Source organism: Poeciliopsis prolifica, unplaced genomic scaffold, assembly GCF_027474105.1.
Source record: "Poeciliopsis prolifica strain line A6 unplaced genomic scaffold, Auburn_PproV2 SCAFFOLD019, whole genome shotgun sequence".
Lineage (NCBI taxonomy): Eukaryota > Metazoa > Chordata > Actinopteri > Cyprinodontiformes > Poeciliidae > Poeciliopsis > Poeciliopsis prolifica.
In genome coordinates, this window is record NW_026562394.1 from 2,619,544 (window position 1) to 2,746,623 (window position 127,080).

At 38.5% G+C, this 127,080-nt stretch overlaps 8 protein-coding genes across 14 annotated transcripts; 2 read left to right on the forward strand and 6 right to left on the reverse strand.

The window, feature by feature from the left end:
- Nucleotides 1-1,465: 1,465 nt before the first annotated feature.
- spag7 (sperm associated antigen 7) lies at nucleotides 1,466-5,920 on the reverse strand. The gene is made up of 7 exons (XM_055043968.1): nucleotides 5,674-5,920; nucleotides 3,937-4,004; nucleotides 3,770-3,858; nucleotides 3,603-3,687; nucleotides 3,412-3,501; nucleotides 2,576-2,732; nucleotides 1,466-2,483 (listed from the first exon to the last, which is right to left on the reverse strand). The coding sequence occupies exons 1-7, from the start codon at nucleotides 5,756-5,758 to the stop codon at nucleotides 2,368-2,370; spliced, it is 690 nt and encodes a 229-aa protein (XP_054899943.1). The 5' UTR covers nucleotides 5,759-5,920; the 3' UTR covers nucleotides 1,466-2,367.
- Nucleotides 5,921-7,387: 1,467 nt separating this feature from the next.
- On the forward strand, nucleotides 7,388-8,145 carry defbl2 (defensin, beta-like 2). Its single transcript, XM_055043969.1, has 3 exons — nucleotides 7,388-7,537; nucleotides 7,698-7,809; nucleotides 7,894-8,145. The coding sequence occupies exons 1-3, from the start codon at nucleotides 7,429-7,431 to the stop codon at nucleotides 7,913-7,915; spliced, it is 243 nt and encodes an 80-aa protein (XP_054899944.1). The 5' UTR covers nucleotides 7,388-7,428; the 3' UTR covers nucleotides 7,916-8,145.
- Nucleotides 8,146-8,794: 649 nt separating this feature from the next.
- mepcea (methylphosphate capping enzyme a) lies at nucleotides 8,795-43,218 on the reverse strand. Of its 3 annotated transcripts, XM_055043379.1 has the most exons (6): nucleotides 43,152-43,218; nucleotides 42,884-43,040; nucleotides 15,841-17,659; nucleotides 12,541-12,759; nucleotides 11,756-11,879; nucleotides 8,795-11,674 (listed from the first exon to the last, which is right to left on the reverse strand). In XM_055043379.1, the coding sequence occupies exons 3-6, from the start codon at nucleotides 17,599-17,601 to the stop codon at nucleotides 11,640-11,642; spliced, it is 2,139 nt and encodes a 712-aa protein (XP_054899354.1). In that variant the 5' UTR covers nucleotides 17,602-17,659; nucleotides 42,884-43,040; nucleotides 43,152-43,218; the 3' UTR covers nucleotides 8,795-11,639. The 3 variants fall into 3 exon arrangements, with proteins under 3 accessions (XP_054899354.1, XP_054899352.1, XP_054899353.1); XM_055043377.1 differs by lacking the exons at nucleotides 42,884-43,040; nucleotides 43,152-43,218 and adding an exon at nucleotides 19,458-19,767; XM_055043378.1 differs by lacking the exons at nucleotides 42,884-43,040; nucleotides 43,152-43,218 and adding an exon at nucleotides 19,341-19,767.
- On the forward strand, nucleotides 31,942-67,265 carry LOC129368424 (serine/threonine-protein kinase PAK 3). 2 transcript variants are annotated; one of them, XM_055043380.1, is made up of 16 exons: nucleotides 31,942-32,229; nucleotides 48,569-48,762; nucleotides 48,864-48,964; nucleotides 52,027-52,180; nucleotides 52,273-52,310; nucleotides 54,119-54,181; nucleotides 56,562-56,717; nucleotides 56,795-56,969; nucleotides 58,665-58,728; nucleotides 60,325-60,373; nucleotides 60,451-60,563; nucleotides 61,112-61,229; nucleotides 61,302-61,401; nucleotides 61,494-61,690; nucleotides 62,373-62,510; nucleotides 63,045-67,265. In XM_055043380.1, the coding sequence occupies exons 2-16, from the start codon at nucleotides 48,591-48,593 to the stop codon at nucleotides 63,132-63,134; spliced, it is 1,728 nt and encodes a 575-aa protein (XP_054899355.1). In that variant the 5' UTR covers nucleotides 31,942-32,229; nucleotides 48,569-48,590; the 3' UTR covers nucleotides 63,135-67,265. The 2 variants fall into 2 exon arrangements, with proteins under 2 accessions (XP_054899355.1, XP_054899356.1); XM_055043381.1 differs by lacking the exon at nucleotides 54,119-54,181 and having other exon boundaries at nucleotides 31,943-32,229.
- LOC129368425 (calpain-5-like) lies at nucleotides 67,266-68,917 on the reverse strand. The gene is made up of 2 exons (XM_055043382.1): nucleotides 68,756-68,917; nucleotides 67,266-68,259 (listed from the first exon to the last, which is right to left on the reverse strand). Exons 1-2 carry the CDS (start codon nucleotides 68,903-68,905, stop codon nucleotides 68,077-68,079), a joined length of 333 nt encoding a protein of 110 aa, XP_054899357.1. The 5' UTR covers nucleotides 68,906-68,917; the 3' UTR covers nucleotides 67,266-68,076.
- Nucleotides 68,918-68,956: 39 nt separating this feature from the next.
- LOC129368764 (calpain-5-like) lies at nucleotides 68,957-75,877 on the reverse strand. Its single transcript, XM_055043875.1, has 10 exons — nucleotides 75,546-75,877; nucleotides 74,608-74,739; nucleotides 72,558-72,754; nucleotides 71,544-71,736; nucleotides 71,256-71,446; nucleotides 70,674-70,751; nucleotides 70,391-70,586; nucleotides 70,169-70,291; nucleotides 69,320-69,522; nucleotides 68,957-69,083 (listed from the first exon to the last, which is right to left on the reverse strand). Exons 1-10 carry the CDS (start codon nucleotides 75,705-75,707, stop codon nucleotides 68,957-68,959), a joined length of 1,602 nt encoding a protein of 533 aa, XP_054899850.1. The 5' UTR covers nucleotides 75,708-75,877.
- A 322-nt stretch (nucleotides 75,878-76,199) lies between these two features.
- On the reverse strand, nucleotides 76,200-91,411 carry LOC129368576 (calpain-5-like). Of its 4 annotated transcripts, none has more exons than XR_008606876.1 (14): nucleotides 91,167-91,408; nucleotides 88,611-88,790; nucleotides 87,797-87,928; nucleotides 87,294-87,490; nucleotides 86,291-86,483; nucleotides 86,006-86,196; nucleotides 84,333-84,410; nucleotides 84,050-84,245; nucleotides 83,532-83,654; nucleotides 81,668-81,870; nucleotides 81,203-81,324; nucleotides 80,993-81,129; nucleotides 78,120-79,568; nucleotides 76,200-78,007 (listed from the first exon to the last, which is right to left on the reverse strand). XR_008606876.1 is itself a non-coding variant. In XM_055043621.1 (14 exons), the coding sequence occupies exons 2-14, from the start codon at nucleotides 88,764-88,766 to the stop codon at nucleotides 79,472-79,474; spliced, it is 1,878 nt and encodes a 625-aa protein (XP_054899596.1). In that variant the 5' UTR covers nucleotides 88,767-88,790; nucleotides 91,167-91,411; the 3' UTR covers nucleotides 79,373-79,471. The 4 variants fall into 4 exon arrangements, 3 of the variants coding, with proteins under 3 accessions (XP_054899594.1, XP_054899595.1, XP_054899596.1); XM_055043621.1 differs by lacking the exon at nucleotides 76,200-78,007 and adding an exon at nucleotides 80,273-80,325 and having other exon boundaries at nucleotides 79,373-79,568; nucleotides 91,167-91,411; XM_055043619.1 differs by having other exon boundaries at nucleotides 76,200-79,568.
- Nucleotides 91,412-93,475: 2,064 nt separating this feature from the next.
- LOC129368775 (neuronal migration protein doublecortin-like) lies at nucleotides 93,476-120,763 on the reverse strand. Its single transcript, XM_055043886.1, has 7 exons — nucleotides 120,653-120,763; nucleotides 116,000-116,420; nucleotides 109,412-109,752; nucleotides 101,748-101,850; nucleotides 98,477-98,566; nucleotides 96,586-96,683; nucleotides 93,476-96,354 (listed from the first exon to the last, which is right to left on the reverse strand). The coding sequence occupies exons 2-7, from the start codon at nucleotides 116,379-116,381 to the stop codon at nucleotides 96,298-96,300; spliced, it is 1,071 nt and encodes a 356-aa protein (XP_054899861.1). The 5' UTR covers nucleotides 116,382-116,420; nucleotides 120,653-120,763; the 3' UTR covers nucleotides 93,476-96,297.
- Between the last annotated feature and the right edge of the window lie 6,317 nt (nucleotides 120,764-127,080).

Genomic DNA, 127,080 nt, shown 5'->3' on the forward strand with positions numbered 1-127,080 from the left:
AATTCTGGCTCTTCAGGTTTTTATTTTTATTTTTGTTCCTTAATTTATTATCCAACAGAAAGATAAAGTGTAATGTGCTTTTTAGAGTTTTATATGAGTTTGTTATTTGGCTTTTGACGGTTACATTCGCACATTTATCTGCTATGAGAATGATAATGGATGGAGCAGGAGCTTTTAGGTCAGAAATGTTCCCGTTTTGTCAGCTGTTGGCTCAGCTTGCCCAGACAAAATTAGTCTGGGAAATTTTTTCCTGATTGCCGTATTGATCCAGCAATCAGAAAACATGCTTCTGTTACACATCGGTTTGCTGCTCTAAAGTAATGGGTTTTAAATGTTTTCTCGTTTTTTATGTGTTGCTTTTTTAAATCTCAGCCTCTGAAAGGAGTGAAGGGATTATTTAAATCCACAAGGGGGCGCCCTGAACTGTCTTACACTGAAAGAAAATTAAATATTGTTTTAGTATAATGTAGAAAATAGTTACACACATAAAATTTGATCTCTATGTTGTTATATGCAACCACTGCACATTATCAGTTCAGCTTTACTGCTATTTTTACTTGATTTTATGTAAAAATAAAATCAAAGAAAATTGAAAAGTGGAGCAAAATTCTGTTTTTGTTTTTCAACTTTCTTTAAGTAAGTGGTTCATAGTTCAGTAAGGGGCTTGAAAGATGATAAATATGGTTGAAATTGGATGATTTTTCAACAGAAAAGTGGATCTGAAGGCCGAGCGTCTCTGTTTCTGTGGGGGTCATAGTTGAAGTTGGTAATGATCTGCACAGCTCTGGATTCTCACCAGTAAATAGTTTAATTCAAAAACATCAAAACGACAAGAAGTTCATAATTTACATTTAAACTAAATCCAAGCTGAACATTTTTCGTTAAGATCTATTGACTTATATTTGCAGAAATTAATCAAACATAAAGAAAAATTTACTTTACAAAACTTTATTGTACATTTTTAAATAGGCAATTTATGAATACATTTGTATTATTTAAAGTCGGATCAAAAGACACAGATGTACGGACACTAAAGAGTTTTAATAAATTAATGACACACTTAAATAATTACTACACAAATTATTTATTGTCATTTGATACTCTTCACTCTTCATAAGAGTCAGGACAGAGTTTGGTATTAAGCTTTGAAAATATAAAAAGCAAGTTTATCCCTCATAGTTTAGGGTTAAAAACTGCACATTTTGAAAACTTAAAAAAAAAATTGTCAGTCCTACATTATAAAAAAATAACTTGCTGTTTCTTTAAATTATTCTAAAAATATATTGGGGATAGATGATGAATAAAACATGTAGTGCTATAACAGTGCACTTAGGATCCAGTAGTGCAATCTTTTATTCTACAATATATTTTATACAGCATGTTTTTAATGTAGCATATTGGTGTATTAAAACGCTAAAAAATAAGAAGCGTGCTAGGTGTGTACAAAAATAAAGCTAACACAAAGTTGTAAGCAGCATTTATTAACACACATGGAAACAAAACAAGGTTTAAAAAGACATAATGACGCCACGCTATTCCTCCTTGGTTCAAAGACTGATGACGATTAAATAAATCTTAACGCTAAAAGGAGTTTTGTACCTTTACTCCATTTTAGTGGTACGACACCTGTCGCAGGACTTAAAATGAAAAGAAAAGAAGAAAAAAAAATTCTAAACTATCACACTCGGGTCAGTGCCGCTGTGTAGAAACAAAGCAAAGATCACGTTTAAAAATTCAGATAAAGTTGGTTTTAAAACTGGCTTATTCCTGTGATGGACACATTTAGCGAGGTTTAACTTCTCAAAGTAAAAAAAAAAAAAAAAAAAATCACCCCTTAATTAATAACTAACTAAAATTTTGTTTCTACATACACTGGGGATTTTTAAACATTATCGATGTTTAAAAATGTATCTGCAGCTGCAACTTGCTAAAGTACAGCCAAGGTACAAAATTAGCAGCGATTTTAAACAATAAAACTTTTCCTAACATTTTATAAATATGCAGCTGCATCAAAATTATAATTAAGCAACGAAAGATTTTATTTAAAAATGATCGTCATGTTTTTCTGAATGACAAAACACTTTCCAAACAGTTGACTCACACTGTTACGGTTTAAAATGGCATGTGGCATCCGATGACTAAGAACATGACAAGAAGATGTCAAAGAGTCGCCAATAATTCGCAAACCTAAATATCGTCCACTGGGCAAACTTTCAAATCACAGTCATGTTCATACAGACGTAAAACCTGGCCAGTCAATAAGCTATACTGTAAAATCCTAAAGTACGGAAAACTGCATCAACAGAAGAATCGAACTGCGCACACAAAGTAACACACACATCCACACACAACAGCAACAGCGGGAACTCAGAAACTGCTGTTCTGTGCCCCTGTGTCGTCTTCGCGCTTCTGCCGCTTCTTCGCTCGGATTTCGTTCATGGCTTCCTCTATGGAGCGCGTGTCCCTTTTGTTGGCCACCGGCACTGCGAGAAAGAAATAACCGCAGCGTCAATACGGAGAAGGATTCACAGCTGAAGTATTTACCTGTTTTACGTGAGGCAGCGAAAATTCTCACCACAGCCGTAACTCCTGTTCGCCTCCAGTGTGTGAGCCGCATCTTTAGCAGCTGAGGTCCCGATCAGGTGACTGTACTTGTCTCTGTAATTGGAGTTGGGACATGCTTGTGTCTTTTCTGTCTGAGTGGATGCTGCTTCTTCTACTGCAGCCCGTTCCTGTGAGGGGGAGGAATCAGGAAATGAATTCGGAAAAAATGTAAATAAAAGATGGAAGGTATTCCACAGAGTATCTTTTAAGAAAATAAAACACTTAAAATGATCAATTTCTTTTGTTTTTACTGTTTTTAGGTATATGTGAGTAAAATGAACATTGTTGTTTTATTCTATGAACCACTGAAAACATGTCACGGAAATTCCAAGCAAAAATTTTGTATTAATTTGCAGTAAATGAGAAATGGTCAAAATCATGAAAAAGATGCAGAGTTTTCAGAATAATGCAAAAAAAAAAAAAAAAAGTTCAAATTCATTTAGAAACAACAACACTAATGTTTTAACTCTGTTCTGAAATCAATATTTGATGGAATGATCAGGAGGTTTTCAATAAGGTTTGTTCTTTTATTAAAACAACATAATTCCTAATATTTATTTACCCAGAATTTCAAACAAAGGTCAGAAGAAAGAGTCTAAGCTACATCTGTCTTGACCGCAGGTCTCTATAAAGTTCCTTCAGTTTGTTGGTATTTTACTTCATCTTGTGGTAAAATATCAACATTCTTCTTGTAAATATTCCAATAATCCGCCACCAATTGGTTTGAGGAAAAAGAATAGACTTCAACAAAATATAGAATTTGATTTCTAAGTGTGTTGAATTTGATGTTTTTAATCCCACACTTACTTTTAGTCTGCGTCGCTGTTCTGCCAGCTGCGGATCCCACTCTTCTCCTTTGCGATACGCCTCCAGCTCTTCGTCCGACGGCGCAAACTCCTGAGCTCAATAATCACATTTCTCCTCCGTCAGCCACTAAATTAAACACTGAGAGTTTGTTCTGAAAATCCAACAACTTGGTAAGAGCAAAGACTTAATACCTTCTTAAACAGCATGACGTAGCGACTCTCCTCATCCTCTCCGAAAGAAAACGAAGTGAGACCAGCCACTTCTGCAACATCATGCCTATAAAAACACACAATGAGTTTATTATCAATAAACCGGAAAGGGCCGAGAATGCGACAAAAATAAAATAGTGATTTCTTACAGTATACTCCTTTCAATTTTTCCCATAGGGTTGTATTTTCTTTTTTGTTGTGAGCTGTCTTGGATGAAATCCGACACCTCTTTCTCCATCTGGATTTAAGATGATGAATAATTAGGTGAAACGGCAACCACATGTGGGAAAACATTTCTTTTACTTGAAGGTCTCACCTTCTTCCTAAACTCTGCTTTCTTTCTTTTTTCCAATTCTTCCATCTTCTTTAGTCTTGCAGCTTGCTCTTTAAGAAAAAAAGTTTTTTGAGGTGAATAGGACAGTCTTGTAGCTTTTGCTCAGTCATGTAACTGGAACGAATTAAGCCACAACACTTAAATAGAAGACAGATATCTACAACAAGGTTTCCCCCAGAAAACTTGCTAAGCCCTGTGCCTGTTGTATGGCAATCATTCATCCAGCGGCCCGTCATGTTTCTGATTTAAAAAATGTTTAAAGTTGACAGAAAATTTTAAAATATCACTTGATGATTATGTGTTATTGAAAGATTGGAAGATTGAACACCAACTATAAAGCCTTAAAAAAACGCAATAAATAAATAAATAAATAAACTTTCATCATGCTTAGCCTGGTGGGGGCACAAGTAAAGCCTGGCGGCCCACCAGGCTTATAAGTTCACCAAATACTGGGGGAAACCCTGCTTCAATCTTGGAAAAATATATTTCAATTGACACAAATTTTTAATCTTATATCCAAGATGTAGAGTTTCTGATATTTCGTTTGTAATGTACATTCTTTCATGTAACGCTACAAGTGTTTCAATATATTAGGTTCACCAAATACCTTCAACCCTACCGATGCTACTTAATTTATTGTTTAACACACAACAAACAATATTGTGTGTTAATTCTTTTTGCAAAAAAAAATACAAAAAAAGTAGCAAATTGATAAAAATTTTCTGGTCAGCATTTGTTCCAGACTTTGACGACGTACTGTGCAGTCGCACTTCAACGTTGAAGAAAGTGAACAAGTGGAGGACAACAGAATAAAACAAAATAAAATAAAATAGATTAGCAAAGGAAACAGATGTGTGTTAGAAATCCCCTTGCTGGTGTTAACGCCTTATTATTTATGTACTGTTTGACTGTCCCGTTTAAAAATGAAAAAATACTTCCATGTCAATGGATTGCAGCATTGTACGCTGAACAAGAACATTCATATCAAAATAAATATTTTTGTGCACCTTAAGTCCTAAAACTTTAATCAATATTAAACTAATGTGATTTTTAAAAAATAAATCAATAATTAGTGAATTACTCAACACATCTCAAATTATAATATTAATTAAATTAAATAACCCCATAAATAATTAAATAATTACAGGTGAAATTAACAACAGATATGTAAAAATAATTAACTAAAAATGGAGATTAACACATAATGATATGTTTTTATTCTATAACAGATCAAAATAAATTGGGATTTAATAAAATATTTGGATTATTTTATTTAATGTATGCATTCAAGTTTCATATTATATTTTTAATACATTTATTTCCACATTGTTTGTAAGATTACCAGGCTCCTGGCCTTCATTAGTGCCCGAGCTCTGTAAAAGTGCCTGTAGCCATTTCTAATAGTACTGACGGTAGTTTAATAATTAATCGATAATCTCTTGTCAGGGAGGAAATATAGCCTAATGAAAGCGCAGATAAAAGGATGTGAATTTGAGGAAGATCTCATGTATTTTTCAGGTGAACAGTGTGGTGTTTGTTTACGGCAGCCTGCGAGTCCAACCGAGGCGTCAACATGAAACTGGAAGCTCAAATGTCCATTGGTAGCAAAACAAATGCCTCCTGTAGTTTTAGACCGTCGCTGGCACCCGCTTTTAGGCGCCATTTCCCCATTTCACGCGAAGATGAAGCGAGTCCTTAGCTGAACAGCATGCCGCCTACCTCGAGCCTTTCGTCGGCTTTCTTGGTCGCCGACTGTAGGAGGTTTCTCCATCGAGTTTAGGATTGAACCAAGGAGGTCCGCCATCTTGCAATCATAAACCTCTTCTCCAGCCGAACACGGTGCGCGTGCGTGTTAGGGCTTCGTATTCTTCTCTGTAGAGAAAATCCGCATTCAAACTATGTGCTGCCACCACGTCCCAAGGGGCGGTAGTGCTGCAGGGAAACGTCATATTTATTGATTTAAGGTCGTGGTTCCCCGCCACTTTTATTCTGTTTGAGAATAGAGTAAATACACACACAAATAAACACATTATGTGATGAGAAAACAAGTTGTACAATACAAGCTCAACCTCATTAGCTCAATTGTAAACCTCACTGCTGAAGATGGCAAAACTCTAACAAATAATAGAAAGAAAATATATTTAAACATATTTAAAATCCCATATTTTATTTTCAGGTTGTTGAAGATTTAAAGCAATGACTTAGGTCAGTTTAGGATAGAAAATAAGACAGGCATTTAAAGATAATAAATTGTAAAAATATTACTTGCTTTTTGGTGCGGTTCCATGCCGCCTACCTCGACAGTTTGTCTTCTGTGACGAGCTCAAAGTCTTTGAGGTTAAAGAGCGTCTTGGCCTAATCTTTAACTTCAGTTATAGATTTTTGATCAGATTTAACTGTGGCTCTGGCTCGGACTCTTCCTGTGTTGAATCGGCCAGGTAAATGAATAATTTATAGTGTGTATATATGAACAATCATATGTCTTCTCACTCTTCCAAAGTAAAGTTGTGTTATGAAAATAAATATTTAGCAAAAATTAAATGCAAGTTTACACAAATTTAGTTGTCCTCCTGTGGCCATTTGCCTTGTATCATATTGTCTAATATTTCCCATTTTGAAGAGTGCATAAGAGAATTGTGCCATTGTGTTATGTCAGATATAAACCCAAGAGATACAGAAAGTTGTTAAATACTCATTTTAGTTTATAGCCGCTAAAAGATAAGTTAAGTCGAAAGAAGTGATTAACATTTCTAAATGACAACATTCATTAAATAAATCTTAAATTTAAGAAAAAAATCCAGTGTGAGAATATGTTTTAAATTTATGAAGTAAAAGCTGATTATAATTTCTTAAAATGTGGTAATGTGTGGATAATCTCTTGGTTTTTACTGAGGCAGACAGAAGACAGGATAAACATGTAAATAAACATCTTTACGTAAGCAACCGGGGCGCAAGCTTTACAATCGTGCATGTATGTGTTCATACCTTTTTATTGTTAAGTTAACAATTCTCCCTTGCGTCACTGGGGCATGTTTTGTGAAGCGTGATTGTAGTTTCACAGCATCAGCAATAATTGAGAACTAGAGCCATATTCAGATGTGGAGAGAGGCCTGGATGAGCAGAAGGCCAGGCTGTGAAAACACAGACAGCGCCCCAACCTGCACTGCTAAACAAACATCTCCTGGAAATTCAACTTTTGCTTTGCTGTGATCCACTCCTCGGTTCAATCAAAGTATTGCATGTAAGTATAATTTGACACAACAAACCTATTTTTATTTCAGCAGATGTTGAAAGCTAAACAATCTGCTCAATGAGTTCTCAGAACTTTGAAAACACAGCTCAGTGATTTTTGTGTGTTGGGTAACATGGCAGCCGTGACCTCCACGCCCCAGACATCTTTCAGTGATGCTCTTGTTGTGATTTGGACAGACAGGACGGACTCCTCCCCCCCGTCGGGTTTGAAATGCTGTATAAATGCAGCATCAGTGTGTCAGCAGCAGTCTGAACGTTAATTGGCGCCCAAACATGAAAGGACTGAGCTTGGTTCTTCTCGTTCTTCTCCTGATGTTTGCGACTGCGGAGGGTGAGCAATAGATGAATCTGTTTTGCTACATTGTGAAGCCAAAATAAAGCAATTTATAACAACAATCTCATCTGTTTGTGTTTCTCTGATATCAATAATTTTAAGTGTGACAATTTAAAAAAAAAAAGAAAAAAAAGATGACTTAATTTCTTGTCATCAGGAGAAGATCCAGAGATGCAGTATTGGACCTGTGGGTACAGAGGACTCTGCAGACGGTTCTGCTATGCCCAAGAGTATATTGTCGGACACCATGGTTGTCCTCGAAGATACAGGTAAAGTTTAGGATTACTCTCAGAAGAAAACACTATGTGGAGGTGTAAGAAGAGCTAGAGTTTAGACTTTTTGTTTTGTTCCAGGTGTTGTGCCGTGCGTTCTTAGCACTCTGATGATGGTCCAGAGATGCCTGCATAGTAGGAGACAACCTGGAATATTCTGCAGAGATGGTTGACTTTCTGCTTCACCACCTCAGCCCACTTTGGTATCTAATGAAGTTGGATCCAACATAGTTTCTGTAGTGGGTAGAATAATAGGTACACCACGCTTTTACGCTGCCGACTGGAATTGTCTAGGTTATTTGCTTTGCTGCCAATAAATGCATTAAAAATAAACATACTGATGTTTTTGTTTACCATCATTGTCTGAATTGTACCCCACTTTGGTGGGCTTTTTTGAAAAAAAAAAAAAACATAGTGGGAAGCAGTCTCAGCTGGATCTGGCATGCTTTCACTGGTTGCCGTGCTGACAGGAGACAATGACGGTCAAGTGACTGACCCAAATAGCTGGGATGGAGCTCATCTTTTGTGAATGAAGTGTTATGTCTCTCATCTGTGTTTATGTTGTTTCACCGTTGGGGCTGTCTGTCTGGACAATGCTGCTGGGAAAGAGACAGACAGGACTCCAACACGCCAGTCAGGATTGCGATGCAGATTCATTGTCGCTTTGTCTGCGCTGTGTTGAATTGGAAGGTCAAATGTCTCTGAGGATGGTTTTTGTATTTTCACAATTATTCTCTTTTTAATATACATATACATTAACTCATACTCAGGTGATACCAGATGCCCTAACTGGTTTGTTTGAGAATAAGTTGACTGTACTGATGGTGTAACACATACATTGAAAATATGACCAAGTTACTTCTATTTAAAACAGAAAAGCAACTCCTACTTTTTCCAATGCAACATGTTCACTGCTACAGATATTTACATAATTATTTAGAGATTTATACCTGAACTCATATTTGAAGTGAATAGCATCTCACCAAATCTTCAACCAATTTTAATTAAATTTTAGACACTTTCAGAATAAAAAAAACAAGGTTCAATAACAGCTGCAGGTAAGTTATATATTTCAACCTAAAATCATAAGGTGTCACTTAAACCTACACACCAATTTATTTTGGTCGCTATTTAAAAAAAAAAACATTTTATTTTCCCATAATATATTTTAATAGCACTTTTAGTTTATTTATATAATTGAATGCAAATGAGAAACACTACTGTAACAGAAATTGGTTTGGCAGCTATTTTGTTCCACTAGAAGAAATAATCCTGACCGTGTGGGATATAGAGGAAATTCAAATTAAAACTTTGGCTTTTAGTAAGTCATTAAAAACCAAGAATTAATGACATTTATTCTGATGAGGTCGAGATTTGTAGAAGAGCAAATAAGACACAACAGAAATATTGAAAGAAAATAAGAGTGCACTCATGCCGTTGCTCCTTTCAAACATTTTATCAAAAACAAACAAATCAAAAAAGACATTAAGAAAACAAAAAGAAGCACTAAACTGAACAATACACGTGCCCTGCCGGGCAGAACAAAGTAAAACAATTGTAAGAATATCCAGATTAATTTGTACATACATTGCTGGATCATCAACTCTTTAAGGACAAAAAGACCTGCAGCTCCACACATGAATTGGCAGCAAACATCTGAAAACAGGAAAATCCGAAAACTTAAAACGCAGTATTTGGGAACTAAATATTAACAGGAGACAAAATATGGGGACTTATTTACAGTGATCTTTTACTGAATTAGAAACATTTCATCCATCCCAGTCATTCACTGGCTAACATATTCCAAAAGAGATCAACAAGCAGCTGCTGAAAAACTGAAGGTTTTCGGTCCTGGATGCACAAACCAGTGGTGCTCAGTGAACAATTACAACAACTCAATAGACGTTTAGACTTTGTGTTGCTCATAGACCGAAACATTGTTGACATAATTTATGAATCTATCAGACATTGTTTTGGCAGCACATCAAATCAAACATCATATTCAAAACTGGATTTAAAAAATAAATCAATGGGATCTTTCCTGCGAAAAAAGGTTTTATGTTCAACAAATGAAAATAGTTGTTCTGTCTCATAGAGCAAGAAAATGTTGGATGGATATTACAGGAGAGTGATGATGGTTAAAGATGATCAATAAAGCTGCAAATGAAAACAGAGGTCAATGCTTCATAATCACTCAGCTGATTTCTTTACCCAGTACATTAGCGCCGAGGTAAAACTTGGACTGTGCTTTTTAGGTCCATTTGTGTGAGTTTAAAACCTTCTCCAGCTCTCTTTAAATGGCAGAATATTACGATTATTGATTGTAAATTACTGAGATGCACCGAGAAAAAGGCACATTTTTCACAAGAAAATTTGATCTTTTGCCTCTTAGAAACATAGCCTACCTTATGCTAACAGCTAAAGTTGGTAACACTCTTCAGTATATAATTTGTTTCTGTGTATAACAGAGATAGCTAAAATGAAATGTCTTACTTTGACATGTTGAGAATTATTTGCAGCCCATTCAGGTTGCGATAGAAGGGGAGATGGTAAGACATTTAGCGGATAACAGGAAGGCTGAATGCATTACAGCAAAGTTGCCATTTCATCCTTTTGAGCTTACAACAATTCCTTGGAAGCATTGAATTTGAGGTAATGTTGTACGTTCTTCAGATTGTACATATGGAAACCGAGGGTAAGTAAAGCTATCTGTGCTAATTGCTGACAAAAGACGGTGAAGGGTTAAAGATGTGAACTCTGATCATTTTGTCAAACGACTGCTAGCAGTAGAACGATTTTCAAAGCTGTTCTTATATCTACTGGGTTCTTGAGAGAAATCAAACTAGACTAAAACTTGCGCAGATTAAACCTGCATAAAAGTTGAAAATTGGAATTTTGGCCAGAAAATTCAGGTCAGTGCATCTCTATGAGTCCTATTCACCCATGAAAGAACAATGTGGTAAAATCAACTGAGTCTGTTAAGGATGTGCATCCCTACTCTTCCTGAATTAGCCTCTATTGGAGCAGAAATTTAGAAATTAAAGAAAACAAATTTACTTTCTCGATTGTCATATTTGATCTACACAGGACTTTTAAGTTTGCCACATTCTCCAAAAAAAAAAAAAAAAATCAAAGACAACTTATGTGTGGCAAAAGAAAAAATAGATGAGCTTTAACTGTTTGAAAACAGCAACACATGTGCATATATTTGTTTTTTGGGGGTAAAAACATGACCGGTAGGTTGTTGTTTCAACGCCATCTCTTTCAAAACTAACATAAAAAGTCCCTGCATTTCAACAGGCTTCTTCTGAGCATGAAGTCCATTCAGTATTCCCATGTTTTTGTGGTACACCTCAGTTCTGCAGACACAACCCACATCTGAGGACTAAAACATCTAAAGCTTGTTAAAACAGTGATAATAACTAGTTGAGAAACCCTCTGTCTATTTAAGTCTAGTTGATGTGGCAAGAGAGAACATTATGAACGTGATGACATCTGAGCAAACACAGTTTATGGCCACGCATCAGTCTGGGGGATCATTACCGCTCGGACAGTTCAAAGGGAGTGATCGGTTCAGCGGTTCTTTTGCGGTCTCCAAACTGACAGCTACTCGTCGTTTTGATAAGAGGCGTCCCGTTGACAGAGCAATCAATTCCACTTTTTGGTCCCTGTTTGTTGTTCGTTTGCTTCAGACTTTGATCTTCAGCACCAAGCATAAACCCGATCTGCTAAGGATGATGCGTCACAGTCCAGTGAAGCTGGTTGGCCTGAATGAAAGGTGGTGGCTTTCGGCTACTCACATTCGCTGTTGTTCAAGGCAGAGGTGGTCATTTGTGAAAAACATAGACTGGTCTCTGAAAACCTGCATCATGACAAAAAAAGATGTTAATAAATCTTAAAACAGCAATGTGTCATGCAAGAAGGAAACTCAGCATACCATTACCTCTTACTGAACACTTTGGAGACCCCAGGTGCTCAAAACTTGTGAAGCCCACTTCATTCGTGAGGTAAGATGAAAACTGATCAGGTTTGAGTCTGATGCTGCGATAATTCCTGTTAATGTTTTCCTTAAGGGGGAAGGAAGAAGGAAATAATGGTTACACATAAACTAAAATAAGAATAAAGAAAACATTTCATTACTCATTTCAGACCAGACTAAGGCCATTTTAGCAGCCCTTTTTACAGCCTGGCAGACTTGTCATGGTGTGTTCACTCCAAACAAGTTTCACGCGTCTGGTTTACATTCAAAGTCTATGTGGAGGCGCATTGAGGACCCATTGCGGCGCATTTGAAGCGTTTGACGCGTCCGCCATGTCTGACAAATAGGCCGACAATGGAAAACTACGACTGGAGCGATTTTGAGACGTCTGATGCCGCGACTCCACATAAACTATGAATATAAACCAGACACGCGAAACTTGCTTGGTGTGAACGCACCATCATAGATGGCCTGTTAAATTATTTTCAAATCCTGGAGGAAAAAACTGAATCCTGCTCTATCAACAAAATGGCCTTAAATGATGCAATGCTAACAATTGTGCCACTGGTGGTTTTGTAGAAAAAATGGGATTTGATCAAGTTGAATAAATGTACTCAAATTTTTTTTTTTTGCTACTACAATAAAGGAACAACTGTTTATTCACAGGATTCCAATGACTGTGGATGGAACTGAATACTTGTTAAAACAACAACAACAAAAATAATTAAGAAAAGTGAAAATCCTCTTACTGTCAGCTTCTTCCTCCTGACGTAGGACTCCCAGGGCTGCGGCTCCAGAATGAACAAGCCTCCAGGGCGGAGGTGTCTGTAGGCTCTCTTGAAGAGCCGCTTCAGGCCGCTGTCGCCCCAGTTTAGGTGAACCCATTTGGTAACGCTGAGGCACAAGATCACGTCATACTCTGCCCTCTGAGTCACGAGGAGATTATCGTTCTCCAGAACATAGTTAGCCTGAAGGAAAGCAGAGGCGGGAGAAGAAAAAACACCGTTTTGGTAAATGGATAAAACATTTTTGTGAAGCTGTGTTCCATAAAAAGATTACAGCTTGTAAAAAGATGCTGACAGTGGGGAGGCTGGAGGCAAGAAAGCTGACATGTAAATTAAACAAAATGCAGAAATAACAATGCATTATTTTTTAGTTTGGTGTTTACTGCAAAGCAGACAACAGCAACACCGATTTTCCATACAAAGCTTTTCATTTCTTTCTAAAAAATCTAACTGAATGCATCAGTGACGCCGGATGATTTTTTTTGGGGGGAAGGAAATGTGACTCGCAAGATTATGCAAATATGAAGTCAATCTTGTTTTTTGTCATTCACAACACAAATTTGTCTTACTGACAACTTAATTCTCAGATTTTTTTCTAAACAAACTTAATCTCAGTGCTGTAACGTCTTAATGTTACTGCATTGAGATTAATTGTAAAAATAATATATAGAATACTCGATTACTAAAATATTATTTTACAAGAGCCCTAATTATAGGTGCAAAAGCAAAATTTGATGCAGTTAATGTTTTGATCCACATTTGTTATGTGTGCAAAATATAGTTCCTCTGGCATTAAAGCCTCTTCCTTCTCTGTTCGTTATATTTATTTATATGATCCATTTTTGACTCTTTTCCAAAACAGACTTTTTATTCCGTTATCTTAGCCAAACGTTTAGGTTTGTAGACTGAGTGGGTGCCACAGGCGGTTCAGAGATTTACCAAATGACTGCTGCTGTTATTTGTAACACACACACAAGTGGAGGAGGGTGTTTTTTGATTTTATTCAGTATAACAGTTATGTCTCCATCTAACTGTTGTTGAAGACAAAAACAAAGCCTTTTGAATTTAGTGACACTTTCAGACAAAAAGAAACAACAATTACCAAACTCTACGCATTTGTCACAACCCAAATATATAAATTTCCATTACTTTTTTATATTTTAATTATAGAAATGATCTTCCTTCCATTGTTCAATTCGTCATAACAGAGAGGGTTTTCCCCACCAAACTGGTTCCAGCTGGTTTCTAGAGCTTACTTGGCACCAGTTTTTCTGTGTCTTCATTGCCACAACAAGCACTGGGTGTATGAACTGATTTTTTGCCCTGGCCCGGGTAAATCACTGCTTTGGTGCAAAAATTTATGGCTGACTCAGATCTGGTGACCCTTTTGTTTCAAATACAGTTTGTGTAGGACGAGGTAAACTGGTGAAAAACATACTGAGAAGAAGAAATTACCTGGGGAAAATACCATCATAAAATGTCTTGAGAAGATAACAGACCATTTTGTTGCTGATAATTTGAGCATACTTGTCATTCCAAAAATTAGAAGCCAACTCTAGTACGTCACAATATTTTAGGTGTCATACAGTAAAAATCTACTTCCCAATTATACTGAGATCATTGTCCTTTTGGCCCAGAAGTGACATCATTTAAGGGACCAACTTCTTAAAGCTTATGAAGAGAGATTGTGTTGCACCTTCACCAACAACGATCTCTTTAAGGTCACTCAAAACACCTTAACCAAAGGTGTTTACTTGAGAAGTTTCCAAACTAAGAAGGTTGGTGTCAAAACAAAGACGTGGGATGATTATTAATGCCTTCATTTTCTCCCATCTGGACTAAATAATTGCACTATATGTGTTAATAAACAATAAAAAGTTACTGATTGCCAACAGCAGGTCCAAAGCTCTGCAGCCAGACTCTTAACTCGAAAAATGTCCTGAAACTCGAAGACTCTTAAGCAGTTGACTCGTAATCCAAAGGATGAGATATAAAACTCCTTCCAAACTCTTGGACTGACTATGGTGAGGGCTTTCGTTTTTGTTTTAAAAATCTGAACACATTTAAAAAAACAGCTGAAGACATTCTAATTCAAATATGCATTTTATTAAGATTCTTTCAAATATTCTGTTTCTAATCATGCTTTTATTTGTTACGCTTTGTCTTCGTGAAGAATGTTGGCCAGTGAAAGGCCCCAGAACAAATAAGACAATTTCCTCATTGTCTTGATCATAGTGATAAGGAATTTAGTCAAGCCAACTGCAAAGCCTCACCTGGTTTTTTAATTTTACATGACAGTAAACTCCATCAAAGATAACTGACTAATATTATTTTTCCACCTTAAATGGCATTCTCTTATTAATTTTCATCGTAGGGGAAGAAGGAGCACTTCAGTTTCGGCTCATCACCTTTTTAAAACAAGTAACTAGCAAAAGACAGGAACAATTTTAATGACGTTAATAAAAAGTTGCAAACTGCTGAGTCAACTTGGTTTAAAAAGCCATCAGTCTTCATCAGCATTCGGGTTGCTATTTTTGAAGAAAAAAAAGGTTGTGATTCTATAAAACCAGTAGAATATAAAATAATAAAACTATTTAGGAAATGTGAGGTGGTCAGTTTTCCAACGAACGTATTCCAGATTAATGTTGATTGATTTTTTTTTTCAAGAGTAAGGGGATAAGTTAGTTTAAATTTAAACTTTGTCCTACAGTGAGTTTTCTGTTAATACAGAGCTTTACTTTAACTAGGAAAGTTTGTGCTTTTGAAGTGTCAAGCTGTTTGGCATGCAACATGCTGCTTTTTGAAAATCTTAATGAAAAGTCTTTCTAATGAAATCCACACAGAAACATCTATTTTTTTAAGTTAATGCCGGCTGAATAATAATAAGTATCATTTTGTATTTGTTTTACAAGCTTGACCATGTTATATTATAGTAGCTGCTCTCACAAAGTGACATCACGTCTGTTCCTGATATAAATAATTTACTTAATGTTAGCCCGTGATGAGAGGTCAGGAAATATTTCGATTATAGTTATTCTAGTTAGAAAAGCAGTTCGGTGAAAACTGTTTCTGCAGATCAGAGTTTTAGAAAAGTAGAGATCAGACATTATTAAACTCTGAATGGTACGTTTCCACTTTTTAAATTTGCCAATAACATTTATTTCACTTTTACTAAATGTCTCTATTTTTCCCTAGGATCTACCAGGCTTTGTCTAACTGGATGTCACCATATAAGGGAGGCATTTCCAAAAAGCAAAGTCTTACCTTGATGAAGGACACATTAGCAGGGAACTGTCCGGGCTGAGAGGTACATGTTTCTGTTATTGGCGGCGCAGCGATAGGCCCCCTTGAGATCCGCAGAGACACGGGGAAAGAGCAACTCGCAGAGCAGTCAGCAGAGGGCGCATCGCGGTGTTTTTGCTCCATCTCCTCCGTTTTACCATCCTGCCTCTGGGTTACGGCCTCGTCTGTGTGACAGGAGTCTTTGTCAGCTCCAGCACTCGCAGGGCCGCTCTGCCCTTTTTCTTCTTCCCCGTTTTGAGCCCCGCTCTCGGATTCATCCTGTTTCTTCCCCGTCCCTGCCTCACAGTCTTCCTGTTTGACGGGCTTCTTCGCCTGCACCGCACGCCTGGCTTCTTGGGTCTGAAGCTCAGACAGATAATGTCTAATATTCTTACGAGCTGCATGTATGAGACCGCTGTCGATGTCCAGACCCAGTATGCGTGCTGGTTCGAACATTTTGGCAACATAGAGGGTCAGGTGGCCGGAGTTGCACCCCAAGTCCAGCACGTCTTTACCTCTGAACCACTCTTGACGGAGCACATGTATGCGAGGGTCTTCACTACAGTTCGGGTTGCGATATCCGTAATATTTGTTGTAGTTTCCGTACTGGAACTTCTTCTGATGTTCCTTTACCTGATTATGGAGCTGCTGGTGCTGACGAAGTCCTGGGCCATCCCCCCTCGGTGTGTGGAAGGAATTTCTTTGCCCTGTTGTGCCGCAACTTCTATCTCCAGATGTTGCCTTGCAAACAGGGGTCGAGTGGGTGACAGGGGGCTCCATTTTGCCAGAGTTGCGCCTTCGCTTGCGTCTGCTTGCGTGGTGGTTTGTTCCTGCAGACGAGATGGGTGTTGTCTCCTCCACAGGTACAGATGTTACGTCCTCCTTGTAGCTGGATGAGCTATTAGTGCTGTGATTGTGGGAATCCCCTGCGACGCTCGACAAACTGTTCAACTCTTTGGAGGTATCTTGTGCAAAGGACGAACCTGGCATGCCTGCAGCCTCTGTGGAGGTGTTGGCTTTCACATCACTTTTTTCTGTTTCCAATGGAGTCATCTGCATAGTTGAGATCCCGCTTGCCCCTCCAGTTCCCCCTCCGTGGTGTCGGTTGCGGTGTCTTTTCCGTCCACCGCTTTTGTAGGGAGATACCAAAAAGCTGCTGTCTGTTATCCCGCTATTCAAGTTGAGCGGATCCGTGATGTCTCTGGGGATGAGGATCTCGACCGGGTCTCGGCTCTTCGACGGCAGCGGGGAGGATTTCGGTGTCTCCGCGTTGAGTGCCCTGTTGACTTCTTCGTCCAGCAGGCTGTTGAGGTTCAGCGGATCAAAAATGTTACCTCCCAGGAGGAAGTTGGTTGGCAGGACGGAGTCGCTCTCAGAGTTGGCCCTTCGTCTCCTCTTCCCTGACGTGGGATATTTGAAGCTCGAACTCGCTGTGTAGCGCCGCTTCGTTAGCCTCGACTGCGACTGCGGCTGCTGCTGTTTAGAGTGATGGAAGCTGTTCCTCCTGTTGATGCTGTTCTCGCTTCCTTTCGCTCTCTGTCCCGCGCTGTCTGTACTCGTGTGTTTTGGTGAGGCTGCGGTTTCAGGAACGGGACAAGCAGCTGCAAAGTCAGGTGTGGCCGCAGCTTCCTCCATCATCACGGAAACACTGCTGTAGCCTCCAGTACAGTCTGAAAGCTGAAGAGGAGATGCCGAGCTGGCCTTTGGACTTCCAGCTTTTGCACTTTGCTCTTCAATAGACATTTTCTTTTAGTTTTCCCAGCTTTTAGTTTCAGAAAGACACTGATGTGTTTTACTGGGTCTGGAAGTCACAGAAAACATACATTAGATTAAAAGCACAAACAAACCATAGAAAATGTGCAAGTCTTTACTATATTGAGGTGTCGGCATTAGATTTTGGAAAACTCTATTAAAAGTCTGAACTTCAATCTGGCTAAATGTGGCAGAATTAAAGATAATTTGTGAAAAAGTGTGGAGAAAATATCCTCCACAACAAACTAACACATTTATTACCAGTTATCACAAACGCTCCAATATCAATAATGTTTAGGCGATAATCACTTTTAAACTTTTTAATAAATTTGTTCCTCATTAAAAACTGCCTGCAGTATGTGTTTCGATAATTTGAAATACTAATTGCTTATAGAAATAAAAACTGTTAAAATACCTTTTCACAACACAAAGGTATTTCTTATTTAGTTATTCAGCCAGGAATAACTAAATAAGTTATTCCTGGCTGAATTTTTCATAATTGTTGGATTCTTCAAAAAAAATAAAAAATAAAAAATGCAGCATGTTCTTAGTAAAGGTAGTTTTTGAATCCTTCAAAACAGATGTACGAGTTTATGTAAGAGAGCACATGTCCACTTTAACTCAAAAGCGTACATGCTATATGTTCTGTAACCATATTAACTGGCAATTACAGATCCTGGAAAGGAAAACTGGTCAAAGATCTGAACTTTTGACCAATTAATGAGCTCATTGCTTGAGGGTATAAGTATGTGACGCTTTATAATGTCTCTCAAATTTGCTTAAAAGACATGTTTATTTTTTTAGATAATTAATATATTTACATGTGTTATTATATATTTTCAAAGTATTTGATAAAACATTTCCTTCAAATACTGTATTTTAAGTTTGAGAGTTTTCCAGACTTTTAGATTTCTATGATGATTTTTAAACAAACACATACTGTAAATATTTCTGAAAGAATTTACAAATTCAGGAGTTACCATGTAGTTTTTTTGACCTAGAGTTTTCAAAACAATTATTTTCTACAACTGGAGAAAAACTTATTTAGTGCAAATCACTAAATAAATAACAAAAATAATCATTGTAAAATCAATATTAAATATTCTTCAAGTATTATCTTTGTTGAGGTGAAAACTTTGGCAACCATTGTTCTTGAAGAGGACTGTTATTGAACTTACTGCAGCTTAAACATATCTAATACAACTATACAGGAAAGTAATTTTAAAAAGTTTGCTGACATCAGGCTTTCCATCACAACTACCAAGTTTATGGTCAACACCATTAATGCAAAAGGAGGATATCTGCACAAATTACTGGAAGAAATCTAGATGCAAATTTATATATGTAACTTTTTCCAAACTTATCAAGATTATAGTCAGTACATAACAAGTCAGCTTGTTCCCTGTTATAATCAACGAGCTTGTATTTACTGCGGATTCTGTATAAAAATAATATTTACTATCCCAATATAATACCACAAATGCATAAATTGTGGTATTTTTACACGCTGCCAGTGTGTATAGCTGTAGCACCGTCACGTTTTTGACGTGACATGTCTGCTGAGGGGTTATAGACCTGGAAAGTTTGAGAGTCCGTGTTGGACAGTTGTCGTGTTAGCTCACTACTAGCTCCTAGCTTCTCTATCGCGGGCCAGAGCAGCAAAACGTCGAGTAAACGTTCAGCTGTGCTCCGGTCAAACAGCGGCGATAGATAAGCACCGGAGGACCTACCTCGACGTGCTGTTGCCTGGGCGCTGCTAAAACCCACACTCGTGTTATGAAAGCGATACTATCTCCCAGATGGCCGCCTACCCGCGCGTGGAGTCCCCATCAGAATAACAGTCTCACCTCGCTGTTGAGCTCTCCCCGCCTCCGGCCGGACTGTCACTACCCCGCCGCCGCCGCCTCACTCCCTCCGCTCAGGCTAACGTTAGCATAGCTAACACACAACTGTCTCTCAGTATCAACTCTGGAGTGGGGAGCTCCACGGACACGCACGGAACACAACACTGGCTCCCCCGTCTCTTCAGACGGTCTTGTGGAGCTTCTCAGTTAACTCTAGTGGGTCAGTAACAGACAGGTTGGTGAATAAATGATTCCATTCGCAGAAAGAGTCGGCATGGCGGCGCATCCGGGCTCCGAGCTGTAGCCAAGTGTGACTGGGGCGGAGATCCCAGGCTGTAGAACCCGCAAGGTGGCGAGGAGCACTGCTGCTGCTAGCGTCAGCTTCCTCCTGGTGCTCTTCACCAACTTATACATGGAATGGTTTAATAACACGGATACACGTTTCACATGTTCGCATATACATTTTTATATATTTAGCGTTGGGAGGAACACTGTGGTTGTTCATCTATAGCTAGGAGGACAACAACTACATTTATTTATTTAATTGTTGACAAAATATAAAACTCCATTTAGCAGTTTCAGGAAAGTTTTAGTGATGAAATAAAGTAAGGAAACACCATCAATAGCGCTAATTCCTGACTGAATATAGCGCTAATTTCTGACTAAATTCATATAACAAAAACAAATGTTAAATTACTTATGAATACTTTCATTACTGTACAGTTTTAAGACCTGAAATTATAACATGACAAAGCACTTTGATCAATAATTCTGTAATGCTAAAATGTCACCTAAAGAAATTAAGGTACATTTGCATTATAATATTTTATTTAAGGGAGAGGGCAGAATTGATTTATAGATATTAAATATTCAAACTATTTACATTATAGTCAAGGCAATAACTTCGAGTGCACAGAGAAAAAAAAGTCAGTTTTGATGTATGATTATAGTACTTTTCCAGACAAGACTTACATGGGCGAAGAGAAACTAGCGCCGTTTACAGCAGATGGTGAAACTGCTGGCATGTTATGGATTATCAGGAGACTCTTAAAGACCCTTGTACTTAATGATTGCTTGATACATCTTCTCTCATGAACAGTTAACACTAATGAATTTGTTCAATGCCCTTTGATTCTCTTTCCTGCTTGCCACAAGATTTAGGAGTTTGTTCATTTGTGACCATAGAAGGTGAAAATGAACCTCTTAAACTTTGTGGCAAGCAGTTTCAGAAGAGTTGAGGTTGTTGTGGCTGCAGTATGTGGGCTCACATCATATTAAACCTTACGGATTAGGAATTTGCTGTCACTCAAACTCATTCATGTGTGAACGCAGACAAGGGGGATATCTTAGCACGAGGTTTAAGCAATTTCTCATTAGCATGCAAATATTCCATAAACTAATTCCTTATGTTTCAACCTCCATAGCTCTGAATTTTGTTGACATTATGGTATGTAGTAAAATAAATATGTCTTTGGCATTTTACTTTCACTAGTGTAAAGGAAGACAATAAATGAAGCATAATTATTTATACGTGGGAAGAGTATAAAATCAGACTTAAACAACATACCTCTTTTTTTTTGTCCAGGTATATTCGGCTTTTGTTTCTTTCATATAGTAACTTTATTTATGAAAATATGCAGCGTGCTGCTAAAGTATTTGAAAATGTTCGTGTTTTGTCAGGTTACAACTACAAATTTCAATATGTTGTACTGAGATCAGCCAACACAAAAAAAGCTCATAATGTGGGAACCTTTGGGAAAATGTAACATGGTTTTAAAATTTTACTGCAGGTAAAATATGTGAAGTGTGGTTTATAGATTCAGACCCCTTTACTCCAATACTCTTCTGATGTAAAGACATGCCACACAAAACTGCAGTGGATTTGCAAAGAGTGGAAGAACACAACTGCATTCTACAATCTTTATTTGCCCAACATTTTAAAACCCACAAGAACCCACTGTTCTTACACTTCATCATTATGCAATGTAAAACTTTGTCAGTCATAAAAAATTAGGTAAAAACATAAAATTTGAGGTTGTAACATGACAATATTTGAAAAACACTCTTTTTAATCAGGTAAATGGAATTGCACAACAACTTGTTCTCAAATTTACAATTTAATAAATTGTGCCAATGTGACCCGTCTTGAAATATAAATCTAGCTTTGACTTCAATTGTATTATATGTCGACTCCTGAGTAAAAGGAAGTTTTTATTCCTGTTTTGAACAAAATGCAGTGTTTTTGAAATGTCAGTTAAGGACACACTAATTATATATCAATACACTGAAGGTGGTGCTGCAGCACTAGATTGTTTTCCAAATTCTGGATCTGTGGCAATTCCCTCAACAGCCACGAGAGGGAGAGCAAATATACTTTTAAAAATGTCCACGTCTCTACACTTGCCTACAGGACACTTTTATTTTCCCTCTGCATATTTCTAGCAGGTCCATTCATTCTGAAAAAAGGCCTTTTTCTCTGCCGTGATGCATTGCTGCAGGTCAGAAACAAAATCATAAACCTCTGCAAATTATAGCTTTGCCATAAATTGAGCTTCTTAGGCATAAAATACCTGATGGTACCTGCATCGTACAAATGATTTATGATGCAGAACAACAGAGCGGCCTCTTTCCACTAAGAGAGCACCATATTTTGTAGCTGCGGCAGCAGGAGGGTTTATGTTACAGATAATATGTCCAATTGAGAGACATCAACACAACTACTACATAATAGATCATTGCTTTTGAACTTATAGTTAGAAAATGAAATATTTTATGTCTAAAGCAACTCTCCCTAATCATGGTATATTCTCTTTTTATTATTTTGTAAAAGTAGGTGATTTATTTAAATGTAACCCATTAATAAAAATACATTAACAATCTATAGTCTAATTCAGGAAAAAGTCTTAACACCATACTTTCCAGTATCTTGTGTCCTTTCATTGAAATACCATCAGTTAGACTCTTCTTGCAGTCCCACTTCTCATCTTCAGCTGTCAGATATTTGAGGGTTTCTTTCATGGACGGCTTGTTCAAATTCAGCTCACAGCATCTCAATGAAACCAAGGTCTAGGTTTTGACTTGGTCCAGGACTTTCCATTTCTTAAATAGTCCTTGGTGGATTAATTGGTATGTTTTTGGTATTTGTCATGCTGCAGGGTTGGGTTTTGTATTTTTTGGTGTCCAAAGGATTATATTTTAGACTTAAGAACATTTTAGACATATTGCTTAAATTGTCTGCCACTTGTAGACTATTTGTTAAACGGTGCTATAGTTTAGTTAGATTTGTTTTGAAACCTTCTTTTATTCCTTCCTCTTAAGGAGCAACAAAACCTCAAACAGCTCTTTCCTATCCTGCTTTTCAGTCTTTCTTCAACGGTAAAATCTTATTTAACACCATGTTTAACCAAACACACAGACCATTGTTTTTTTTTAAAGAAGAATCTATTTTTATCAGTTGACAATGACAAAATTTTTTTAAATATAATAAACGCTTGACCCGAAAATTGTTACTTGATATTGCTGTGTTTACCCACTTACATATTTCTCCTACTTTTTCTGTTTCAGATTATCAAACACATTTTAATGTTTGATGAAGAAACCTGAGCAAATACAAAAGCTATCCAAACCAACTTGGTACTGGTTTAAGTAAATGCCCTTTTGTTAAATCATGAATTAACTGGGATTAACCCACATTTCTTAAAAAAAAAAGCTGAGCTGAGTTTCAAAGTGTGTGCTGAAATTAAAAAGACAGACACATTTGTCTCATGTTGCTTTAACATGACAAATGCAAAACAAACTTGAATGTGTAGGGTAAAAAATCCTTTTGGGAAGTATCCTTCAAAAACAATATCTCCAAATCCATTATTCTCCACTATTGGGTTGACATCATGCTCTTAATTGGGTTCCAGATCAGTGCCACAGACTCTGCTGGATAAATGAGTCCCCCACCCTTTCCCCTTTAATCTCTATAAAGGCAAAAAAATAAAAATAAAATAGGAGTGAGGGTACCTGTTCCCCCCGCCTGCTTTGCTCTTTTCTCATGTTAATGTGGGTGCGGTCCTCAGTCCTGGGCACCATCTGCCCTTCTCTAGGGTTTTGGGCCCCCAGCTCTCCAGACGTGTTCGATTGTTTGTGTGTGTCCAAGCAGAAAGTGGTGAGTACACATGGTTCATGTGCCCGAATAGGCTCGTCCATCAAGAACACGAGCCTACTGTTCATTAGCCTGCATGTGACGCAGGGAGAGGGCAGCTCGCGTGCCCTGTGTGCAGCAACTTCAGGCCAATCCATTCTTGTTGTGGATGTTCACGTTTTATGTGGGATGTCGTCGTGAGTGACCGTTGGCTGAGGGACAACTCGACAGGTCAACATGTTGTTGAAAACCTCCTTTAAATAATTGGGTTTTAACTGGAATATTGTGATTGTGAGCGATGTCCTTTCGGCTGACCCTGTTTGAGCTGAACTTAAAGCAGAATTTGTTCCAGTTTTGTCAGTATCCAATCATACTGTGCAGTGCACAGATGGAGAAACAAATGAGGAGAAAAATGATTCTAAATTCTCAATGCCATTATCTGCACAAACATGCGAGTGTTGCATGTTTTAAGCTGTACAAGCACATGAACAATCAAAAGAAGACTTATAGCATTGTATAGTACTAGAGAAAAGCATTTAACTGTCTTCACATTCAGTTAGCAGTTTGCCATAACCCACACAAAAGACAAACCCAGGGTCAAAGTGATAGTGGCAACATTATAGTGCTGGATACTTGTGTTCAGAGTTGATGGATGGAGATTAATGTTGAATAATTCTGGGTAAAATTAACATGTAAATCAATTGACACAAAACAATGAAACTTAAAAAGACAAAAAAGCATGAGTGCAAAAAGGAGTTCAAATTCTCATCCGATGTTCATTGTTCACTCATAAAAACTTAAACAAAAGTAGACAAACAAAAGTTAGCATTTGCCTGCCTAACATTTTAAGGAAATATCATTTAGATTTTAGAAAAAAAATATTTTGTTCCCACGTTCTTTTCAGTGGATGTGTTTATTCTCTTTAAAAGCCATGAAAGAATTGGCAAGTTGATCCACCAGTTAACCGCCACACCACTGATGAGCCGATTATGACTTTCTATCGGGTCCACCCTCTTCATTTTCAAAGCTACATGCTGCTGGCAGCGCTGAGATTAGTTATTGAACAGTCCAAGCAAAGGGAAACAAGGCCGCCTCTGAGCCACACAACACAATGAGCCAGCTGTCAGTGGGTGGGGCTTGTCCAAACCAGTGTTGTCATGGGTAGTGTTCATTTTTTTTTTTTTTTTAGTTGCCCTTTCAGAGCTAATAGGTGCTCCTATTCGGGTCTGCCGTGTGCTGATTAATATTGACTCAAGGCTGGTTTGATATCTAGCGAGCATGCAGCGGAAACAGATGCACAGGGGGCTTTACGGCGCACAAAAAGGCCAGGAAAGGTGATGGGAATATGGATGTTCTGTAGTTTGTGAATATATATGAGGAGAGAGTTCAGTTAAACTATTGTATTTCATAATAATGAACCAGATGTCCCACAGATGGCAAAGGTGGAATTATTAAACCTGTTTGGTTACACTTACACCTTTGTGCTGAGTGACTGGTCTTTCACGTAGATACTTTGTCTGTAACACCATGTTAAACCCGACTCCTACGTTGTCTTTCTAAATGCACAGCCACACAAAACCCCCTCTCTCTAATCCCCAGAGGCCTCTGATTTGCCTCCCCACACCTGTTTTACATTCAGAGATGTGTCTCTGAGCATCTTCCTGGCAGTATCTGAGCTTATGTCCTTGCTGAGGGTTTTAAATAACTAATGTGCCGGCCCGCACTGCTGCGCTAATGAGAAGCGTGAATTGCTCTAAACTAATGTTGAAGAAGTAAAGACTCAGCGTTATCACCTACTGACAAAGGACATTGTTTTGGATCACGCAGTTATCACGCAGCAACTTTTCACACCACATTATCAGCACAAACTCCGCTTTTGTTTTAAGTTCAAGATTTCAGTATGAGATGGATTTGGATGCTGTAGATTTTATTGTTACACAAATGGCAAATAAAAATTTCTATCAACCTTTTTAAGAGCACACAGTAAAGATTATATTACAGACTGGAATACATGCCATGCTGAATCCTGTCATAGAAAGTAGTAGACATCTTATCACATTGTAGGTTTTGACCAAGTTCAAAATTATGTTTAGATTTTAACAAAAGCACTTTTTGGATTAAATCATATAAATAAGATTGTAATGTTCAGTTTGAGGGCATTTCTTTTTTTTTTTTTTTTTTTTTTTTTAACAATAAAACAGTTCACTGATTGTTAGTTTGTAACTTATCACACAAATCATCTAAGCCAGTGCTTCTCAATTATTTTCCGTTACGCCCCCCCTAGCAAGAAGAAAACTATTCGCGCCCCCCACTCCCCACCGTGACTATCCATCTCTGCATAACATTTTTTCCTTATTAACATTTTTTTCGCTGAAAAAATTCTAGCGGCTTATCGGCGTGATTGGGATGTAACGTATTTAAGTGACGCGCTAATTTATTTGGCTTCATGCTGTCCGCTGCGAGCATTTTTAGACACAGCAAACACACCGGTCTTTCCTCTTCTCCAACTGTAGTCACAGTGAAGCCAAGCGCTAAATACGCTTCGTCGTATTTCCTCTTCTTAGCTTTCGGTTGACTTTCTGTTGTCTCATTATCTTTGTCTCTCTCCGCTTTTCTTTTCATCCCTGTGAAAAACTTTTTCATGTTGGGGGTTGTTGAATAACGGAGGCCATAGACAGAACGCAGTCGGAGCTTTTTGTTGACTTAACACTGCTAACCAAGGCAAACCTGTTGTCTTGTAAGTCGTAAAATGTTGCACTGTCGCAAACGTGACAGAAGTAACAATGAGAGCGCCACTGCCGCCTACTGTGCGCAATTACACTTTATACTAGTACGGCCAAAAAAAAGCCTGTTCCCCAGGATCACACGCCCCCCCCCCAGGTATCGCACCGCGCCCCCCAAAGGGGGCCCGCCCCACTATTTGAGAAGCACTGATCTAAGCCCATTAAGCATTTGGATAAATGTGTGACCCATAGGTTGTTTCATATCTAGTTTACATAATTCAACATGTGGAGGACAAACAAGAAATAAATCTCTGCTCATATCAGCTCCATATCTATTGGTATTGCTTGCACAGCTTCAAAGAAAAGTTTTTTGACAACAGTTTTATTTCCAAAGATTCATTTAATATAAACCCAGATTAGTTGGTCCTGAAGGTTGAAGCTAATGGCTAATCCCAGAGATTTTTCATCTCTAAACAACTCTAATAAAAAAACATCATAGCTGTCTATGCTATTAGAATATGACTGTTTAAACTCTTGTCACATTTGATTTGGTGGCTATTTTACAACAAAAGTATTTAGATCTTGGACATGTTTCATGTTGGAAGATAACTCTTGGTTCCCCATTTCTTATCTCCATTTAAATTTATCTCCATTGAGCAGATAAAGTAAACTTTATCAATATTATATTGTATTTGAAAAGAGATGATTTTTGTAGATTAGAGTTCTTTTAAATTTATTATGTACATGATTTTCCTCTAGCTGTTAGCTTTAACCTGCAGGACTAATTCATGGGGTTTAACAGTTTCAGGTGACATTATGATTGAAACTTATTAATTTTGAAAACCCTGACATATTCCTTTAAAACATTCAAAAGTCTATTGCGATACAATTTTATTACGTCAAATTTGGTTACCTGGCAATGTTGACCCAGGTGCTAAATGAAATATTGCAATAGATGAGAAAAAATATTACAAATTAAATCATAATTGTTATATTCAAAATTATGATTAATAATATTATTACAAATTGTATGTTTTTACAAAATAGTACCAATCTGAACCTACTATCAAGTAAACATTACAACCAAATCATTTCTAAAATCTCCACCTGCATCTACATCCTTAACTATTTTTTCATTCTTTCATTTATATAGAGAAGCATTATACCCTCCTATGTCTACAGTTTCCCTTCTTTAGCTAAAAACACAAACTTGTTTTAACAAGATTATGAACATGATGAGAAATTTTATTAAAGCCAGAAGCAAAAAGCAAAGTTCTGCAGGATTTACCTCCACATACTTTACTTCTTCTCATATATCGTCATTTCCTGTGTGGCTTGACTATTCCCTTTTACCTCTACTCCCAAGGCGCAGAGAGCTCTGCCATAATGTGATCATCTGGACCATAATTTGATATGTTTTATACACTGGTGATTGACCAGTGCTGTGATTATTTGATTCTATGCCAAAGAACCCATCATCTCCTGTTTCCTACATTCTTTTTCCAGAACCAGTTTTCTTCTTGGACTGTTCAGGACAACGAAGCATCAATGTACGGCAAACATTAATGGCTAAACTGTGTTTGTGTTGTTGTAAGTCTTGACTGGACCTTCCTGGTTGGTAAACAGATATTCACCACCAAATGCAAACATGGAATTGGACTGCAACCCTTCTATGCCATAAAATGACAAAAAGAAAACTTTTAAGAACAGCAGAAATTTGAGGGCTGACCCAAATTTTCCAACACTGGTTAGTATTTAGTTTTCCAAGTGAAATTGTCTTTTAATTCCCAGTGCTGTCAAATGAGATAAACGGGAATATACCAGAAAACTCTTTCCATTACAGAATCTATTTGGAACGGCGTTTGTGCAAGTGAAGATGGTTGATACTATTTGTTTTTCATGTTCTCCTGTCCCATTTTATAGCACAATCAAGCAACAATTCAGTTGTAAAAACGCTGTATATTTCTAACATAGCTTAAAAGAAAATTGTCTTTGCAATTTGATGCCTTGAAATTGGCCTTTGTCTCTTTAAGAAGCTCCTGCTCTTTCCAGCTCTCTGCATTGAGCCCGTCATCAACACAACGCATTTCAATTATGTCATTTACAACCACACTTACAACCAACAAAGAAAAAAAGTGTTAAATCAGAGTTAATTTATTTGACAGAAGGTAATATTTATTTTTCCACAAAAGGATAGAAGTATGATACATTGTGATCCCTGATCAAACCAAAATAACTATAATGTGTTCATTACTGTTAGATATTATTCATTGTAGTAACATGCTCACATTTCGTTACAGTAGACTAGACTTGGAACAGAATATAGATAAAGTGAAATCATTGGCCATCAAATCTGAGCTGGATGCAATTGGCCAAAAATTGTAATCTGTGCATCTGAACTACAAATAACTGTAATATTTTTTGCTGACCAGTTGTTTTAGGATCTGGTTAGAATAAAAAGAATAAACATACCTGCAACAGTGATTCATCGCCATGGATGAAGTGTCGCTGAGAGCCTTTTTCCCTTAACTTTGCCCACCAAAGTGGTAAGTTCCAGACGCAGCTTCTTACAAAATGTCACTGCAGCGATTTGTTCTGCCTCCAAGGATATTTTAGGATTCATTATATAAATCTGATCACTGACAGCAGTCCATGGATGTCTTGCTCAGAAATCCAGCTTCTTCTGCCGCGCCTGATCTGAGCTCACATGGCCAAACTTTAAAGCAAGGCTGTAACTTTGTGCTGCAAGTTGGTGGACGAGGAGGAGCCGGGGGGTTTCTGATGCGCCACAGTTACTGGAAGGCCTTTTCTTTTCTAGTGCTAAGAATAAAGCCAAAACTTCCATGTGAAAACCTTACAGTCTTACTCAATAAATTAGGATATACGTCCTGATCAGGCTTGTCAGATTAATATTACCGTCTGAAAATAATCTTTCAGCAGGTATTAAACATGCTGCGAAATATAAATATGTTAAAATGGAAGAAATCTAATTAATTTTATGCATTATTGCTCTGAATATCGCCTTCTAGGAACAAATGATGCAATTTGCCCAGGGGAAAAATGTAGAAAAATGGGTGGTTATATTATATTTTTTCTCAGTCTGTAAGCTTAACGTCACGCCCAGACTCGCTGGCATGGCAACCAATAAACAGAGCAAAGATGACATTCAAGTGCATCAGAAATTAACAAAGAAAAAGGTTGGGGACTGTCCCCTTCATGCCAGAGTTGGTGGGACATGTCCACACCAGTCCTTCAGGAAGATACGCCTAAGCTATAAAGAGAGCTCTACTGAATATTAGTCAGTTTTCCACATTTTAAAGAAATTTCCATGACTCTCTGGAGACAAATTGTCATATTTTTGCATCAAAACTGTCAACTTTAACTCATTTGCTTCACCTGAAAAGAGGTAAGGGATTGTGTGTTTAGGGATAATGTGTTTCAACATGCATTTGGGTCATTACTTTGTGAACAGAAGCTCTAGATTCAGGCAGCCACTTATAGCTGTTTCAAGAAAACTTTATGACTGCACTTTTCCTCATCTCAATACTTCTTAGACAGGCAGTCAGGATTTATTTAAATATTCATTCCTGTAAATCTGGAGGAACTTGTGTACACATGGAATATATATATATACAATCACAGTTTTCATGGTTTTCAGAGACAATCAACTTCTCCGCCAGAACAACTTTATCACCTCAGGCTTATTTAGTGGCTCCACACTCTCAAAAATGTACCTTTGTTAGATTGAAAGCGGCTGTGATTATAGATTTTATATTCCAATGAAATCGAACGTGCATGTGTGAAATGAATACAGTGAAAAATCAGGACTTGCTCTTAACTCACACATATATATATTTGGTATTCATTGTGTTTGATTCAGCACTGTGACTGAACAGCCATATTCTTCGTCTCCGGCTGCGACATTACAGGAGTTGTCAGGACAACCAGCCATGATTCAGGGAGCCTCAGATGGGCCTCCACCTTGGGCTAGAAGCCTTAGCCATGAGCCTGAGCAGATGCTGGAGCTGTTGGCCAATCACAGGTGAGACACAGGAAAAAGATGACATCATAGGCAAATGAGGACAAATGTGGAAACTATAGTGGTTGTCGTGTTCGCCTGCTTACAAACGCAACCACCATGAACTCATGTTGAATATTTCTGCTTTTCACCTTCCAGACCGTGAAACAAAATCCACATCACATGTGAAAGTTTCAGAGCAAAAACTATGGTAAATATTTTGAATGTAGTGATGAACCTGGAGTCCGGGCCAGAAGGTTTAGATGAGAGATGTCATGTTCACCGATTTTTGGCCGATTTCGGATCTGTAGTTTCGTAAAGATACGGATCAGAATATTTGTTTTTAACCCTCCTGCTGTAAGAAGTCAATTAGTTTAAACATATTAATATTAGGAGAAAATGTGATATGCGCATCTAGTAGCTGGCAAAAATGGTCCAACTAATTTAAGGCAAACAAGTGGGTCTCCACACTTCTTCAAAACCTTAATAATTACATAAGTGATTTTGAGTTTTCGTCACACGCTAATATCCACACCCCCCTATGATGTGACCTGACAGTGCCAGGATGTGATATTTACATTTTGTACCATCCACAAATATATGTCAGTCTTCTGTACAATTCTGATTTATCCAGTTGTTGCTATTTCATGTCTTGAAATATCTCTTAAAACCTTAGGAATAACTTTTAGTTTTTCTGAAAGTCATTGAGTTATTTTTAATTGCATTACTGTTATACAATAGATGTTGCTCAACTTAGCCAGAACTTAGCCAACAAACCAAAAGTTTGGAAGCAAGGCCAATACAGAGCAAGCATTTTAAATCAATTTCAGCTTTTTGTAACCTCTGTCAGTGATGTCTGTGTGATCAGACGTTAGTTTCTTTAGTTTGTCTTTTAGATACACATTGATGTTCAAAGAAGGGCTTTATTTTTTATTTGCAAAAGTCACAACTACAGTGCAAAAAAACACAAAGAACATAACATTTTGCACAACATAAATTATTTTTGAAGAAATCATTGTGGCATATCGTGTTAAAATTTCCGACCAATGCAATTAGAAATTTCTCTTTCTAATTTCTCTCTTAGAAAGAGAAATTAAAATACCTGATAATTATAGTATTTGATGCGATCAGTGAGTCTTTATGTAATAATCATAGTAATTTGTTTTCTTCCACAGAAAATTAATACTTTTATTATTATTATTATTATTATTATTATTATTATTATTATTATTATTGAACATGATAGAAGCATAAACTCATACACATGAACAAGGAATGCAAGAGACATATTTTTGTGCCACAATAATCTTAACAAGTTGTAGGAAGAAGTAAGAAACTTATGAGCTCCAACCTATAATACCATATCATATTTTCAGATGGACCCTAATTACTAAATCAAACAAATGGGTTAATTAATTTTCCATTTGATCTGGGTCTACATATATGCATCCATACATCCATACCCACCCACACAGTGGTGCTAAATCTCATTCATGTGTATTTGACCCTCATAAGGTGATAAATGTGTGATAATAATGAAATGTTTCGGTTGCATTCAAAACCTGAAACTCTCTCCTGTTTCTCGTTTGCAGGTTTGGTCTGTTAAACAGAAAACCAACCTCTGCTGTCTCCTCCCCTGGACCTGCTGCCCGCATTAATATTCAGCCCGTCAGCCAATCAGCCCAGCTGGGTGGATGACATCATGGGCTAGGGAACAGCGAACAGCCAGTGAAGCATCCAGCCTGCCGAGCAAGCTTTGCTTTTAGGGTCAGGAACTGGTCTGACAAGAGAATGGCAGTCCTGCCTTTAAACTGTCACTAGGACTGCACGGCTGACGATGAATCCAGCGGGACTCCAGGCCCAAAGGCGAGACACCGAGCAGGAGAATGTGAAGACATATTTCAGGTAATTCCCTCTGTGTGTAATGCAATAAGGGATGTGGAAAAGGGGGAGCTGGAGGAGCTGGAGGAGGAGGGGAGAGGCTGTGTATGTAGGGGTTGCTTTGTAGCCTTTCCTTTTTCTTCCTGCTCTCTGCATTCTGGCCTGCTAGTCAGGCAGCTGTTTCCTCAGCAGTTCTTCTCATTTCCTGGGCTGAGATGGGAATAGATGGCCCCACTGGATGCGTTTTGTATCATCCCACACTGCATCGCATCACCTCTGTCTACACTCCTTTACACCTCACAAATATAGCATCCCTATTACTTGGAATCAACTGTGGCATTTGAGCAATCCTTGTGTCAGTGAAAGTGTGTGTGTGTGTGTGTGTGTGTGTGTGTGTGTGTGTGTGTGTGTGTGTGTGTGTGTGTGTGTGTGTGTGTGTGTGAAATGCAGCAGCTGCAGTAGCTCCACAGAAGCAAGAAAGAAGCAATGCTATTTTTGGGAGCTGCTGGATGGATCAGAGCTGTTCATGCTGATGTGGATGAGCTGGTGATGGATGGTTTATGTGCTGAGGGAAGCTCTTTTTTTTTATTTTATGGGAGCTCTCCTCTGCACCGCCTCACTTATGGTCTCTGGGAAGGGATGCACACACACTCGGATCGGAGACGCGTCTCCGTGTCCTGGCTTCCAACATGGTTGCGTGCAGCAGCTTCATGGCGGCTGTAGTGACAGGGAGATATACAACATCTGGTCACCTGACTTTACTGGGGATCGGAGTGGGGGTGGGTTCTGTGAAAAAAACCGAGCTGATCTAGCTCGGATTCCTCCCCGGCCGTCATCAGCAGAGGAGGATGGAGGAGATGACTGCAGAGCAAGCTGAATCTGTCTCCTCTGCAGCCTCTCTCTGTGTGTGTTGCAGTGGTTGTGTCCTGGCCGCCGGCGTACAGGGAGTGGGAGATTCCTCTCCCAAGGAAGCGCAGTCATCCTGGGCAGGAGCAGGGCCTGATGGGAGACCTGTTGTCTGGTGTGGGGAGAAATATTAGGGAGTCATGTCAGCGACTGAGGGAGCGCCAGATGATCATGGAGGGGAGTTGGGGGATGGGTTGGTGAAGGTGCTGCTCTCTTTGAACATTGATCTCCGTTACAATTCTCCCAGAGACTTTGCCCTCAAAGCATCATTTCCCCTGCTAACACTCGTCATTATATAAAGTAGAAGGAACCTATTTGCATACTATGTACAAAAATACATCTAGCCATATTTTTCTCACCTGTATCAGACTGAACTTTACTTATTTTCCGTCAGTGAGGATCACCGAAAGTGTTGATATTTGCTAAATCCCAGATTATTGAGAAACTTGAAGCAATTTGTGAGTGGATTCATAGCTTTGTAAATGTTTGAGTTAAATGGATGCAAATCTGTGGATGTATTTGAAGGGAACACCTTAAACTCTGCTTCCTTGTCTGACATCATGGAAAATTCAGAGAAAAATAAAGCAATTTATGAGGAAGAGAGATTTGAACCATCAGACTGTTCTGTTTCTTAGAAATAAAAGTGTTTTGGTTTGAAATGTGTGTTTTAGCCCCAGGCCTGTCACAATAACAATTTTCCTGGTCGATAAATTGTAAAGTTATTGCAAAAAACGATAATATTGTTGTGCTGAGACCATTTTCAAGTAATAATAATGCAAGAAACACATCCTTACAGATGAATGAACTTTAAATTCTGATGAACATTTAAAACTGGACCCGGAAGAGATTTTAAATATCCACTATAAATAAACAAAACAGAAACAAAATGAATCATGAACAAAACTATCCTTTAGTTGAAACCAAAGCGCCAGAGTGAAGACTTTTATCATCCAGTTTTTGGTAGAAGAAGAGAAAAACTATAAATTATGCAAGTGAAAATTATTGAGTTTGTTTTAATTCATCATTCAATTAGTTGATTTATTGATTATTGTGACAGGCTTAATTAGCCTCAAAGCAAAAGCTCTTGTGAACTGAAAATAGCACAAGAATGTCATTATAAACAGTGAAATGAGTCAAGCACCATCCTGGACTAAAGGAAGAAGCCTTTGCCTCAGAAAGGACCAGATTAGAGTTTGTAAACATACTATGAGATAAAAACCTTATTTATTAGAGTATTTTGGTCTGAAACTAAAATTGAAGTGTTTATCCATTATTTGTAGGAAAACGAGGAGAAGCTTGCTAGGCTATGAGGTTTATAGCCTCATAGCCTTTAAACTATGAGGCTATAAACTATGAGGCTATGATGTTTTGTTGTGCATTGTCCTTAACACACACTTATTATCCGACCCAGACGTCTTCAATGCTGCATCATAGGATCATTGGGTGGTTTGGGTCTCACCACATCATACTCCCTGGCTTGGGTCTAATAGTTTGTGTGCACCATATAGATGACATCATGAGAAAAAACCCCATTGTGGTGCTAAAAATGCATCATCAACCACAAGTAGTTTGTGGAAAGGAACCAAAAACAGTTGACCCAAGTTGTAACATTTAAGTCATTTTTAGCAAATATAAAGGCAATATGTGTACAGTTAAAAGTAATTATCTCATTAACCTTTAATTTACCAAATATAAATAATGAATCAGTCATAACAACTGACCTCCAACAACAAAGGTTTATTCTAAAGTGTTTTATGTCTTATACCTAAATACTTTGTTCAAGTGCAGCTCTCTGTCCTGCTCTTAGAGAAGAAGCCACTTCAGTTTTGTCAATCTACTGAAGGGTCTTCATCAGAAAACAGGTCGACAATCAGTCAAAGTTATGGTGTACCATTAGAGCGGAATTATTCTGTGCTTATGCGTCCTGCCATTCAGCAATCTGCGAGACTGTTGCTGGATAATCAGTCTCGACTGCTCTCCTGCTAAGCTTCACACTTCTGCCGCGATACTCCATGTGACACTTTCATCATATTCTCATCACACCTTCCTCTATAGGAGTCCGTCACGAGCAAATAGACTTTTTTCTGTTACCATATAGGTAAAAGGTTGTTCTGAATCATTCTGCATGTTAAATGCACCTTTTATGCTAAATGAAAATGAAAGAGACTCATCTCACAATAGTTGTGTGTGTTTATATGCTGGAACTAAAATACAGGTAGAGTAGCGACCCACAGCATAGTGCTTGTACTGAATATAGAGCGGTTTATTGTGGCTTAGCTTTTCACGCTAATGTTCAAAATCACTTTTTTTATGGTTCAAACAAGTTTAAGTACATAAAACTATTTCTATAGTTTATCATAAATGTCTTGTTTTCCTTACTGCTTGGCTGGAACATTTTTCATTTTTTTGTTTTGATCTATTATTTCAGCTCATGTCATCTGTCCTGAAGTTTTAAAAACAGTTAAGCGAATGAGCTAACAAATAACTCATTGACCTTAACATGTACAACATGGTGTGTCACACAATCTGGCAGCTTTTAAGTAAAATAGTTATTTGATACTAATTAACTTATTAGCAACAAGATGCTTTTTATTACAATTAAGCATTCTTTTAATAAATTTAACAAATTTTCTATAAAAATACAAAATGTTTTGTTGTATCAGGTGTTTTATTATGCTCATATCTATCTTTATAGGTATAAATACAATGCAAAAACTTAAATTAAAACCTATAGAAGTTTTTTCTATTTTTATTAAATGCATCTAGTAAAGAGTTTAATGAAGGTAGAAAAATAATTTGTTAAAATCTGTTTCTTGAATCACACATTAAAGGGTTGATAAAAGTGATGGTTGGTTGTCCCGTGGTTTCCTGCAGATAATGTCTGTCTGTGATTTTTGCAAACTAAAATTTTTTCCAAAGTGCTAGATTTGCTTTTCTGAGTGGGGATAAGAGTGGTAGCCTTCTTTCAGCCAGCTGACCAGCAGTGTGCAGCCACTTATTTTGTGTCTGGAGAGCCGGTAAAAAAAAAATCTCTGTCAGCAAGGTCACCTTGAACTCTAGGAACGGTATTCTTTAAAAGCTTTGCTTTGAGTTTGTCAGACATTGGTGTTTCTTCTTCTTTGATTTTTTAAGTTTTTGTAACACAAGCTGCGTCAAGGGTTCAAGGGTCAGGAATTAAACTCCAGCTGCTGCAGGGATGAGCAGCCTCGTACACGGGGAACTCGTTTTACCGCTACAGTACGCGCCGCCCGGACCGGGCCTATTTCTGATCAGTGAGTGCATAGTAGAAGTAGCTTGTGGTATCCCTGACAGCACATGGCAGAAGCAGAACTTTATTTGTGCGCTGAAACAATGTGCGTTTCTTTTTCCGTGCTAGCCTCATTGTCTCCAGGAGTATTAGCGTGCTGTTCTGGGCTGTCTTATGTTTTCCAGTTGTCACCGTAACCCAACACAAGCAGCTTCTCTTACCTCAGCCCAGCTAACAAAAGCAGCAGACACAGTACCTCATCTTGGCCTGCAGCCTGCTAACTGGGCCGGCCTGAAACATGATATCGGGACACAGAAAATGCATACAAGGAGACCTCCATCTGTTGAGGGCTGCACTGCCGCCGTTGAGCCGGGTTATCGTTTCGGGCTCTTGTTGTGGCCCCGTGTGCGGGTTGCTCCTGTGTGTGTTTTTAAGGTCACAGCAGTTCTTGCAGTAGGTGTTTCAGAGCTCCAGTCTGTGTGTCATGGATTAGCATGTAGGATTGGAAGCCATCTGGCCATTTTGTCTTAGATAGAGGAGGGGGAGTAAGTGAGGGAGATGGATGAAGAGAGACAGTGTATCACACACTGACACATTGACACAGCTCCCTCTGTAATCTCCCTGCTTGATGTCTGTTGCTACTTACAGCAGGTTTACTTGCATGTGTGACTTTATGTGTTCCCTACTCCATAGATATCCATGTCGCCTCACCCAGACGTTCAACACAGGAATAGGACAAGAAATGTGTTGGGGCAGGGTTCCTATGTAATAGAGTTTGATCTCAGTACGGAAAAATAATTTCATTATTTTCTACCTCATTGTCTAAATTTTTTATGTTCTTCTTTTCTTCCTTGTGTCTTCACTTCTCCATAAGCTTCCTTCTGTCCTTCATCTCCTTCCTTTCTCCCCTTACATCTTCTGTTCCCTTCCTTCCTTCCTTCCTTCCTTCCTCTTTCTTTCTGTTTTTCTTTTCATGCATCAGTCCTTGTCCACCTTTCTTTCATTTCTTGTGTGCGTTTCCTCCCTGGTGTGTTTTCTCACTCTTTGTCCCTTTCGTCCTTGTGCATTTATTTTCTCTCCTTTCTTCCTTCCTTTCATTTTTACCTGAAAAATGTGTAGGATCCCCCTGGGGGGATTTCAGTTGAAGGTAAAACCTGATCCAACCATCAGGAGACATTTTTGACTTTTAAAGGAACAGATGATAAGTAAACTGAGGCTCAGAGGACTTCAGAAACAGTAATAAAAGACAAAATATGTTAAAAGTAATTCCTTTGGAGACGTTTTAAAAATGATGACTGAAAGATGAGCCTTTGAATAAATCTGTTTTTTTTTAACTCACTTTTTCTCGTCTTCTTATTCTGTCGTAAATGCATTTGGAGTCTAAAATCCCAGATACTATTTAAGATTTGACAAAAACCATAAGAGGCTTATACATCAAAGGTGTTTAAAATCCCACGTTTAGACAAACAAATAGATCAGTCATACTTATGTCCATGTAATTTAATTAGTTTAGGTAGAAAGAATCCATTTAGCCACACAATTGAGCTGAATATCATATTTCACCATTTCAGTTTTGCCTTCTTTGTACATTCAGGTGCAAATGCAGTTTGTAGCAATTGGCCGCATCTTTGTTTATTCACTTGTTGACACAAAAATGACTCTACAAGATCTGCAGGCTTTTCACGCCCGTCGTCTGATCCATTACAATGCCTGTTTTAAACCTTTCAACTCGACTATAAGCAGGTGGACCAGCTGGCGTGGCAGGAGGGAATCCACTCCCCTAACCGTCTCCAGCTGGCTCTCGAACAGGCCCCCGTCCCCACACTGTTCAAGAAAATACTGCATTTGCAGATGATGTAGCAAAATATTTCTGGTGCAAAACAGGAAAAACTTCATTTTTATGTCAAAGTTCAGGAAATACTTGTTTTTTTTTAACCTGAGTATTTCGTAATGCATGGAAGTCATTAACCCTTTTATGCATGGTGGTCACTACGGTGGACAGCTGTCTAAAAGCCTTTTTCTTGTGCTTTTTGTTGTTTTTTATGTCATAAATGTACACAGACCACTGAAGTAGACACTAATGCATCATAAAATACATGATCAACTACAGGCCATCAGATGCAAATGCAATAAATTATTTTTTGTTAAATCCAATATGGCCGACAGACAAAAAAGCCTGCCAACTGACCCGGTCCCTCCTTTTACTGTCGACAACTCTTGCAGATAAAAAAGATGTTGTGACATCAGGTAACCCCTAAAGAACAAAGCCACTGATGTATTTTTCAAATAACTTTGTATTTGGAGAAAATTACAATTGATTACCTAAAAAAAAATGTTTCCAAACTTTTTTCCTACCTGTTTTCATGCTTTAGAAAGAAGAAAATACTTTTTTTTTTTACTTTTAAGGAGCCAATGTGTAAAAGATTCTGTCAAAAAAGAAAGTAGAAAATTAACACCATTAGTGGCAAAAATAACAAATACTTAAAATGCCTTTCACCAATACAAAAATGCATTAATCATAACGACAGGAATCTATTTTATCTCAAAAAAGAGGCCACAACAAGCCAGTTCTAATTCAACGTTGTGTGCTGCACCGGGACCGCAGATGTTGCTCCGATCAGTCCACAGAGAGAGAGAAGGCTCTGATTAATTTATCATTGAGTTCATTCAAACTTTGCTTCTTGCATTGACTAAGCATATTAAAATGCAGCTAACGGAGGGAGAACCTAATTAGATTCTAGCAGTGCTGAAAAGTTAAATGACTTTGCTTTTGTCTTTTGTTTTTTCAGTCTCTATTTTTGCTCTGAGCAATAAGCTTGTGGACGGTGACAATGTTGCTGCGCATTAAACAGCACTGGTTTACTTTTTAGCCAGACTGACATACAACTTTTTGAGTTTTCCATTGAGAAAATCCCTGGTTTAAAACAATTCCCTGAATTCAAAAATTATAAAAATATATACATATCTATATATTTTTATAAAATTATTCTCAATACTTTGTGGTGATGGAGGAACTCACTCTTTTAAATAATCAGCAAAGCTTTGGTCAGATGTGTAAAAACTCTTAAAATACATTGAGCTTTTATTTCAGAAGCATATTGTCACACTGATTTCTCTTCTAGCCAAGTTTCAATTTGAGTTTATTTATTCATTGACAATGAAAATTAGGAAATGATTTTGAATTCCACATTTATTGGCACCGTTATTATTCCCTATAAGACATTGCAATCAGAAATGATTGATTTGATGCATGCAACATTTGTTCAGATTTGAAGGATTATGTATTGACACTGCCAATCATGCTCGTGTACACGTTGACGCCTTCCTTGACACGTCAAGCTAAAGATTGCTGGTTCGCTACAGCTGTACTGAAGGCGGAAAGATAACCTAATGCAACAGATGAGCTGTTTACTAGCCTGTACTGTGGGGAACGAGCTATAGCGCAGCAAAGAGCATGCACATACACAAACATGATTGACAGTGCTACCTCCTCTTGACTGTGATTAGCTGTTTCTGACTTAGTGGTTAATGTTCGTGAAAGAGTAAAATTTTGAACCCCAGACAATAACCAGCTTCAGTTTCTTTCCCTGATAGCTCGAAGTGTCAGAAGACAAAATCTTATCGATACCTTAAGAAGTGTAACTCATACATTTTTATTTATTTATTCCAGACGCTGTGAATGGTATTTGTTTCATCCATTTACAGAGTTCCTTCAAACATACATATATGTGAAATGAGAAAGCGTGTGTGTCTGCGTGTTTCAGAGCATAAATGCGCATTAGAGAGCACCATAGGAGCAAGTTCAGCTGAACTAAATATTAAATGACAGAGAAAGCTCTCACGCTTCCCAGCAGGAAGGTTTAGGAACGGATGATGGCTGGTAAAATGAGAGGCTGTGGGGATTAAGAAGGCCCTGAGTGCGGACTAACCTGTTTTTTTATTCTGCCTTGTTTTCAATATGGGGAACTTTACACCGTCGCCTGTCAACGGTGGTTTATTTAATAAAATCTGTGTCAACCAGGGGCGAATTTGTGAGTCAGCGTTATTGAATGTGTTTGATACTAGAAACAAATTAGCTACTGGCATGACATTAACGCTATGCTAGGCTCATTAGGCTGATGCTAATTAATTAGTAATGGATGAAATCAATGTGTTGAAGCTTAACATTCAATCAAAAGTGCAACACGTTTATATAATTAGGGTGAAATAAAATAAAAATTGTGGATAATCTTGATTAATTCTAGTAAACCTGTTTTAGTTTTGTGATTTTTAGAACCTCATTCTTCGGAAAAACTGGGATCAAATTTGTCATAGATTTATATAAATCACCCTAATGACAAGTCTGGTGTTAAAGTTAGCATAACTTTTCAAAAAATTCATTTATCAAAAGGTATAGATGGTGACTAAAACTGGATTGGAGATTTTTATGCACATTGTGCTCTGTGAGAATAGAATGATAAAAATATTTAGGGAAAAAAAAAGAGTCTTTCAGCTTCTACAACAGTGAAATAATCTTAGAAATGAAGCTGAGTCTGCGATCTATTGAACTTCTTCAGTATTTCTCTGTGAATGGACATTTAGAGTGCAACAGCAGCTATTGCTTTCATTTAGCTCTGCCTTTGATATTTTGTAATCATGCTCTAGTTGGCATGTTATTATTGGATTTAAGGCTTTTATGCCACCACGATTAAAAGATGTCTCTGGTTATCCCCTGAGGTGCACACAGCTCCTAAAAATGCTGGTTGGGAAATAAACGGCGCTTTCAAATTTAGCTTGCTTTGTTGGTTAGAATACAATGGTGTACTTATTAAACATTACCATGTAAGGAAGCCAAGAAATTAACAATGAAGTAATTGATCATTGTGTGTCGTTAGATTTTCGCATCAATAAGTTGATTTTCAAGCTTTTTCGTCAGCTAAATGTGTTTCTGGAGTGTTTTAATATCACAGGATATTGCTGTCATATTTAATGTTTATTATTAAATATGATCCTATAGCGCAAACTGAAATGAGGGTAAACAAAGCGTTCTGGTTCTCACAGGCCTCATATTACAATTAATTCTTTATTACTTAAACAGCTGTTTCATTCTAGTGTGAGCAACAGGCTGGAGTTGTAGTTGTGTGAGAAAACAAAGATTCCAGGAAAAAAGGGACGACATCCAGCAGATGGCCGGAGGCCAGGACACAAACCTTAGCTGGTTGCAAAAAGGGCGTAATGCCTGCATGCAGGGTGTTGCTCAACCAGTCCAACCACCATGCAGCAGCCTTTCAGTCAGTTTGTGAGCTGGCTTTGTAATGCTACTTTGGTCAACCAACATAAGCTCGAGGTTTTTTCTAAACCTGCAGAATAAATGGAGGATGTGTACCGCTCACAGCATTGCTAGATAACCTATGAGAGCTTGAATTCAGGTATATAAATTTAGTTATGTTTGAAACTAGCTTGCTGTTGCTAAGCTATAAGAAAAGAGAAAAAAAAAACGTAAACAGAGGCCCAGTTTTGAGTGGGACCAGAGTTTATGAGTCTGAGCCCAGAAAAATACGAGTATTCATCTGTCTTCACTCTCCTCTGCCACATTCTCACCCAAATAAGGTAGAGCGGCCCGGAGAGCTACTGTCTGCACTGAAAACAAACACCGAAACTGTCATTTATCAGCTGCTGTACTTGTATTTGACTGCAAGTACAACAGCTGAAAGTGCCTTGAAAAAACTATTTGTACCTCTTAAAAAGTTGAATAAGTTTAACTCTACTGAGTTTTATTGGTTTTTATGTGATACACTGATAGCAGGACACAGGGGTGAAGTGGAAATAACATAATGAGATTTTTTTTGTTTTTTCACCAACAAAAATACAAACAGCAAACAGCATCATGAAGACCATGGAACACACCAAAATATACCATCATAGAATAGAATAGAATAGAATAGAATAGAATAGAATAGAATAGAATAGAATGACAAATGTTCTTTTACGTCTATGAGGAAAATTTATTCTTCTACTCTTTGGGAGGTTCAAAAAATAGTTTGTCAAAGTAAGTTTATAGGTTAAAATGGCCTAGTTAAATCCCAGATCCAAATCCAAATGATTTAGAAAATGTCTTTTCCAGTCTTACTGAGTTTGAGAAAGATAAATAGGCAAAAATAATACTTGCAACTGCTATTGCTGCAGAAATAGCAGTTGCAAGGCAGGAGGGTTGAGCACAAATGCATGCCAAAGTTGTATTTCTGGAAAAAAAAAGTTGAAAACACTTTATAATTTTTCACAAAAAAATCAGAATGCATTAACATTTCTGTTTCCTCTATGACCAAAATGAGGAAACAGAAAAAAGTGTCTTTTCTAATATGTTGTAAAGAAAAAAGCAGCAGGAGACAAGTTATGAGTTTCCTAACATCTGCAGGATCATTTAAATGATGTTACAGATGTTATGTTGAACTTGGGACATTTATAAAAAAAAAAAATGATTAACATATTATTTACACTAAGCCTCCCTTGAAAATTTTCTTTTCCTTTCCAGCACCGTGAAAATACCTTTAGCTCATTCAGAGGTGATCACTTGATTCTGAGAATCACTGAATCGGCCGAGAGGGGAATGGATTCCACCATGTTTTCTGTCCAAATGCACATAAATGGATTTGGATCTGTGACCACACCACTGCACACTCAGACGTCTGTTTCCCCTCCACACCTTACAAACAGGACACAAAAGAAGGGACACTTATTTCATCAAAAAAATAAATAAATAAAGCTACACTTGAGATGGCCATGATAACCAAAGTGAAAACAAAACCAAACCAACCTGTGAAAAAGTAACATCCCCGCCGGCTCCATGTCAAATCACACATCAAATGTGATTAAAACCGCATGTTTTGGTTCAGATTTGTTGCCAGAGCAACTGACAACAACCCCACAAAAAAACAAAAAAAAAATTGTTGGCGACGTACAGACAGGAGGAACGTCCTCTCATAGATTAGCAGGTAGAGATGCTGATCAATCCCAGGTGAGGCTCGGCTCTCTGCTGCCTCACTGGAAAAATGCAAAATTTCAGCGATTTTGAAGGGAAAAATAATCAGAGCTGGTTAAGCTCAATGAAAAATAGGTACTTTATAGCGACATAAATTATTTTCTCATGATATATTATTTTTACATGATGACAGGTGAGGCTCTGACCGCAGAAAAACCTGTTTTCTGACTGAATCAAGAAATCACTGAAACAACATGTCTAAAAGCATAATCTCAAAAAACTTTCTTTATCTCCCCAAATATATGAAATCATCAACAACAACAACAAAAAAAAAAAAAAGAAATCTGTAAAGGAACAGATTCATCTGAACTCGTCATTTTAAATCAAGAGTATTTTAAGTGTTTAATGAGTTTAGATTTTGAAATTTAGAATTTTTGAGTCATTCTCAGATGTCATAATTGAGGAGAAAAATGTAAACATAACCTAACACCTGTTTTAAGGGTGCTGGTGATTTATTATGTGATCACTTTAAGGTTCTGGTGAGACATTCTGTTCGATTAAGAGATGTAAAAAAAGATTTTAGTATTTGTAGGTTAGAAATGTGAACAGCCTAAAAGATAACATGTTGAGAGAAAACAACTATATTTTGCACTTTTTTGTTATTTCCTACAGTTTTCATCTCTGTTTTATAAGTATGAACAGATGTGAATAAAAATAGCTTCTTGATTAACTGGTGGGTACATGTAAGCACAATGCAGTGATTGTGCTTTACTTCATAGGTTTTATTGCTATTAAAAAAGGCCTCGCTTTGTTTATTCTCAGTCTTAATCAAATAAAGTTGAAACAAAGTTCTGTAATCTTTTGTGGCTTGTTGATCGATTTTCCCTCTATAAAGCGAGTGTTGCTCGTATTTTGAAGTCTTTGCTGTTGGTGCTGCGACTCTGGGGCTTCAGCCTGACCTTGAGGAAGCAATCATGTGAGCAGCACGTTGACGTCTGTGTGTCATCGCCCCACACTGTGGTTTCGTTGTGCCTTTTTTTTTTTTTTGCTATTTAGTGTTGCTGAGTCTGTTTGTTAAAAGTGAGGGACTGCTGTCTGAAGAGTTGAACAAAAGTGGTCATAATGAGCTGTCCAGAGATCTTTAAGATTGGAAAAGATAACAATAGTCAGAGCTGCTGCAGTGGAGTTTCCCTTCATTTCTCTTTATCCTTTGGAAGTCCTCAAACTGTCCATCCCATCCAAGTAATCAGCATCCTTCAAAGACGCCCGGCTAAAGCCAAGGCAAACAGAGAGCGTGTCCTAATCAGGCACATGGAGAGCCGGGCTTATGGAGCCCTTCCCCCACTGCGGGACCATTACTGGACTGCCGGGGGTTCAAAATCGTATGTTTGCCATTCAAATAAGTATTAATGTTTAAGGGGCGCAGAAAATTCCTCTTGCCTCATGGATAATTTAATATTTTATGGGATAGAAATATGAAAATGTTCACAGTAAAATCTGAACTGAGCTGGTTTGTTTTGTGGTGGATTTTTACTTTCCATATTTTGTAGCTACTAACGCCTGTAAGGGTTTCAGATGGAGGCTACATCTGAAACATGACGAAATATGTTTGATAAATTAGCATTCTGTGGATTACAGTGCAATGTTCATAACTTTCCCCCAGTTTCAAGGAAAAGGCACGTATATCCTCCAGTGCACAATGCTCAGAGACGAGCTTATGTGTGATTTAGAAAGCGACTGTGCTTGTTTCAGGGACCAAGTTCTCAGTGACTGCCTTCCCTGCATGTCAGTCTGCACAGTAAATAGGTCAGTGTTTTATATGAGTGAAGAATCACTAATGTCTGAGCCTTCATGAATCTGCCTTTTTTAGCCGTCAGGCCCGCACACCAGCCAGCAGCTTCATGAGCCAGCTGTCAGGCATGTTATCACTAAAACGGACACGTGGCTTTCAGGGCTGCAGATTTCATTTACGTCTTTATTTGCTGTAGAGATCTGAAAACTGTTTCAACCTACATCCCAAAATCACCAAACGCAATAATAATATTGCTGAAGAATGTATTCCAGTTCTCAATATATAATGTTTTGTATTTTTGTAATGATTGTTGAGCATGCTAGCTAATGTTAGCATGGCAGCTAACATTAGGATCCCAACTTTCTAAAACTGAATCTATGTGCACACAACAACTGTTTTTCTGTTTTTTATGTGTTTCTACTCAGAATAAATCTTTAGAAAATATGTGTCAATTTTTTATTATTTTATCAATCATATTTTTTCTAATTATACCCATTGAAATGCATCTAAAATTAGTTTTTAAAAATCGTACCTTATTAAACTCTTGACTGTATAGATGTCACTTCTTATTTAATACTTACATGTTAATATTGGTTGATTAAAAAAAATTCTGTAGATTAATTTTACATGTGTTTTAAAACAGGGTATTTGTATTGTTACAATAAGCAAAAATATTACATATGAATAATTATTAATACTCCTAAATTTAATGGCACTAATGAAGACAATATTTTAAAAATGACATTTCAGTCTATTATTAGTCTATTATTAGTTTTTTTTTCTTTTTAGAAGAACAGAACAAATGCTTAAGAAAATGATCAGATATTCATGTTCACATGCATGTCAGGAGACGTACCTGTTTCCGATGTTACATTTTTGCTACTACTTATTGTCTTGACAAGAGTTTTATTTGTTGCTCAAAGCTGTTTTAGAGTGGATATTGTGAAATTTCTTTGTAGACAGCATAGCTTTGCTAGTTTTGTTGTTAGTTATATGCCCAACATCATACTGAAAAAATCTGTTTTAGGCTCAACTGGAGTTCACCGAATGGAGGAAGAAATGGTGTCGAAGTTTTGACGTCCTGACAGATGTCTGGAAATGTCGCATTAAGATTTTCACATTTCTTCTTTTAATGACCAAACACTTGACAAGGTTTTCCCCAGAAAACCTGCCGAGTCGGGTGGTTGGTAGTTCATTCACCCGACTCGGCAGGTTGCAAACATTTCAAAAAGACTAAAATAAGTAAGCAATGCTTAGCCTGGTGGTTTATCACTCTCTGGGTGAATCCCTGCTTGAGTTGTAGGTGCGCCAGACCTCTGAACAGTTTTGCTCAATTTAAGGTATTTGTCCTTGAATTCATTTGTGTAGTGATGAACTTTTCCTCACTAAGTTCCCCTTTAGACCACGTCAGTAAAGGACCTGGTTTAACACCTTTAGCAAACATTTTTCACGATGTGTTTTGCATCGTTAAACTTTAGTTTTAACATCGGTCATTAAATGGAAAAAATAATTACATGTTTTCTTACTTGACATATTGAAACATGGTTGCCATTTGCTTTGCTTGCTGCTTTTATTTTAAAGTTTTAACTTTAAAGTGAATTTCATAGTACACAACTCCTGCCTCGAAGTCGTAACCTGCTGCCTGAAAAAGGTGCTTTGTTTTTATGTCTCTGGGTCTGTAAAGATTTTTGCTTAAAAGAAGTGAAAACAAGCCTCACGTTTAGGACTTGTGTTTGTTTCCTTTTATTGTTGCACAGTACCTGTACTGAACTGTGACCCAGAAACCAAGCTGCATGCCAAACGATGATTTAAGTGTACCATTACGCCGCTAATAACTTGTGTCCAACATTTATTGCTCCGTTTTGCAGCTCAGCAGTTCACTGGCCGGCCTCCACAAATAATTTACAGCTGCCCTTTAATAACAGTTCTCCAAAATGAAAGTATCCTGATGCTGTTTTCACAATAATCTGTTCATTTTACTTTCTGAAGAGAAAAAAAAAAGTTCCTAAAAGCCGAGGAGAAAGACAATGTGCAATTGGGTTGTTATTTAAATTCTTTTGTTTGTTTTCTGCACAACAATAGTGATAAATATCAAATTAAATAAACATTCTTGTGGAATTGAAAGGAAAGTTTTTTTTGTGACTTGTTTAAGTTTCACTCATGTTTTTACCGCCTGTTGCAGATGTTTCACTCCATGCAGTGGCTCCTAGCATAATATTGCTGTTTTTGGAGACAAATCTGATTCAGTTGTAGCTTTTTGTTATGCTCCATCTTCCTACCTTTCCAATTCCGCCGTATCTGGAAATAAACTGAGTCTTTTGTGCCTTGTCAGATTTTTGTTGTCTTGAGCGATGGTTGCATAAAGTCCCTCTAGCCACTGTGAAACCAAATGTGTAATTTTTCAGAGACGGTGCACACTGTTGTAGACCAGGGGAGTGTGTCTTTGTTTGCTAATGTAGGTCTCCACTAAGGGGGCCGCCTGGATGTCCCGCTTTCTGGGACGGCTGTGCTGCATATCACATGATAGGCCTGGCCTCAGGGTGAAGCAGTGAAGCAGTGAAGGAGTGTAACATGGCGGAGGGATGGGTGGATGGAAGATGAGAATGATGGAAGAGTTTTTCTCGTGCCAGATTATCTTAGAGTCAAATCCTGGTTACTTTCACAGCTAAAAAGATTCACTGGACAGCGCACGCCACCACAGCTCGAGAAACCCCAGCATTTACAGAGCGTAGTGGCAAAATGTTGCCAATTTATGGAATTTTTGGGCTATTTTCACACACTGTCTCTATTTAGGGTTTCTAAGTTATATAAAGAGTGAAATTTAAATCATAAAAAACACTGTGTTGTTTGGATTTATTCTCTTATCCAAGCAGGGGATGTACAAACGTGTAAGAAATGAACTTTTTGACCTATTCACACAAACCTGTGAAACAAAATAACATCACACATTCCCCTGAACAAACCATAACTGGAAACATGGTGTTAACATATTGTTGGTGCTCAGCAATTAACAAACAGCCAGAAATCTTTACACCAATGATCTGGAACAAGATAAGTCACTTGTTCCTACTTGGAAACCATAACCCAAGTTTCTCTACTCAAAGGTAGGATTTTCACAGTCTTAATCACCTGGCTTAGAATCTGAAGTCAGAATTACAATTGGAAAATTACAGGTTCCTTACTGGTTTCCATTAACCTCACATGCTAAAAACTTCAGTCTGGAAATTGTGTCACATGCAGCCTGACTGTGTTTCACGTTCAAAATGAAAAAAACAACTGTAGGCTATTAAAACACATTGTTACTCTAAAATAATAAAATTCTATTCCAATTTTGAACTCTGAATCCCAAAGTAAAGCAGGTTTTCTCTTGTGTTTTCTCCTAAGTGAACCTTTGAATCCTGGTTCTTTAAAGTCTCTTTGTCCTCACTCAGATCTCGTTTCTCTCTGTTTTTCCTGCCAGGATCTTGTGAGTGCTACTAAAGATGTCTGATAGTGTCGATATTGAAGAGAAGCCACCAGCCCCCCCCTTGAGAATGAACAGTAATTCCCGAGACTCTTCATCAGTGAATCACGCATCTAAACCACTTCCAATGGCTCCTGAGGAAAAGAACAAGAAAGCTCGCCTGCGCTCCATCTTCCCCGGAGGAGACAAAAGTGATCATCGTTCTGCACCTTTTACTCTCCGTTTTATTGCTCATTCGTGTAATTAAAAAGAAACTAACATTAGAAATGCGCTATTGTTTATGCTTTTGCAGCGAACAAAAAGAAGGAAAAAGAACGTCCAGAGATATCCTTACCCTCAGACTTTGAACACACAATCCATGTCGGCTTCGATGCTGTTACAGGAGAATTTACAGTAAGTATTCATTTCACTATAAAAACAGGCCATTAAATAAGTATGACTGTTTCTGAAAAAAAAAAAACTTATTTGAATAGCTTAACTCTCTAAGCCTTATTATAGGTAATGCCCCAACAATAACACATATAAAACACAATGACTAGAGTTAAAAATATAAAGAAAAACCTTTCCTTGTATTAGTTTCTGTTTTGAAGTTGTCTGTGATAAAAGTCACATTTTGAAAGACAACCTGGGCATTGCAGGCAGAATCTTCTTTGCATTTGCATGCTGCACAGTTTGGAAGACAAAAATATTTGGAAATGTGCAAGCTTTCAAAAATAAGTGTTTGTGAACATATGAGGAGACGGAAAAAATCTGTTTTTAGTTAACAGAAATGTTGGTAAATGTAAGATGAAAAACTGTTAAATTACAGAAAATATTCTTATGCAAATTCAGTAAAAACAGAAAATGTCCTGGTAATATTCTGCCAGTACATTTTCAGTTTTTTATGGAATTTCCATCAAAAAATTTTCCGCAATTTAAGTTATTTATGGTAAAAATTTAATATGAAAAAATGTTAAATTGTGAAAAATATTTTGTTGGAACTTCTGTAAAAAAAAACTGGCTGAAAGTTACCAGGACATTTTCAGTTTTTATGCTGAATTTTTTGTTACTGTGTACATTTTTAATAGGGAACCAGACTTCATAAAAAAATGTTCTGCATATACATGTGCATAATGCAAATGAAGAGTGAAATTAACACTTTGAGTTAAATAATTCACCAGTGTGCATAAAAAATGAGACATTAGCAGTCTTACATAGTTAAGGTTTTACATTTTTATCTTCTTTTAGCTTGGTTTATTTCGCTTTAAATGTGAGCGGCGTGTCTGAGAAGTTGAAATCTAATTTTCAGTCCCCTATAAAAGCAACCTTTGCACTGAGGATAACGTGTTCTGCTCTATTTGACTTTCAAATGTTTGGGTAATGCCATCAGTGACATCAGTGACAACTAGTTCCTTGTTCATATGGAAAGCTATGTGCTGGTGGCAAACAGAGCCCTATTTTAGCTGTTTTAAACCAAACACTCGCTTAAGCTCGTTTCATGCTTTTCCAAGAGAACAGAGTGAAATACTGTTGAGTTGTCCCTGGATCGCTATCCAAGTATCATTTTTCCTGAGCACCTTCTGACACCAGTTATGTAGCAGTGGCTATTTTCAACAGAGATTAAGCTTCAAGTGTAAAAATGTGCAGAGAGTGGTAAATGACATTAACCCGCACTAAAAGACTGTCCATCCGAGTGGATTAAAACACATAAGAAGACACAATTCCAAAAATATATAAAAGGGACCCGGAGTGCTAAATGTTGAGTTTCATTCAACGCTTCAACATTTACAGTTTCAAATAAGAAATATCTTTTAATTAAGAAGTTTACTCAGACTAAAGTTTATTAAAATTGTGGATATATTTTAAGGCAAATCTCAAACAACTTCCATGTAAAAAAAAAAAAACCTTCAGGATAATGCACAGATATCTGGAGCAAATGAGGCAATACCTCCGATACTCATGGGGGCAGTGTAGCTAATGTGTAGCTCCGTGTAGCTCATGTGTAGCTCAGTGTAGCTAATGTGTAGCTCCGTGTAGCTCATGTGTAGCTCAGTGTAGCTCAGTTTAGCTCATGTGTAGCTCAGTGTAGCTAATGTGTAGCTCATGTGTAGCTCATGTGTAGCTCAGTGTAGCTCATGTGTAGCTCATGTGTAGCTCAGTGTAGCTCAGTGTAGCTAATGTGTAGCTCCGTGTAGCTCATGTGTAGCTCATGTGTAGCTCCGTGTAGCTCATGTGTAGCTCAGTGTAGCTCATGTGTAGCTCAGTGTAGCTCATGTGTAGCTCCGTGTAGCTCAGTGTAGCTCATGTGTAGCTCATGTGTAGCTCATGTGTAGCACAGTGTAGCTCATGTGTAGCTCAGTGTAGCTCATGTGTAGCTCAGTGTAGCTCAGTGTAGCTCATGTGTAGCTCAGTGTAGCTCATGTGTAGCTCCGTGTAGCTCAGTGTAGCTCATGTAGCTCAGTGTAGCTCATGTGTAGCTCCGTGTAGCTCAGTGTAGCTCATGTGTAGCTCATATGTAGCACAGTGTAGCTCATGTGTAGCTCAGTGTAGCTCACGTGTAGCTCAGGTGTAGCTCATGTGTAGCTCAGTGTAGCTAATGTGTAGCTCATGTGTAGCTCATGTGTAGCTCCGTGTAGCTCATGTGTAGCTCCGTGTAGCTCATGTGTAGCAGTGTAGCTCATGTGTAGCTCATGTGTAGCTCAGTGTAGCTCAGTGTAGCTCATGTGTAGCTCATGTGTAGCTCCGTGTAGCTCATGTGTAGCTCAGTGTAGCTCATGTGTAGCTCATGTGTAGCTCAGTGTAGCTCATGTGTAGCACAGTGTAGCTCATGTGTGATCAATGAAAGCAACAAAGATGATAAAAATGGCTGAACTTCACTTTGTTACACTGTATTCAAAGCAGGGCTCTCAAACTCCAGTCCTTGAGGGCCATTGTGCTGCAGTTTTTAGATGTGCCACAGGTACAGAACGCTGGAATAAAATGGATTAATTACCTCCTCCTTGTGTAGCTCAGTTCTCCAGGGCCTTAATGACCTAATTATTCCATTCAGGTGTGGTGCAGCAGAGGCAGATCTAAAAGTTGCAGGACACCGGCCCTCGAGGACTGGATGTTGACACCCCTAATTCAAAGAATTGCCTCTGCTTCTTTGCATGTTTTTCAGAAATGTACGTGATTAAGATTTTCTTTAAAGTTTCCATGTTTGCTATTTTCCTCTGAAACTCAGAACTGCCCTTCATTGGCAGCTATGCAAATGTAAAAAACTTGCAGTGATGCCTGAGAATGTTGGTAGACTTATTTTCTTGGGTGAAGAAAGCATAAATAAGCTTTAATAGGCAACTTTGGGTTATGGTGAGACTTTTTGGACCTAAAAGGTCTAGGAATAATATTTTTAAGGGACCTGAAGAAAAGTGGGAGAAAGGTCGCACTCACTGCAACACCTTGACTTATATTCCTCTGTCAACACGTGTCCTCTTCAGGGAATCCCAGAGCAGTGGGCACGGCTCCTGCAGACCTCAAACATCACCAAACTGGAGCAGAAGAAGAATCCACAAGCTGTGATCGACGTGCTGAAGTTCTACGACTCCAAAGAGACCGTCAACAACCAGAAATACATGAGCTTCACCTCGGGAGGTAATAAAACACCAGCAGCCAACACTGCAGAAAAGTATTTCAGATTAAAATCATACAGAATGTAAAATATATGTATATATTTTTTATTTTAGACAAGACAGCGCATGGATACATTGCAGCAAACACTCTGGTGAGTTTTTGTGTCCCTAACTCTACTTTGGTTGGTGTTGGGTTTTCTTACTCAATAATATGTAAGATTTCAAACTGGTGAATGCAGAATAAAAAAAAGAGAAAATATCTTATTGTAAATGAAACTTTAACAGGTAAGTTCCAAAAAATTATTTTATATGTAATTTCTCACTTTTCTTTCATTGACATTTTCTTGGGAATTTCTGCAAAACACACCTTAAATGAATCCTCCAGATTTCTGTTGTTTCCCTCTAGAGGCTTTCTTCCTTGAATATACGGCACAATTCTCTTCATTTTCCACTCATACAAAACAGTTTTGCACCTACGGCAGAAAAATAAGTGACTGCAGAGAGAGGTGTGCTGCCTATTGCTTTTTTATTTTTTCTCCCCGATCCACTCCCAAATTCAAAACGAACATAGACAAAAGCTTCATGGAGGCTCAGCTGCATGTAGAGAGATTCCCGCTGTGTTGACCTCAGTTATCTATGCTTTGAATAGCCCAGCCTGCATTCACTGGGCGAGGAAGAAGAGGAGAAAGAAGAAGAGTGTATGGCCCAGGGGAAAATCCACTGGTATCTCTTCATGCAAGGCCAGTGAAGGGTAAAAGGGTGTGGCGGTCAGTCAGGGAGCAAAGCTTTCAAATGCATTTCAGTGTTCGGCAGCATCGAGAGGTGACTCAGCTATTGGCTTCATTGCCACTGAAATCCTGAGCTAATGTAAAGAAAATGATAACCAAAGACAGACAGCAGGCCCTCATCACACTGCTGATAACCAAACTGATGTGCATTTTGCATTAACAGACCAACTAATGCAGCGTTTTGCCTTGTATCAACTCTCCAGAGACTGCAGAACTGCTTGGTGTCTGTTCATGCTCTCTGTCAGTTGCTGTCAGATATTAGCTTCAGTCAAGTTTGGTTTTCACTACTTTTAATAAAAAAGCTAAAAAAATAAAAAATAGATAAATGGAGGTGCTGCCAGTTTTAATGTCTCATTTTAGAGACGATCTATGAAAAACTCCTGCTTTCTTATATTCTCACATGGTCTTCATTTGACCCACATGAAGTAGAGTCCAAAGGTTTGAATATGCTGTAATTCCAGTGTAAGGCGGTTCTACCACAAACCCACAAAATTATGAAAAGTGAGAACCTGGATACGAGGCACATGTTGGGTTATATGATTATGTACTCTGTAAAAATGTTTAAAAATATTAAAACATACTTTAGCTATGTTTGAAATACAAGGAGGTAAGTGGGAAAACATCCACTATACCTGTTTTAAACTGCTAAACAGAAATAAAAAAAATCTCTGATGCCTCCACAATATCAAACAACTGGACTTCTTTTTGAAAGTTAATTCAGATGAATCATTCAGTCAAGAAGGAAAACTAAACTATGGTAGAAATCAGATCCAGTGAGGACGATCAGCGTTGATGCAAAATGAAACGTCTTCGTTGAGCAGTAAAATGCAGACGGCAGGATAAGTGTTATGACCATCTAGAAACAGTAATTGAGATGTAATTTACTTCTGCATACCTTCAATTGATTGTTATTGGCAGTTTCCGGAACAAATGATGACGTAACATTTTTGCACCTGCATCTGCTGACGCATCTCGAAGTGGAGAGGGGAATGTTGTTTTGAACAGGAAGCATATTTAATTCCCGCCACGTCCTCCCCTCATGTTGTGTTAGGGGGATGATGAAGCCCTCTCTACTCCCCACCCCACCTCCTCCTCTATACTATACACCTAGTCTCACTCTCTGTATGGGTTTGTTTTAAGTAAATCCTCCCATTTTCAACCTTCACATTCAGAACCGACTGCTGTCTTCTGGGCCTCCTGTCAGCCTTAGAACCTGCAGCGCATTATTTGACAAGGTAACTCCTTACTCCATATTACTTTCCACATGATGTACCTCTACATTGGCTGTGAAGCTAAATTCAACTATTTGATGGCCTAATATTGACGGAGCCGTCCGGCTGTTTTTGCAGTACAAATATTCAATTTCAGAGGCACTTGTATTGATATTTCATGGGGGTTTGATTGGCTCTATTAGCTTTTGATGTCTTGAACAGATTCATTTTCTTCTGAAACATCACACAGAGAATCTTTTTTTTTTTGTGGTTTTCTTTGACTTGCCATCTCTGAAATGGCAGGACAGTCGCATATTCCACAGAGGACTGTAATGGCTGTCAATCTGCATGTATGAGCTCATATTTGAACAATTTAATCCACATTGCCAATAATCTGCCTGTAACCTCATCACCATTTTAGACATTACTGCATGGCTCCCAATGAAAAAGGAGCACGCACACACACACATGCACCGAGCACTCCTCTCTGCACTGCAGTCTTGGCCCAGTCTTCCTCGAAGCGAGTCAGAGGCCCAGTCTGTCTCAATGAAGGACTGGGACTTTGCTTTTAATCACCAGAACTAAGCTGCACCACTTTCATTAATGCATGACGAGAGCGGATGAAGTGTTTCCATTCCATAAGAGGAAGATGATCCAAGGCAAATAATGTTCTTGGATGGAAGGGGAAGAAGAAGAAGAAAAAGAAAATGGCAGCGCATATTAAATATGCCTGATTAATCAGACTAAATAAAAGGAATCAACAGGGTGTCGGCGGCTCATCTAGATGCTGCCCGCCACCGGGTTGAAGTATGTCAGAGCTCAGCGCTGTTAAAGATGCAACGCCTTGCTACTTAAACATTCATCCCCATCCCTGGTTCATGGCACACCTTACTAGAGCCCACAGAGAAATGTACTGAATGCAACCTCACTTTCCCTTTTAGTTCTTCAATCATAAATGCTTTTCGTGCCATAAACATGACTTTTCCCTGACTTCACCTCAAACATGTTTTGATCTCAACGATCACTTTTTTTATTTTATTTTGTTTTTGAATACTTTTGTTGAATGATAATTAGAGATGCACCAATCTAAAATTTGTGGCCGATTTCTGACATCTGTTTAAAACAACAACATTTAAAAGAGTTTCTCTTGCTTCCCTGTCTTTAGCAGCCTTTCAATATTTATCTATGAAAAAGAAACAAGGTCATAACATTTATGGGAGATTGTGAAGGCAAAATGATTTCAGAGTTTAAATTTGAAACTATATTAGAGATTAGTGAGGTTATTATGGGCAGCATTACAAAAAGAGTGATCTCTAAATGTGTCTTTCAGAGGAATCTTTCTCAAACTGCGTTACCAGTGGAACCTACTGGCGGCACTGGAGCTGCCAATGAGACGAGTTCTCAAGACAAAATAATTCCCACTTGTGAACAGTGAATCAAAACCAAGCGTGACGACGTGTGCACTGCCTCATTTAGCACATGTTCAATGTTGGAATGATGACAAACCAACTACTATTAGCGGCTACATTTGCATTAAAAAGTAATAATAAAAGATCATAAACCTTGAAACTCTACAGCTACAATTAAACTAAATGAGGTTGTGTAGAACCAGCTATTGATTTGGTGCAGTCTAAATTGCCAAAATGAAAATGCTGATAAAGAGTTTCCTTTTTTATTTGGGTATCAGGAAGTTTTATATGATAGAAAACCATATTGGATGACGAGGTTGTGATTGACGAGACGCTCCCTAATTGTAGCATTTCAAATTCAACTCTGTCTATTTTTCCAACATGAATTTGGACATTTTAACTTGAGTTAAAATAGAACACATATTTAAAGAACAGTCTTAATCCGATGATTTGGTGCCAATTGATGACACCTAGTGTCTTAATGTAGATACATGGAAAGCTTGGTATTAGTCAAGGAGAACCACTACTGCGGGGAGGGTGCAGGAAAAAAACCATAATCTCTCTTTCAACATGAGTTTTAGACATGTTATAATGCTCAGTTATAAGATATGTCTTCCTTTTAAACCCCAGACTTATAACATAGATAGCTAATTTAATAGTGTGTGCTCACTATTAGGAAAAAAATTGGAATTTTGAATTTGAAAATTGGTTTTTACTGGTCACTAGTCAATATCTCAGTGCATCTCTAATGATAATTTAAGTTAAATCATTAAATTATTTAATGTGGTTCCCACAAGCAGCCATTTTTAGCATTTCACTCTAGAAAAACAGATCTTGAACGTGTAACCTGGCTGGTTTGGGGAACGCAGGCTGTTTATTCCTGGTGGTGACAAATCAAAACAGTGTTACATTTGGGGAGCATGTGAGGATCTCCACAAATCGCATTAATTGAATGCTACATTCACCTCTTCCGACTTGAATCTCTTCCCATCCAGGGTGCCAAAACGTCAACAACAGAACCCCCGATTGCTCCACCCGTTTCAGAAGAGGAGGACGAGGAGGAAGAAGAAGAGGAGGAGGAAGATGAAGACGAGGACGACGATGACGAGCTGCCCCCGGTCATCGCCCCTCGACCTGAGCACACCAAATCTGTAAGTTCAGGAGCCAGCGGTTCGTCAGATCACTCGGCTGCTGTCGTCACTGTACGTCCTGGTTCTTGGTGATGCAGATCTACACGCGCTCCGTCATGGACCCACCAAAGCCTCCCGCCCCGGTCAAAGAAGAGTCAACTCCACCAGAGTCGCAGGTTCAGCCTGACAACACCTCCAACACGATGTACCGCCACACCGACCGGCAGAGGAAGAAGTCCAAGATGACAGATGAGGAGATCCTGGAAAGACTCAGTACGTCTTTAAACATCTTCAACATAACGGATTATTACTCCTTACATAGACAAATCTGAAAGAAATAAGTATGTTTTTTTTTACTATATATAAAACTTTGGCAATTCTAATTATAGAGTGTGATTGAGGGTATTCATACAAAAAAATGAAATATGGAATTAACCCTTCCAGACCCAACGGATCGGCGACGATCCAGACAAATTTGTGGTTGCGTAATTCCGCCACATGTTGCGCTATCTGAAAAATTCCAATGGTTTCTGAAAGGGGAGACGATTCGCTTTCCAGCCAATATCGGGTTATTACGGTAATTTCACTCCCGCCGTGGAAGAGAGTGAAATTCATCTGAGGGACGGTCTTTAGAAAAGCAGTAAATTGTGAAAATCACTTGCTAGATGTTGAGAGTTTGTTTTTATGGATAAATTTACTCGCATTTCTAAAGAAATGCATCCAATTAAAATAAGCAAAAATAGTAGATTTGAAACTATCAAAGGATTGAAATCTTCACAAGTATAAACACTGCCTCATATATACACATGCACTCTTACCAATATTTGGATAAATTTCCCTTTGCTACCAAAAAGCTTTCAGTTTATGTTTCCTGCTGGATGTTTGACATTTGTTCTTACCAGGATTGATGGAGCTCATTTAGGTTGGTCTGGTCCGGCCTTTTTTAATCATAGTTTATACATTTTTAATAGGATTGCATTTGGCACAGCAGTGTACAAGTTTCAACCGTTCAGCTGTTGATGTAAGGCAAAGCTCTGTTTGTGCAATTCACCAGTACCACTCATAGCTCAAAGCAGAGGCCAAATTTTGGTGTCTTTGTTTGTTTGTGTCAACTTGGTTTACTGGTTTTCCTGCTGGTTCCAGTATACATTAGCCTTGGCCTTAGTGGTTCCTGGATTCTTTGTAAATATTCTGACCAATTTCCTTCCATCACAGATGAACAGCTTGTGTCAGGTGTTTGAAACATGGACACAATGAAGTGTTTCTAAAGGATAATGATCCCAAAATACATAAAACCTGGTTTTGTAATGGGTGAGCAGGCTAACATTAAGCTTTTGGGAATGGCCCTCAGTTCAACTCTATTAAATATTTGTGAACTGTTCTTAAAAGCCAGGCCCTTACCAGAAAACCATTCAATTTAAATGAGCTCTAGGAATGTACCCACTGCCAAGAAACGTGGTCAAATATCCTGCCACAAACTTGTTGGTGACAAAGACTTTTATTCAAATGTAATGAGTCATTTTGTTAGATTTGTTCTTGTTTGTTCACTTAGACTTTTTTGCCCTGATAGTATCCGTGTCAGTTTGTATTTTATTTGTGATCTTCTTTAGTCAATGTATACAATATGCAGGTTACTCGACTGGAGGTAGAGTAGTTAGTTGTCTTGTAATCCGAAGGTTGTTGGTTCGATTCCAGCTTCCCCCAATTTCCCTAACAATGAAAGAACTGTTGTATGAATGTTTCTGCGTTCTTAAGTTTGACTGGCTGAACGTGGCTGCAATAAAAAGCTCTTTTAAGTGCTTTGCATTATGAGAAAAGGAAAATAATTTCTGTGTATTAATGTATTTAATTAGTCTGCTGCCTGCCTGTGATATAACTTCAGCTTGAATCACCAGGAATCCATTGTGGGGATCAAAACAGGAATATGCAGCCGGGATGCTGATTATGTCTCTGTTCTCTCCGACTCAGGGAGTATCGTCAGCGTGGGGGATCCCAAAAAGAAATACACACGCTTTGAGAAAATAGGACAAGGGTAAGTCTCTTCATGGCGAACAAACAAAATGAGTCTTTTTTTTTTTTTTTTTTTTTTAAAGCATCAGTCTCTGCAAGAGAACCAAGAGCGGCTTAGGATAACCGTGAGAAAAGTGAGTGGACAGGAAATGAAAACTGAATCCCAAAATTGTGGAAACGCAGATTAGCTCCACCAGCTAGCTGCCTGTCTCCTCTTCTCTCAGCCTTTTTTTTGTTCACGACTCCTCTGTACAGATTAAGAAAAAAACATGCACTGGTTGTAATCTTCACACCATGCTCAACATTTCCATATTTGATCAAGTGGAGAGCTGAAGATTGGGTAGTTGTCTGTTTACTCTCTGCTCTCTTATCTTGGATTTATTACCTCCAGAAACTACTTTATAATTCATAGCCTGTGACGGAGGAGAAAGAGGAAGAATCAGCAGCAGGAATTCAGAAGAAGGCTTTTAACTGGGAGTTAAATACAGACCTAACTTCATTCATGCCCCTTGAAATTTTATGTTTTACAAACACAACCTTCAACATATCCTATTGGAATAAAATTTTTTGGACAGAACAGTTCATAACTGAGAGACTTGAGGAAAGAATATGTGGTTTAATTTCTAAGATGCATCTGTATTACGTCCTTTTAACTCTGATACCAGGCAATAAAATTAAGTAAACAAATTGCTTTCAGTCTCTTAAGAAGCTCTGGAAATCATCCAACTTAAAGCAGAAAAAAAACAGAAGTCTTTTTTGTTGTTTTTGCTCCCGAAAGTCAAAGCTAGAAATCATCATGTACTCGGATCTGAACTGTAAATAAGGTTCAGCGGTAAATCAGGCCACAGGAAACAGGATCTGGTACACACTTTGGTTTCCAGTGCATTAACTTTTTGCACTGGAAAAATGCAATTAAGTGAAGATTAATAGAAAATCGAAGCTCATCCAAAATAGTAAACGCTTAAATCAGTGTGCTGGCTCCCTTTTTCATAAAGGGTAGGAATTAAAATTTTGTTGACGGTCTTCAGAGTTTAAATGAAAACTTGAAATGTTTCAAGTTTTCAATCAGTACTGAGATAAAATAAAGAGCGATCCTAGAAGAAAAGCGGCGAGTGCCTCCAGAAGATCAGGGCAGAAGTTCAGCTTTCAGCAGAACACAACAATCAAAATAGTCAAAGTCCAGACCTTAATTCAACTGAGAATCTGTGGCAAGACTTTAATCTGACTGATATCGAGCTGTTTTTAAAGAAAGAAATGTAAGAAATGTAAGATTGTTGATATGCACTGTTGACTGAGACATTCCTCAAATAACTAGCAGTTGACATCAGTGAAAGGCAATTCTACGCAAATGTACTCTCAACATTTTCATCGGTAAAAAACAATGTAAAATGTCACAAAGCAAATCTAAAGGTTTGTGGTGAAAAAGAAGTTTGCCGATGAAGAATTTAGAAATATTAATTATTTGCATTACTGGTGTAATCCATAGTTTTGTACCAACTTGGTTTTAGCTGAAGATATTTTGATTCATGCTGCAAAATCTAATTTTATTGCACTCTTTTTTTTGTTTGTTTTTATGTTGTATGTTTCTCTTTTAATTCTGCTATTTTGTTTTTTTCAGAGCGTCTGGCACTGTTTACACTGCCATCGACATAGCAACTGGTCAAGAGGTAAAGTATAATGTATATAGTATAATTTCTCCTGCTAATCTTCATCTACATGGAGCCATAAATACCTGTGGTCTCAGGTGGCCATCAAGCAGATGAACCTGCAGCAACAACCCAAGAAGGAGCTGATCATCAACGAGATCTTGGTGATGAGGGAAAACAAAAACTCCAACATAGTGAACTACCTGGACAGGTTAGTTGTTTGAAAGCCAGAACCTTATTTCTAAAGGTTATTTTAGAGATGATCCAAATTTAAAGATTTTCAGTTTCTAAAAAAAAATCAGTGCGGCTTATTTAAGAATATTCAGTTAATAATATTTGTATATTTATATAACATTAATAAAACCATTTAACTAGCCTCTGTGGACTAAGTGAACATTATTCAGCTTTTACTGTACCGACACTGAGGAAATGTCTGATCCTCCTTTTTAAATGATTTTCTCCTGCTTCTACAGATTTCCTTCTCTCTCCTTTTATGAGTTGGCTGAGCTTATATTGAGGTGAAACACTGCCCCCTAGCGTTTCAAATCAGCAGGAACGCTGTAACAGTAGAAACTGTTCATTTTCTCATCAGCTTTTCTGTTGTGGTCACATCTTTGCTAAGTAACAACCATGTAGACCTATAATGTGTTTTTACAAGTAATGCTTCAGCCTCCATCCCACAGGCAGTGGTTTGTCAAACAGATGAGTCTTATTGTTAAAGGAAAGATTCATCCCTTTCCTGTTCTCTTCTTCCTGCAGCTACCTGGTAGGAGACGAGCTGTGGGTGGTGATGGAGTATTTGGCTGGAGGCTCGCTGACGGATGTTGTGACTGAGACCTGTATGGATGAGGGCCAGATCGCCGCCGTCTGCAGAGAGGTAAGGAACCAGGTTTGGTGCTTTTAGGAACACGGATGCTGAATGTATGTGCCTCTACTTTTGTCCTCATAGTGTCTCCAAGCTTTGGACTTTCTACACTCCAACCAGGTTATCCACAGAGACATAAAAAGTGACAACATCCTCTTGGGGATGGATGGATCCGTGAAGCTCAGTAAGTCATGTTCAAAGATTGGTACCGAAAAGTACCTTTTTTTTAGAGAAGAAAAGCCAATCTGAATAACTTTCCTCTGCCTTCCTCTGCAGCCGATTTTGGCTTCTGCGCGCAGATCACTCCGGAGCAGAACAAGCGCAGCACGATGGTGGGAACCCCATACTGGATGGCACCGGAGGTGGTGACCCGAAAGGCTTACGGACCAAAAGTGGACATCTGGTCTCTGGGAATCATGGCGATAGAAATGGTGGAGGGAGAGCCACCTTATCTGAACGAGAATCCACTCAGGGTAAATACAGTCCAGGAGAAGGTTGTTGTTCATTTCACTGTGAGGTGCAAACTGACTCTGCATCCACTGCGCCAATACAATGCCTCGCAAACACATTCTGCCGCATTGTAACTATGAACTCTGCTGTATTTTGTTGTTTTTTCTTCTAACATCCAGTAGAGGTCAGGATAATTTGGCCTATCGCATAAAGGTCTGATAGGTGTTTGGTGTTTAAAGTGGGGAAAAGGTTCAACTGAAAGCAAAGTGTAAGTCATATTTTACTGTCCCACAGGGGACTGCAGCCACTTCACCATATAAAGTATAACATGAGTCAACTGAACATCAGACATTATAATAGGTTTAACTCACAATGAATTTTGAGTATTGATTAGCTTGCATATCTAACATAGAGATAACTCAACTGTTAAAAAAAATCCTTTTGCTTCTTCCTGTAACATAACACTTTATGATCAAGATCACAAGCTTTTCGACACAGATTATTGGATTTTTATTAATGAAAATGCAGAGAGATGTAAAGATGATCAGAAGAAATATTTACATGGGGAAAAAAATGGAGATACACGTTTTTGCTGGATTTACTTAAAGGCAATGTTTAGACTTTTTTTTTTCAAAAATGTGCTGATTTAATAGTTTCAAGACATTTGGATTTAAATTTTAAAAGTATCATTACGTTTGACTGCAGGCACTTTACCTGATAGCAACCAACGGTACTCCAGAGCTGCAGAACCCTGAAAGGCTGTCATCGGTGTTTAGAGACTTCCTCAACCGCTGTCTGGAGATGGATGTGGACCGCAGAGGCTCCGCCAAGGAGCTGCTGCAGGTGAATATCTAAAAAAAAAATGTTTTTAAAGTTTTTTTAATTTTAAGTGTCTTAAGAAATTGCTAAAAGTTGACTAAGATTGAAATATTCAGCTTAGTCCATTGCACTGAACCCCATGGAAAACCTCATGGTTATTTCACCAAATATTGATTTCTAAACTCTTCCAGGGTTCAAACTTTAGTATTGTTGTCTCTAAGTTAATTTGAACTTGTTTTCTTTGCATTATTTGAACGCTGTCTTTATTAGGTTGTGATAATTCTCATTTTCTGCAAATAAAAACAAAATTTTTCCTTGGAATTTCAGAGACATGTTGTCAGTCATTAATAGAATAAAAGAACAATGTTAATATTACTCAAACATAGACCTATAAAGACTAGAAGTGATCATTTTAAGTGGTCTCTTAAGTTTTTCCAGAGCCGTATATTAGATGTATTCTCCATCTGTGCACACGTGTCACCTGATTCTCACAATCTTACCCACAAGTTGACAGAATCTCTCCTGTCCGTGCTTTCATCTCCTCCTCTGTGCCTGCAGCATTCCTTCCTCAAGCTGGCGAAGCCTCTTTCCAGCCTGACGCCTCTGATTGTAGCTGCTAAGGAAGCCATAAAGAACAGCAGTCGCTGAGGGTGGGGCTCCCTGTCCAAGCCAAAGGCTGGAGCGCTGCCGCTGATGCGTTGCTTCATGACAGCAGGGGTTTGGGTGAACAGAGCGGGTTTGTGTGACTGACAGTGACAGCACAAGGGCATGAGACCCTCCCCCAGCCGCCGCCACTCGTCCTCCAGGCCTCGTCTGTGGGACGGACATCTGGCTTTGCAGCCTCTCGGCCACGCTGCTGAAAAAACAGACCTTGCCTCCTTGTTTACTTCTCCAGCACTGTACATGTAGAGCAGTCTATCACAAGTATGTCAAAAATGTGTGTGTGTGTGTGGTGTGTGTGGGTGTGTGTGTGTGTGTATGCGTGCGTGTGTAAACAAACCGTGCACTTCTGTTCACATCATGTCTTGTTTTGGGGCAAATCGCTCCCTAAACATCTAAGGAAAAATAGTTTAGGTAAAAGTGAGAAGAAAAGGTGCTTATTCTCCAGAGTAAAAATAAAAAGCTACTGCAGCAGTGAAACGGAGAAACTAAAATTTCTTCCCCATCTCGGGTTAGGATTGGCTCCCTTCCCTCTCGGTTTGGACCCGACATCAGCCTGCATGACCGTGGTTCTGTGAAGAAGCACCGCTAACCCTCTGCAGATCGCCTCCTCTGCTGTGTGTCCTGTGTTGGTGTGTGTGAGTGAATGTGGGAATGCAACTACTGGAAGAGGAAAACAGATTCAGGAAGGATTTCTCCATGACTCATGAAAGCTTTAATACCGATTCCAAAATCAATTTCTGCAGTTCTTATACATTATTTCTGCTCAACCTCTTTTTGCAATTAATTTTTTTGCTGTTTTAATCACTGGACATAAATTCAATTTCATTTTTAAATTTGGTTTATTTTAAATTTCATTTTGAATATGTAAAGTCTTCATTATTTATAATATGAACATTCTGACACAAACTATCATTTTAAACATTGTTACTCCTAATTTTTTAGCATTGGTGTTTTGTTTTTTTTGTTGTTTTCATACAGTGCGATGCAAAAAGCCTTTCCACATTTTGTCATGTTGCAAACATCAGTTTTGTATATTTAATTTTGACTTTATTTATTATGCATAATTGTGAAGTTGAAGGAAAATGATCAGTGGTTTGCAGGTACAAGGTGCCATTGAGCAGATTTACTTCCTGCATTGTCCTATTTTTAGCTCCATGTCTCTAAAATGTCTTCTTATCGATTTGCTTTTCTTTTTAGTCCAGCTGGATTATCATATCTTAGTAGCTGGACTCCTTGACTTATAGGAACATAAATGCTGCATAAAAAAGGCACATTACACTTTTAATACATATATTTTTAATTGTAAGCTGTGCATTTTTTTTCCTTCTGCTTCCACAATCATGCGCTACAGTCTTGTATTTATAACATGACGCTTGTGGTTATAAAATGACAAAATATGAAAACGGATTCAGTGATTTGAATACTTTTTAGAACATCTGATATGGTTTGGATGAATTACAAAAAAAGTGATGAATTAAGAAGATGATAATCCTGAATTCAATCTAAAGTCCAGGATTCTCATCTGTCCTCAAACTGTGAGCAGAAAATGAAATCCAGTAGAAATATGTCTCATTTACAAAACAACAAAATGACACGTCTTTTTATTATAATTTTAGTTTTCCTTCTGAATGTTAATATTAGAGGAAGCCTGGTCAGGTGAAAAACTTCACGTCCTTCTGACATAAAATCTAAGTTGCTTCTCGTCCAAGCTTTACTTTTTCCCCCCAATGTGTATTTTGACGCATTTCTCATCACATTTTGTTGTTAGTTTTCAAATATGTGACAGATTTGAGAGAGGTGGGCGTTATCCGCCTCTCTGTTATCCGCCTCTGGAGTGTCGTTCTTATAATCGTACTCATTCCTCTCATACCTGGTTTAGAGTTGAAATAGTACAAAGCTTTTTTTCCGTCTGTGGTTGCATTCACTAGTTTCCTCCGAAATTTCCTCCACCTACAATGCCGTGAGAAACTCGCATGAACTCATCCTCGACTTGAATGTTGTGTTAACATCAGGCTTTGAAACAAGTCAACTGTTCCTCCTGCTTCATACTTTTTATAGCCACCAACAAGCTGCTACCATAAATCTGTCTGAATAATTGATCACTTCTCTAAGCAGAACTGGAAGACTTCATTTAAAACACAGACTCTGATTTTTGGGATGTCTTTAAAACCAGGGACTTCGGGGTTGTGTTTCCTAAAGCTTAATGTCAATCAGTTTTATTTGTTCCAAACCCATTTTGGTGTTCAAATGGCATCCTCTCAGTCTGTGTTCATGTAAAGAGTTCAGTGACACCAGCTGATTTACCTGAGACTTGTTCCAACAGCACAAAGGCCCCGAATACACATAAAACTGGTTTTGGAATAAATTAAATAGACTAACATTTACTTCCTGGAATGTTTCTGAAAGGGAACTTGAAGAAATTTGCTAGGGCTGAGCAATAAATCAATAACAATATATATGGTGATGGACACTTGATCAATACGTCAGATGAAATGTTGATAATTTCACAGAACTCTTTTCCAGAACCGCACAGAATTCTGGGAGATGTGGGCAAATAAAAGGCTTTAGCCTCTCATTCAGTCTTTGGTTACTGAGCAACAACCTGTTGCGTAAGAGTCGCTGCAGCAGTTTCAGGTTTAGCCTGAAAATTGTGGATGAAAAGGGAAAAGTCCCATCAACAGTTTGGCATCATTTCAGATATTTAAACCAGAAAACAAACAAATAATCATCAATATCAACTGATATGAAAATGTCCAATGGTGATACGATTTTTAAACACATTGTCAAAACCCAAGGCCATATTTTGAAAACCAGATCTATGGTAGGACACAAGTTCTGTCAGAACCTTGTTAGTGGCTACAGAAAGAATGCAGTGAATAAACGACCAAAAAGAACAACGTTCCAGCTGATGAGTAGATGCACATTTCTTCCCGGCATTGTAGCTCCCCTGTGTGAATGTGGGTCTGTTTGTGTAATGATGATGATGATGGGGGCTGCCTCAATCTGCACTAAAAGATGCCTCACTCCTGCTTTCCACCTTACCTTTGAGGTGCAGGGTAGCTGCTCAGAAACATTGTACCTCCTCTGTACAGAAGATGCAGGAGAGGCGACAGACCTGAGGACGCAGCAGATTCCATGCATGTGAAAACAAACTGTGCACTGTTATCTCCTGAAACACATAGGCTGGGATTGTTAGGGTATGTATGTATGTAAATATGGCAGGTCCTCTCCCCCTGCCCTCCCTGTCTGTTTTTCAGAACTGTGTAACTTAAGCTGATAATAATTCAGGTGACTCGTATGGTACCGATAAATGTTCTGCACCCTGGGAATTGAAAAAAAAAAAAAAAACAACAACCAAAAAACAGAGAAAGTCCAACCCACACGCCGCTTCTCCCGGATCCGCCTCTTTGGGCGGGGGGCTCTACAGCAGACAGTTCATCTGTGGAGCGAGCCGCTGACCCCGGCTCTCTGTGTGCGGGCCCACACAGTCAGTCCAGGCCGAGCGCGGCTGCCCTCCTCCTCCTCTTCTCCCTCCTCTGTCGCTGCGTGTGGCCTGTCGGAAAGCCTCCCCGGCCCTGGGACGATTTGGCCTTTCTAACCCTTGTACAGGTCTGAACTATGAGCACAAAGGTGAACTTCGGGACAGGAGACCCCACTGACGTGCCCACCCACACCCACACCCCATCCTTCCCTTCCCACTTTTCTGTGGTTGCTCCTGTACATTCCTATCTTCTGAATGTGTAAACCTGTACACGTGGTGTGAAAAATTCCTCTATTAATGTGTATCAAGAGAATGGAACAAAGACAAACAATGTTACTTTTTAAATTATTATCTTTATTATTATTATTATTACTCTTATTACTGTCTAGCTTTGTAAAACTGCTGATCTATCCGGCGTACCTCGGCAGACCTTTCCCCGTCTTTGAAAAAAAAAAAAAAAAGGACGCAAGAATCGGGGGAGAGAAATGAGGTTTTGGATAAACTATTTTTAACTGTGGTTGAAGCAATAGACTTTTTGAACTTTGAATCGTGCATGGCTGTGTCCTGAGTGTAAAAATACAAAATATTGCAGTTTGGGAACTGGATTGAAAATAAAAAGAGGAGGAAAAACAAGAGTCTGGAGAATACATTTATTTTTAAGTTGTCAAACATGCAAAGCATCACCTGCTTTGTTGTTAAAAGCGATACAAACGATGACGTATGAATATTTTTTAATGGATAAAATGGTGTATTTGCATCAAGTTTTAATGTCACTGACTTAATTTTATTCACAGTATAGCTTCATGAAGAAATTATTTTCCAAAAACAAAAAATACATAGTCAAAACTAGAACAAGTTTATGAAAAGAAGGTAAAGTAATTTTTATATCACATTTTCAGCATCAGGGCAGATCAAAGAGCTTCACATGAATCAGAAGGAAATACAAACAAACCAACAAAACCAAAAGAAAGACAAAAATGTAAAAGTATAAAATTACATATTGGCTCCATGTTTAATAAGAGTAAGAATAATTCATCCATATAAACTGGTAGGAGTTTCTCTGGATTCTTGTTCTGATAAAAACACATGTTGGTTCTCCATGTTTGGGAAGATTAGTGAGGTAAAAACTAAATGTTGGTTCCAGTTTTTCTGGGTTGAGTTCTAGATTTGCACAATATAAAGCTAAATATTGATTCTCTATGAATGATTCCTAAGTTTGTTCTAGATTTATAAACTAATGGAGTTTCTCTACATCTTATTAAAAGTAAGGTTACTCATGTTCAATAAGAATGACAAGGAATCAAAAATTAACCCAAAATCTGGTCAGAAGCATCTTCCTTCCTCCTAACTTTATAAAAATTAACTCAGGTGGACAGTGATTGAGCTGTTTTGGTTCAACACACAACGATACTGTATGTTTTCGATGTTGATGAAGGCGCCGTCTCTTTATAAGGCCGTCAGCTTGTTTGAAGTGAGGATCTTCAGGATGATTTTCCCGGGCATATCGTACCCATTCTTACTACCTTTATCCTTCAGCTGGAGCAGCTGAATGTGAGTGTTGTCATCAGGCCTCCCGGACAGCATGACCTGGCCCAAAAACTTGTCCGGTCCAAGGTCATCGCTCCACAGCTGGAAAAGACCAGACAGGTTGTGCTAGAATAGAAACTTTTGCCCAGGCTGCAATTAATATCATATAGACAAACTAATTGAATTACATAATGTGACATAGTGGGAGTCTTGCATGTTCAGCCTTTCCTTCCCTGGTCTAAAGTGTTTTTGAATACATAGTATATGTTGAATAAATCAGTTTATTACTTTACACAGTGATGTGCTGGAAACATTGTTGTTACATAAATTTGCCAATACTTGTGTACATTTGTTTTAGTTTTTCTTGCAAAAGTCTCATTAGCATTTAGCTTATTTAAATATGTATTGGGAAAGCCTTTCAATTAATGTCATGAAGAGAAATATTGTCTCTGCTTTGTTGTCATTTAAAGTCTTTTTTCCTGCCTTTTGGTTTTTTTTCAGCTCTAACAACAGTAAATGACTAAAAACTGGGCAGTAAATACCAGCCCCACCAATCTATCCGAGACTAATTAGTCACTTGTCTGATTTTTCAACTTACCTGCACTGTTAGGGGCTCTGTGACCTTCTTCCTGTGGAAAATGGCGCTAAATTCAAAAGCCGGCTTCAAAGAGTTCTTCTTGGCGATGGACTTCACTGATTGGTTCTCACAGTAAATGATCAGATATGGGTTTATGCCTAAAAGATGCATTTAATTTTATTTCTGTGATTTATAAATGAGCAGGACTAGTTAGAAAAAATATTATCTTACCCTCCGGTCTCCTTGCTGACCGATCTCAGCTCTGTCCACATATATGTGAGTAACGACTTGAGGATATCCAAAAAGTGGAGTCCAACATTTAGTCTGCGGTTTGTCCTTCACTAGCTCCCTGAGGGAAGACATGGATAGAAATCACGTTTCTTCAGATTCTGATCTCAATCAAAAGTCTGACTTAAACACATTTCGTGTTTTAGACCAAGCAGACCCAGTGCTAAAAACCAATCTGTTTGCTCCTACAAATTACAATCCATCATTCAGGGTCCAGATCAGCATTTTAAAGTAGTTTCCACAGTTTCAACCAAAGGTTGGTTTGAATCATTTGAATTTGAATTATGGGTGTCATACCGACAGCCGGAGTCCACGTCCGTGTAAAGCCGGAGCATGAACTCTCCTTCTACGAAAGCATCGAAGGTGGTCGGGATGACGACATATCGGCCCTGTGGCAGCTCACATCTCATGAACACCATCCGAGCATGAGGGTAGCTGGACTTGTGCACACATTTTAGCGTCTCCATGTTGTGCAGACGATACTTCCTGTTTATCTCCACCTGCAAAGGAATTTCAGGTTGTACATTTGTCAATGTAGCTTAATTCTGTGCATGTAATTTAACTATGATTAGAATATATTTGCTCCCTTTCTTTTGTTTTAGTTTATTTTTTTGTGTGTCACTTAAACAAGATAATTTGTACAACAAGACAACTTGTTGTACTGGTTTCCAAATAATTTTATTTTATGAGGGAGTAACACTTCAGGTTAAGGTACACCAAATTTGATTAACAACAGTAGTTAGGAACTAGTATAACTAGTGTAATAATATGTAGCTAACCAGTACTTACTGAGGAACATATTTCTATCTGTATCAGAGTAATCCAATTAACTCAGATGTTACCAATAATTAAAATGTCCCAAATTGTTTACAGGCACAGTGATCTTAATGTATTTTCACTTTTGACTTTAAAGAAAGAAATACAAATTGCCTTAAAAATGTTCTTGTTTATTAAAACAAGAAAAGTTTATTCTGATGTCACATCAAATAATGAGAAAAAAACACATTTGTCTTTTTATGTAGTGTATTGTTTTAACTGTACATACAAATATATAATCAACACTGCATCTATGCACCTGTGTTTACCTCACTAACCGCAGAGTCCTTGTTTTCTACAATGGAGAGGCGTGTAGATGATTTGTGTTACCTTCATGACCCTGAAACCGATGCTTAGATTGTTTCCTTGACCTTCTTTCCTGTGGATCCTTCTGTCTTTCTGCTGCAGTGAGATCAGGACCTCGTCAGATTCTTTGGTGACATCAAACAAATACTGGAAGAGAAGGAAAAATTTTAAACTTGTTTTTAGTTGTTAGTTAGTAGACATACTGTCAGCGATGGCGGGACAGAGAGTCTCCTGAGCCGTCAGTACCTGTGGGTTCTGCAGAAATGTCTCCGTGTTGTTCATACAACCTCCGCAGCGGTTCAGCAGGGGGTCGCTGTTTCGAATCCATTTCCCAAAGTTCACTTCCTCATTCCAGTTCTTACGGATGCTGATCAGTGAGGTGTTTATTAGACGGCAAACGTCTGCATCAGTGAAGTTCTTGCACCAGTCTGTGAATGACATCCTGTTGATCCAAACAGGGAGCGCATCAATAATGAACAGTTAGGAATCAAATGAAATAGCTGGAGTGTGATCAGAGACCCCGACCCACCAAAACTCTCCATCGTCCACACTGTGATGCCAAGGTTGCCTCTTTTCTGTGTCACCGACTTTTGACCATTCTTCAGAACTAACAAACAAAAATCAAAGCCAAAAAGGTGGTTATTTAGCTGGAGGCATTCAAAAGATGCAGAGAATGTTCTGCTTTAGAAAGCAACTGTTTCACATGTGTCACCCTATAAAATGGAAAAATAATAAATAGTTTTTTTTACAGAGTAAATTCATACATACTCTGTGACTACCTACAAGTGACAGAGATTGTGTTGCAATATTCCTAAGAAATTTAACCATATTGGTTGCATTGTTAACAGATTTCTCATAGTTTTTTGCCTGCACTTATTCCACAGTAAAACTACTTGTCATGTAAGCAACTGAACATCTTTGCTATTTTAGAAATACTGCTTAGCCTTTAACATGAATATGCCGCATTAAACTGAGGACATTCTTGTCAACCAGCTAACATCTACTATATTTTCTTTTCAAAATATTTTGTAAGAATAAAGCTCTGAAAGATTGGGGTTAGCTAACCCTAACCCAGTGATAGAAAAATGACTCCCACATGACCCCTCCTGACCTGTCACTCCATGCTCCTGTCCACTCAGTTTTACCCCAGGGATTCCTCAGGCGGATAAGTGGGATGGTTTCATTCTTGAAGTAGGTCTGCAGCCCATGACTCAAACGCACTCGTTTCACATCAGTTATCGAGTACGCATGGCCTCGCACCAGTTCATTTTCCGTCCTTGACTCAAGACCAAATCCCTGTGTCTGTGAATGTCAGAGAAAATGTTTTAATTTTGACATGGTCAAAGACTCTGGAGAGACGTAAACAGAAAAAACTTGCAGGAACAGATAAGTCACTTACCTTGATGGAGGAGCTGATGATTCCTCCACGATCCCACACATTGAGAAGAGTATCAAATAACTTATCTTGTTTGACTTGATCTGCGTAGTATTTCCCTTCCTGCAGGTCGATGGCTTCCGCCACGGCTCCACTGAAATCCACCACAGCATCTCCAGTATTGCCTCCATTCAGGGACTCATAGCAGCCAAAGAGCCTGGGCACGGTGGGAGGAGGGACATTTGAAGAGTTGATATTCAGCAGCAACAATTGGTAACAACTGGATCCGTTACAGACGAGAACCAACTAAGTTTCATCACTCCAAACAACATGTCTCCACATCTCCAGAGTCAAGTGGCAGCATGCTTACCTGAGTACAATCCAACATTGTGTTTGGTAAGCATTGAAAACCCTTTGAATCTCCTTACACATTGTCCTTGAGCTAATCTGATGACCATATGAAGCTTGTATTTATAGCCGTTGACTCAGAGAAGTGTGACCTCTGTGACCTCTGTGCAGCAGTGATTTTACATGGCCTACCACTTGGTGGCTGAGCTGCTGTCATTTCTAATTTCTTAGAAACAAACCAAAAGCTGATTGAAGAGTTAGATCGAGGTTTTTCACAGGTGTCATAATGCCACTCAGAGCTCCTAGTACTGACCTACTATTTCACAAATGTTTATAGAGTTTATATCTCTTTAGTTTATATCTGGATTTAATGAATGAATGTGTACGCAAAATTTTCAGCAAAATAATCCATGAAGATAAGGCACAACAGCATTGTTTAGACATGTTCTCTTGTCTTTGCATGAAGTTATGGACTTATACTTAAAACTTTTGTTTTACTTTGAGTTAAAAAAGTAACATACTTCTTATTCAAGTCAAACAAATGTACTCACACTAAAGGTTGGATTTTTCACAGTTTTTTAGTGACACCATACAAACAAAACTACATATTCTTCTATTTTAAGACTTTCTATGCAGCTTTGTCTGCCAGTGAATGTACAGGATGCTGAGGAACAGATTTGGTTTACTGACTTGGCGTAGGCTTTCTCCAGCAGGGCGCTCCAGAACTCATTGTTCTGTTTTGACTGACAGTAGATGAGTTGTCCGTCGCTTGTTGGCAGCCGGTCGTCTATCACCACGTCTATCCACTCACCGAAGATCCAGAACCGGAAATGAAAAATTCCAGCGTAGTTTGAACCCCACTCCTGCTCCTTCCAGTCAGGAATTACCTGGAGACAATCAAGCACAATAAATTTACCAAATGTCTTATTTGTATATATTTAGATTTCTAAGTCTTTAAGGTACAACATTATGGGTAACTTGTCTCTGCTTTACACTACCAGAGGTTCACTGTAACAAATTGCTGTAAAAAAACAGCCAAAACTGAACAGTATCATACTGTTTCTATTGAAAACGGTACTGCACCGTGAAAAACAATGCATTCTGGGCAATTATTACCGTTTTCAATAAAATACTGTAGTATTTTGGGAATTTTGGGAATGATTTTAGATTCAACGTTAAGGAGGCTGTCTTTAAACAGAACGCTACTGTATTTCTGAAGAAGACATGTTGTTGTGACATGTGGAAGCAACCGCTAGAACTTTCTTTACAAGGACTATCCATTTGAATCCTGCATTTTATGAGCCAATCCTAAGGTAAGTTATTTTTGATGATTCATATTTACAAATACTGACATGTTTGGAAGCTCTTTTTCTTTCTTTTGTGTAATTTAACTTGAATTGCTATGATTAGCTGCTAAAGTGAAATTGGTGAATGCTAGCAACTGGGAATTTGGAGTTTCACAGAGTTGACTTGGCAGAAAACTGTTTAAATGTTATGCTGGTGTCTCTTTATTAACTCTTAACATTCAAAAGTTTGTCTTCACCTAGCACACATTAAACCCTGACTCCTTAAGCATCATATGCTAATCTGAAATTACTGCATTTTCAGGCGCTTTCTTGATATCAACCCGGACCAAGGCCAGCTGTAGCAAGATCATCTCCAAGAGGACAGGGAAAACTTTTCAAAAGAAGTCGGTCACTGTCATCCCCCGTGTTTCAACTCTGCTGAAAAACCTCATGGACTTTGAGTGGAATTTCATAGTGAGAACTTTCTAACCAAGCTATAGGTATTGTTGCCCCTCCACGCAAAAACAAACAAACAAAAAACTATACAGGCATGAAGGCAACTTATCCCTGAACAGGCGTGTTCTTGAGAGATTTTTTTGGTTTAAAGGTCAGCATGATCTTAAGACATCTCTTTTAATTAAGAGCATACATTTTGTTAAGGCTCCCACTTTCTGTTCTTCAGATGTAATTTGTAATTTTGACTGTACAAGCACAATGCTTAACTTATCTTGGCAGTGTGTTGTCTGAGCAATGTTTGAGTTGTTTTTTTTTTTTTTTTTTTCAAAATAAATGGTTGACATAATGGAACTTACATTTTCTAAGTGTTTTCTTTTCATGTTTCTATTTTATATTGGAAATTTACAGTAGTAAGCTGTATGTGAATTCAACAGTAATGGTACCATAGAAAAACTGTAATATACTGGAAACACAGCTGCCAGTAGTCTACTGTAAATCTGATTAAAAACAGCAATGTGCTGTAATCAAAAGATTTCTTTTGTGACGGTAATATACTGTAAAGTTGATTACAGTAAGGGTACTGTATATTAACGGTATAATGCTGGCAACCCTGCTGCCAGCATTTTACTGTAAAAATACAGGGCAATCTTTTACAGTGTTGTGTTGAAATATTTTGAAAGAACGAAACTGAACCAGCTGCATTGTTGTTGGAACAGATCACTCTCATAGTTTCTCTCCTCCACTCATTGCACTGTTGAAAGCTAGTGGGATTTCTTTGGTATTCAAATGAAGACTGCATACCACAGTTTTGGGGACAAATTGTTACCAAAGTCCCACAAAACCACCAGTCTCTGTTCATGTGGAAGTTTGAAAGTCAAACTATTGAATATTTTCCAAATAAATATGAGGGTTTTTTTGGAAATGCAAATATTTTGCATGTAATATACATATTTTGAAGTGCTAGAACAGACTATTTTAGCAATTTTAAGTAAACTCACTTTCTCCCAGAGATCCTTTCTTAAAGCCAGGCAGGCGCAGGCAGCAACCATCCAGCAGTTTCCCTCTGTCCCCTGGTTCAAGTCATGAGAGCTGATGCCCTCTACAAAGAGCTGTGGGTTTTCACATATTTCCTAAAATATATAAATATATATATGTTTTCTTTTAAAGGTAGTGGCTTTAATAAAGAAATACACCAATAACACTGTTGACAAATGTTAGTCAGGGATGACCACAACTTTCAAACACTTTATAAATCACAAAATAACAAAAATACTTATTTTGTGCAAAATCAAAATTTTTAAACCTTTGTTCATAAAGATAAGATCAGGAGAAAAGATTGGCTTCATGTGTAAACACAGGCTGATCTCCGATTTCCCAAAGTTAAGGAAATTGGTGAAGATGAATCAATTAGCTATATGATACATGCTCAGGGTATATATTATGTAAACAGCACTGTCAGAGATGTAATACAGGTGTGCGGACGATCTAATTGTCTGACTGTTGATTGCAGCAATCCACATTGTTGGCAGAAATAGAGGGCCCCAAAACCACATTTTGCTTTGGGCCCAGTGGATGCTTGGGCCGGCCCTGGAGACAAACCCCAAAGACTTGAAGCTGTTGTTACAGTTAAAAGTGTTTGTAGAAAGTTTCAAAGGATGTATTTGGAAAAAGTGCAAACACTTTTAAGATTTTATTTGTAAAAAAAATTAAATACATTTGTCATTTCCTTTTACTTTGAAATGAGTCTGGCTTCATCTGGTAAAGCACAGATTTTAAAATAAATCCTGAAAGTAACGGGAAAGCATAAAAAGTGAGTTGCTTCACTTGTTCAAATTAGGATTATCTCTTCAGGATGATCAAGAACATTATTTTGTCAGCACACAGAAAAAGTTAATCGATGGAGATTTGAAACATTTCTAGAGTGGAATAAACTCACCGCGGGCCGTTTCCACTCCACAACTTCAACTCCTTCAGGGGGTTCATTGTAATAAATAGATGAATTGGTGGCCGGGAATTCTGGGTCTTCAAACAGCGTCCCTTTCTGGTTGTGCTGCTTCTTCAGCTCAGCATAGTGCTGATTTCTATAAGCGACAGGCATGGTGGAGCTGCTGAGGCCTCACAGCTGCAGATGAGCGACAGCAGAGGATTCTGGTCTTTATATGGGTGGAATCAAAATTTGTTTAGTTTTGGTGGGATTGCTGTTCTGCTTCAGACTGACTCATGACTCATTGAGTTTATGTGGACAGATAAAAAATGATTTGTCACCTTCACCTTTGCTGGTTCTACAACATAAGTATCATTACGCTGGATGTGTTTACCACTGACATTTTACCTGCATACCTGAATGGTGAGGTGGTTTGATAGCTGATTTTTCAGTATTGATTGAGAGTTTATTGTGACTTACCTTGGATTTACAATTTTTATGTCAAGATTTTAATTTTCTTCTCTTTATTGGAGTATTACAGCAGAAAATATTGAAAACAAGTCTCAAAAAAGTTTGTTTTTTGTCTGCTTGTTACAGGTGACACCACCTTCACTTCCCAGTGTTTCCAAGATGTATGTGAACTAAAATAAAGGTCCGAGAAAACTATTTGTTTAAAAACAGGTTTATGTTTATTTAAACCAGAGAAACAGAAAGTAAAACGTACTTAAAGTAAAGATCAAACTGAGGTTCAGTAAACAGCAAACGATGAGCTTTAATCAGTTTTTTAAGCCAAAGTTATGTAACATGTTCTCAAAAGTTACAAATGAAGAACAGAAACACTTACCAACTGGAACACTTATTCCTGTGAAGATAAACTTAGATTCTTTCACTATTCCCTCAAACTCCAGGTCAGGTGTTTACAAGTCAGTCGACGCTTCAGCTTCAGGAGCCAAAACACAAAAACAACTACCGCACCTTGCTCTAAATGAAAATGAGATTTATGCTACTGTGAGGAGTTCCCAAAAACAAGGTGGCCTGACGGCTATATCAGTGTGTGGGAGTATGTCATGAAAAACTGCTGATTGGATCTCTGAAAGTTTTTAACGAAGAGGAAATAAAAAATAAACACCCCCACGTCCCCTAAAGGTAAAACCAATAGAAACCTGCTGGTCTTGTTTACCGATCTCAAGCTTCAAGGAATAATATTAGCATCACAAATATGATTATCTATGTTAAATCAATTTTTTATTTTGTTTAATATTTGCACGACTGATAATTTGAACTAACTGTGGGAATGAAATAAACTGGCAGGAACCAGCGATCTGAACTTCACTGTGATTCCCACCTGAAGAAATTTGGTCAGGCAAAATACTATGGATCAGCTATTTTCTCAAAATCTTTAGTTCATCTCTCAAAATTAAATATGTGTATCAAGGAACATGTCAATGCCTCAGAATGACAAGTTCTTTTTTCATTGAGTTCGAATAGGAATCAAATTGATTAGTCATGTTGTCAATATAGCGGTGAGCTCAATAGAGGGATATTTTTATATAAACTATGGAAACAGAAAGAAAAATAAAGCAGCAATAGGGACATACGTCGGACAATCTCCTCAATGAAAACTGTACATGCAGAACAGTTAAGGACAGATTTAGAAAATAAATGATGCGATGTCCAATTTGACACCACAGCAACTGATCTTTTAGGATCATGTTTTATCCTAAGAAGAGTTTTGTTATGATTGCTATAACTAAGGAGGATTAGAAGATGAATTTTCCTTCTTTTTATTTAAACTGAGCACAGATAAATATATTCAAACTGAGTTTTCCCAGGACAGAAGCTCAATTTTCCTTAACTTTCCATCTGAAAGACGGGAAGCGTTTAGCCTAAACCAGCAATTTTTGAAATAGCCACCAGGAGGCGACTCGTCAAAAGATTTTATTTTTTTTTGTAGAAGTAGTAGAAAAACTGGTTTGGTGCAGCGAGGTGTACTTGGAAAAAAATTGGAAGCATGCGGAAGTAGCGCAAACCCCGACAAACAGTGTTATAATGGCAGAGACAGTAAAAGTCAGTGAGTTACCCAATATATTTTTTGATAAATTTCTGCCTTATCAGCCAACACCGAGTCAAAGGCGCCGGACAAGAATATTCTCCATGGAATCCTACATCAGATCTGAACGGTTGTTAGCGGAAAACAGAGAAATCAATGATGAAGCCCAAGAGGACAAATGAGGAGGGACGCGACGTTTGGTTAAATGTGAGTGTGAATGCTGTACAAAACGGGTGAGTAATGACTTAAATTATTAAATCTTTAGCAGTGTTATTTTAATCAGACTGAGTTATATTTTATTTCTAAAAAAATCTTGAGCCCTTAGCTTGGAGCCGTTAGCCTTGAGCCCTTAGCTTGGTGCCGTTAGCCTTGAGCCCTTAGCTTGGTACCGTTAGCCTTGAGCCCTTAGCTTGGTGCCGTTAGTCTTGAACCGTTAAACTTGAGCCATTAGCTTAGAGCCGTCAGCCTTGAGCCCTTAGCTTGGTGCCGTTAGCCTTGAGCCCTTAGCTTGGTGCCGTTAGCCTTGAGCCATTAACCTTGAGCCATTAGCCTTGAGCCATTGATCAGTTTCATTCAACTGGGCCTGAGATGGGCTGCAGCCCATGATTTATTCCTTGCGTTATTCCAGACTCCTTTTTGGTTTTGGAAATATGGTAAATTATATTCCACCCTCTACACGCTCTGGATAATGACTGTCGGGATCGCATATTCACGATTCCTTATTATCTTCCTCAATTTCTCTGATCGCAGTGTGTTTGATATGATAAACACTGACGATATAGTCGGAAGTCAGTTCAGCCACATACTGCCGATAAATTATGACCGCTGATTGGTCAGTTGCTGACAAACGCTGGGGAATAATTGGGGGAGGATTGCTCTACGTCAGCATGGGGGCGGAGCCAGCGTCAGAAATAGGAAATACCAATGTTTTATTTGCAAAAGATTACCAGTTGATACATTGAAGGAATAATTGAAACCAACCAAGGTAACAATGCAAAATATCACTAAAATAACAGTGTACGTTTTAGTGAGGAAGAAAGGAAATTGTTCAATCTGAAAGGCATGAAAGAAGGACATGTATTTACATCATGGTAAAGTCTCCTATAAGTGACAGAAGGCCCCCTTGTTTAAGACATTTAAAATACATATTAAAAAATTGCTGCAAAATAACAAGCCCTTTACCTTTGATTTATTGTACTCATTAAAAGACAGTTAACTAGAATAAAGGCAAAGCTGATGGTTATAGATCACACCAATCATCTTCAGTGGTGGCAGCCGTTTCATGCAAGACAAACATTTTTGGCTTTATATGTTGAGATGTAAAAAGTTGAGGAGAAACTTGATTTATCAGAAGCAACCATTAGAAAAGCAGGAAATTATTTAAATACTTTTTATCCTTTTGTTAGTATTGATCCGATAGAGGCGGCTGTTAATGTTAATTAAATATTTGGAAGCATGGCCTACACAAACTGAAACATTTCATTCATGAACGCCATTTCAGTCGAAATGGCCTTTGAGCCAAGCTAGCATAATCCTGTCAAGTTCACTGACAGGCTCTGGAGTGTTACTTCAGTTTTACTCATTGTTTCATGAAAAAATACTTTCCCAAACACACAAATATAAAAATAGTAGTAAACAAAAACACTTTGTTTTTTCTAAAAAGAAGTCAAAATGAACCCAACAATCTGGTCAGAATCATCTTGCGTTCCTCCTAACTTTCTAAAAATAATAATGGACGGTGTTCAAGCTGTTTCAGTTCATCGATGATACTTAGTCAGATACTGTACGTTTCAAATGTCTCATTATAAGGCCGTCAGCTCGTTCGAAGTGAGGATCCTCAGGGCAATTTTGCCGGGCATATCGGCCGCCTTCCTACTACCTTTATCCTTCAGCTGGAGCAGCTGAGGGTGAGTGTTGTCATCAGGCCTCCCGGACAGCATGACTTGGCCCAAAAATCTGTCCGATCCAAGGTCATCGCTCCACAGCTGGAAAAGACCAGGCAGGTTCAGTAGCAAATAACACAGGAGGTGATTTGTTGCGTTAGAATTGAAACTCTTTCCCAGGCTGCAATTAATTTACAGTTTTTTTTAAATTATGTGTAAAACTGACATACTGTGCTGCAGAAAAGGTGTTGCATGTTTAGCCCTTCCTTCCCTGGTCTACAGTTCTTGGAATATATAATAAACGTATATTGTTTTAACACAGTGATGTGGAAGCATTATGGTTACATAAATTGAATAACTATTTGTGGGGGTTTTAAAAATCTTTGCCAGGGTTGCCAAAACTTGTGTACATGTGCTTTAAAGCAACCTTTTGATTACCGCAGAATTAGTCAAGACTTGGCATTTTTGCTGCGACCCAGAGGGGGGATGGGAGGAAACTGTCAGATCATGCTTCTGCTCGTGTTGTGTGTGTTGTGTTGCTCCTGCCGTGTGCCTGGACACACGAACCGATCGAACCTGTTGTACTGTTGTCGGTTCGTATTGTGTGTGGTCACAGAATCAGCCGACAACTCTTAAATCGTGTGAACCAGACCTAAAACTCACAAGCTCCACTTCTCTCATCTCGTCTCACTCCCATAACGCTCTGTGACTCTGGTCGCTATGGTAACATATACATATGCCTTCAAAATAAGATACAGATGCGCAACAAAAACAAACATTTTACGTTTGTGAAAATTTCAACTCACGATAATGACGAATGGGAGCCCTGAGCGCGTTTCTCTGTGACGAGACGTCCCATCTGGCAGTGATGAGAGACAATAACACCGGAAGTGTTGCTAATGCACAGGTTGCTTGGTCTCTATGTGGCGAAGCAGTTTGAAGGCTTTGTTGCCTCATTAATGAGTTGGTCACAATATCATGCAGAGCAGCTTGGACTGTGGGAATCACCTACTGGGATAAATCCATTCTCCTGTCTCTTCTCTGGGCCTTTTCCCTTCACAAAGAAACTTTCCAAAGACATCTGATCTGTTTCTTACTCATCTTGTGGCTCAATGTTGGTGCAAGATGTAACCAAGAGAATCTGGTTTGAGGATTTTCGAAATAAAAGATCCTCCAGGCTCAAATAATACATAAAATGGAAATATTGAATTCTTTCTTGAGTGGCCCGGTACTAATTGGTCCACGGACCAGTACTGATAGGTGGCCCGGGGTTTGGGGACCACTGCTTTAAAGTCTCATTAGCATTTAGCTTATTTAAATATGTATTGGGAAAGCCTTTCAATTTACCATTTATGTCGTGAAGAGAAATCTTGTCTCTGCTTTGTTGTCATTTAAAGTGTTTTTTCCTGCCTTTTGGTTTTTTTTTCAGCTCTAACAACAGTAAATGACTAAAAACTGGGCAGTAAATACCAGCCCCACCAATCTATCCGAGACTAATTAGTCACTTGTCTGATTTTTAAACTTACCTGCACTGTTAGGGGCTCTGTGACCTTCTTCCTGTGGAAAATGGCGCTAAATTCAAAAGCCGGCTTCAAAGAGTTCTTCTTGGCGATGGACTTCACTGATTGGTTCTCGCAGTAAATGATCAGATATGGGTTTATGCCTAAAAGATGCATTTAATTTTATTTCTGTGATTTATAAATGAGCAGGACTAGTTAGAAAAAATATTCTCTTACCCTCCGCCTGGTCTCCTTGCTGACCGATCTCAGCTCTGTCCACAGATATGTGAGTAACGACTTGAGGATATCCAAAAAGCGGAGTCCAACATTTAGTCTGCGGTTTGTCCTTCACTAGCTCCCTGAGGGAAGACATGGATAGAAATCACGTTTCTTCAGATTCTGATCTCAATCAAAAGGCAGCCAGTCTGACTTAAACACATTTCATGTTTTAGACCAAGCAAAACCCAACGCTCCCTTGTTTGAGCTGCCAAAACAAAGAATGGAGAAAAATTAAGTTAATCAAAACACAATCTTTGGCCAGAAAAAAGCTCAGCTATTCCCCAAAACACAAATCTGATTGCTTCTATAAAGTACAATTCATCATTCAGGGTCAACATTTTAAAAGTTTTTCCCTCGAGGCTTTGAAATACACAATGCTTAGGTTAGTTTGAATCATTTGAATTTGAATTATGGGTGTCATACCGACAGCCGGAGTCCACGTCCGTGTAAAGCCGGAGCATGAACTCTCCTTCTATGAAAGGCTTGAAGGTGGTCGGGATGACGACATATCGGCCCTGTGGCAGCTCACATCTCATGAACACCGACCGAGCATTAATGTAGGTGGAGGTATGCAGAAGTTGTTGCGTCACCAAGTCGTGTAGACGATACTTCCTGTTCACCTCCACCTGCAAAGTAATACCCGGTTGTACATTCGTCACTGCAGATTTAGCATATTTATATCGATTTAGTTGACATACTGTGAAAAACTATATTTTTAACAAGCCTGTAATCCTTCTGGAAATATGTTTGTACTGAACCTAAAATGGCTTAAAAAGAAACTAACTTTTTATCTGTAAAAACAAATGCTGGAAGAAAGACATATACTGGCTGTTTATGCACTACTTTGTGTTGATCTATCACATAACATCAGAATAAAGTACACTGAAGTTTGGAAAGGGCACTATGCCTCATAGGTGTTCAAGTTTATAGATACTTGATTTGCAAAGAAACCTCCACATTTTACAGGACTTTGAGGAATGACTGCCCCTTAGTGGTGGGGTTGTATATTGCAGTTTCAAGAGGATCAGAAAGTGTTTGTACTGTAAGTACTGAAGGTTAGACTGAAAAAATGCAAAGCTTATCTCATACAGGAAATGCTCTTTAAATATAACAGGCAAAAGCAAAACACCATCTTGACTCTGTCAAATGAAAGATGACAAATCACTGATAAAATCATCACAAATCAAAGTTTCAATTTAGTGTGCTGCTGGTATTTTAACAGATATTGTCCACACAGCTCTTTATCACAAACCCTTCATGTCACACCTTTAACGAAGTGATAACAGAATCTATGGTGTGTTTGAAAGTTTCCAGGTCTCTGGCATTAAAGACCGATGTGAGGAAACATGCCATCAGTTTAGACATGTGTGGACAGATGGCTTCATTTAAATGAGACACTTCAACATGATGAGCAAAGTTTGTTTTCACTGAGAACTGTGTGCACAGCTTCTTGTCTCTATTCAATAACTCTCTACATGATATTTCTGTCAGTTCTGTCATGTCTTTGTTGAGTTGTTGGTTAAATATAATGCTGTATATTATGTTCAAGTGGGGAAAGTAAATAATGTGTAACACACAGGAGATATAAGTATCCCGTGTGCAACACACCAGACTTGAACCAAATAACCAGACCTGTCTGCAACTTCTGCAGAGAAAAAAATAAAATCGTCATCAAAGTTTTTGGCTGCATTTTGCCTCTCAGTTTGAAACAGATGTGTTCAGCCTCTGGCTAAAAGGTCTGCTTTGGTTCAGATAAGAGCTAAATTAAACACCTGTCTGTTTACTGCTTAGTGAAGTAGAGGACTAGAAATGTGAAATTAATATATTTTGCACAATTATTAACTGTATTAACTGTTTTATATTATAATGATTTTTACACAACTTTTTGTTTAAACTTTACAATTGAAACTATTCTATGTTTTGTAATTAAGCTCCATTAACACAGAGGCCAATAATTTTTGCCCCCAAAAACATATTTCTTGCTGCTCAAGTATTTTGAAGAAACCAGTATAGTGACAGTCATGGTCAAAATTTCAGGTGATGTCCATCTTAATGAAAATATTATTATGGTATTATTATTATAACCTCACTACTTGGTGGCAGTATATCGAGTTGCACACCTGAATTCCCTTGCAAACAAATATATAATCAATACCACACACATGAAAATAAAAGAGCTTGCTACTGCAATGACCATTGTGAACTTGTGTTTGCCTCACAAATAGCATTGTCCTTTTTTTTTGTTTGTTTTTTTACAGATGAGATTTGTTCGGATAATTTGCCTTACCTTCAAGATGTTGAAGCCCATGCTTAGATTGTCTCCTTGACCTTCTTTCCTGTGGATCTTTCTGTCTTTCTGCTGCAGTGAGATCAGGACCTCGTCAGATTCTTTGGTGACATCAAACAAATACTGGAAGAGAAGGGAAAATGCATTAGTTTTTAGTTATTTGTTTCTATAACGTTATTTGTTTCTATTCACATTTTCTACAAATGTGAACTCCATATTTATCAGGCCAAACCATACAGTGCAATACCATATCACTGGTCAATCTATCCACCAAATTGCTATAATTTCCTTTTGTGTTGTATTTATATTCTTTGTTTTGTATTTAATTTGTATTTTTTTGTATTCTTTTGTGTATGCTTACTGTGTGCCACATTTTTGCCTGTGAGCTGCTGGTAACTATAATTTCCTGAGGGAGTCTTCCCAAGGGATCAATAAAGTCAAGTCTAAGTCTCTAAGTCTAAGTCTATGGACAGACTGTCAGTGGTGGAGAGACCGAGAGTCTTCTGAGCCGTCAGTACCTGTGGGTTCTGCAGAAATGTCTGCCGGTGGTTAACACAACCACCGCAGCGGTTCAGCAGGGGGTCGCTGTTTCGAGTCCATTTCCCAAAGTTCACTTCCTTATTCCAGGTCTTATGGATGCTGATCAGTGAGGTGTTTATTAGACGGCAAACGTCTGCATCAGTGAAGTTCTTGCACCAGTCTGTGAATGACATCCTGTTGATCCAAACAGGGAGCGCATCAATAATGAACAGTTAGGAATCAAATGAAATAGCTGGAGTGTGATCAGAGACCCCGACCCACCAAAACTCTCCATCGTCCGCCACTGTGATGCCAAGGTTGCCTCTTTCTGTGTCACCGACTTTTGACCATTCTTCAGAACTAACAAACAATAATCAAAACCAAAAAGGTGGTTATTTAGCTGGAAGCATTCAAAAAATGCAGAGAATGTTCTGCTTTAGAAAGCAACTGTTTTAGGCCCTGTTTACGCAACATTTTTTGGCGAAAACGGAAGAGTTTTGTTGTGTTTTTACTGACATGTAACCACCAAATGTTTTCTCCGACAACGGCACAGATTGAACACGGGTTCCAGAGTGCAATGCTTCTAAAACATACCGGTGCCCGTTGTCTTGTGAACAGAGACACCAGAACATACCTGATGGGAAAATGCAAATTGACGTGCTTTCATGTAGAACTTTTTTTTTAAACACGAGTACTTAGTTTCAAGAACCTAGCACCAACTAGTGGCGTGGTGAGAGCATTACATGTTATCAATGTAATGCTCTCACCATGCCCTCCTCCAGGGGTTTTTTATGGGCTCTAGTGTCCCTTATATGAAAGTAGGTTGAATGGGGGCAAGAAGAGGGGAGAAGGCATTCGGCAAATATTGTCAGGTGCAGGAATCGAACCTGCGACGGCCGCGTCGAGGACTAAAGGCCTCCAAACGTGGGTCGCACTATTCTTTTCGCCACCACAACATGCCCACGTTTTCAATGTGTACTGTTACTGTGTAAACAAAGATAGTAATTAGAACATCTTCATGTAAATGGAAGAACAGAAATGGAACAAAATTGTAATTTTCTTTGGATCGTTGTCATGTAAACAGGGCCTTACATACATTATCCTGTGACATGGAAAGAAAATAGGTGTGTTTGAAAGTTTCCAGGTCTCTGGTACTGAGACCTGGAAAAAGAAAGGTGAAAGGTGAAAGAAAGGTACCTAGAAAGAAAGGTACCTAGAGAAAGTTAAGCTAAATGTATTTGTAGTTCAATATGTTTCATGTTAACAGTAAAAGAAAATAAGAGCCTGAAATATTTGTGCTTTTACTTACAAAGAGAAGAACAAATGTTGTTCTTTAACCAACCGTTGAGACCTTTACAGAACAGCTGTAAAGATCCTGAGATTAAAAGTGAACTATATTTACTAATTGGATTATTCTGAAGCCACTTGACTAGACTGTATGTAGAGGTTTCAGATTAAAGGAGGCTGAATAAAAAGGCACTTTTAGGCTTTAAATATAAAACAATATCCCAATAAAATATGTTGTAGATTCTGACTGTACCATAAAAATCTACAGATATCAATTATACTTTTTCAGAGCTTTCCCTTTTTCAAATCTTTTAAACCACACATCAGACTTTCATTGTAATTTCAGTAGGTTGTCTGAACTAATTGATAATGCCAAATAAGCATTTTTTTTTTTTTTTTTCAGATTTGGACCTGGTTGATATGAGACCATTTTATGCCATCCTTGACCTCACCTGTATAGTAGATTTTTCAGACGTAAACCCAAGTTATATTTTGGCAAACTGGAACAATGAAATTGATTGTCTTACTTTCTCTGTATGGTATCTTTTTCAGCTAATAAATTGATTTATAAAGACATTTTTGGGACCGTGCCAGTTGTAATGTCTCTTCAAAGCACATTTTTTCCAACCCAGTGATAGGAAAATGACTCCCACATGACCCCTCCTGACCTGTCACTCCACGCTCCTATCCACTCAGTTTTACCCCATGGATTCCTCAGGCGGATAAGTGGGATGGTTTCATTCCTAAAGTAGGCCAACAGCCCATGACCCAAACGCACTCGTTTCACATCAGTTACCGAGTACGCATGGCCTCGCACCAGCCCATTATCCGTCTTTGACTCAAGTCCAAATCCCTGCGGCTGTGAATTTGAGAGAAAATGTTTTAATTTTGACATGGTCAAAGACTGAAGAGACGTAAACAGAAAAAACTTGCAGGAACAGATAGTCACTTACCTTGATGGAGGAGCTGATGATTCCTCCACGATTCCACACCTTAAGAAGTTCCTCAAATAACTTATCTTGTTTGGCTTGATCTGCGTAGTATTTCCCTGCCTGCAGGTCGAGGGCTTCCGCTACGGCTCCACTGAAATCCACCACAGCATCTCCAGTATTGCCTCCAGCCAGGGACTCATAGCAGCCAAAGAGCCTGGGCACGGTGGGAGGAGGGACATTTGAAGAGCTGATAGGTTAAGATAGTTTGGCAACTTAAAATATTCATATGATGTTAGACACAACTCAAAATTAGCTACAGTTGTTGAAAATCCTTAATTTCTACCCAGGTTTTATCAGATAAAGAGATGACTGCAGTTATATTCAGACTAGCTGTTTTCTATTTTAAAGAAGACACTTTAAGATAACGCAAACATTTTGTTACACAATACAGTTCACAGATGAAACAAAAGCTTTGTGTAAAAGTCTTTGTTCTCTACCTTTGAACTTTGGAAACAAATATATCCCCTTACATCAGAGGGAAGATCAAAACTTCCACTATATTTACGGATGTATTTACTCATTTCCCTTCACGTATGCAACCTTCAGTGGCATCCTATTTTAAATACATAAAGTTTATACATAATGTTTGCCCACATTTTGCTCTGTGACCTTTTCTTGTGTGAACACTTTCAACAATAAAGGGTTTGTGGGATTTTCACCTCTCTGAAGTGTATTTGTGAGGTCAGACACAATACAATAAGGCCTGATTTCCATCTGAATTATGTTCCATCAGATTGCGGACTCTGTGTTAGTCAAGCTCTTCTACACAAGATTCACTCATATGTTTTTATAGACCTGGCCTTTTGCAGCTTTGTGCAAACATGTTAAAACAAGAAGAGATCATCTTCAAAATATTCAACCAATGTTGGGAACATACATTTTTTAAGGCTTTTTAAGCAGCATCATCAGGGCTGACAGTGAAAGTACAGGCTGTTTGTGTGAGGAACAGATTTGGTTTACTGACTTGGCGTAGGCTTTCTCCAGCAGGGCGCTCCAGAACTCATTGTTCTGTTTTGACTGACAGTAGATGAGTTGTCCGTTGATCGTTGGCAGCCGGTCATCTATCACCACGTCTATCCACTCACCGAAGATCCAGAACCGGAAGTGGAAAATCCCAGCGTAGTTTGAACCCCACTCCTGCTCCTTCCAGTCAGGAATTACCTGGAGACAATTAAGCACAATAAATTTACCAAACATCTCATTTGTACATATTTAGATTTCTAAGTCTTGAAGGTATAAACATTATGGGTAACATGTCTCTGCTTTACACTACCAGAGGTTGTGTTGAAATATTTTGAAGGAACGAAACTGAACCAGCTGCATTGTTGTTGGAACAGATCACTCTCATAGTTTTCAACTTCTTTTAGAAACTTATTTTCTAGTCAGACTTGTTTTATTAATTCTAACAATATTTTCATATAAATATTTTTGCTAAAAAAAAAACAAAACTATTTTAAGTCAACTCACCTTCTCCCAGAGGTCTGATTTTAAAGCCAGACAGGCACAGGCAGCAACAAACCAGCAGTTTCCCACAATCCCCTGGTTCAAGTCATGAGAGCTGATGCCCTCTACAAAGAGATGTGGGGCTTCACATATTTCCTAAAATATTAGAAAGATAGTGGGTATAAGTGGTGGTGCCGCAGCAAAGCACAGCCCACATATTGAGACTTTAGTGCTCGTGGCAGTGGTCGCAGGTTCGATTCCCAGCCTAGTGACATTTCTCATCCCGCTTTCTCAGTACCCGCTTTCCTGTCAAACTACTTTGAAATAAAGGCCAATAAAACTTTTTTTTTTCTTTTTTAACTTTCCAAGACTTTACAAATCACCAAATAATAAAAATCCAACAAATAAAAACAATATTTACATGGTTTAGAAGAAGTATACATACCACTGGATCTTTTTGGATCTCTTGGTATTACAGTTAAAGTGTTTGTAGAAAGTTTTGTTGAGGGCTTGATAAAACAGATGTTAGACTTGTAAAAAAAATAACCTTTTTTAACACATTTGTAATTTTTTTTCTTCTTTGAAATTACACGCCTGGCTTGAACATTCAATGCTTATAGCTAAGCACAGATTTTAAAGTAAATCCTAAAAGTAACTGGCAAGCAATAAAGTGGCAAAATTTATCTGAGTTACACATTTACGACACATAAAACACAATTCATTTGTTCAAATTAGGAGTGCATTCAGGATCATTCGGCGACAATAATATAAGAGAAATTTCAGATCAATTACTGAGATATAAAACACTTTTAACGTTCTTTGTGTGGAATAAACGTACCCTGGGTCGTTTCCACTGCACAACTCCAGGAGGGGGTTTGTTGTAATAAAGCGATGAATTGGTGGCTGGGAACTCTGGGTCTTCAAACAGCGTCCCTTTCTGGTTGTGCTGCTTCTTCAGCTCAGCATAGTGCTGATTTCTATAAGCGACAGGCATGGTGGAGCTGCTGAGGCCTCACAGCTGCAGATGAGACAGAAGAGGATTCTGGTCTTTATATGGGTGGAATCAAAAATTATTTAGACTTGGTGGGATTGCTGTTCTGCTTCAGACTGACTCATGACCCTGAGTGAGTCTCGGTGGACTCATTTGGACAGTTGAGAAATGTTTATGATATTGGAAAAGATTTGACGCATTCACCTTTACCAGCTCTAGAATATAAATATCTTTCGATAGATGTCTTTAAATTTGGACTGTGCTCTTTTCAAATGCTATGGAAGAAACCAAATGTGTCGCACAGAAGAAATAGGATCAAAAAATTCAAAGTTTTACACCAAAAAACAAAAAAACAAAAACGACACCCAGCATAGCTAAGTCAGAGTGACATAGATAATACAAACTAAATCTGCGTGTTTTGATACTTTAGGGCGATTTTTATTTACTCAAAAGCATAATTCATTCAGTTTATGTCTGAAGTACAAATATTTTAAGACTTTAAAAAGATGTAATCATAATCTAGTAAGAAAATGTTTTGATATGAATTTGCAAAGTCTTAAAACCCAGAAACGTACCGTCCCATGTGACATGAGCTCTCTGTCGTTTGAGAGATAAAAGTTGCTAAACCAAAATAGTAACCTTTACACTCACTTGGATTTAAAAATCTACATTTCGGGTAGTTTGTTGCCACATATTGTCTCAGGACAGAAGACTACATCAAAGATATTTTTCAACTAAGTAGCATTCACAATTTCTGGAATCTGAAAAATTAGAAATGCACTTTAAAAGGATCAAATTAGACTCTGAGGTTTTACTTCACGTTAAATGTAATTTTACCTCTGTTTCAAAAAATACTTCCGGAGCAGTAAAAGAAAGGCTTTTAGATGAAAGTACACAATAAAGATGGTGGAGCTAACCTTGTCGCCAGTGGATGCACAACGTGGATAGAATAAGAAAGAAAAAGCAGTGCCTTGAAATTAATAGCTGTATGAATGAAGCAGCAGGATAGTGGTTCTAAATGCCTGTCAGAAATTAACTAATATTAAGATTTAATGAAGCATGTTATTTAAAATTAGCTTCTGTGATCAAGAGGCCTGGAAGGAACCCAAACCATTTTAAATTTACTCCAGTATTTATGATGAATGATTGAATATCCAATGAAAATGTTTCCAGAAGCTTATTGGTGGCTCAGAAAAAGCAAGAGCTTCACGTGAATCAAATATTTGTGGCCTACATGTTTACATTTGAGCCTGTTTGTCTGATAGTTACAGTATTTGAGGGAGAGGAGATGCAATGAATTCAAGGTTTTTATGTTAAAAAAAAGTGAGAAGAAACTCATCAATCCAACCTGCTGATGACATTTAAAATGAATTACTAAAATGAATATGAGATTTATGTAAACTTCTCGTATCATGGATCAGTGGTTTGGTTGAGGCTCTCGCAGAAAAACACCTTTTTAAACTTTGTTGAAGAGAAAAACTAAAGTTATGACGAGAGACGTAGCTTGATTCTTTAGGGAGGGACTCTTGAGTTTGTTTTCCCACCACTTTGACCCCTCAGTGCTCCGCTAACACAGTACTGGCCGGAGTAATTACTTAGATAAGAATCTTGATATTTCAGTCTTGGCCAAGAGTCACACAACAGCACACATTCAACAGGAAGTAATAAACACCAAATATGTTGAACAGCCAGTGAAGTACAAAAGGGATAAAGAACTTTTGAAAAAGACCATTTGAAATTACAAAACAAACTACAAGTTTGAACATTTCTGTAAATACATACAAGGGATATCCAGTGACAGTACCTTTGTGATATCCGCAGCTCAGTCTTTTATTCTCCAGAATAAGGAAGTTTCCCGGTCGAGTACGTACCTGTCTCTGACTCACTAACCTGTTTCCACACTTCTCAGTGCCCCACCCCATTCCTGTTTTCATTGCATGTTCGACTGTTATGTTCGTACCTCTGACCTGATCGGTGAGACGGCTTAATGAGCGATTAGCCAATATTGGCTGAGAGTTTCTCCTCACTTTTTTTAATGGTAAGATTTTAATTTTCTTTTTTTTTTATTGGAGTATTAAAGCAGAAAATATTGAAAATAAGTCTCAGGACAGTTTTTTTTTTTTTTTTTTTCATCTGGTTGTTACAGGTGACGCCACCTTCACTTCCCAGTGTTTCCGGGATGTACATGAACCAACATAAAGATCAGGGAAAACTATTTGTTTAAAGACATGTTTATGTTTATTTCAACCGGAGAAACAGAAAGTAAAACATACTTAAAGTAAAGATCAAACAGTGTCTGCTGTTCGGTAAACAGCAGTCACTGCTCTTTATGGTCAGTTTTTTTTAAGCCTAAGTTATGTAACATGTTCTTAAAAGTTACAAATGAAGAACAGAAACACTTACCAAATGGAAAGTCTTATTCCTGTGAAGATGAACTTAGATTCTTGCGCTCTTCCCTCAAACTCCAGGTCAGGTGTTTACAAGTCAGTCCACGCTTCAGCTTCAGGAGCCACAACACAGAACAGCTGTCTACCACACCTTGCTCTGAATGAAATGAGATTTCCTACTTTGCTGCTGCTGTGAGGAGTTCCCAAAAACAGCGTCAGAAAACTGGCTCGACGGCTACATCGCTGCATAGGAGAGTATGTCACTTTTGGAAAACGACTGATTGGATCTCTGAAAGTATTTAAGGAAGGGGCAACCGAAACTAAGCTCCCCCACGTCCCCTGAAGCAAAAAACCAGTAGAAACCTGCTCAGCCTGTCTAAAAGCACCTAAAACTCAAGCCTCTGGTAATAACATCAGCCTCACAAATGGGTTTTATATGCTGGTCTGTCAGTGTTAAATCAGATTTTTTTTGCACCAGTGGTCTGCACCGTTGAGTAAACAGAGCTAATAATCTGTGAGCTGTGGGAATGAAACAAACTGGCAGGCGCCCAGTGACCTGTGCTTCTCTGTTAGGGAACACAGAGGCACTGTGACTCCCTCACCCTCATCAGATCTGCTCAGGCTAATTCCAGCTTCTAAGAGGCTGACTTCTTTTTTTAAAGGGCCAACAATGACGAGGGGATTATTCAGGAGATAAACTGTTGAAGATACGAGTTAAGAGTTTTTTTCATGAGCAGAATTTAGAGGACAGGACAGGAAGAAAGGATGCACGATACACGATGCGACGAATGTATTTCCTGTGATAGAATGCTGGAAGCGCTGATTACACAGAAAAAAACAATTCAGCAGATGACCTGAACAAAGGCAGCAGTGTACTCTGAGGGTGCATTTCAGGGAAAATGAAGCCGTTTTCCAGCTCAATAGGCTGCTAGTCAGCAACAAAGAGGCAACCACAGAAATCCCGTTCTGATCCACATGTCTTACAGTGGACCAGAAAGTTTCCATACTCCTGAAATCAAAAGCTACAACGTAATTTACTGGTGTTTTGTGCTTCGGAGTAGAGAAAAGAATAACTGGAGGAACTGCATAGGTTCACAGCTCAGGTTTGAGACTCATTCAATAGGACAGAAGACACTTTTTTTTTTTTAGAAGAAAGGTAATAAGTGGTTCCAATTAAAGTTTGTAGGGGAAACATCTGATCAGATGAGGACAAAACTGAACTTCTGGCCTAAATTCAAAAAGATAGAAGGAGGAAAATATAGAGCTACCTTGGAGGAAAAGCTGTCAGATGCACAAAAATCTAAGACTGGGGCAAACATTCAATGGAACAGTTAGCCTCAAAGCAAATAGCATGGTCTAGTCAAAGTCCACCACTAAACATCTGTGGCAAGACTTTAAAATTGGTGCCCGCAAATTACCTCCATTTTATTTGATGTGGCTTGAGATGTTTGCTATGATTAAAAGTTCCCATCTGTTGACGGTTAACTCAAAGTGCTTACGACAGTTGTTGGTTCTATGACCTCACCAGGTGGCCACAAGAGGGGGTTAAAGGAGCACAATGGCTGAATTCTGACAGGTTAAACTCAGATTATATGAATGAAAAAACAAAATAAAAATTATATCTGGTGCTGTTTGTCACCTTCATCGTCACAATGAAGCTAAATACAGAGCAGCCAAGCTCAAGCTTTGCTGTGAATTGACCTCCCCAGGTCTTCTGCAAATTTATATCTTTTAATTTATTTTTGGAAGCAAATTTTGTAACGAAGCGCTTTAAACTGAACACAACTAAACATTCAGATTATGTCATCATAGGACAGAAGTTTCAACCGTACCGAACTTTTATGAAAGAGCCAGCAGGGGGCGACTCACACTGCTGCAACATCTGACAAAATGAAATAACCACAGATTTTAGAGACTTTAAATATGTCTCTTTATGGAGACTTTCCTCTGAAAGTTTATGTGGAGGAAAAAATACTTTTACATAATTACACCCTGATTTGACCACCAGCATATATCATTTTGTTTTTAAATGAGTTCCATTTTTTATTTCAATATTTTTCCCATCACATTTAACCTCTAAACATCGACTTAAAAAATAAACCTTTAAATATTCTTTCCTTTTAAATGCAGTACTTAACATTTGAGGCCCATTTCTTACTAGCATTTACTTTAAAATCAAATATTCAGAATCAACATTTACACAATTGGACACCAAGACTTGGTGTAATCATCCATTCATTACCCACTTCAGATTCACTTCAAGCATTTTAATTAATAAAATGGAATTAAAAGATGTTCATAGGGTAAACAACAGACAACACAAAATGAAATACCAATGTTTTATTTGCAAAAGGATACCAGTTAATACATTGAATGAAGCACTGAAACAAGCCACTGTAACATTGCAAAATACCACTAAAAACAAGTGTCAATTTTAGAGAGAGAAAGAAAGTAATTTGATCCAAAAGGCATACATTATGAAAGAAGAGGAAGTGTATTTACACCATGGCAAAGTGTCCTGTATCTCTACAAAACAAAGTGTGATAGGAGGCCTCTTCGTTTAAGACATTTTAAAAATGTATTACAAATAGTTGCTAAACGAACAAGGCTTTTTACGTTCCATTTATTGTTTTTATCAAAAGACATCTAGAAAAAAAAAAGGCACCACTGACGGTGATAAATCACACCAGTCATCTTCAATGGTGGCAGCCGCTTCATTCAAGACAAACATTTTCTGCTTAAATATGTTGAGATGTAAAAAGTTGTAAGGAAACTAGAACATTAGCATGTGAGGTTTAACAGAAGCAACAAGAAATTATTTTTATTCTTTTTTTTTTTCCTTTTATTGGTATAAAATAGGACTCAAAGGGGCGCGTCCCCTGCTGCTGATTTCAGCTGTTGTGCTGGTGTAACAGCGCTCCCTGCTGGAGAAAGGTGGAGTTCACAGCACCAGATTGTGATGGCTTGTGTTCAACGAGTAAAACATTGACCAAAGATCATCAAGCAGGCGGACGCAGCGTCACATCTAAAGACAGGACTTCCAGACAGACGATTCATCACAATGGAGGAAAAAAAAAAAAAAGCTCACTTTAGGCTCCTTTCTAATCACACTTCTTATTTTAATAAAAAGGCAATTTCTACCAAAGAGAATAACGTCAGCAACTGTTGAATCCAAATGCATAGTACTTAATCGAAGAGATGCTACATGTGCAGCATTTTATGACTATTGAGAATCGGTGGTTAAGCGTTTTGAGAGACTGGCCGGTAAAAATCTGTCGTAAATGAATTAGTTGCTCCCTGCTTTTGTGCTTCATTCATTGGATTCAGTGACGTCTCAGGCTTGATTCCCTGCTGAGTAAAACTCAAATCTCCACCTTTTAGTGGACACGCCGTCAGAAGTCGCAACGACAGAAATAGAAATATGGAAATACAAGATTGCACACAGAAGCGTGGAAAAACTTGTTCAGAGCAAGTTTAAACTAAGGAAACGATTAATCCTACACAGGTACCTTTAAGATAAATTAATAAGCTTTATAAAACTTTTAAACCCACACAGACAAACATATTTTCATCACCCTCCCATGATCCCTGAACTATGCTGAGCCATGCAAAAAGAGGAGAAATCCCACTACTGCTTTAGCGCCATAATGCAACTACCCGCCTTAGATGAAGATGATTTATTATTTCAATGCGACATGCATCAGCTCCATGTGTGCTCGCTCCAGAGATTTCACTACTATCAAAACTTTCCCGTTTTGTTTATTCTTGGTCAAAAACAACACTTTGGCTTTGAGATCCTCCCCCCCACCGGTTTTGGTGCCGGTCAAAAGCGGTTCTGATGCTTAAACCTTCCTGCATTCTGACACGCAGCAACCACAAAATTGAATTTTTGTTTCTGTTGGGCCAAGACAAAGTGGCACCGCATGTTTGTGAAGCGAAAGGAAACTATAAATCGCAAGTTTCAAGCTGATATTTAAACATTTTTACAAATTAAATTTTTAAAAGTGCGGGGTGAACGTGTATTCAGGAACCGTTACAGTGATGCTACTAAATTAACAGTGCAACTGGTTGCTTCCAAGAGTGATTTAATTAGTAAACTAGAGTCCAACTGAGCAATTTAATCTGCTTTAACCCAGTTGGTCAGTGAAGGCACCACCGCCATCAAACATGGCGGCGGCATGGTGTGGGGATGGATGGACGTCTTTAATACGTCTTTTGATTCAAGTTTGTGACTGCAACATGACAAAAAGTGAAAAAGTCTTAAGTGTTGATATTTTTGCCAGACACCATTTATTGTAAATAATCACAACAAGTTGCAGTTGAACCAAAATGAACCACTTATAGCCGACTGGCTAAAGGTCAAAGCGGATGAAACATGAACTTAGAGATATAGGAGACAATGTCTTTACAGCTTCCCATTCAGACCGACTGGGTAAAATTAATGCCAATAATTTCTATTGCACACTGTATGAAGCCTCAGTGATTACTAATTTCTGAAATTATACTTTATTTACTTTAAAGCATTTCTGATGGATAATCCCTTTAAACCAGCGGCTACACCCCAACACCCCAAACCATCACCACTTGATTTCTTTCGTCTACTTTGACCCCGTGACCCTGTTAAATGTTGAGTGAAGGTTGAACATGGTAGTAAGAAAATGGAAGCACAGCAACAGACACTGAGCAGAGAGGTTATGATGGACGGATGGCTGTACACAGTATTTACAGCAGGTTTAGAAAGACCCTCATTAACAGACCCGTCTCCTCAGACAAGGAACCAGTAACATTCACACCTTCAACAGCTGGACGGAGGGACAGTCACCAACATGGATAGTGGATAAAAAAAGTTGTTCAACGTGAGGCTGAAAATTCCCCCATTTGCTGCTTGAGTGGACATTAAAAGAAAGTGTACACTTCCATAAACGACAAACAAGTGGCTATTGTGTCTGAACATTAATGAGCTGACGAGACTGAGTTTAACAACCGTTTATTATCCTCAAGCAGCAAATGGTGTCAAAGGCCCTAAAGAGAGAGAGACAAAGAGCGGTCCTCTTCGACTGGTGGCACTGTGAGTGAAGGTGGAAAGCAGCAGACGTATAAAACTTCTGTGTTTCAGACCAAAACGAAGGCTGGCTGCAGGAAGGAAGTTACATCGATTCGCCCAGAGAGTCCTCGTCTTCCAGAGATGAGGGCAGGTAGAGATCCTGGAAGCAGAGCGCAGCACGGTTACTTGTGAGCTCGGCGTCGAGACGTCAGTAAATGAAAAGATGGAGCTTCTTTAGAAAGAAAAAAGTCTCACAAGTCTCACAAACTTAAATGTAATTTTATCGTTGAAAATGTGTAATTCCCCTTCTTCTTCGGATACATGCAATGCTTTGTGTTGGTCCTTTATAGGAAACCTGAATGAAATGTGAATACTGGAAAGGTTTTGTTACCTTCTGCGTGTTGTTCAGACCCGGACTGGTGGGGGTGGAGGTGGGGGAATGCTTGGATATCGGGGTGGAGATTTGGCTGCTGGAGCCAGTCCCGTTGGCTGAGGGATCCGACGGACCATACAGAAAGAAAAGACAGGGAGAGAAGAGAGTCGTGTGGATTAGATAGCGTGCAAGACCAATCCAAACCACTTTTTCTCTTGCTCTCCATAAAAGTCAGCGCTGAACGATAGGCTCCCCTGGCGCTCGTCTAAAGGCCCGTTGGGAGTCTGATGAGTCCTCCGCTTTGGTTTGGCGACATTTTATTCTCGCAGTCTGTGTCCTGAATCGTTGCTAGGAACCTCTGTTTAGATCTGAGAGTGGTGTGAGGTGATGTAGCTGTGTGCTGTAAGTGCCTTAAAAGAGTTTTGTCTATAAGAGATGAAAAGACCGAAGCAGATGGCCAGCTTGAGTCTGAGCCACAGAGTTGAAAACAAACAGTGGATAAAGCTCCTCTTTTCTCCCCCCTGTTGGCTTCGTTTAAACGCTCGGCTACATGGAGAGTAAGTAAGTAAAAAGTTAAACTCACTCCAAAAGCCCTACTACCTCATAAAACCTAAAAATGAGTTTGTGAGAGTCGGGCAGCTCTCCCACAGCGAGAGAGAGAGAGACCAGACAGTCACCTGCAGAGGAGACGGTAATGTTTTCTCCACAAAGGCAAATAATTTTAATATCTGTAAGGCTCACCGAACTTTTAAATAGAGATTTCACAGCTATACATTTCTAAATCTACATACATTTTAATTCAATGAGGTCAGAAATGCTATGACAAATCACTAATGTTAGACTTAAAACGTGTTACAAAACTAGTTTGATGTGTGTTTGGGATCAATTTTCTGTTTCTGATCTAAATTTTTACCCTCAGAACATAAAACTGGTTCAAGAACGGTTAAAGGACTCGATCCAGTCTGAGCCAAAAACAAACAAAACTACTAAAATGAACTCCTCCAGTTTCCAAGATAGTTTCTGATCATTTAGCAAAAAAATATTCCAACTTTCTTAAAGGCATTCCCCAAAACAAACAAAAAACAAACAAAAATTTATATATATATATATATATATATATATATATATATATATATATATATATATATAAATAAATGACATGCATTTTGAATCCCCGTTTCAATATAAATAGATACCAGCAGTTCAATTCTGACCACTGGTATAATTTTTATTTATTTAACTCAACAGAGATTTTGACATCTTCAGACAGATGCACAATCCTGTTTTATCAAGACCCTTTTCCACAATAATTGCTTATAAACAATTAATAAGCTAGTCGCTAGGGTTTAGTGGACACTATTAAATATTAACCTGTCTTTCTAACAAACAGCTGACAGCTGTTCATGTTGTCTTTGTTTACTTTTCTTGATTTATTCATGCTTTTTGCCACTTACTCAGTAGGAGCACGTTAAACACAATTATACTAAATCCTAGACTACTTATAAGCAAAGGCTGGATTTCAACTGGGCTTTTTTTTTAATCCAGTCCTGCGATCTAAGATAAAGGAGCAGATTTTTTGATCCTGTAGTTGAATCCATCAGTCAAGCCTGATTCCCTTCCTGCAGATAAAGGAAGACTTATCTTCAAGCACAGCAAATGCATTAAAACCCAATCATCTCGGATATTTGCTCATTGGATGGAAGTCACCTTTTCCTCATACATTATTGATCTGATATGCTCACCAACCCTCTTGGAATAAGGTCAAAGGTCAGTCAAATCCCTCTGCTGTCACATGTTGTTATGTTAGTTCATTTACAACACCGCAGGCTGCCTTATTGTTTTTCTGCTGATCTTCGACTGCGCTCATTTCGGGGCGCGGTCAGAAAAGGCGACGTCGTCGATTACTCACTGGAGTCAGCGGGAGATTTGCAGCACTTGATCGGACCGGGACTCTTCACAGAACCGCGCTGGGCCTTGGCTCCCTTCATCAGCAGGCATTCTGTGGGACAGACGAAGAGGAAAATTAAAACTCTTTAATCCAAACTGAATGACTGAGCTTGGAGATGGATCAGGGTGGGCGTTGGACTGTAGCGTCGTCCCTCACATGTAAAAACAGAACTCATTTCAGGGTTTCTTTTTTACATTTCGGTATTCTGGGTCAGTGTAATAATCAGAGCAGACAGGCTGCAGACATCACTGCTCCTCCCTCAGAGCATCTTCCATTCTGTTTATGCTGTCAGTCTCCCCCTTCTCCTCTCTCCTTCCCCCTCCTCTGTACTCCTTCCCTCCTTTCATGCTAATTATAGTTCCTGTCCTCCCTCCATCTCCTGGGATCGCACCGTATCCGTCTTCTTTCTCTTCACCTTCACACCCTGCTGGATACAGACGTAAAAACTGGTGCGCTATTGTTTGGGAAGTGTGTCACTAGCGCTCCTTTGACAGTACTTCAGTCTGGCAGTCTGTCTCCCAAAATAGCCCAGAGTCAGATCACATTCCTGGTTCTGTGAATGCTGCGGCTGCGTAAACGGTTCCACCAGAAATTATTCACACCGCCTCGCTTTGCACACTTTGTGCTACAAAATTACTCAGATTAAAAATCCTGCCGTAGAAAAACATCCCCAGAGCATGACACTGCCACCGCTATGCTTCACAGTAGTGATGGTATTCGGAGTTGAGGTCACAAAGTTACATTTTGGTTTCATTGTTCACTCCGTTATGAAAGGTTTGTTTGAAAACTATTTTGAATTTAAATTTCTGATGTTGGTCCAAAAAATATATCAAAATATATTTGAGTTGACAAAGTTTGACCTCTCAGATCACAGGACCAGAACTGAAGTGGTGGTAGGATTCAGTTTGTGCTCATCAACTCAGCAAAATCTCCATGAAAATCTGAAATACGCAAAAAACTGACGTTCTAAACATTTTTGTTAAAAGCAGCTTTTGATCAAAGACTAAGGAGCCGATAATCTGATCACTGATCATGAAGATTAGATTGGAAGAAAATTAAATTTTAAATTATGTTTGTTTCTTTTACACAATACGATTTTATGTTTGGAATATGTTGTATATGAATAGTGAAGAAAACGGCTTTTTCAGAGCAGAGATTTGTTGTTTTTTGAGCTCAGAACATTTAAGGCCTTTTGCTCGGGGTGTCGTCAGGTTTCTGGACATTAAACTTTCTCCTTTCCTCAATATTGGAGACTGCAGTGCATTTTGAAACATTTCATTCTAACAAATTTGTTTGGTATCCTTCAATATTTGTGCAGAGACAATTCATTTAATTTTATTGGTTTCTGCGACAATGCAGAATATGTTGGTTCATTCCAAATTTTATGCAAGCAACTGAATGTTGATCAAAATATAAAAACATCTGAAGGATGATGACCGAAAAAGTGGACACATATCTGCCAATTACTGTTGCATTTTTGATTTACCAAAAAAAAAAAAATAATAATAATTGGAAACATGTTTTCACTGGAGCTTCATCAATGCACGGATTTTCTTTTTGTAATAATCTGTTCAATTAGTTTGTGATGTAAAAAAATGAAAAAGTGAATGTGGTGCAAATATTTTCTGCTCTACTCCACTAAATGTGAAGTGTGGGTTTATTTTGACATTAAAAAGTCAAAAAAACAATGAAAAAAAAAGAAAAATCAGACCTCTATCATTCCAGATTTTCCTCAGACAAGACCCTAAACTCCTTTAAAACAGAGAATGTGAGCATGTTCATTTGTCTTTGTGTGGAAGATTTGTTGTCTGCAGACTTAATGTCCATGTGAAACACAGCAGAAAACCCCCCCGCCTGCCCGGCTCCTCTGAGGCCGACTTGGTAATGTCGGCATGCTCCAGACCATCATTCATTTTCTGCAGCATTGGCCTAAGGTTATAGACTAAATGAAACAATTTAGCTTGGGTCCACGAGGGAGTTTGTAGAACATTAAGGACACAGATCATTACTGGAATCTCCATGGCAAAGCGAAGGAATGGATGGAAACATAATAAGAAGTCAGCTCTGCACCACTGCTGTGTTCTGATGAAGAGACCGCACGTTTCCAAGAGAGGAGTTTATGTAGAACAGGAAATTTAAAAATAGGTCTTTCAGGTCTGCAGAGAGGAGAGAGTCAGCAAGACGATTGGCTTCACCTTTTCCTCTCCTCGACTGCACAGCAGTATCAGCACCGACAGATCAGCTGGCCTAAACCCGTCACTGGACAGATTAATGGCTCTCTGACTTCTGCCCGCTTTCCTCCGAGCTGCTTGCTGCTGATAAAGCTCTGCCTCAGCTCCATCTTTCACTGCGTTTTTTTTCAGCATCCCTAATTTTTCGCTCATTTAGCTTTGAATATTAGCATCCACGCTGACCAAAGCATGAAACCTCACTGAGTTTGACCGATATACTTCTGAGCATGTTTGACATCTTCCCCAACTCAATTTACTGCAACGATTGTTGTTTAGTTCATACCAACGCCGAATTTATTTATATTGGGAGGGAAAAAGATTGATGCAACTATCTGAGCCTGGACTATTCTGCCAAAAGTATTCAATCAATCACCCAAATGATTGAATTCAGATTTTCAGATAATACATCCAAGCTGTCGACAGGCAGAAAATGGCTTGTTAAAAGGAGTTAATCAAATTCAAGCCTGGTGATATGATGCGTTTAGGCCTGTTGCAATAAGTGATCAATTATTTGCAATAAAAATTAAAAAACTCAATTTCCATTAAACTCAATTTCCATTTGCATGATTTATCGTTTTCTCTTTAGCTATGCTTTGGTCTCGACGTACCCGTTTTTTTTCACAATTCATTTAGCTATTTCTGCTGTTTTGTTTATTTATTTGAGACATTTAAAATGTCTTTCAGTTCCAGGGTTAAATGTTCATTTGAATTTGAAGTTTATTGATGTTTGGGAATGTGCTCTTGCTTTGTTGTGCCGTTAAAATTATTATTACTTAAAAAGTCTTAATTTTATTGCAATAATTTATGGTGCATAGATTTATGTTATCAAATACAATAAAAATATTTCCTTTAGTCAAACCTCATGGGTAACATTCCTAGAAGAGTTGGAGATTTCTTCAGCCTCAAAGAGTGAGTTAATATTAAACTTTATGGATTAGGTGATGTGTGATGGCAGACAAATGAATAACTTTGGTAATTGTCCCTGTTGGACTAAGGCTCACCGTTCTCATCCAGTGAGAAGTCGTCCTGCGCATAGCGAAATTTCTCTGGTCCACATGCAATGAAGACATCATCATCACCAAAGAAGTCTTGAAGGCAGGTGACCTTTGAAGGGAGGAAATGAAGAAATTAAGAAAATAAATAAAAATTAGGTTTGTTTGCATCCCAAAAATCTGACTTTTTATTGAATACATCTTAAGTCAATATCATTACTGCCTTTTGATAATCACAAAGCACAGCAGATTACTGCATCCATCTGGCTAAATGAGCTCCTGACACTGAAAACTGCTTCGATTCAACTCATATATCCATATTTACTGTATAATTGTTCAATAGAGTTAAAGACATTCCTTCAGCAATAGTGTATGTTCAGTGTTAAAAGTCTGCGATGTATTTAAGCTGGATAACATGAACAGACACACAAAAAAAAAGCAAACAAAGGTGATAATGCTACATCTTTTCTCTAATGTTTAAATGCCTCTGCTTCCTTCCCCTGGGTCTATTCAATCAGCAGCTGCTGAAACAATATGGCCTCCTTAGTGGACAGATGTCTGTGGGCCACACCTTCTCCTCCACTCTTCATTGTACAGCCCGACATGTCAGAGCTGTTCGATCAAAAAGCTGCTTTATTCTTAGTGGAGCATCTCTGTCGATATTCAATACCTGTTGAAATACTGACTTATGAGATAAAGACATATTGAGCAGCTGTAATGTAACTGCATCACTTTGCTGGACACTCGGAGAGAAACGGCGACACGTCTGAGTGGATGCCAGGCCCAGTCGAGATGCGTCGCGGTTTCCCTTTGTGATGCGGATCTAAACTATGAGCTACAGATAATTTGAGAGCACTCCACCCCACCAGCTGCCATGTTGAATCTCAGTCCTGCTAGACAAGCTAAAAGTGTGTGGTGGCTTGTTGACGCGGCTTTTAGCAGCTGTACAAAAATTCCACACCCCCACAAAACTCCCCGGATACAGATCCACGCCAGGAGACCGAGACGCTGCTTCGACTCCAGGGATCAAACGCTAATTGGGTTTTCTCCCAATCCCAAATCACAGGCAACACATTAGTGTTATCCAGTGATTTCAGTGTAAGGAGATTATATACAGGTTATCAGCATCGTGTGGCAACAGAAACACCTGGTCATCCTAAAATGGAGGCATGAAGAAGAGCTCTCTCCCCCCCGCGGTGAAGAAGAGGAGAAGGAAACGGGCTGGAGGGCAGACAGCAGTTCGTTTTAATAGCTTTAACAATAGAGCTGATTAAAAGGATCAAGATTTAATCCAAACATCTTCATTAACTAAATCTCCACTCAAACTCAGGATTCTGGAACAGACCAACATAAAGAGTTTAAGTTGTTCACCAATCTGTTTAATCTTCAGCAAAAACCCAGGAACTGACGTTCAAATGTCTAAGCAGGAAATGTGAAAGAAATAAAGTTTGTTAGAAACCAATTGAACAGACAATTTTCACAGCAACAAAAGCACTTTTTTTATTTTTATTTTTTTTAATCAGGGTTTCTCATAAACCAACTTTCCAAACTGGAATTGCAGCTTCAAAATCAGTTCAACGTTTGAAACATTGCAGAAAGGAACCTCTGATGCTTATTGGTTAATTTGCAAATCAGTACGTTTACAAATGACCTGCATTGTCCGCGCCAAATGGCCAAAAACAAAACGGATTACGTTTGCAGAGCCTTTCATATCACAATGTTTTAGCCAAATGCATAAATTAAAGGTGACAAGAAACCATCCAGTCATTGAACCAGTGATCGTTTTCTGCTAATCAAATATCAAATCTATAGTTTCAGATGGTCTCATACTTACAGTTGAGGTTGAAATGTTGTGACTGTTTGTCATACCGTAGATGAAGTTAAAGAGGCTTTATTTTTGACTTTAGTCAAGAATTTTCCAAAGAAACATTTTCCCGTTTACTATTCCAAAAAATTTCATGGTAAAGAGAGACTGTATTGGCTGCTGCAGTTTCCAATCGTAAGAGTTTTTGATACGAGTTTTTGATACAAGTTTTGTCTTCTTGTAATGTGATTAAGACATTTTGTGTCCCACATTAAATCATAGCAGGAGAAATACATTTTTAAAGTTAATTGTGAGTAAATTAGACAACACTTTATTTGAAGGGGTGCATGAGACTGTCATGAACATGAAGGAGTCTTTATGAATGTTCGATTGTTTTCATGAAGTGTCATTCTGCAAAAAACACTTAATGAAAAGGTAACACTTTTAATTGACTTTTAATGGAACTTTGCATCATTAGCATCATTATTTACCAAATGGAGCTTCATGACAACAGTCATAAAGACTCCTATATGTTCATAACAGGCGTTATGTTTATGACAGTCTTGCGCACACCTTTCCAATAAAGTGTTACTGTAAATTAAATTAGCAGACGACATTGCTCTAGTCCATGCAACATTGAAGAAATGCAGTTATTTAACTATAACTTAGACGTACATTTAAATGATGCATTGAGAAAACCTGTTTCGAACATGATTGGGAGAAATTGCCAGAACCCGACACATGATAGGAGATACTAGATGGAAAATGTCTAATTTAAGAAGCATCCTCTCTTAAACTGAATATTGTCACCAATAGATTACACAGACAATGCACACATCACTGTTAACATACCCGTTTATCTAAGGCAGGGGGTTTGCGATTTAATTTTTTTCTGGCTCTCTCCAGACTCTGGGTGCCCTCCACCCTCTGAGCCCATCCTTAATCTGAGCCTCACCAGCTGTCAGAACCACATGACCCAATGAAACCAGCAGCCCCTCCATCAGACACGCAGCGATCCGCCTACTATTACTGAATTATTCAACTTTGTTCAACTAAAGGTTGTTAAGATGATGAAACTCATCCTGGGCAAATTAAAGACAGATTTGTTGCCATTTCAAACGACATGCAGGAAGAATAAATGCATTTTTCTTTGTTAAACATGAATAAATGGCATCAATAAAACATCTAATGTGGAAATTAGTAACTTTGATGGCATTTTTGTTTCTAACAGCTGATTAATACTTCAGAACATCCTATTAGGATGCACACCAAAAACAAAGTACTGAGATGATTACATCTCATCTCTAGCCAAAGCAATTGATCTCTGTGCAGAAGTGCAGCCATTTAACATCTGAGTGATGGACTTCCCTCTAATGCCCCAATGATTCAGCAAATTGTTAACCAGCAGAGTTTATCCATTTGATTTTACATTGGTCTGGTTTCAAACCACACAGGGTTGACTATAAATCAAATAAATTACAAACACTCTGCTGCTTGGAGTTCTTCAAATGGCACATCACATTTGATTCACAGACAAAATAGATCATAATTTTTAATTGGTAAGAAAATGTTTTTTTTTTTACTACTTAAGGAAACAAAATGGAGGCTTTGATTTCCCCCAACAAAAATCACTTTAAATACAGCCTTTTTGGGGCAAGTTTCTAACAGTTTTGCACACCTAGAAAGTAATATTTTGTGTATCAAAAGACCCATTTTCAAGCCTTATGATAAGTCAGTTAGATTTAGGCTTGGACTTTGACTGGGCCGTTCCAACACAACAAAGCTCTGATCTATACCAAAGCAAGTCCAATAGTCGAAGGCTGGCATCCTGCAACCTTCAAACCCCAGTATCTTAGTTAGATGAGGAAAAGGCATTCGCATCACCATTTTTCACCATACAGATGGTTTGTTCAGGATTTAGTGTACTGGCCTCATTCTGGTCTCATCTAACTAGAGCAACTTCCTCCTTGGGACGTTGAAGAGTTGCTTCCTTCCTGTCATGCCTCCATAAAACCCAGATCAAGCAGCGAATGACCAATTCGGTAACATTTTATACAAATGCTTCTTTTGGATCATTAGTCTGATAATTTGATGAAAATCCAAGGTGAAGCAGAAAAGTGAGAAATAATTGTCTGTTTTGCTGTCTTGGCATAACTAACTTATGTGTGAAGAAGCGACAATAGAAGTGTTAAGGAGACAGACCTCATCGTAATCCCTGGGCCAAAAACAGAGCAGAGTTGAATATTCCTCCAAACATCTTTTGTGATTTCCAAGACTTTACAGACAGTATTGGCTCATTTGTCAACCTGGTTCATGAAAGTCAAAGTAAGGGGCATCTGAACATGTTCTGATTGGCATCTTTTGATGCAAACCGCTGCTAAAATTAATCTGGACCAGATCTCTGACCTCTGCTTGACCCCTGAGCAGCAGCACGGCACTTCAGTAGGTTGGTTCCAGATGCATTTGCAGCACAGATGAGCCACTTACAGGGAGGTGGGTGGTGGTGATGGTGGGAGGGTGGGGTATCTACACAGTCATGGTGCACAGCTGGTGCCCGATGCCGGTTACAGGCCACCCCACCCCGGCTCCAGGGAAGCAGCCATTTGGCTGACAGATGTGGCCTCAGCTTTATTAAATCGAGCTTCCTCCTCTCCCTCTTCGCTCCAGGTCATGCTCACTTGTTGATGTCCATGGAGGAAATCAGAGCTGCTGAGTGGGGAAGCTTCGTGACTCCGGCGGGGGGAACCACACCCCTCTCGTTCCAGTGAGATGTGGAGGTGGCAGACTTCTGGCAGATTAAGGGGGGCAGGGCAGGTAAGACTATGTAAAGAGCCCACTCAGCGTATCACAGCCATTGTCACAAGCTGAATCCATCACGGGAAGCTTATTGCCATGACAACCGCTTCCACAGCACACCGAGAAGCAGGCAGACTGCGAGAGCCCCGATAACGGGGCAAAGCTGACTTTTCTTGTCTCTTAATTGATGCATTTAAGACACGAAAAGCCCTGACAGAATCTGCAGCTACTCAAAGATTTTGCACCAATCTAATAAACACTGAAATTTTGCAAATCCGTTATTGTCTCAGAGTTTGTGTTTGTGTCTCAAATTTTGTTTTTCTTGGGAGAAAGCTCATCTTCTAAACCTGGTTTGAAATTATTAGAGCTTAAATCTATTGGAGCGTTTTGTTTCACATTGTTCACATATTCGTATCACTCCAGATTCATTCATTGATGAGGAATGGATATAAAATGGCTCCCAGCAGTTTAAAAGGTGACCTTTAGCTGCAGGAAAATCTGATTTTTGCTCTTTTCTTTTCTTTTTTTTTTTTTTTAAAGAGCCTGAGTAATTATGCCCCATCAGTGAAAATAAAATGATCCCAAATTTCTCCCTGAATCTTGGAGCCCCACCCTTCCCTCTATTGAGTTGATTGAGCAAAGAAGCACCGGCATTTGAGAGGAAAATGGCAACGATTTTGTCCTCGACTCTGGCAGAGAAAGGAGGGCTGGCAGTCAGCGGAGTCCACACAACACTGAGGAAAAAGAGGAACGCCATTCATGATGCGTAGCCATCGTAGAAATGCAAGTAAGTGCATTCTTGGACACGTAAAAAAAAAAAAAATCTTCATCAACTCTCATATTACAAATTCAAGCCTCAACTGATGGAATGCATGCAGGTAAACATGACACGCGATTTTTCTCCGTCTTTCTTTAAAAACGGCAAAGACTCGCATTGATGGCGAAGCTCTCCCACCCGCTGCAGGATGTGGGATCCGACAGACCGGTCCACACCAGCTGGGCTCTCTTTGTGCCCGGGATGAGGTCTCCTAGCAACCAAACGAAGGGGAGAAAAAAGGAAAAAAGAGGAGGATCGGCACAGAGTCAGGGAGGGGTGAGCTCTCCACCATATCACCTTCACCACACAGCAGCTGCAGTGAGGCTCTGCAGACAAAAGGCGCTGCGAAAAACCGGCACATTCCTTCATCTCTGTACCTGCCGAAGACGAATCCTGAACGAAACATCAACTGGGAGTCGATAACATGACATCACAATCAATACGCTTAATTCAACGTGGCATCACAGTATAAAAAATGCATGACCAAGAATTACCATCAAATGACAGGAAGTAATTAGAATCTCCAAGAAAGCCACTGCAAGGCCTCATGCAGCCAGACTGCACCCCTGGGAGAGAGCATTAAAATCAAATCCCTCCCATCTATCATTTCACAACGCCTCCCCTCCTCCTGAACACATGTTTCTGGCTTTAATTCAAAAGGAAGGAGGAAAAAGGACAGCAGCGTAACAACCAAAACGTAACCTAACCTAAAGTAAAGCTGCAGAAGATCATGCAGCTGCATCAGAGTAGCAGATGCTCACATCCGCCTCGTCTCTGTCTCAGTTCATTTGCAGAAATTCACAGCAGTCTGGAGAACATTTGATTCATCTAGTTAATCCTAAAACAAAGATTTAAAGTAAAACTGTGTAATAAATACATTTATTACACATTCTGCTCGCATTCTCTTGCTCACATAGAAACAGCAAGACTAACTATTTGACTATTTCTGGCTTATAAATTATGGAGTACTTCTATTTATAACAGGAGCATCTAGTTTATATATTCAGAAACTAGACAAATTTAGAATCCAAAGAAACTCCTATGAGCTTATCTAGAGAAACTGCTCATTAAAAGAATCCAGAGAAATCCCTACTGATTCATAAATCACAGAGTACTTATTCTTAAACATGAGGTTAAACTTTGTATTATTATTATTTTCTTCTTTTGCTCTTTCCTTTGGTTTATTTCGTTTGCATTTCCTTCTAAAGCACTTCGAATTGCCTTGTTGCTGAAAATGTGCAACATAAATAAAATGACCTAACCTTACCGTTTCCCTCACATCCACTTCACTCGATGAGTGAAACATCTCGAAGGACTTTCCATAAGCTTCAGCCGAATCTGGTTGAAACTGTTGGGAAAATTTTGTTTCTGGCAACTTAAAGCCAATAAACATTCAGCAGATTAAACACCAAACAAGAAATAAGGGTGTAGTTTCCATCTCAGCCTCACAATCACAACAAAACACAAATACATTCAGAAACTGCGCATTTCCTTTATATGCTAATATTTTTCTTATTTTAGTAAAAACCAGAACAGAATTAGTTTTTTTTGTTGTTTTTTTTAATGTAGCCATTATTCTACAGAACATACATACAGGGACAGTGGGGTCAATATACTGAGACAACAATGAAAGGCTTGGTCTTTTGTACGCTGCTGCTGTGGTAAGATGACAGAACAGCCCAGGACCTTCAATGACAGATGGCCTAAAATGCACCGACGACAAAAGACCTGTTGATGTCCTGAACCACAAGACAGGAGAGGAAACTGCTAGAACCCAAAAGTCAGAACAAAGACTGCAGCCAATGGGACGTAAAGCACACAAAGGTTGCTCCCATCGCCACTCTGCATTCTCATGTAGTCGCCGCATCAATATTGACCGAGGTTATGAGCAAACAGTCTGCCCGTCCTATGAAGCCCTTTAATCTCTACACCTGTCTGTGCGACGGCTGAATGCAGGTGAATGAAAGGTAAACTGTCCCCAGCTCTGACCACACATTTCCCTTTGTTTACATACCGCACCACAGCAGCACAGCACCTCTATTCCTCATCATTCCACAGGAAATCTAAACAAATGCAGTCTGATGAACACAAATGGAATGAAATTTAAATTTCATTCCATTTGAATTTTAGGAAGCAGCAGGTTTTTCCCCCTACTTTAATCTCATTTTCCAATAAGCTCAGATTTGCAGGGAAAAGGTCACGATGCAAACTATTTTTCTGAATAAGCAAGCAGCCCCTGCTGAAGGCGAGACGCACCTGCTTGCCATCGAGCGTGTAGATCCTCTTGACCACTCCGCTTTCGAGCTTGATGGCCTCCGTGATGTCGGTCAGCACCTGTTCGAAGGAGTGCGCGGTCTTCTTGTTGAGGAGGACGCGGACGGCTTTGCGGGGCTTCACGCCGCTGCGCATCACCGTGACCAGCTTCGGCCGGACAAAGTCTTTGCCCTCTCTGGGATCGCCGGCGGCCTTGGCAGCCAGCGACTGCATGTCCTTCTGACTGGCTGAGGCCTTGACGTTCACAGACCAGTTAGGATTGACATTCTTTGTGTAATCGACTTTCTTGTAGAAGTTCTCAGATGCACAAACATAGCTTTCCCCTGGGGACAGAAAGGAGAACTGGGTTAGTGTATTGAGGCTGCCTCAGCTATTTGACACCTGAGAATCGCAGAGAGCCAATACGCCGTCCAGGAGAGATCCAGACCAGCAGGAGGAATTACAGCATTTAATAAATCTGCATCTACTTCATTTTCAAGAAGTTGTAGTTGGGGGTTTCCTCATTCAGTTCTTAATGTTGCTTTCTATTCTGATTTTATAGCAATGATGAGGCACCAATAGGAGTTTCATGATTAGTTATCACAAAACTCAAACTGGTGCATCAACTTTTAAGGCAATATCCTAATTAGTTTTCCTCAAAGCCAAATCGTTGAGAGAAAAACATGAAAGAGTTACTGAGTAAGAATGTCAACTATGAACACCCAAATGAAAAATTGATAAAAAAGCTTTTAAAAATATTTTCCAGTAGCATAATGTTTTGCAGAAAATACTAAAAAATACAAAATCATCTTTCGTAAATTTAATCCGCAAGATCCAAGCAAACGTTTTAAAAACATGATCTTTACTCTTAAATTTATATTTTCATTTTCTTCTATATTAATCCTATTTAGTGCATCAATGAGACATGATGAGACAGAAAGCCATTAATGTAGTCACTAATGGAGAAAGACAAAAAATATATCCCCCTAATGTACTTACTTACTTCAGTAAGTATTTTTGACTACTTACTGGAGAAGTAGTAAAAGTTCCCTGACTACTTCATTTCCCTACTTTAGCTTTCTTTACATGAATTCCTCTGTGTATGTGAAACTCTCCCACAGGTTTACACCGTGATCCAAATCATTATGCAAATTGGATTCAAGTGTCATAAAGATCACATTTTTTGTTGTGCTACTAAATTTATAGATGGTATTGTGTGTCAGGGCTCTTTGAATCACTATAATTAATTTCAGAAAGCTGGTTGATTTGTTTGTCTGGTGAGCTCAAAGAAAATCTACTTAAGGATGTTCCACATTATTAAGCAGGCCACAGGTTTCAAGCAATGTGGGAAAGAGAAAAGATCTGCTGACGAAAATCATCAGATAGTGTAGAACCGTATGAAAACATTAGATATGTAACAAAAACTGAAGCTTTATCATTAAACTATGAAGAGATTTGTGGCTGATTCAGAACAAAGATGGGTTTGTACAGATAAAGGCATAATGATGAAGATTTGTGTTTGACAAATTCATTGAATTAAGAGGGCCGCTGTTAAAATGCCTTTACAAAGCAGCAAACAGTTATTTGAAGCTGTTGGTGCCTCTGGAACCTCAAGGTGGAGGATCCTCCAGAGGCTTGTGGTGCATGAACCGACTATTTGGCTCCTAACCAGAACTCACAAGCAGAAACTGTCGCAGTGGGCCCAGCCGTACATGAAGATTAATTTTCAAAAAGGCTCTTATGTTAACATGTAACTGTCTGTTAAGATGTTTTTGATTGAAATATCTTATGATTTTAGTACATGTCCACTTAATGCTGCACATTCAAAGAATGACTGTTTGCAGTTCTTTATAATCCATAAAATATTTAGAAAATCTGCTGTGCATAATAATTTGGAACAGTGCATTTTGAGTTTTTTATTTTTGAAAAAAATGCTGTTCTCATGCAAAGCTTTGTTCAATAAAATTTGATTTATACTGTAATAGTTCATAACTTGAAAATTATTTTGACCATCATTTGCATCGCCCATTTAAGAAAATATCACTTGCATAATAATTTGGGACATGATGAACTACTAGTTTCCATTTTTACGCTTTGAAAACTCTGCTCTGTACCACTTTTATTTCATCTTTCCTCATAGGAAGAGTTCACCCAAATCTAAACAAATATGCAGTACCTGATACCTCAGCAGTTTGAAATACAATCAGTTTTCCATTTCCATATTTGGCTCACCTAAATTCAGATTTGCAGCAACACGACAAGCGATTTCCTGTTTCCTGCTTGGACTTCATTTACTGAAACTTTGGAAGTCGATATTCATCACATTGAAGCACAATTTTTTAAATAACTTCTGAGGTTTCAAGTTTTTAACAACTTCAGAAGAAAGGATTTGCTTGAGATTTCAATTTGCCCTGCAATTTACAACTACTAAAAATTTGTTTTAGTTGGCAAAATCTTCTTTTTGGATCCGTCTGTCCTCGCTGTGCATGTGAAATACTTTTGGACCCAAATTTCAGATTATACAGCTAGTAACTGGTCAGGATGCTTTCTGCATTCACACTTTCATATTATTGTTGGGTTTTAATCCTGTTCAGTGCAGTGAGGTCGAAATGTGAGGTCTGGCATGAATGAGAACTTTTTGGAGTCTTGATTATATCAAATAATCCAAAGTAACAGCTGCTCACTGTCACAGACATGCTTTCCAATTATTCATCCGTCACTAGAAAAAAAAAGCAAGTCAGTATCGCAAAAATACATCGTAGAAAACAAGCAGAGTTATGAAGGTCGTCTCATGCAAACTCAGCAGATTCACCGCTCAACCCAACAGTGAAAGCATACTTTGCCATTTCAGAGTCAGAGAGAACATTTTAAAAACCATTCAGAAAGGAAACTATTTGTCATGTCAAACCATGTCAGTGGTTTTCTAAAGAGATCAAGACTTTCAGCAGAAAACAGGAAGGATAAAGGCATTGCAGCTACGTTGCTCTATTTTATCTTTATGAGCTCTCAATTTGTCTTATAACATCTTGGATTTGGATTTATTAGCAGCCTGACTGAAATCTCAGAGTTAATCCGAGGATCGGTGAAGTCAGTAATGCTACCAGTGCATACAATGCCAGGATAAGCTTCAAAAGTAAGTCTAAAATGTCCCCTCCATGATAATGTTGCCTCTCCAAATAATCTCTCACACTGGGTGGCAATAACTGCGCTGCTAATGTAAATAATAAAAAAAATATTGGAATGCTGTTCTTGTGTTTTATTATTGCTCTAAAGAAGAAAAACCAAGACTAACTGGCCAAAGTAAAAAAACAGACACCCATAAATTTCTTATCACAACATCGCCACAGAAGTCCAGAAGTGCACTTGGTGTAATTACACAAATTTCAAGGAAGCAGCACTTAATGATCAGATGAAACTTTTTTTTTTCTTGCTGTCCTGTCTGGTATCTTTAAGGAAAAAAAAAACAAAAAAAAATCAGTAGGACAATGACAGGAAAAAATGGAAACCATAAGGCAGCAATTACATTATATATGGGGAAACTCGAGCTAAGACAAAGGGCAGAAAACTAGATTACTCTATGCAGAGGAGGCTGAGTAATTAATTATATCCTACAAAGAGGAAGCACAATGAAATGGCCCCTCCAGCCGACACGCTGCAGACGAGCCACACATGCAGCAAACTATAAGCTGCTCAACACAACAGCCTCGATTTGAATAAATTAAACCCGTACATCAAATTCAGAGCTACGCTCCTACATTTAGAGAAGTCACATAATGTAAAATGTACATAATTCAATTAAACAGATGATAGTGTGTTGACCATCAGTGGCCACCCATCCCGTAAAATATGGAGTCGTTCCATATTTGGCATAAATGTGTCTCGTTTTGAACCGATACATAACTGTCCAGCAGACTCAACTTAATCAACATTAAGTTTAACAATAATGGTCTGAAGAAACTATACCAAATAAATGTCTTTTTAGAATATTTAGTAGTTGATACTTTTTTAAACCTTCAAAATTTTATTTTAACAATGAATTAAACATTATAGTGCTGCACTTTTAGTGCTGCACTTTTAGCTGCTGTATTGAGAGAGGATCACACTTTCCATCTGCTAGATCAGGGATCTGCAACCTGAATCTCTGGAGACACAAGTGGCTCTTTGGTTCACATATTAAATGATGAAATATTGGCTCTGTTTGTGTTCAATTCTTTTTTTAGTGTCTCCATAAAAAGCGCTGACTACACAGGCCCCTGTGGTAAATCTAATCGGTGGCCTTACACACCTGGTAGATGTTTCTAAGTGTTACGATCGAAGGTGCCAAATTGCTGAACACAAAGCTATAAATGTCTGGGCAAGGTCAGAGTTCATCTATTAAACTGGCTGAAGATAAATACATCAACCAAAAGCTGGAGTATAGACATGTTTATAAGCATATTTGCAAGGAAGCCTCCTTATTATTAAATTTAATATAATTTCAGGTTTTTCTATTACTTTTCTTCAGGTTAACTTAAAAATGGAGCTGTTATTGTTACAAGTTAAATTTCTAAACTACAGAAAAGTTATTGTTAGGAAAACTCAAATGTGAAAATTTTGACTGATATTGATATGCAATAGTAATACTGCTCTTATTTTAGAGTTACAGATGTTTTTTTATTTATCCAATTAATAAATTAATCATAAGAATAATCAAACTAAACAACAGCACAGAATGTTAGGGTCAGGCCGTTTCTTTGTAAAGAAAAATGTTTTTTTATACTGAAACTAAGCCAAACCCACTTCATGTACTGTGAACTAAAATAGTAAAATATCTACTTTTCCAGAGATGGACATACATTCTTGTTTAAAGACAAAAAGGCCAACAGCCGCATAATGTTCAGATAAAAACAATGGTAATGCAATTTCCAAGTATGATTTTCAAATAAAGTTCAGGTTAAAGACTAGTAAAAACTAGTCATTAATCTGACCTTCTACCTTGATAATAAACTGGTTTAAGGTTCATTAATCCCATAGTAAAATGGTTTTCAAATGCCTGGAATTTGAAGTTTTGAGTAGATTTAATTTTAATTTCTGAGGCAGCAGACTCCACTAGGACTGTGTCACTACACGGCTGGATGCGTTTCATTATTGTCAGCAGATGTTGGGAGGTATGATGTAGTCTGATTCTGTTTCATATAAATACAGCTCTGGAAAAAGTTATCAGTCCTCTAATTTTACTCTTTATAGGTACATGTTTAAGTAAAATGAAGATTGTTGAACTACTGTCAACATGTTTCTTAAATTCCAAGCAAAAACTTGGTATTATTTTCAGAAAATGAGAAAAGGTCAAAATAATAATTTTAAAAAATAAGATGCAGTGCTTTCAGACCTTGAATAATGCAAAGAAAACAAGTTTAGATTAGTTTAGAAACAACAAAACTAATGTTTTAACTCAGGAAGAGTTCAGAAATCAATATTTGGTGAAATAATCAGGAGGTTTTCAATGGGGTTCAGTGAAGTGGTCTCTTAATTTTCTCCAGACCTGCATGTAGTTGTTAACAGTTTTAGTTGGACAAAACGATTTAAATTCTTATGTGAATGTATGTAAATAAGCAGGGGTGTTTAGAAAAATGCACCAACGAATGACTTCTCTTGGGCTTCAGCCCTACTGGGGGCGAATCACCCCTCAATGTCAGACCCCAGAATCGCCCTTGTTGACCATCATATGGCTCAAGGCAAGACCAAATGCTCTGCATGACCAGACAGATGAATGTTAAAAGAAGCAGAGACAAATCTGATGCTGCTGGAGTTAAACTTGTTTAAACTCATCTGCAAGGCAGTCAGACTCCAGTCAGCAGTTTTGTTGTTAAAGAATCTGCGAGTCACCAACACGGCTACATTCGAACTGATGTCAGAGGCCACAAGAATGCAAGCCTTTAGATTTAAAGTCTAGAACAAAGACGGCCAATAGTCATCTCTACACATTTCTTGGTGTCTCACCTTGCAGAAGCAAGGTGAGACACCAAGCTTGTGATGTGTTTAAAGTTGTTTCAGTGCATTAGAAAGTCAGAAAAACAAACTTAATATTTGGGAAGCAGAAATTGATGCATTATTTTGTCTAAGTTTTTAAAAAGTAAACATCTGGGGGATTTTTTGCCCCTTTTCTTTCCAAAATGGCTCCAACTCAGATAATATCTAAAGAGCAGGTCAAACCAATTAGATTTTCTTCTGGACTTTGCTTTGACTAGTCCATTCTAACATACAAAGGTTTTGTGGGCCCTCTCTCATGTCTTTTATGCTTTTAACAGTTTTTATTTTTTATTTTTTCAGTTCTGGCCTGTATGTAGCTCCATCCTTGCTCCACTCAACTCTCACCAGCTTTTCTGTCCCACATTCTTTTTCTATGGTTCTTTGTGAGATTCAAAAAAAGTAAAAGGAGACCATACACTACAATGCTTTACACAATTAAATCAGCTAAAAATTATAAAATCCCCTCCAAAATTAGATCTTAGTTTGCTGGTACAACACAACATACTGCTGGGTACCAAACTACAACCAAAACAGACAAAGTGATAACAATTTCTTATTCTGTTAAGCTAAGAATAAACGTACCTTCCTCCAGCTCGTCCAGAGACGCGATCTTGCGTGATCCATCAATGCTGAAGATGAAACGAACCCCCTGCGGCAAATTGATGTGGTCAGAGAGGGAGCGTGTAAGGTCGGCCAGGAGAGAACCGAAGGTGCGAAACCGGTCGTTGGCCACGGCGTACACAATGCCCTTGAAGTATCTGTCCCCGTTGCGGTAAAAGCGCACCTTCTTGGCCTTTTTCTCGTTGCTGAGAGCCTGCAGGGTGCGTGTGCGGTAGAAGCTGCAGTGGGCGCTGTGCGCGGGGCTGGGCAGACAGCCCCGCGGAGTGGAAGGATGAATCCTTCCACTCCGCGGGTTGCGGGACGCCTTGTCCCTTTCGTCGAAATGCCCGAAGTCCAGCTCCATGATGGCAGTGGTGGTCGTGAATGTTGGGGAAAATCAGTCCTGCAGACAACAAATTGTCTCAATGAGATCCATTCATCCTGTTGTAACAGAATATTGTCAGTTTCTTAGTCACCGTGGGCATCTATAAAGGGCTAGTCTACATCATTTGTCTTGAAGCAGGAGTAAAAAGGTTTCATGTACAAAAAGCAGAGAATGAAAGTCCTGCCAGTCACTCAACCAAACCACTTCAAAAGGTCATGTGGTCGGATTGTTTCCTGTTCGCTTGATTAACTTTAAATGGTTCTTGTGGCTTCATTTTATATTTGATGGCAGCATCAGTCAATAAAAAGCTAGAAGGATGGACATGAATTTATGAAATTACTCCTAGAAAAAAGATTCTTGTATGGCAGTCTACAAGAAAGACAAAAATGCCATCTTAAGGAAAATAGTGGCACAGTGGAAGAGCACTTTTTTCAGTTCTTTTAACACCAAACAAAACAAAAAGATTAATCTGAAGAAATGATTCGATTACAAACTGGAACAATGCTGTCAACATTTACACCGAGAGATGAAGACTGTTTGATATTTCAGTATTTAAAATGAAACAAAAAGACAAATTATTTAAAGAAAACCATTTTCTACTACATCAATTTATGTCTGCAGTCCATTAAGAGAGCAATATTCCAGCTGATAACAGGAAGGCTGAACAGAGAACAGCAAAGTTGATTTATTTTAACCTGTTGATCTCCCATACTCTGCTATGAAACATCATGGATTTAGAAATGTTTCACACACCAAGACCAACGATTCAGCTGCTAGCTGAGCTGACCTAGCTGCCAAAATTAAATGCTAAAAAAACGCTAATTTAAATGTCAATTCTAAACATTTTGCCATCGTTTTGAAAAAAATGGACCCCTAACACAACATCATTGATGACTTTAAACAACAGCAAAAATGGAAAAACACATATGTGTCTCACTTGCATCTTGTTGTACCTCTTAAACTGAAGAAAAATTTAATTTAAAAAATGCAAACACTGCAGTCCTGAATTGAGCCCTAAAATCCTGCATTTTCAGCTCTGCTAGTTTTTTTTATCACCTTTAGGCTTCACACATTTCAGCAAAGTCTAATCTGCAAATTTAACTTTGTGGTGAAAAAGTCTTGGTGCTAAAACTGGCCAGCATATTCTTTTCAGCAACTGAAAAAACTAAAACATAAAATGTTAAAAAACGACCAGGAGGTGTTTTTTTTTCTGACACTTAATGTTAAAGAACATTTTATGAACTTCAGCTCTCCCTGCAGCTTCATTGCTGTCATTCATTTTACAGAAGATCGTAAAATGTGATACATTTATTTAAATTTGACACAGGCCGACCTCCTCCATACAAGTGTTTGATGCCAGAACAATAAATATGAAACATAATTAAGTCTCTTAAATGACAAACACCTTTATCCGCATCAGTCATTGATCAGAGTGATCATGCATCGTTCTGACTGGTAGAACAAGCACCAATCGAAGTAGTGAGAGCCCGACCTGTCTGATGCTTAGTTTGGATCTACTGTGTGCACACATTTCTGCAGAACCCTTTAAATAAAGCGTGGGCAAGAAGGGAAACACCTGAAACTGATCGTCAATAACCAGGACATCCTAATCCGTCTCTCACTGCTCAAATCTGCTAAAAACTCAAATCACCATCAGACTTATAATAAATGCGCACAAAAAAGGAATGATTAGAAGAACAAAATCCAAAAAGTACCTCTTCTAAATTGCTGAAATGTGATTTTCACAAGATAAGAGCGCCAATTCAGTGTTTGCCTCCTTTTAAGATATCCACTTAGATGGATGTTGCATATCAGTTACGGCTCAGCACACACACACACAGCTGGAATCTCCAAGCAGTATCAAATATTTAAGAGAACAAACTGTGGCATTAAGAGATTTTTCTGTGCACCACTATGCTACATGATCCAAGTCATAAAATGCCAGAACTAACTCTCCTAAGAACCTGTAACACCTGTTAAAGCAGTGAAACAATAACCCCCCTGTGCGGTCCGCAGCATCCAGGGGAAGCCTTTCTAAAATGAAGTCTCTCAAAACCTACCTGAATATTGGAGAAAAATCCAAACCAAAACAGTAACTTCACATGTTTAAATGATCAAACAATTAACACCCATTAAACACCCACAGCCCCCCTATTGCCACCACATGAAAGAGGAAGTTAACTGTGCAAAGATGAACAATGTGCTTCAGCAATTTCATATGCATCCGTTTGTTTTCTTTTTAAAACCTTTAAGCCGGGATTAAATTTAGAAATCAAATCTCTCATGTATCTCTTTATGACCCAACAGAACCTGACAGGAAGCAATATGAAGTCAGAAAAACTGGCTTTCATTAACTTTAATATGTTGTCTTCGGTGATCCAAATCACCAAACACTCAGTTTGGCATGTGAGTGGATCTGTATTTTGGATACAGATGAAATATTTAAAATGTGGTTTTAGGTTCCTGTTGGATTCAGAGCCGAGTTTTACAGTGAAACATTGTAAAGCTTTAGTCCCTGTTCCTTCTGCAGTTCTTCACACAAAATTATTAAACGCAGACTCTAAAAATTATAACACTTTATTTTAAAAAATTAAATTAAATTAAACGCATTTGTTCTTTTCTAAATCTTCTGAATGTGTTGTTGATAAATACTAAAGCAAAGAGATGTATTAGCTATAGCCAAAGCTGACAAAAGGTTAAAGTAAGAAATGCTGCAACTTCGGGCCTCCAGGCCAGTAGGGGGCGCTATGAGCCTGTGACTTCACCTACTGAATACATAAACTGTAAAACTTCAATTTTGTAGACACGTTTGTCAAAACGAAACCTAATGCCAGACACATATAATCCTCTTCAATTGGCTTTTTTTATGTTTATAATTTTGAAACATTTTCGAGTTTGTATATATATATATATATATAAATTTTGGGTATAAATTCTGAACAATACTAAACCAAATGTTAGATTTTAGAAAAGCTGTTCCCACAAACCACACGAGGTGCAACAGGGGCTTCATGTCAAATTCTGCTCCGGGTCCTAAATAATCTTTTTCCGGCTCTGACTGTAATCCGTCTCCGTTTAACACCTCAGCACTCCTCGGACTTTCAGATGAACAAATGCAGTCACCATGTGGCAGGGCCGCTCCAGTCATGCTAACCACATGGCTGACTTGCTGACTGCCGTCTTTTATGACAGGACCGCTGTGACAGGGGTGGGACCTCTGGGGAAGGGGATGCTCCTCAGCTGACAAAGGCCAGGTTTTGGGGCCATCTGCTGCACTAATAGGCAGAGCCAACAGTGACCCTTCCCCAGTGGAGACTCAACCAGGACAGGCCATTGTCTGAAGGAGGAAGCCTGGCTTCAGAGTGACATCACCATCACTGCTGCTGCAGCCGGCTCAGGTTCACCCAGTGCAACCTCCTCTCTCAGAGGAAAGAAAAATCTGATATTCTTCAACTTAAACTACATGATCACCATTAAAAGACAAACAATTCAACTACACAGTTTAAAGAAAGAAATAAAAATAAATCTGTGTTTTTTTCCCCCCTTTTACCAAAATGAAAGCCAGACTCGCCATCCTCATCAGCACTGCAGTAACACTGCAGGGTGTCATTGATATTTTTGGCTGGTTCTGTGTTACTGGCTGAACCACCCACACAACACCCAATCAATCAATCAATCAATCAATCAATCAATCAAATTGTATTTGTATAGCACATTTCAGCTACAAGGCATTTCAAAGTGCTTTACATCATAAACACAAAACACAAAGGCATGCAACATAGAATAAATGACCCCCCCACCCCTCCACACACACGCGCGCGCGCGCACACGCACACACACAAGCAGGTTTACCCAGACAATCCACTGGCTTTTCTCCAAGGAAACTAATTTCCAGAACCAGTCTACCACTGAGATTATTTTTAAGCGCAAAGCAGGAATCAAGAAAAAAAGTTCCTGGTCTCATGTCAGATGAATGATCCCGGCCACATGGCAAAGAACCGCAGCTTTGAAAATGTGACTTTCTCCCCGGCTGGATGAAGAGGGGGCTGGGTGTGCGCACACCTACTCCAATCCACCTGCTCCGAGGCGCAGCCGAAAGTCACCTACTGCAAACACTCCACTGCAATGACACCTCAACTTGTCCAGTCAAAGTAAAAAAAAAAAAAAATTTAAAAAAACATCCCCATTTTAGATTTTCTCATGCAGTAAATCAGAGCATCATAATCTCCAGTAGCCGGTGGCGGACTCACCTGCGTCGCAGCTGGAGGGTGTTGCAAGTCGATGCAGCAGGATAGCAGCACGCCGTCTCTTCGCTTGCCTTTGTCTGCTTCAGTCCTCGCTGCCTGCCTCCACGGAGCAGCCACTGGGTCCTAAAGAGCTGCGGAGCTCCGTGGAAATAAAGGTGCGACTGAGCGTGGGCTGGAGTGGGTGGAGCTCAGGGGTCACTCCAGGTGTAGCCAATCTGACCAGGAAAGACCTGCATGGAGGTTTTGTGCAGTTCTGGTTGGGAGATGAAAGTGACTTTTATGCACAATCTGTGTTAACCTCACCCAGGACTTTTTTTCTTTCTTTCTCGGTTCTTTAAATTTATATTTGCAGGAAAAATAATTAGTTTGGAAAAATAATTTGCAAATTGTTTCCCACTTGCATGGTGGATAAAAAATATTTGTAGCCCAACATTTTTCCCACGACTGGCAGATTCAGATGTGACATTGTGTTTTTGTTTATTGTCATTTAGACCAAGAAGTTTGTTTTCAATCATAAATGAGACAATAGCTTTCAAAATAAACTAAAGCAGTGGAAATTGAAGCAGGTTTTAGCACTTTTTAAAATCTAAATTTGTATTCTAAAATGCCAGATCATTAATTATTCATGTCTTTCTGCCATTTAGAAAATTATGTGTCTGATTACTGTAAACACATATCTATTAGGAGTGTGAATAATTTTGGTCTTAAGTGTACAAAATTATAAAATGATAATTGTGGTTCACATGTTTTAACTTTTTCTAATGTTCAGTGTAATAAAAGAAAAGTCTCTCTGATCTTTAACAACATTTCTACAGAAACAACAAAAATGTTGTTTTCATCAATAGGTAAATAAAAAGATCTGTCAGTACAACTAGAAACATGAGAAATAAGGTTCATACACTTAGACTGGCTCTTTCACATGATGCTGACACTTCCATATTTCCTACATAGGAAGATTTGCAGGAGTTCCCTTTTTTCTCCTAACATAAAAATGATCATTAGGGCCAAAAACTTGCATTTAGTTTTTCTAATTCCCAGAATATGTCCACCAAAAACAAAAGCGTTTCTGAGTGCATTTTCAATCCTTGATGTTTAGTTTTGGTTTTGGAGTAAATCTGCTTCGTCGTTCGTGTTGTTATAAACCTGGTTTCACTTTGGCTTGTGGGACAGTTTCACCAATGACCCGGAACTTTAAAAGCTCTTACTTTTGTTTTGAAGTGAATTTACATTGAAACATTTCTCTTGCTTTCCAACATTGAGCAAATAAAAAGAATCTTTGCAATCCCATCTGACCTAATAAGGACAGATTTTGTCTTATTTAAAGTCAGACAGTGAGGAAAATATATTTCTATGCAGAATATCTTCAAACATCTGTTATATAAAAGCAGGCTTATAAAACATTAAAATATTCTGCAGCTCACTCAACTGAACTATTTGAAAACTGAAAGTCATAAATAAATTTGCTACACCTGGAAAAGTTACTTTTGAAATACTTTCAAGAATAAAACTACAGATTCATGGTATGTAATTTTGTTACCATTGTTAAAAATATAAGTTAAAATGTATTCATAGCTACTTAAATCATCGTTTTCTCAGATACTGATTTCAAACAACCCACCAGACTGATGTGCGTCCCTTTAAATAAAACCACACATAGATACAGCGTTGTCGGAGCTCTTTGTTGGGAACATATGAAAGCCGGATTACCTCATCACTTGTGCCCATCCCTTTTCTTGTTGCACTAAAGAGCCGTTTCATTCTCACTGGTCCGTATGACTTGTGTCCTCTACCGGTAAAAGCTTGTGAAGGACCTCAAAGTTGTTCCTGGTATACAGTCTGCACCCTTTCTTATTGTTGTTTTTCACAAAAACATGGGCTCTGTAGTCTGAAAATGTTTCCCATGGCTTCAGCTGGACATTATTGTGTGCTGCCTTTGGTGAGTTTATGTTTGCTTGCAGAAACAACAAGCATAATGAAATTTTGATGATGGGAAAAGACAACCAGTTCCCCAATAGAAGGGCTGATTGAGCGTTTTTTGCATGGCTGTATGAAAGAGTTAATACAAAAGACGCTTCAAAGTGATATCATGTATAGATGAGCCTATAAAATATCTCCACAAAGGTAACCACATGAAGAGTATTATACATAATCCTCAGCAATTATTGGCATTTCTGATAAAGATGTGTATGAAGCCATGACGTAATCAGACACTGAAATTAAAAGTCAACCTTTAATTTCAGGTCATTAAGAAATTTCCTGGAAAGACAAAATAATAATGTTATTGAACTCAGGTATAGTTGTGTTGATGTTTATAAGTCAGACAAACTCTTCTTAGCTAAACCATATCAACATAGACAATACTGCTCTGACTTTCATCGCTCAATATCTGGAATAGTGGAAATGACTTCATCCACTTCGTCTATTCAAAAGCGGTGCAGAAACTCCGACCGTTGATTGGTCAAGATGAAAATCCATCCTGAGAAATTTAGCTCAATGGGATAAATTCCAGACGAAGCACAGAAGGGAGATGAGAATCAAGAATTTTGTAAGAAGGCTATATTCATGATTAGCGTCTTTTAATAGCCATTTCAATCACCAGATCCAAATCTTACTTAAAAACCGGTGGAGTGAGATGATGGGAAGAGAGGATAAGCAAGAGTCCAGAACAAAATGTGTAAAAAGTCCAATCTGTCAGTGATTTCCAAACCTGTGAAATGTGATAAGACAAGACAAAGTGCTGAGCAAAAAGAGCAAAAGTACAAAACAAAAAGCAAAAAGCAAAACAAAAAATACATTTGAGAGTAATAAATAAAAACCAAAACTGAGTCAGTGGAATACAGAAGTTTCTCTAGAAGCTTCTGTTTTCCAGTTTATGAAAAGATGTAAGCAAAAGCAAAACAAATTGAATCAAGATAAATAATATTGACAAAACATCATTTATTGACTTGTTATCTAAAATGTAAATGTTTTTTGTTTTTCCTGTAAAATCTGAATTTAGGTTTCTTTGATATCTATGAATTTTTAAAAATGTTTTGCATGTTTTGCACCTCAGGATTACAGCAACAAATCCTGCTGGAATCCCTCTTAGTTGTGTAAAAAAAAAAAAGAAATAAAGGAAGAGAGAAAGAAAGAAAGAAGTGTGTGCAGGAAATGTGAGAGCGGTTTCGCCTCAGCTCTGTGTTTGTGCTCCGCTTGAGTCACACAGGGGAAGAAAGGTGAGATGTTCACTTTACAGCGCTTGCCTAATATGGCCTGAAATGCAGTAAGAAGTGTAACAGTGAGCCAAACAAAATAAAACAAATGAACTCTTGTGTCAGGAAAGTTATTGCCTAAAAATGTTGGGCTGAAACAGCACATTGCGAAAACCTGAAGATCCTGAAAGAAAAAAGTTCTCTTACTCTGACAAAGAAATGTGAGTGAATGAAAAGTAAAGCACATTTTTTGAAACTCAAATTAACGTACATTAGGTATGTGGTGTTTACTGAGTTTTCACTATTTTTTTCTGACAAAATTTCCAATAACAAGCTATGTTTATTAGCTAAAATTAGTCAAATTTTCTTTTCCTTAAATCATTTCATATCATCTTGATGAGTGGATCTTTTGACTCTCCCAAGCTAAAATCAAAATCCTATTTTTCATTAAAACTGATAGCAGTTGCAAATTGTATGTTTTACACGTTACCTTCACTTCAGATGGGAGGGTTTTTGTCGAGAGCCAACATGATTTGTAAGATGGTAATGATCCCTCGTCATTAATTAACCTTTCTACTTTAACATGCCTGAGTCCCGTAGCTTTAACTTACAGCCCACATGCAGTTCTGAGTTTTAAAGAGGCTCCAAAAGAAGCTGACTGTTCACAGCAGGCTGGGGCCTCTTTGTCATCGTCTGCTCTCCCCTCAGGCGGGAAAGCTTCACTTTATAACTCAGCTGTTGTCACATTCTGGAGCCTCTGCTTTGCATGTCACACATAGCTCTAATTCACTCTGATCACGGACTGCTACACGCCTCCCTCTGCGAGCTGAACCCTGACACAAGTTGGGTGAAGCTTAACGGGTTGGAGGCATCATGCAGGAAGAAAGCAGATTTTGTTATTTTGGCTCTCAGCTGGATGCTGTGTTTCCTGGAGACTCCTGGGATGGAAAAACCTCCAGGAATTTCCAGAACCTGATCCCATGTTTCCTTGTTGCTCGTCAAACTTTGCTAGGAGGAAACTCGTCATCATTTTTATGTAAATGAAAAGCCTGGTGAGTAAATCCTTCTGGCTTCACAGCAGAATCATCACCGTGAGTAACATTGAGCTGCTGACTCAGACCAACTCCCAAAAAAACATTTCCACAGGTTTATCTAGTTCATGTGTCAACTGATTCTCATCTTTTATGGGATGCCCCAAGGATTAATACTTAGCCCACTCATTTTTTCCATACATGCCTTCACGCTTTCCCCATGGTAAAATGACAATGCTACCAAGGAATCACTTATAAAGTTGATGCTAATGATGGACAATGATTGTACTTTAATCATCATAAGATAATTAAAGTACAAATTAAGCAAGTTCAGTTTATGCTCTCTAGTTGGTAGGAAGTTATCAAAGAAAACACATTTGACTGCATAAAGCCCTCAATTGGAGCAGGCATGTGGAGAGGAATCCCCTGTAACATCAAGAAACCTCCAGTAGAACTGGGCCTGGTTTGAGCGATGATTACCTGCTGCCAAAAACAAGAAGAAGAAATGCTAAGGTACAAGTTCTTTATGTAATTAAAAATAATCTGAAAAGGTACAGAAGTCACCGCTGCTTCAGCTTCATTTCATTTGCAACTGAAACAAAACAGTTTTTAATACCTAAACCTACAACAAATGAAGGTGAGGCTGTAAACAAAGTAAAACCACTCAAAACCAATCAATGAATCAATAAATCAGTAAAACAGATGCTCAAACAAATGCTTCCTCAATGAACAGAGAAAAAGGATTTTTTAAAAATTGCATCAATTGCTTTTGTCTTGAAGAATAGAAACAATGAACAATAATGACATATAATTCGTTAAAATTAGCAATCCAGGTCAACCGTGAATCCAGTTATCTGACGCTAAAGCAGCAAAGAGCCGATATTTTTACTGAGAGTTTGACCCTACCAATATCATTTAATGAACACACAGAAATTGAAAGTATTGCAGCAGACGTCCATGTAACGCAATGGAAAAGCTGCTTGACAGAAACATTTCGATGGAGAATAATAATCCTGTGGGTGAGTAGCAAAAGGTCAAAACTGAAGGTCATTCTATCATAGCAGCAGAAACTGAAACAGTCATTTAAACCTGAGTTATCTTTTACTTCTATAGGAAGCAAATCTCAGCGTGCATACTTGAATAAAACGTTTGTGGTCCGTGTTCATGTTCGCCTTTTTGGGGCCGAGCTGCATGAGGTGGACTGCAGGCAGGATCAGCATAAGTGGTTCACAGCTGGTGTCTGGGGAAACACGAGAGAAGGGTGGGGAGGGCCGGACGGCACGGGGAGGGGCTGTGGCGGATGTACTGAGGGGTGGGGGGGCTGCAGCCATGGCGACTGATGGAGGAGGACGTAAACAGATGTCCACAAGCTGGCAGACAGCCCCAAAGTGGCCTCGCCACTGAGAGACAGGTGGACGTCCAGAAACACAGTGGGACTGCAGAGCCACGGCGAAGCCAACATGGATGCCCGTCGACAACAGCAACAGTCGAGTTTCTCATAAACAAATCTGTTACTGTTTCATTTGGAGGATAAACAAGATTTACATTTTTGTTTTGGCGTAGATGAAATTAGAACCCCATCCTGACCACCAATGCAGATACGTTTGTTCACTGTAAAGGAGCATTTTAAGTAAGTATAGTCATGTTTTTTGTAGTGAAGAAAGAAAAATAAAAGTTTACAAAATGTCAGAATTTTATTGGGATAGACAAACACAAAATAGTCCAAATGTGAAGTGGGAGCAGACAAAAATCTGAAAAATGTAGCAAGTTTTTATATTTTTCTCGCATTGACTCTGAAATCCAGTGCCTCCTACTTTCCTTCAAAATTCGCCCAAATCAATAAATCGAATCCACGTAGGTGCAGTTTAATCTGAATATAAATCTATTCTTCATCGTTTATTTACTCTCATTTCAAATAAATAAAACTCTCAACTTGACTTTCTCTTCTCAGACAGGATGCTGTGAGAAACTCCTTCATCCCAGCAGCTCTGATTAAAGTTACACCGTTGCTCTTGGGACATAACTGCAGCGTTTTGAGCAAAGTCACAAGTTAGGATTTAAAACTTTAACAAGACCAGATTTAATCCCCTTTAAGCTGCTATTTCTGAGTCCTGGAAGACAAGGAGACACAAAGTCGGCGTCCCTCTGGAAAAAATGTCAACATGACCCTGAAGAAGGCACTTCAAACCCAGCTGCTGTGAGACGTTAT

What these genes read in the sequence shown, in the direction of transcription:
- LOC129368775 (XM_055043886.1), bottom strand. Translation starts at nt 116,381, where the DNA reads ATGGAGCTGGACTTCGGGCATTTCGACGAAAGGGACAAGGCGTCCCGC. An exon ending in CAAATCTCCCGCTGACTCCA is followed by an intron (nt 96,684 to 98,476) that starts GTGAGTAATCGA and finishes CGGATCCCTCAG; the next exon opens with CCAACGGGACTGGCTCCAGC. An exon ending in GTCTGAACAACACGCAGAAG is followed by an intron (nt 96,355 to 96,585) that starts GTAACAAAACCT and finishes CTCTGCTTCCAG; the next exon opens with GATCTCTACCTGCCCTCATC.
- LOC129368425 (XM_055043382.1), bottom strand. Translation starts at nt 68,905, where the DNA reads ATGCATCTTTTAGGCATAAACCCATATCTGATCATTTACTGTGAGAAC. An exon ending in CAGAGCCCCTAACAGTGCAG is followed by an intron (nt 68,260 to 68,755) that starts GTAAGTTGAAAA and finishes GGTCTTTTCCAG; the next exon opens with CTGTGGAGCGATGACCTTGG.
- mepcea (XM_055043379.1), bottom strand. Translation starts at nt 17,601, where the DNA reads ATGTCTATTGAAGAGCAAAGTGCAAAAGCTGGAAGTCCAAAGGCCAGC. An exon ending in TCAGGAGGAAGAAGCTGACA is followed by an intron (nt 11,880 to 12,540) that starts GTAAGAGGATTT and finishes TTCCCCCTTAAG; the next exon opens with GAAAACATTAACAGGAATTA. An exon ending in TCCAAAGTGTTCAGTAAGAG is followed by an intron (nt 11,675 to 11,755) that starts GTAATGGTATGC and finishes GTCATGATGCAG; the next exon opens with GTTTTCAGAGACCAGTCTAT.
- defbl2 (XM_055043969.1), top strand. Translation starts at nt 7,429, where the DNA reads ATGCAGCATCAGTGTGTCAGCAGCAGTCTGAACGTTAATTGGCGCCCA. An exon ending in GATGTTTGCGACTGCGGAGG is followed by an intron (nt 7,538 to 7,697) that starts GTGAGCAATAGA and finishes TCTTGTCATCAG; the next exon opens with GAGAAGATCCAGAGATGCAG. An exon ending in GGTTGTCCTCGAAGATACAG is followed by an intron (nt 7,810 to 7,893) that starts GTAAAGTTTAGG and finishes GTTTTGTTCCAG; the next exon opens with GTGTTGTGCCGTGCGTTCTT.
- LOC129368424 (XM_055043380.1), top strand. Translation starts at nt 48,591, where the DNA reads ATGTCTGATAGTGTCGATATTGAAGAGAAGCCACCAGCCCCCCCCTTG. An exon ending in TTTGAGAAAATAGGACAAGG is followed by an intron (nt 58,729 to 60,324) that starts GTAAGTCTCTTC and finishes TGTTTTTTTCAG; the next exon opens with AGCGTCTGGCACTGTTTACA. An exon ending in TGAACGAGAATCCACTCAGG is followed by an intron (nt 61,691 to 62,372) that starts GTAAATACAGTC and finishes GTTTGACTGCAG; the next exon opens with GCACTTTACCTGATAGCAAC.
- LOC129368764 (XM_055043875.1), bottom strand. Translation starts at nt 75,707, where the DNA reads ATGCCTGTCGCTTATAGAAATCAGCACTATGCTGAGCTGAAGAAGCAG. An exon ending in ACAGGAGCATGGAGTGACAG is followed by an intron (nt 70,752 to 71,255) that starts GTCAGGAGGGGT and finishes TTTGTTTGTTAG; the next exon opens with TTCTGAAGAATGGTCAAAAG. An exon ending in TCGGTTTCAGGGTCATGAAG is followed by an intron (nt 69,523 to 70,168) that starts GTAACACAAATC and finishes ATTCCTTTGCAG; the next exon opens with GTGGAGATAAACAGGAAGTA.
- spag7 (XM_055043968.1), bottom strand. Translation starts at nt 5,758, where the DNA reads ATGGCGGACCTCCTTGGTTCAATCCTAAACTCGATGGAGAAACCTCCT. An exon ending in AAAATTGAAAGGAGTATACT is followed by an intron (nt 3,688 to 3,769) that starts GTAAGAAATCAC and finishes GTGTTTTTATAG; the next exon opens with GCATGATGTTGCAGAAGTGG. An exon ending in AACAGCGACGCAGACTAAAA is followed by an intron (nt 2,733 to 3,411) that starts GTAAGTGTGGGA and finishes TCCCCCTCACAG; the next exon opens with GAACGGGCTGCAGTAGAAGA.
- LOC129368576 (XM_055043619.1), bottom strand. Translation starts at nt 88,766, where the DNA reads ATGCCTGTCGCTTATAGAAATCAGCACTATGCTGAGCTGAAGAAGCAG. An exon ending in AATCAGACCTCTGGGAGAAG is followed by an intron (nt 87,491 to 87,796) that starts GTGAGTTGACTT and finishes AATTGTCTCCAG; the next exon opens with GTAATTCCTGACTGGAAGGA. An exon ending in GACGTGGACTCCGGCTGTCG is followed by an intron (nt 81,325 to 81,667) that starts GTATGACACCCA and finishes GTCTTCCCTCAG; the next exon opens with GGAGCTAGTGAAGGACAAAC.